This window comes from Gossypium hirsutum, chromosome A06, assembly GCF_007990345.1.
Source record: "Gossypium hirsutum isolate 1008001.06 chromosome A06, Gossypium_hirsutum_v2.1, whole genome shotgun sequence".
In the NCBI taxonomy this organism is placed as follows: domain Eukaryota; kingdom Viridiplantae; phylum Streptophyta; class Magnoliopsida; order Malvales; family Malvaceae; genus Gossypium; species Gossypium hirsutum.
Window position 1 is genome coordinate 126,718,064 of NC_053429.1, and position 143,701 is coordinate 126,861,764.

The 143,701-nt window shown below is 31.6% G+C and overlaps 15 protein-coding genes across 52 annotated transcripts in view; 7 read left to right on the forward strand and 8 right to left on the reverse strand.

The window, feature by feature from the left end:
• The first annotated feature begins 13,192 nt into the window (after positions 1-13,192).
• LOC107944663 (COP9 signalosome complex subunit 1) lies at positions 13,193-17,563 on the forward strand. Of its 29 annotated transcripts, none has more exons than XM_041116328.1 (8): positions 13,193-13,689; positions 13,792-13,944; positions 14,053-14,155; positions 14,346-14,524; positions 14,614-14,657; positions 14,788-14,937; positions 15,450-15,538; positions 17,294-17,563. In XM_041116328.1, the coding sequence occupies exons 1-4, from the start codon at positions 13,264-13,266 to the stop codon at positions 14,438-14,440; spliced, it is 777 nt and encodes a 258-aa protein (XP_040972262.1). In that variant the 5' UTR covers positions 13,193-13,263; the 3' UTR covers positions 14,441-14,524; positions 14,614-14,657; positions 14,788-14,937; positions 15,450-15,538; positions 17,294-17,563. The 29 variants fall into 29 exon arrangements, with proteins under 29 accessions (XP_040972262.1, XP_016733966.2, XP_016733965.2 ...); XM_016878477.2 differs by having other exon boundaries at positions 14,346-14,413; positions 14,572-14,657; XM_016878476.2 differs by having other exon boundaries at positions 14,346-14,413; positions 14,572-14,657; positions 14,883-14,937.
• A 2,886-nt stretch (positions 17,564-20,449) lies between these two features.
• On the forward strand, positions 20,450-23,002 carry LOC107960294 (shikimate O-hydroxycinnamoyltransferase). Its single transcript, XM_016896610.2, has 2 exons — positions 20,450-20,947; positions 21,941-23,002. Exons 1-2 carry the CDS (start codon positions 20,540-20,542, stop codon positions 22,022-22,024), a joined length of 492 nt encoding a protein of 163 aa, XP_016752099.2. The 5' UTR covers positions 20,450-20,539; the 3' UTR covers positions 22,025-23,002.
• LOC121230578 (shikimate O-hydroxycinnamoyltransferase-like) lies at positions 22,035-22,778 on the forward strand. The gene is made up of 2 exons (XM_041115493.1): positions 22,035-22,420; positions 22,529-22,778. The coding sequence occupies exons 1-2, from the start codon at positions 22,035-22,037 to the stop codon at positions 22,776-22,778; spliced, it is 636 nt and encodes a 211-aa protein (XP_040971427.1).
• A 3,525-nt stretch (positions 23,003-26,527) lies between the features above and the next one.
• LOC121230842 (transcription initiation factor TFIID subunit 12b) lies at positions 26,528-37,657 on the forward strand. Of its 6 annotated transcripts, none has more exons than XM_041116334.1 (9): positions 26,528-27,280; positions 28,472-28,678; positions 29,979-30,542; positions 30,645-30,719; positions 35,356-35,434; positions 35,866-35,927; positions 36,243-36,302; positions 36,369-36,611; positions 37,454-37,657. In XM_041116334.1, exons 1-8 carry the CDS (start codon positions 26,618-26,620, stop codon positions 36,549-36,551), a joined length of 1,893 nt encoding a protein of 630 aa, XP_040972268.1. In that variant the 5' UTR covers positions 26,528-26,617; the 3' UTR covers positions 36,552-36,611; positions 37,454-37,657. The 6 variants fall into 6 exon arrangements, with proteins under 6 accessions (XP_040972268.1, XP_040972270.1, XP_040972271.1 ...); XM_041116336.1 differs by having other exon boundaries at positions 36,243-36,278; XM_041116337.1 differs by having other exon boundaries at positions 30,009-30,542.
• A 3,286-nt stretch (positions 37,658-40,943) lies between these two features.
• On the reverse strand, positions 40,944-47,822 carry LOC121230843 (lipase 1). 2 transcript variants are annotated; one of them, XM_041116340.1, is made up of 4 exons: positions 46,984-47,822; positions 42,113-42,205; positions 41,329-41,396; positions 40,944-41,205 (listed from the first exon to the last, which is right to left on the reverse strand). In XM_041116340.1, the coding sequence occupies exons 1-4, from the start codon at positions 47,803-47,805 to the stop codon at positions 41,088-41,090; spliced, it is 1,101 nt and encodes a 366-aa protein (XP_040972274.1). In that variant the 5' UTR covers positions 47,806-47,822; the 3' UTR covers positions 40,944-41,087. The 2 variants fall into 2 exon arrangements, with proteins under 2 accessions (XP_040972274.1, XP_040972275.1); XM_041116341.1 differs by lacking the exon at positions 41,329-41,396.
• A 10,183-nt stretch (positions 47,823-58,005) lies between these two features.
• LOC121230844 (pollen receptor-like kinase 3) lies at positions 58,006-60,727 on the reverse strand. The gene is made up of 2 exons (XM_041116342.1): positions 59,052-60,727; positions 58,006-58,966 (listed from the first exon to the last, which is right to left on the reverse strand). Exons 1-2 carry the CDS (start codon positions 60,364-60,366, stop codon positions 58,272-58,274), a joined length of 2,010 nt encoding a protein of 669 aa, XP_040972276.1. The 5' UTR covers positions 60,367-60,727; the 3' UTR covers positions 58,006-58,271.
• A 4,038-nt stretch (positions 60,728-64,765) lies between these two features.
• LOC107960286 (oligouridylate-binding protein 1B) lies at positions 64,766-70,263 on the forward strand. Its single transcript, XM_016896601.2, has 12 exons — positions 64,766-65,008; positions 66,162-66,223; positions 66,589-66,691; positions 66,865-66,941; positions 67,018-67,079; positions 67,182-67,269; positions 67,428-67,503; positions 67,605-67,635; positions 67,976-68,095; positions 68,199-68,284; positions 68,515-68,691; positions 69,722-70,263. The coding sequence occupies exons 1-12, from the start codon at positions 64,907-64,909 to the stop codon at positions 70,004-70,006; spliced, it is 1,269 nt and encodes a 422-aa protein (XP_016752090.2). The 5' UTR covers positions 64,766-64,906; the 3' UTR covers positions 70,007-70,263.
• A 2,019-nt stretch (positions 70,264-72,282) lies between these two features.
• LOC107960285 (protein FLUORESCENT IN BLUE LIGHT, chloroplastic) lies at positions 72,283-75,325 on the reverse strand. Of its 3 annotated transcripts, none has more exons than XM_016896600.2 (5): positions 75,180-75,325; positions 74,481-74,686; positions 73,717-73,879; positions 73,034-73,354; positions 72,283-72,627 (listed from the first exon to the last, which is right to left on the reverse strand). In XM_016896600.2, exons 1-5 carry the CDS (start codon positions 75,250-75,252, stop codon positions 72,425-72,427), a joined length of 966 nt encoding a protein of 321 aa, XP_016752089.2. In that variant the 5' UTR covers positions 75,253-75,325; the 3' UTR covers positions 72,283-72,424. The 3 variants fall into 3 exon arrangements, with proteins under 3 accessions (XP_016752089.2, XP_040972277.1, XP_040972278.1); XM_041116343.1 differs by having other exon boundaries at positions 73,717-73,867; positions 75,180-75,280; XM_041116344.1 differs by lacking the exon at positions 75,180-75,325 and having other exon boundaries at positions 74,585-74,687.
• Positions 75,326-76,227: 902 nt separating this feature from the next.
• LOC121230845 (uncharacterized) lies at positions 76,228-78,938 on the forward strand. The gene is made up of 4 exons (XM_041116346.1): positions 76,228-76,443; positions 76,888-77,478; positions 77,973-78,317; positions 78,512-78,938. The coding sequence occupies exons 1-4, from the start codon at positions 76,363-76,365 to the stop codon at positions 78,785-78,787; spliced, it is 1,293 nt and encodes a 430-aa protein (XP_040972280.1). The 5' UTR covers positions 76,228-76,362; the 3' UTR covers positions 78,788-78,938.
• A 695-nt stretch (positions 78,939-79,633) lies between these two features.
• Positions 79,634-81,458, reverse strand: LOC107961079 (trihelix transcription factor ASIL2). Its single transcript, XM_041116345.1, has one exon. It carries the CDS (start codon positions 81,201-81,203, stop codon positions 79,851-79,853), a length of 1,353 nt encoding a protein of 450 aa, XP_040972279.1. The 5' UTR covers positions 81,204-81,458; the 3' UTR covers positions 79,634-79,850.
• Positions 81,459-87,962: 6,504 nt separating this feature from the next.
• Positions 87,963-96,152, reverse strand: LOC107960283 (phosphoinositide phosphatase SAC2). 2 transcript variants are annotated; one of them, XM_016896595.2, is made up of 16 exons: positions 95,820-96,152; positions 94,479-94,683; positions 94,235-94,400; positions 93,423-93,645; positions 92,793-92,869; positions 92,322-92,509; positions 92,123-92,220; positions 91,880-92,013; positions 91,661-91,786; positions 91,011-91,317; positions 90,435-90,556; positions 90,082-90,192; positions 89,601-89,771; positions 89,039-89,212; positions 88,679-88,769; positions 87,963-88,338 (listed from the first exon to the last, which is right to left on the reverse strand). In XM_016896595.2, the coding sequence occupies exons 1-16, from the start codon at positions 95,901-95,903 to the stop codon at positions 88,216-88,218; spliced, it is 2,400 nt and encodes a 799-aa protein (XP_016752084.2). In that variant the 5' UTR covers positions 95,904-96,152; the 3' UTR covers positions 87,963-88,215. The 2 variants fall into 2 exon arrangements, with proteins under 2 accessions (XP_016752084.2, XP_016752085.2); XM_016896596.2 differs by having other exon boundaries at positions 93,423-93,594; positions 95,820-96,142.
• A 26,921-nt stretch (positions 96,153-123,073) lies between these two features.
• Positions 123,074-126,298, reverse strand: LOC107960282 (ethylene-responsive transcription factor RAP2-12). Its single transcript, XM_016896594.2, has 2 exons — positions 125,832-126,298; positions 123,074-124,182 (listed from the first exon to the last, which is right to left on the reverse strand). Exons 1-2 carry the CDS (start codon positions 126,124-126,126, stop codon positions 123,287-123,289), a joined length of 1,191 nt encoding a protein of 396 aa, XP_016752083.2. The 5' UTR covers positions 126,127-126,298; the 3' UTR covers positions 123,074-123,286.
• A 3,920-nt stretch (positions 126,299-130,218) lies between these two features.
• Positions 130,219-133,866, reverse strand: LOC107960281 (translation initiation factor eIF-2B subunit alpha). Its single transcript, XM_016896593.2, has 5 exons — positions 133,310-133,866; positions 131,722-131,874; positions 131,132-131,273; positions 130,759-131,000; positions 130,219-130,640 (listed from the first exon to the last, which is right to left on the reverse strand). Exons 1-5 carry the CDS (start codon positions 133,772-133,774, stop codon positions 130,434-130,436), a joined length of 1,209 nt encoding a protein of 402 aa, XP_016752082.2. The 5' UTR covers positions 133,775-133,866; the 3' UTR covers positions 130,219-130,433.
• Positions 133,867-135,766: 1,900 nt separating this feature from the next.
• Positions 135,767-140,527, forward strand: LOC107960280 (uncharacterized protein C23H3.12c). Its single transcript, XM_016896592.2, has 8 exons — positions 135,767-136,399; positions 136,492-136,556; positions 136,669-136,767; positions 137,863-137,910; positions 138,811-138,880; positions 139,000-139,071; positions 140,135-140,197; positions 140,309-140,527. Exons 1-8 carry the CDS (start codon positions 136,205-136,207, stop codon positions 140,450-140,452), a joined length of 756 nt encoding a protein of 251 aa, XP_016752081.2. The 5' UTR covers positions 135,767-136,204; the 3' UTR covers positions 140,453-140,527.
• A 663-nt stretch (positions 140,528-141,190) lies between these two features.
• LOC121230846 (26S proteasome regulatory subunit 7A) overlaps positions 141,191-143,701 on the reverse strand; it is a 3,572-nt gene continuing 1,061 nt past the window's right edge. Inside the window, exons 3-10 of the mRNA XM_041116347.1 lie at positions 143,144-143,235; positions 142,974-143,051; positions 142,819-142,880; positions 142,510-142,654; positions 142,190-142,408; positions 141,918-142,099; positions 141,597-141,772; positions 141,191-141,504 (exon numbers count right to left, since the gene is read on the reverse strand). Coding sequence (XP_040972281.1) covers positions 141,347-141,504; positions 141,597-141,772; positions 141,918-142,099; positions 142,190-142,408; positions 142,510-142,654; positions 142,819-142,880; positions 142,974-143,051; positions 143,144-143,235 — 1,112 coding nt within the window. The 3' untranslated portion in view covers positions 141,191-141,346. The remainder of the gene's footprint in view (positions 141,505-141,596; positions 141,773-141,917; positions 142,100-142,189; positions 142,409-142,509; positions 142,655-142,818; positions 142,881-142,973; positions 143,052-143,143; positions 143,236-143,701) is intronic.

The window sequence follows — 143,701 nt, forward strand, 5'->3', positions numbered from 1 at the left end:
AATGGCCATGTTAACTGAATATTCATATATATTTTTCCTCCTCCTCCTCTCCATTCCACATCCTTAATGTATATAACACTTATAAGTAACATTATCTATAATTTTTATTATTCACTTTTATGGATATTCAAGCTGTCCATCTGTGTCATAGTCACTAAATTATTTATATCTGGAGCTATAAAACTCCAAATTAAGATTCGCTAATTTTTCCTGAAACTAGACTCATATATATTCTTACCATAAAATTTTCAGAATTTTTGGTTTAGCCAATAAGTACAGTTTATTCTTTAAATTTATCCCTGTTCTGCTGTCTGATAGTTTCGACCCTTCTTCACTAAAAATGAATTATTTTACAGTAAAAAAACTTGGATAATATTCCCGTTGATTTCTCCTGAAAATAGACTCATTAGGGATTCTAAACATATAACTTTAGGCCTCTAATTATTTTTCTCCAATTTTTAGTGATTTTCCAAAGTTAGAACAGGGGAACCCGAATTCATTCTGACATTATCTCACAAAATTCATTATATCTCATAATTTACAATTCAATTGCTTATACCGTTTCTTCTATAAGAAACTAGACTCAATAAGTTTTAATTAAATATTTTATTCATCCTCTAATTCAATTTCTACAATTTTTTGTGATTTTTCAAACTTAGACTACTGCTGCTGTCCAAAATAGTCTTAGTGCAAAATGTTGATTTTTTACTTTTAATTTCAATTTAATCCTAACTAAATTCACTTACTTTTCTATCTTAATTTATACTTTACTTCTACTCAATTTTTAACCAAACTTAGACATAATTATCTATTTTTCATCATAAAACCATAATTTCGAAATTCTTTCAATTTAGTCCATAAAGCATAAAACTTATGAATCACTTTACAATTCAATCCTTATTTCATTTCTAACTTAAATTTTTATCAATTTAGCCCTTAATTCATCTTTTTGTTCAATAAGAACAATGTCTTATAATCAACTATCTTACAATAAATCAACTTAACTTCATCAAAACCTTGTTCTAAAGTTTCTAAAACATCAAAATTAAGTAAAAAGGGCTAAATTGACATACCTATTTAAACCTCAAGCTTCAAACTTTAATTTTCCCTTTTTTCTTTCTTTTCTCCTTTCTTTCTTTCTTTCCTTGCTTTTCGTTTTGCCTATTATGTTTCTATTTCTCCTCTTTTTTTTTTCCTTTATTTCCTTTTATATATACACACATGTATTTATTATTTAAATAATAAGTATTATTTATTTATTCATGTGTATATTATTAGTACATTTTTATTCATTTATAACCATACATTTGTCATTATCTAATATATTTATCATATAAAATATTATAATATAATTATTTCATTAATAAATATCTTTTATAATTAATAAATATCTTTTAATACTTAAATACAAGCATTACAAGTGTATGTATTTTTTTTATTAATACACTTGTACCCAATCATGACCACACATTTGTCTTACTTTTATTTATTTATCATATAATATTAATTTAATAATAATAAATACACTAATATTTACTTAAATAATAAGCAAATACATACATGTATTACAAATGTGTGTATTATATTTATTACAATTGTATTTTATTTTTGCCATATACTTAGCACTCTTTTTGGCTTATTTACTTATTTAGTCCTTTCAATTTTCTTTATTCTATAATTAAACTTTCACACTTCATTCAATTTAATCATTTTATCAAATTATCTTTAATTTAAACTAGTTCACTTAATTAAACTCTAATTAACCACTCGATTAACTTCGTAAATATTTTTAATAAATATTTACTAATCTATTTTTCAGAAACGGAGACCCGAAAATACACTTTTTTAGTAACGGTAAAATTCGGGTCATTACACGACATCATCCTATACCTTTTACCAATTATTTAATGTCATTCCAACATCTTTTTTTCATGTGATTAACACATAATTTTAGTAATTTTTATAACTTAAACCTTAGACATTGGACCATGAACTCTAAACTCTAAAACCCTTCCCTCTGATCATTGAATTTTGAACCCTTTAGCCTGAATGAACATTAAACCCTAGATCATAGATTTTAAACCCTAACCTTTGATCGTATACTTGAGCCTTAGATCCTACATCTTGGACCCTAGATTCAGGGTCTAAGTTTTGGAGTCTAAGATTTAAGATTCAAGATCCAAAGTCCAGAGTTTAAGGTCTAAGTTAAAAAATTATTAAAATTATGTGTCAATGACATAAAAATGTTGAAATAACATTAAATAATTTATATGTGATACATGTTGACGCTGCGTCTCTGTTTCATACAATCATTTTTTATTATCAAAATATTAAATTTTAGTTTATTTTCGATACTTTATCTAACATGATTTTAGTCTACATACTTTAATTTTGAGACATCAAGTCCCTATATTATTTTATTTAAAAATCTTGATCATTTGTTTAATTTTGCAATTATAAAAAGATAGAATAATCGATAATGCACTTAATTGACATATGTTTATTATTTGATTTAATACCCTCCCCAAGCTATTGATACCTCGTAGCAATGTATCGATACTATAGGCTTTAATACAGTCCGGGTCAGTCTGGCCTGAGTTTAGCATCTATACTTGGGCTGGGCTTGGGAAAAATTTTAGGCCCATTTTTTTAGACCGGATCGAGCCTGGGCCTATCAACAATTAATTTATTTTTTGAAAAATAATAAATATATATAATATACTTTATTTAGAAAAAATAATTGATGATGTGACATATACATGGACTGCTATATGGATACCACATCAGCAAAATTAACAAACATTAATTTTTTCGTCGTCTATTTTGATATGATTTGACAAATAATGTAACTTCAAGAGTTAAAAACATATAAAATTTTAAACGAATAACTAAAATAATTTTTTTATAAAGTTAAAGGACCAAATAATCATTACACCTTCAAATTAATTACATAATGCAAAGGCTTTATGGCCCACTGGGTTTCGATAATTTTTTAGTCAGATGTCAATTTAGAATTTTTAATCTCTCATATGATTTGGTTTAGCTTGTTTTACTCTTTAAAAATAATGAAATATAAAAAATAAATTTACATTAATAATAATATTAATATATTTTTATAGTTAAATTTAAATAAAATTTTTTATTAAATTTTAAACAATAAAAAAGGTTATTATAACAAGTTGGGTTAAGCTTGGGCTTGAGTTAAGATGTAACGCCCCATACCCGAGACCATCGCCGGAGTCGAACACGAGGTGTTAACAGACTTAATTCATTACTTAAACAGCTCAAACAATTTATTTTTAAAATTTTCAGTCAAGCTAACAATCTGCGCCATAGTCGCTTAAAAATTCATATCTCGAGTTACGAAACTCAAAATCCAATTCTGTAAATTTTCCCTGAAAATAGACTCATATATCTACTTACTAATTTTTTTCTAGAATTTTTGGTTGAGCCAATTAGTACAGTTTATTAGTTAAAGTATCCCCTGTTTCAGGGTTTGACTGCTCTGACCTCTGTGTATTACGAATCAGATATCTCCCTGTAAAGAGTTTCAATGACTATGCCGTTTAGTTCTAATAAAACTAGACTCAATAAGGAATCTTTACATATAAATCATGACTTCTAATTATCTTCGAAAAATTTACGGTGAATTTCCAAAGTCAGAACAGGGGATCCAGAAATCGCTCTGGCCCTGTTTCACAAAAATTTAAACATCTCATAAAATATAACTCATATACTTGTTTTGTTCCATCCATATGAAAATAGACTCATAATTATTCAATTCCATATTTTATTCACCATCTAATTGTATCTCTACTATTTTTAATGATTTTTCAAACTCACGTCACTGCTGCTGTCTGAATCTATTTTATGGTAAATTTTACCTATTTCATGTTTTCCATGGATTAGCTAGTAATTTAGCATACATAACACCAAATATGATCATGATTAGCCATTCCAATGGCTAATCATTACCAAGCATTTCCATACCACTCAATAACCATATCATAAGACCATATATACAAAATGATTATAATGCTACTCAAAATATGCAAGCCATTATGCCAAGATGGTATACGGATATAGTGTGAGCATGCCTCCGACCGTTCCCGATTTCCGAGCTGGCTTGTCAACACTACAAGGAATGAAAAGGAGGAAGTAAGCATAAATGCTTAGTAAGCTCACATGCAAATAGCAAGTAACACAACTATATAAGCAAACATAAAACATCATTTGCATAATCATCACCGAGACATTCATATCACATTTTCATTTATCATCTTACCATATGTTGTTATATCGAGTTTTCAACCCGAGGGTTAAGTGCATACCTGTTCAAAGTATTCATTTCACAACACTTACCAATACGTCCCTTTCATCTCGAGTATTCCTCCATTTGAGTAGAATTTTACCCGTTGAACACATCGGAATATAATTCGGATACATGGAAAGTTTGCACATAAGTGAACTCGGACTCAACTCAACGAGCTCGGGCGTTCGCATCCATAAGTGAACTCGGACTCAACTCAACGAGCTCGGATGCCTAGTTACATCTCTCGAACTCGGACTCAACTCAACGAGTTCGGACATTCGCATCCATAAGTGAACTCGGACTCAACTCAACGAGTTCGGATGCTCAACCATCCTAGTGACATGTCACTTGTATCCTAATCTATTCCTAAGGTTCAAACGGGATTTTCCTCGAACACATCTCCTTGCCATCTTCCGTAAAATACCGAAACCAATACTCAGTAGTACTTTATATTTAACAATTAATACACATAATTTGCATTTTATTCGAAAATAACCACAAAGCATAATATTTCATGATAAAAATCAGCATCATATCATATAAACAACATTAAATTGCTTAAAATGACAATTATGTTACTACATTTACACATGAACTCATCTCGTATGCGAAAATGGCTACTTTTACCATTTCGTCCACAACTTGGTATTTTCCCCATTTTAGCCCGAATTTTAGTTTTCCTTGCTCTATCATTTAAAATATAGTCTAATTAGGACTCACATTATTCAAATTGAGCCAAAATCATATTTTGGCAAAATTACAGTTTTGCCCCTAAACTTTTGCATATTTACACTTTTGCCCCAAAGCTCGTAAATTAAACTTCAGCCTATTTTCTTATGTTTTATGACATGCTGATCATTTTTCCCTTCTATGGCAACATCAAATTCTCACTCTAACATGCACTTATGACTATTAGGTATTTTTACCGATTAAGCCATTTTTCTAGTTTTCACTTAAAACCGAGTAGCACAAGTTGTCTAACATAATTTAAAACCTCATATTCTATCATAAAACACCAACATACACAAATTTCACCTATGGGTATTTTTCCAAATATGAACCCTAGGTTGAATTATTGCTAGCATAAGCTTAATCGAGCTACCGGGACTCCAAAAACGTAAAAATCATTAAAAACGAGGCTAAAACGGACTTACAATCGAGATTGGAAGCTTGAAAAACCCTAGCCATGGTTTCTCCTTGCTATATTCGGCCATGGGGTTGAAGATGAGCAAAATTGGCTTTTAATTTTGTATTTTAATTCATTTTACCCCTAAATGACCAAAATGCCCTTACTACTAAACTTTCCAAAAATTCCATCCATATCCAATTTTTGTCCATAGACTTATAAATTGGTAAAATTGCTATTTAAGACCTCCTAATTAATATTTCAAAACAATTTCATACTAGAAACTTCTAGAATGCAAGTTTTACAAATTATTCGATTTAGTCCCTAATTTCAATTTAAGCACTTTATGCATAAAATTTCTTCACGAAATTTTCACACAATCATGCAATCATATCATAGACCTCAAAATAATCATAAAATAATTATTTCTATCTCGGATTTTGTGGTCACGAAACCACTATTACGACTAGGCCCAAAATCAGAATATTACAACTCCCCCCCTTTAGGGATTTTCGTCCCCGAAAATCTTACCAGAAAAGTGGTCTTCACTTTTAATCTCATATTCGGTGCCGAAGAACTTTCACTTAGGCTGTACCTCCAATACATCTCTTTAATTTCTCATATGATCTAAAAGCTTACAGTCTCAACTCTCAACTGTTCTTAAATTTTCAACCTTTCTCAGTTTCCCATGATATCATGACATAAAACCCAGATCTCAACTTGATTTAATGGAGACTGGAATTCCAAGAAATCCAACAATCAAAGAGACCTGAAATTCCATGAATCTGATGAGTAGGAATTCATTCAATACCGATATGATTTATAGATCCCGCCAAACATTTAACAATAGGATACATCACATTTTCCTCTTTCCGCCATGGAAATAATTCTGATATGGCCTTAAGAATAATCCTTCTCATTTCCATCCCAATATCAACACTGGCAAGGATAATTTTGATAGATCCCATTGTTCGGCTTTAACCCCTTTAACAACTCTGATTTTATGTAACATCGAATGCTCTAAACTATCACATTACCTCACTGTCTTGAAACACATCACAATTCATACAACGATACATTACTGAAAGTCAGGAAGTCTTTACTCAATGTAGACTAGTCTAGTTCAGACGCTTCGGTTACCAATATTCTCATCTATCCGAACTCTGTCAACATGTAATAAACTTTTCAGCTTTCACAAGACGAAAACCTTATCATTCGTAGTGACTTTAACTAATATCCAACTCTTTCTAATAAATATACACTTCTCGTTCAGACTATTTACTCTTTTATCTGTACAAAATGAAATTCTATTATCAGACTTGAGAAAACTAATCCTGACATAATTGTCACATGAAATCTTTCAAATAAATAATTCACCATACCGACTGAAACTCGCGCTTTTATCACCTATGCCTTTACTGATGTCAAATTCTTACACAGGAATTAGAAAAAATCCCAATACTAAAATCACCACATTACCAAGATCAAATTAGAAGTATAGTCATATTTGACATGATTATCACGAGCTGAAGAACGCACTTCGAACACGAGTCATAATTGACAAATTATGGAACAAAGATAACAAGGAAACCGAATAAAGAAATCCAAGATAGAGAAATCCAGAATAAAGAAACCCAAGATACGATACTATACCGGAGAATCGAAAACCAAACTCATAGAGAAAATATAGAATACCCCGATAATTCTTCAAAGAAAGAAAGTCCAGAAGAAAACATCATTTAATCCCACTGAAATCAAATATAACAAGATCAATATATCTTCCCATACATATATATCAGATGAAGCATCAAGTAGAAGAAACAGAATCATAATATCATATGTATTCTCTCATAAATTCTTATCAGACGAAATGAAATAGAATACCCGATGAAATAGAACAATATAAATTATAAACCAGTCAGACTACCAATGCTTTCATCCAACACCAGGATTAAAAGACATTCCCATATAACAAGAATTTCTTCAGAAGATCAATAGCCATAGAAATATTTTTGAGAACGGGTAAACACATAGAACATCTCAAAAGAGACTGCTAAATCTGTCCAGTCATAACTGTCACACTCAGATAGTTCACATTTAAATTATAATTTCCCCAACTAGTTCTGCCGTCACAAATTTCATATTAAACCATTCACTAAAGAAGGCCAGTTCTGAATAAATTTCGATTTACACTTTTCTCGACCTTGCAACTGAGTAATTCGGTTTACCAAGGAGAATTCCTTTTCTAACTGGGACAGTGCATAACTCCAATAATCTTTACGTCAATCCGATACTTTACTGGCTCTGACTTTACTTATCAGCTCATTTTCAATCTCTGATCATACTTATAATTATTCTATCACTGAACTCTTTGGGTTCTCAACCGAAAACTTATTCAATACAAATCTCATGAAATTCCATTATAAGTACCACTTTGGTAAGGGGGAGGGTTGTAGGACCTCTGACTCGACTTTCTTATACATACACATATGACACAACTCCCATCATCATAGCAACATCATCAAAATCATGTCATTCATTCATGTTGGCTTACACCAATTTTCCTATTGTCCCATTTAGGCAATATACTTATGCATACATTCTATGTTTTCTAGATAGCTTTACTTATCCATTCATTTAATTAAATTAATTCATGCTCATGACATCATATAAGGCCAAACAAACATAGATATTTGCATCACAATCACAACTTTCATTTTGTGCATCATCATGTACATATCATTACAATCATATAATTCAGTCCAACAATTTAACATAGATAAGTTCATTTCATTATAATCCTTTATCTCATAAAAAATTGTATATCATTAACATTCATCAACATTCAACGTCCAATCAAGACAATGACATTTTCATTCGTATCATGATATTATGACCTTTATTCATGCCTCTACTACTTTCTATTTATTCAGTTCATCTTATCAAGTAAGCCACATACACTACATCGTATGAGCATTAAGCAAATATGGATATTTATCACAACATGAACTTTCATCTCACATATTATCACATATGTATCATAAACTTTTATTCATACTTTTTTGAACCGAGACTTATCATAATCATAACTTTACTCAAATACCTTCACATAACATTGAACATGGTCAGCGCAGCTCGGTTGGAGAGTACTCTGTCTAAATAAGACGGTACTCATACGCGTCGGAAGACATCACACTATCACAGATCAGTGGCATGTATAGCTAAACTTTTACACATGCTAGGTTAGTCCGAGAACCGACTAAACCTGCTCTGATACCACCAAATGTAATGCCCCGTACCCGAGACCATCGCCGGAGTCGAACACGAGGTGTTAACAGACTTAATTCATTACTTAAACAGCTCAAACAATTTATTTTTAAAATTTTCAGTCAAGCTAACAATCTGCGTCATAGTCGCTTAAAAATTAATATCTCGAGTTACGAAACTCAAAATCCAATTCTGTAAATTTTCCCTGAAACTAGACTCATATATCTACTTACTAATTTTTTCTAGAATTTTTTGTCTAGCCAATTAGTACAGTTTATTAGTTAAAGTTTCCCCTGTTTTAGGGTTCAACTACTCTGACCTCTGTGTATTATGAATCAGATATCTCCCTGTACAGAGTTTCAATGACTATGCCGTTTATTTCTAATAAAACTAGACTCAATAAGGAATCTTTACATATAAATCATGACTTCTAATTTTCTTCGAAAAATTTATGGTGAATTTCCAAAGTCAGAACAGGGGATCCAGAAATCGCTCTGGCCCTGTTTCACAAAAATTTAAACATCTCATAAAATATAACTCATATACCTGTTTTGTTCCATCCATATGAAAATAGACTCATAGTTATTCAATTCCATATTTTATTCACCATCTAATTGTATCTCTACTATTTTTAATGATTTTTCAAACTCACGTCACTGCTGCTGTCTGAATCTATTTTATGGTAAATTTTACCTATTTCATGTTTTCCATGGATTAACTAGTAATTTAGCGTACATAACACCAAATATGATCATGATTAGCCATTCCAATGGCTAATCATTACCAAGAATTTCCATACCACTCAATAACCATATCATAAGACCATATATACAAAATGATTATAATGCTACTCAAAATATGCAAGCCATTATGCCAAGATGGTATACGGATATAGTGTGAGCATGCCTCCGACCGTTCCCGATTTTCGAGCTGGCTTGTCAACACTACAAGGAATGGAAAGGAGGAAGTAAGCATAAATGCTTAGTAAGCTCACATGCAAATAGCAAGTAACACAACTATATAAGCAAACATAAAACATCATTTGCATAATCATCACCGAGACATTCATATCACATTTTCATTTATCATCTTACCATATTGTTGTTATATTGAGTTTTCAACCCGAGGGTTAAGTGCATACCTGTTCAAAGTATTCATTTCACAACACTTACCAATACGTCCCTTTCATCTCGAGTATTCCTCCATTTGAGTAGAATTTTACCCGTTGAACACATCGGAATATAATTCGGATACATGGAAAGTTTGCACATAAGTGCCACATATGTAGCCAAGCTACCATGTAACCCGCCCATAAGTGAACTCGGACTCAACTCAACGAGCTCGGGCGTTCGCATCCATAAGTGAACTCGGACTCAACTCAACGAGCTCAGATGCCTAGTTACATCTCTCGAACTCAGACTCAACTCAACGAGTTCGGACATTCGCATCCATAAGTGAACTCGGACTCAACTCAACGAGTTCGGATGCTCAACCATCCTAGTGACATGTCACTTGTATCCTAATCTATTCCTAAGGTTCAAACGGGATTTTCCTCGAACACATCTCCTTGCCATCTTCCGTAAAATACCGAAACAATACTCAGTAGTACTTTATATTTAACAATTAATACACATAATTTGCATTTTATTCGAAAATAACCACAATGCATAATATTTCATGATAAAAATCAGCATCATATCATATAAACAACATTAAATTGCTTAAAATGACAATTATGTTACTACATTTACACATGAACTTACCTCGTATGCGAAAATGGCTACTTTTACCATTTCGTCCACAACTTGGTATTTTCCCCATTTTAGCCCGAATTTTAGTTTTCCTTGCTCTATCATTTAAAATATAGTCTAATTAGGACTCACATTATTCAAATTGAGCCAAAATCATATTTTAGCAAAATTACAGTTTTGCCCCTAAACTTTTGCATATTTACACTTTTTCCCCAAAGCTCGTAAATTAAACTTCAGCCTATTTTCTTATGTTTTATGACATGCTGATCATTTTTCCCTTCTATGGCAACATCAAATTCTCACTCTAACATGTACTTATGACTATTAGGTATTTTTACCGATTAAGCCCTTTTTCTAGTTTTCGCTTAAAACCGAGTAGCACAAGTTGTCTAACATAATTTAAAACCTCATATTCTATCATAAAACACCAAAATACACAAATTTCACCTATGGGTATTTTTCCAAATATGAACCCTAGGTTGAATTATTGCTAGCATAAGCTTAATCGAGCTACCGGGACTCCAAAAACGTAAAAATCATTAAAAACGAGGCTAGAACGGACTTACAATCGAGCTTGGAAGCTTGAAAAACCCTAGCCATGGTTTCTCCTTGCTATATTCGGCCATGGGGTTGAAGATGAGCAAAATTGGCTTTTAATTTTGTATTTTAATTCATTTTACCCCTAAATGACCAAAATGCCCTTACTACTAAACTTTCCAAAAATTCCATCCATATCCAATTTTTGTCCATAGACTTATAAATTGGTAAAATTGCTATTTAAGACCTCCTAATTAATATTTCAAAACAATTTCATACTAGAAACTCCTAGAATGCAAGTTTTACAAATTATTCGATTTAGTCCCTAATTTCAATTTAAGCACTTTATGCATAAAATTTCTTCGCGAAATTTTCACACAATCATGCAATCATATCATAGACCTCAAAATAATCATAAAATAATTATTTCTATCTCGAATTTTGTGGTCACGAAACCACTATTACGACTAGGCCCAAAATCAGGATATTACATAAGATTTTTTTAGAATCGAAACTAGACCAAGCCCAATCATGAATTCCTCGAATTATTTGTCCATAATCATTTAAAACAATACTGGATAATTGAAATATATTCAAAATTTTAAATTAAATTAAGTTTGGATCAAACTCACTTATGATATATGATTTAGCTAAAGTGAAATAAGAACTCGAAAATGCAAATTTTATGAATAAATTTTTGTTTTGGTCACTATATTGAAAAATTATAATTTGGTCATTGAACTATTTAAAAGTTTTCTTTTAAGTCATTGGATTGTTAAAATTGATGTTATATGACTTTTTCTATTTGCATTGCATGCACACACTATAGGAAAATAGGGTTTTAGCGACGTTTTTAGCGGCGTTTTATCAAAAAACGCCGCAAAAGTTGTAAAACACAGAGCAATAGCGGCGTTTTTGTTAACACGCCGCTAATAACAGAGCAATAGCGGCGTTTTTGTTAAAACGTCGCTAAAAACAGAGCAATAGCGGCGCTTTTGGTAAAACGCTGCTAAAAGTCAGAGCAATAGCGGCACTTTTGGTAAAACGCCACTAAAAGTCGGAGCAATAGCGGTGCTTTTTGTAAAACGCCGCTAAAAGTCATATAACCCTTAAAACCTTAAACCCCAACAAAATTTTGAACACTAATCTATAACCCCTAAAATACTAAACCCTAAAAACCCTAAACACTAAACTATAACTTCTAAAACCTTAAACCCAAAAAACATCACATGGATGTTGATGTGTATATACATATATATTAATGCAAACCTTATGTTCATAATAAATTATGGAAGCAATACTTAATATTGATTAAATTTATTTTTTGGTTTACGGTTTAATATTTAAGGTTTAAGGTCTATGGTTTAGGGTTTTATGGTTTAAGGTTTAATGGCCATGGGTGTATAGTATGTTAATCTCAAGTGAATCATATTCAATAATTAAATCCTAAACCCTATAATTAATTATTGTTATCGATAATAGATATCTTGATTTTGATAAAAAATATTTTTTATATATTAATAAGGTGTTATATTGTTTAATGGATTAAAGGGATATTTTGTGGAAAATGTTTTAAATGATAAGTTTACCTTTAAATTTTATTTACACTCATTTGTGTCTCCACGTTTTTTAATTGTAACTCATTTTCTTTTTAAAATATATATTTGTGTCTCCACGTTTTTTCATTTTCTTTTACACAATTATTGATATAACATCATTTTATATTTATATATTGCATGGATACATAAATATTTATATTTATTCAATATAAAAATATATTGATGTATTTATTTTTTTAAATGTGTATGATTAAATCAAAATTAAAGTTTCAGCTATACATTTAAACCACAATTAGAATTTCACGTCTACAATTACACATTAAACTGAAATAAAAAATAAACTCAAAAAAAATAAAAATTTAAAAATTTAAAATTTAAAAATAAAAAATTTAAAAATAAAAACTTAAAAATTTAAAAATTTAATATTTAATATTTTAGTCCATGTTTCAATTAAAAAGTTCAATATTCAAAATTAAAAAAAATTTCGAAAGAGAAAAATAAAAAATATGTTAAAAATAAAAAAATTAAAATTAATCAATAGTGGCATTTTACATTAAAACGCCACAAAAAATTGAGTTATAATGGCGTTTTTGCTGAAAACGCCGAAAAAAAAAAGCACTAATTTTTTATGACCCGCTCATTAGTCCCTAAAATCCCTAGCCTTAAAATCCCTAAATTGCCATATCGTTTCGTTTCTAGTTCTTTTTCGCAATGGATGGCGAAGACGACGCCCCGAAATCATTGATGGAGGAGATGTACGCGAACGGCATCGAGGGCGTTGACGATGCGCCGTCATCCTCAACTTCGACAACGATCCGGAAGAACCGGCCCATCATTAGCAGCGAGCAGCTAGACATCGAGGCCAACGCTGCGCTTTACTCGGGCCGTACCAAGATCATGCGGCTCATATTCTTAGCCGACCACTGCGACAATTCCGGGATGCAATTGGAGGCCCTAAGGATGGCTTACGATGAGCTCAAGAAGGGGGAGAACACTCAGCTATTCCGTGAAGTGGTCCAGAAGATCGACGGTCGATTGGGTCCCAACTATTCGATGGATGCCAAGTGGTGCGCTATCGTTGATCGAAAAGCCGACCAAAGGAAAGATAAACTCGAGAGCGAACTCAATGCCTACAGGGTAATTCAGTTTTTCTTACTTCAAATTATTTTCTAGAAACTAGTTAGGGCTTACTTCAAAATCCAAATGGGTAATCTTTTCTGTTGTGTACAAGTTGACCAGTCTACAGTAGCCATTAAGGAGAGATTTGGCAGGTTTGAGGATGTTCTTGAACCTGGATGCCATTGCCTACCTTGGTTTCTTGGAAGTCAACTCGCTGGCCACCTGTCGCTAAGATTGCAGCAGTTGGATGTTCGTTGTGAAACCAAGACTAAGGTCTGTATATGTTGTAAATTTCTCCTTCAGGTTTCAGTCCCTTTAATAGGATCTAAATATGATATGTTTCTTTCTTCAATAAGCTCAAAATGCTGCTTCTTGCTGCAGTTGTCCTCTGTGTGGAAATACAAAAGAAGGGTGAAAGTACAGAAACCTTGTCCAAATTTGACGGCTAGAAATCATTTCTCCATGTACAGAACGAGCATAATGGGTAATTCTTACCAAGATTGGTTCTCTCTTAAAGTTCCACGATACTTATATTGGAGTTTAGGAACAGCTATTGTATGATTATTCCTACATGTTGGGATAACAAATGAAGGGTAGGGTTGAACATAAAATTTATTTATTGAGAGGTAGGAAATGAGCTCCGGTTTATTTGATAATTTTTTTTTGACATACAGAGTCTCCTGGTTCTAGCGGTTACTTGATTGTTGATGCCAATGGTGGTCTAAACCAGCAACGATCTGCGGTATGCTATTATCGTATTTTACTATAGTAGTACATTTTGGTTTTCTGAGCCCTTTTACAGCAAAGGACTGAATACTTTTCCTAAAGTAAAACAGCATTGCATTCTCTTTTGGTATGGTCTCTGTATAAATGTCTGAACTATTATTCAATTTTTTGCAGCTATTTCGTGCTAATGATGTACGTATGCATTTCCTTTTGTAGCACTAGATACGCAGCTACCAAATTTTATTCACCAAAGTCTGCAAGTATGGTTTGCTTTCTCTTTCATTTTTTTTCTCTTTCTCTAATAATTCTCCTTAGCTTGTATTCTTCTCCGGTAATAAAACGATGAACCCTTTGGTACAACAAATACGGACGGCTATTGGCAATGGATAGGCAATCAGCTTTAATCTTACCTCCTGTACATCGTCCTTATCGAACTCTTTCTGCTTCAAAACAATCATTGACTCAATCTATTTCCTCAACATTAGATCAAGGTTCTAATGCCCTTGAAGCTTATCATATCGGTTGCTTCTCGGATAACACGTAAGTTCACTCTACTTTATGTTAACCAAGGTATATTAGCTAAAGCTAGGAAATAGAAAGATCAAATTGATACTAGTGAGTGATGAAAACAAGGTTTCTATATTTACTTACTTTAGGTGATCGAATGAGAATGTTTTAGGACATGTGTATTACATGATGTGATATGCAAATATGCTTATGAGTATGTACGCATGCTAAAAAAAGACATGGATTTAATTATGTTCTGGCGTTGATTTTATTTATGCATGCTTAATTTAGTAAAAATGTTGTGTATTCATGGAATTTTTGTAATGATTCTTTTTATATAAAAAGTAAAGGAGCATTGTGGAATTAAGATGAAATGTAAGATTTTTAGAAGCAAATTAATCAATTAATACTTTTAATCACATGTATTAATCTATTACAATTTATTCTTATTTTGTTTTATTTATATACATAGTTTCCACAGGAATGAAATTTGATAACATTAATTCATGAAATATGATAAACCCTGTTTTTATATATTCTGAAAGCTCAGAAGAAGGCACTACTGGATCATGTAAAGTCAACGGAAAGGTCTTCTAATTCTCTCATCAAATGGAATTAAAAAGATGAAGTGAAGGTCTCTATCAAATAACTCGTTCACTTAAATTCATTTTACTTGCCATTATAGATTTTGAACTACTTTAATCTCTGAACTGTTAAAAAAATTAGCTTGTTTTCTTGCTTGTGTCTGCCATTCCAATCTTATCAGGATGATGCAATATGTGCCTTCCTATGTGATAATAAATTTGAAACCAAATTCCACAGTTTCGCTTTCTTTCATGTTTGATGTGCTAGTATCTTTAGGTTATCTTTGAATGAGAGAAATGAAATGATTTGTTTGATTGGCTTGATATATATCTATATTTAATGGTAATTGGAGATATGTTTTGAGTGATTAGGAATATTAGTCCTTCTGGTGCATACAGGGTTTCTATTAGTAGTAGTAGTTTTAAGTTGGTTAAGTATTTGTGAGGCAATAGTGTAACTTTAAAAAGTCAATCAAATAGTAAAATGCATTAAGGTGAGTTTCATGCATGGCCTGCTTATTAACATCATATTCCATAAAAGTATAGACACCAAGAGAGCTGATATTGTTGGTTAGGTGAGTAGGGTCGGGCGTCTCAGGACCAAGCTAATAATTGGCCATAATAGTAGCTTTACTTTATTAAAATAATTTCTTTACACCAAATTAATGGTATTAATTTTAATATTCTCAAGTCATACCTGATCTGAATTTGATTATTTGTTTTGGATAATGGAAGCGTTTGCAATTCTGCATGCAAATAATTTTTATATTGTATTATTATCATTGATTTTATAGATTTAGAAATATATATAATATAATTTCTTATTTCTTAATTCATCAATTTTTTTTATTTTAATTTCTCAAACAGATATAAGTCATAATCGTTGTCAAGTCAAGATTTATATTGAATCAAACTAATTTAATTAGATACAATTAATTTATGAAAATTTAATATTTAATTTAAATCTAAAAAATAAAATAAGAAACAATCAAACCAACTGGTTTAACCTGTGGTCTAGTTTCTTTAACATTGGCATTTATGTCCTTTAATGTCGAACTTCTACATTTATGTCTTTCATTTTGAATTTTTAGATGATAGTAGTGTCAATCAATTCTTTGTCCCTTGTTATGCTATTAGTTCCTTTGTTTTGCATTTTCTTTTTTCTTTTTTTGCCAAAGCCACTTGTCCCAGGTGTCATGTTTTTTTATGCATTTCCTTGGCTATGGGGTTTTGCTTGGTAGTTATGCAGCTATTTATTGAAAGTTGAAACTCATGCCTGTTTTATGAATGCTTACATGCATGGCAAGCTGTTGTTAGCCTTTCTTTCTATTATGTTTGTTGCTTTGTATTAGCATTCTCTATGCTACTTGCCCTGCAAAATTCCAAGTTTCCATTTTTATTAAAGATGGCATTCGGGTATTTGGAAATATTAATTATCTGATCTTTGGCAATTTTGCCCAGCAGAATTAAGCTAATTTTATGGTTCTATCTTTAATTAATGCATGACTGAGCAATGCTTCCTTTACAGGTCAGTTTCCTGTTTCTTTGTCATGGATGGATGTATTTATTGGAAAATGGGACAAAGTAACTTAATACAAAGAAATTTTACATTTGATTTTCTATGCCTTTTAGATCACCTCTAATTTTAAGATTGATTGCAAATGCCTTTTTTCATTTTTTACAACTTTTTCTGACCAACAATTCATTTGTTACATATATGTTTTATTTTATTTTAATCGTTAATTGTATGTCACTAATGCTTAATTGTTATAATTTTTTACATAAATGTTTTTTTTTTACTCGAGGCTAAGAAGTTAGCATCACAATATCAAAAGGAAGCGGACAAATGCAATTCGGGTATGGAGACGTGCGAAGAAGTAAGGGAGAAAGCTGAAGAAGCGCTATCGGCTCAAATGAAATTAACAGCAATGTGGGAAATAAGAGCTCGTCAGAAAGGGTGGAGAGAAAAGGTCGCCAAATCTAATGCATTTCCTTATTTTATTTAAGTAACTTCATTATAATGTCTTATTTTATTGATATTTTTATATTTAATCTAGTTTTTATTATTTATTTTAGTTTTGATTCTAAATTTTTTATTTTTATTTTAATATTTAAGATAACTTGAGTTCTAACTTTTAGATTTTAATTGTGTTATTAATTTATTATTTTAAATTCTAAATTTAAATTCATTAATTTTGTATTCAGTTTTAAAGTTAAAATTTTAATAGAAAATTTTTATATTTATATCATTCAATATTTTGATAATGAATTTTAAATTTTTTATATTTTTCACGACTTTTATAATATTTTTTTTTTGAATTTCATGACCTTTAGCGGCGTTTGTGGGATAAGCGCCGCTAAAGGTCACGACCTTTAGCGGCTTTTTTTCAAATAAACGCTCTGCAAATTTTAGTGGCGCTGGAAATAGCGACGTTTTTAGCGGCGCTTAGAGAAACGCCGCAAATAGTTTTAGTGGCAAATAAAACGCTAAAGGCCTAAAAAAAGCCGCTAAAAGTCAGTTTTGCTGTAGTGACAGATTGAATGGTCTCTTTTTCCTTCACTTCTACGGTTCATTTTTTTATTTTTATGAAATAACTTTGGACGTCAATAATCTACAAACTAAAATTCAAACATTTTTTTTCAACATTAAGATCATCAAAACAACTTGAGTCTAAGGTATGTTTTTCTACACATCAATGGGTACCAATATACTATACCGATTATCTAATCCTTACTTGAAGCTCGTTGGCGAAATTTAAAAAAAAATAACTTAATAACCTAGTGACTTAAATAAAAATTTTAGAATTTAGTGACCAAATAAAAATTGTTCCCATAATTTAGTGACTAATGGTGTAGTTTACACACTTCCTCATGGCCCAATTGAAGTTTTTGGTACTCCTAAACACTAGTAAAAAAGTTTTAATAGTAGAAATATATGAAATTTTTAATAGAAAGTACCGGTTTACTCTTTGATATACATAGTGAGACTAATCTGTTAATTTTTAAAATCAATAGGACAAAATGCAATTTAACTTTTAGTATAAGAACTTCCACGGTACGTTTACCTTGAAATTATCAATAACAATTAATAAATATAAAATGATAGAGTTAAGAATATATCAAATATTCACGAGGTGATAAGTGTTTTCAAAATTTAACATGCACAACTTAATGGGTTAGTGACAAGCCCGAGCAAAGCCATTAGTAGATGGGTAACAAATTTGGTAATATTTTAACAATTTAGCTGTTAAATTTATTTATTTAATTGTACTTGACATGCATGTAAATTTTTAAACCGATCCAATATTTCTATCATATTGGTCTAAAATATTGTATATATTGAGCTATTAATAATTTTTTTATATGAAATAAATAGTTAAAGTTTGTTAACGTAGATCAAATTTGACATGTATAATTTATTTGAATAGAATATAAAATATGATAGTTGAATGATTAGAATATTAATAGTATAAAAAAATAAAATACATATTTTAAATTTAATATAAAAATATTTAAAAAAACACTAAAATAAATTAATAAAAATCTTCAATGACTTTTGAATTTAAATCACAATTATCGAAACTGGATTAAGTTAAATCAAAAATTAATTAAGGTATCAATTTAGAATAAAGAGTTGAATTAATTATCTCACAAATTGATCGAATCGACGGATAGGATAAATTTTTCCAATTTTTAAATACTTTATTACATTTTATGTCAAACTCACATGATTTTTTTACACTTGACTTCTTCTGCTAATTACTGTCCGCACGTGCCAACTCTTTTATCATCTTTCAACGACGTGTACGGTATAGATAGCTTGCCTTCAATTTTTTTTATTTACCAAATTCTGCTATTAGTCCCTATACTATAAGTAGTTTGCGAATTTAGTCTCTATATTTAAAAAAAAAGTCAATTTTAATCCTTATACATCTTAGCATTTAAAATTTTCATCATCCACAAAGAGTGGAAATTAAATATACTTGGTTAATTTATGTCACTAATCCTGTACAGAGCATAAAGTTATTCTATATTCTCTAATTTGATCATTCATAATTCTTATATTTTTCAAATTTCTAAAATTTAACAAGCTGACATAATATTACATATATGATAATATGTTTGACGTATAATATTTTGAAAATAGTAGAACTTAATGAATTTAATGGTTATTGTTTAGATCAAGATTGGAATTCAAAATTAAAAAAATATAGGGACTAAAATAATCAAATTAATTAAAGTACATAGACTAAATTCACAACTTGCACATTGCATAGCCAGATTTAACCTATTTTTACATTTAAATATATAAAAATATCACCCATCCACCGCCTCCCAATAGAGAAGATAGGCTTTTTTTAAGTAATTCAATTTTTTTTATTAATTATGATAATGGCCAACATAAAAATTATGTACGTAAATGATCTGATTTCTATAGTGTATGTCGGTGCCGTCAGACACACTGGCAGCACCAACCCCATCATCGGCCAATGGATGTATTTTTTTTAAACATTTTCAATTCATTCCCTAGCATATTTAAATTTAGATAAACTCAAAATTTTTTTTTGAAAGATAGATTTGAATAATTTAAATAACAATTTTATATAATATTTTAAGTTTAATGTTTAAAAAAAACAAAAAAAAAATATTTTTATTATTCCTATAATTTTAAGTGCTATTTAAATTTAATTATAAAACGAGATAGATCATGGAAATACACCAAAAATTAAAAAATATAAAATTTGGTGGCTACCTGCTGCACCCTTTTTCAGCAAATTAAAAAGGTTCGCTGCTTCATGTTTTACATAACACCACTAAAAAATTATTATTATATTTTTTAAATGCAATTATTGGCCTATGATGATGTGGCGTCAACGACAAACGCTGTAGAAGTTGAATTATTTTCGTAATTATCCGTAAAATTTGGGTTACTTTTATTAAAAAAAAAAACCGAGAAGAGAACCTCGCCTTTGCTTAAGATAGCCGGACACTTTCTGACTTTCCCTTCTGTCAGTTTTTCATCAACAGGTTTGCCTCTTACCAGAACATCAATGGATGTTAGTGTAAAGAGATGGAGCATGATACGCCCTGCTCAAGATACTCCTAAAGAAAGGCAATGGATTTCAAATCTGGACCTGGTGATGACAACGTACCATCTCCCTTTGCTGTTTTTCTACAAACCAAATGGCTCCTCTGATTTCTTTAAGCCTCAAGTGCTACAGGAGGCTTTAAGCAAGACTCTTGTGCAATTCTATCCTATGACTGGGAGGTTGGGACGTGATGAAAATGGTAGGCTCGAGATATTATGCAACGCAGAGGGTGTTCTGTGGATAGAAGCTGAAACTACGTCGGCCATGGATGATCTTGACGGTTTTACTCCCTGCTCAAAACTGAGGAAACTGGTTCCAACGGCTGATTATTCTGGAGATATCAGTTCTTATCCGCTTATTATGGCTCAGGTAAGTGAATGAAAAACTATTATCTTATTATAGATGATATAACTGTTACTTGCAGTAGGAAACCAAGGATAAGCTCTCATGAGAAAACTCAGACAGCCTGATACTGAAGTTAAAGCACAAGAAAAACTAAGCTATCAGCTAAGAAGTTAATATATGGCTTTTTTTCAAAATTCACATTAATTATGAAAATCACCCACTTATAAAATCTTATATGAGAATTTCCTGTTTTCTACCGTAAAAATTGATGCCGCTAGACTCATTGGTGATACCGGTATTTTTGTTAAAGGCATTACCATCAACAAAATATAACTACTTTCCGTTCATCTTTACAAGAAAGTGCTAATTACGGAGGTCCATGGTGGTAGCTTAGTAGTGAAGAAGATGAAACCGAAACCTTTTGCTCTTTAGTGAACCTCTCATCTGTAGTAATCATTTTAGCCCGTCGGATACAACATTTTAAACGAAAAAACTGTAATAACCCTCACCGAAGAAAAGCTAAGAACAAGATTAATCAAAGCTAAGAACAGGATTACAAGATTATTACAAACGAGTCGAACGTGAGGTTTATTGAAGAGAAAAAGGGTTTCAGTTTCATCTTCTTCACTGCTAAGCCACCACCATAGAACTCTTAGCACTTTCCTGTGAAACTGAACCGAAAGTAGCAATTAATACTTTGTTGATGTTATTACCATTAATAAAGTATTGATACTTTTTTACAAAGTGACACCGGTGCCAAGTCTAGTGGCATCTGTTTTTTTTAAAACATAGGATGGTGCCTCAATGAGTCTGGCCGCATCCAATTTTTTATTTAAAACATGGGATGGCGCCGCCAACGGGAACGATGACACTGATTTTTACTGTAAAAAAAATAGATTATTTTTGTAAAAAATTTTGCAGTTGGATCATTTTTATAATTAAATTTTTTTGTCAATTTAAAAAAAATCATAATATTTTTGCTTAAAAACGTTAATTGTTGTGTGTATATTTTGCTAGGTAACTACTCTAAAATGCGGTGGAGTCTGTCTTGGAATAGCAACTCATCATACATGGAACAACGGCCTTTCATTTCATCAATAGTTGGTCTGAAATGGCAAAAGGCTTGCCCCAAATTAGCATGCCACCACTTATTGATCATGACCGAACCCTTCTCCGAGCAAGAGTGCCGCCAACCCCTAGATTTCATCATCTCGAATATGACCCACCTCCTTTCTTAAACACCACTACGTCACTTGACCCTAAAAATCATAAACCCTCCACTGTATCTGTTTTCAAGATCACACAAAATCAACTTAATAACCTAAAAGCCAAGTCCCGGGAACGTGGAAACAAAACCAATTACAGCACCTACACCATTCTAGCTGCATACATATGGCGCTGTGCAACTAAAGCTCGAGGCCTCTCATATGATCAGCCAACCAAGTTACACATGCCAATTAATGGACGTCCCAGACTACATCCTCCCCTCCCATCAACGTAAGTGGGCAATGCAATGTTTTTGGCTTCATTAATAGCTCTATCTGGAAATCTCCAATCAGAACCGTTTGTAAATACCCTAGAACGAGTTCATGGAACATTGAAAAGGATGAATAATGAGTATCTAAGATCAGCTCTTGACTACCTAGAAACACTGCCAGATACAACAGTTTCCAGTAGAGAACCAGACATTTACCAGTGCTCAAACCTAAGTATCAACAAATGGACACTACTGTCTATATATGATGCAGATTTTGGATGGGGTCGACCAATATACATGGGTCCAGAAAACGTTGTCCATGAAGGAAAAATATACACACTACCAAGTCCAACAGATGATGGAGCTTGTCACTGGTAGCTAGCATGCCTACAGACTGCTCATATGAAACTCTTCGAGAAACATCTATACGAAGGCTTGAAGTCATTTGACAAAATCAAAGCTCGATATTAGTTGTTTGTTCCCTCTATCAATATATGTATAAACCTATAAATCTTCTACTTCTGTTTATTTAGCTAAAACTTTGTTTGAATCCTGTTTATTTGAAATTTACCTTCTAAGCTGGCCTGCCTGACGGTTTTTAATTCGTAATTGTTATAATATACGTCGGTAATAGCAGTAGGATTGATCACAAAGCAATAACAAAGAAAAATAAGAATATATAGATTTTACTTTAAAAAACTCTAATTAGGAAAAAAATCACAAAGAGAAGAAAAAAATCACTAATGTTTGAAAAACAATAATGCAAGAGGTTTTTTTTACTACACATTTTAACAATTAAACAACCTTTTCATAATCAATGTCTAATAGAAGATCGCCCCCACATATCCCTCAATTTTGTAATTTTATTTTATTTCTTTAACAAGTAAGTTGTACTTTAAACTTTTCTGACCGGATTAAACAGGATTCAAATCACACAACTCTAATAATAATTCAAGCAGAAGAGAAGCAAGAGCTATAATACGGAATGATTAGATGGCCTGGGTATTCATGATCTTAACTTTAACCTTATGTGGTTGATACATTGACAAGCTAAAGCCTTGAGAAGAAAAACAACTTGTAAAAAATGAACCCAAAAAACAATGTCAATTCCAAACAGCATCATTTGCTATGTTCTTTTTACTGTTTCAGAGGTAAACAATGGAGGACGGAGAAATTAGTGCTATATTAATACAAATTGAGCAAGAAGAAAACCAACACATCGTACACAAGTAGGCATAAATATATGATTGATAACATTTTTAACATGAAAAATGGATAAGGATTGTCTGAAACAGAGACGTTATATCATCCTATATCTTTTACCAATTATTTAATGTCATTTCAGTATCTTTTTTTCATGTCATTAACACATAATTTGGGTAATTTTTATAACTTAAACCTTAGATATTGGACCATGAACTCTAGAAAACCCTTCCCTCTGATCATTGAACTTTGAATCCTTTAGCCTGAATGAACATTAAACCCTAGACCGTAGACCTTAAACCCTAACCTTTGATCCTATACTTGAACCTTGGATCTTACATCCTGGACCATAGTTCAGGGTTTAAGGTTTGGAGTCTAAGATTTAAGATTCAAGATTTAAATTCTAGAGTTTAGGGTCTAAGTTAAAAAATTATTAAAATTATATGTCAATGACATAAAAATGCTGAAATAACATTAAATAATTTGTAAGTGATACATGATGACGCCGTGTCTCTATTTCATACAATCATTTTTTATTATCAAAATATTAAATTTTAGTTTATTTTCAATACTTTATCTAACATGATTTTAGTCTATATACTTTAATTTTGAGCCATCGAGTCCCTGTATTATTTTATTTAAAAATCTTGTTCATTCGTTTAATTTTACAATTATAAAAAGATAGAATAATCGATAATGCGCTTAATTGACATATTTTTATTATTTAATTTAATTAATTTTGGACATGTATTTTATCTAATTTAACACTTAATCAATCAATTTTTTTTGGTACAATTGTTATCCAATGTGTTGAGAAATGAGAGGATACTTGACTTGCATAAAAGATTTAACATGAGAACTTGAATTGAGGCGTGAAGGAAGGGGAGGCGCATTAGTGCACACTAGACCTCATTATGGGTAGGCTATCCATCATTTAGGCTTGAATTTGGAAAGTGTTTCATTTGGATAAAAATATAAACTCAAAAAATAGCTTTAGATAAAAAAAATTTGTTTTCTAAATGGGCTGAGCCTTGAGTGAGTTTTTTTTCACTCGGGCCTGGCCTAAATAAATTGTTTTGCTACTATTTCGCTATTATATTACTACGATTTTATTGTTGTTGTTTAAATATTGTATAACTTTTATTTTATTTGTTAATTCTGCTACTAATTTAAAGGTTTTTTAATGTATTTTTAATTTATTGGGAAATATTTATTTTACTAATTTTAGTGTAGTTGATGTATTATAGTTTTAAAATTTTATTTTATATAATAAATAATCTAGACTGGACTTAGAAAATAGATCTAAAATTTTGTATCAACCTAACCTAAACCCAGTCCATGATCAAGTCAAGTGCACACGCATCCCTCTAGCATTTATTTTTATTTTGGGTTAATTTAATTTCTTTTATATATAAATTAGACATTAAAAAGGTGGGGAGGCACTTTGCGCATAAACCAAAAACAATTGTTGGTTCGTTTTTATGAAGTAATTTTATTTTAGGGGAGGGACTTTGCCCATAAAATTTCCATTTCTTTCTTTTCTTTAATTTTATGAAGTTGGTGGAGCTTTAGGCAGATTTTTTATTTGATTTTTGAGGATAGTGAGATTCGAATATGCACTTGAAAAATTTGATTTCGGTATTTGTTTAGGAGATCGATATCGATGTTTCATAAAATTATATTGACACCAAATAAAACAATTGTTGATTCGATTTTGATAAGCGTACAGTTGGAAGAATCAATATTCAGTATATTGAAGAATACATTAGAGTGTCCAATTAAGTAGGGAAATATCAATCAAATTTAAACGACCCACGTGGTTGAGGTTGGTAGTTTAAGTTGGGCCCTTCTAGTTCGCAAGGCTACTAAAAAACTAAATCGTGGACGTGTATTTTGTGGTTATCCGTTTAATGAATGTCAGTTGTTGAGCATTCCCGTAATTAATTTACACATGGAAGGGTTGGTAGCCTAAGATGTCCTCAATCATTATAACCGACTTGTCGGTTGAAGGAGAAGACTTGTTATCAATGATCCTTTCGAAACTAAAGTAAAAATTGAGCTTGAAGCTAGAATTTGTTCATATCGGTTTATTCAAATTAATTTTGTTTCTATTTATTTTTATTAATTTTAATTTTATTAGATTTAAATTCTCCCATTTTATTTATGCACAGACGTCACATGTCGCGCGCTCGATAGTTGCCTGACATGTAACCTGGTTAAATCGAAATAATAATTTAAGATATCTCAGTCTCTTTGGGATCGATTCTACTCTATATATTGCTATTTATTTATTGCTAAGAATAATATTTTTTTTTGTGAATTCATCACCCATCACTAACTTTCTCAGTCCTCAATTTTTACAATTTTTATCAAATTGGTCCTTACCTTTTAAAGGTACACAAAAATTATAAAAAATTAGAATTTTTTTTTACATTTCCAATAAATCCTTAAAAATTAAATAATGTTATTAAATAAAATATTGGGAGCATATTTTATTGATCAATCGGTCTATAAAGTTTATCTTCATATTGGTGGATATCCACTTAATAAGATATTTTAATAATTTAATGAAAATTTTAATTTTAAAGCATTTTTATTTTTTAAAATTGCAAAATTTGAAGGAATTTTTTATTGAAAATATAAAAACATTTAATTGTTTTAATAAAAATTTTAATGTATTTTTAAATAGTAAGGACCAAATTGACAAAGATTATAAACTTTGAAGGCTAAAAAGGTTATTTTTATATTTTTTATAATTGCAAATTTCAACAAAAGATTCAATATTTTTGATTAAAATGGTACAAGGTTTCAATCTCTCAAAATTAAAGTACTATGACTAAATTTTAACCTGTAAAAGAACACAGGGACTTTTGAGAAATTTAAACCTTCTTTTTTATTTCTCTTAAAATCCTCTGCAGTGCAGATTTTCACCTTCAATAATTAAATAAAAAATTCTCAATTCCACCATGGATTAACAAAATTCGAGTTCCCCAAAAGGAAACATCAACAAAGCCATGGCTGAAACTACTTCTTCAACATCATCCCCCAAGCATCTCCAGTCGCCAAATCCCTTGTTGATGGACCCTTCATCATCGGTTCCGACACCGCCACCGTCATCGGCGGCGGCGTCAAATATTAACCCGACGCAGACGGCGACGCCGCTAACAGCCCCATCTCCGACAGCGACACCAACAACAAATCCCTCAATTGATCCCTCACTGCAAAATTTGCAGCAGCAGCAGCAGCAAATCTCGCAAATTTCGTCTCCGCCTCTTTCAAATCTCGCCCAACAACAACAACAACAGCAAATCTTGCAACAACAAACGCAACAAGGTGTTGGGGGTTTATCAAATTTTCAAGTGCAGCAAAACCTTCAAAGATCGCCGTCAATTTCACGTATTAATCAACTCCAACAACAGCAACAACAAAGCCAGCAGCAACAACAGCAACAGTCTCAATATGGCAACGTTTTAAGACAACAAGCTGGGTTATATGGGCAAATGAATTTTGGTGGGTCAGCTTCAATTCAAGCAAACCAACAACAAAATCAACAGATGGGCAATCCTAATTTATCAAGGTCAGCTTTGATTGGACAAAGTGGTCATTTGCCTATGCTCGGTGGTGCAGCTGCCGCCGCCGCTGCTCAGTATAATTATCAGTCTCAGCTTTTAGCTTCGGTATGGAACTCTCTCTATGCCTATTTTTTTGTTTGATTTTTTTTGTTTAGAAATTTGGAGTATAGATTTAATGTATTTGATTAGTTGTTGCTTTAGAAACCATCATATTCCTTTTGTTTGGAAATGAGGAGGCAATTTAAGATCATGTAATTGCAACTTTTATATTATGTTTGGGGACATGAATTTGAAGATTTGGATTTGGATGTTATTTGCTATGCATACATTATATATGAAGTAATTGAGATTCAATATGATTATATATTTGAAAGGTATTAAAAGCACGAATTTCAATTTTCCAGGTATCTACAGGAATTTGAATTTCTTTACTATATAGACATCAGACAAATCAATGAATTTGAAAAGCAATCATGAATGTTATATTTTTATGTGTTTATACAACTTCAGTACTTTTGAAATCTAAATCCATCTTTTGAAATTCAAGTTCCCAAACACTATCTTATACATTTTGTATGCAAGTTTTTCTTTGCACAACCTGTGTACAATCTGCAATTTTTAGGTGTTATTTTGTTTCCTTTAACCTTTTATCTTCCTGCAGTTTTGGGGGATTTGAAGATTGTTATGTGCATGTTTTAGTAAGTGATTTAAGCAAGTTAAATTTGTGCTGGAAGTCTTGCTGTTAGCTAAAGTTGGCATTATTGATGATTGCCGATGTTTCTTTTAATTCCAAAAGATAACCGTTACCTAGTAAATTTGTACTGGAGATCTTGCTGTTAGCTAAAGTTGGAATTATTGATGATTGCTGATGTTTTTTTTATCCAAAAGATTAAACGTGACGTAGTTGATGGTTTCTGTTGGCGAGTGCCTTAAAGTCAAATATAATTCGTGCTTTTGATTGCATTCCTTGCTTTTTGAAAGTAATAATTGCATTGTTTCTACCCAATAAGCACTTTAGAGTTACTAAGCAGTGTGCTTTTTTCTGATATCCTTTCTTGCTACAAAGCAATTTAAATCATGCTCTAGTTTTCGTCTAAAGTTATACGATATTAATGGTTTCTTGAGATAGTCCTTGTTTCATATTGAATTCATTGTAATTATTTTCTTAATGGTAGTAATAACCTGATCATTGCAGAACTGATTACTTTATAGGGCTTGATGTGTACCACTCCTGTCTAATTTCATATTTTAGATATAATTTTTCTTTTCTTAAAACATCTGAGGTTTTCTATGTAGCCGAGGCAGAAAGCTGGCTTGGTACAAGGGTCTCAGTTTCATGCAGGAAATCCAACCGGGCAATCTTTGCATGGGATGCAGGCAATGGGGATGATGAATTTGAGCTCACATTTAAGGGCTAATGGAGCTCTTTATGCTCAACAGCAGATGAATCAGGGACAGATGAGACAGCAGTTATCGCAACAAACACAACTCACATCTCCTCAGGTATTTTCTTCTTTATTTTTCTTCTTTCAATGATGTATTGACCACTTTCCTCATGATGAACCTGTGAACTAAATGTTTTTTTCCTACTTTCTCTGTAGTTCTTCAATTTGAGAAATCATTTTCATCTGTAGGTGTGATTTGTCGAGTTTATCTATGGGTAGAGAAGTTCAGTTTGCACTGATATAGAAGTTGCTATATGATCTCCTTAAGCTATGAGGCAATTTTGAGATTTCAATCTGCTAATGTTAAGTTCCTAGGAGTACAGCTTTTCTTCGTTTACTTCATGTTGCTCTTTATGTTTGGCGAACATTAGTTTACTATCCTTTGACTTATGCTTGCTCAGACTAGATGAAGAAAAGTTTTAATTATTTAATCTTATAACGGAAGCTTTAGGCTGCACTTTCTTTTGGTAATATGTAAAGGATTAATACCTACAAAGTGAAAAAGAAATCATGAATCTCTTTTGACACCGCTGTGATAACAATTTTCTGGGTAAACTGGCTTAGGAAAACTGTTAAGTTTCACAGTACTCTATATAATAATAATTGTGTTTAACATCTCATGCAAACAATACTTTTCTTTTTGATCAAGCTGTTATAACCTTGAAGGTTAATTGGATTTCCTGTGAGACATGCTCCCTCACCTTTAAAAAAATAATTACATGTGAGATATTCTTTGTATTTATGGAAGTCTACGGTTAGCACTATTTATCTGGATTTTGTCATATGCATTGTAAAATGTTATTGTAATGTATCAAATGACCATTGACTCCATGATCATTTAATATCTAGTCTGTTGATGAAGACTTGGAAATTAGTAGCGTGATTTTGCAACAAGTAGCTGTTCCTTTTGTTCAATAAACTATTTCATTTTGCACATTGGCTGAAGTAGAATCTCGTGTAAGATGTTTTCACAACTTTTCCATTATCAGATAAGAGTTGACATGTTTATGAATGATTGCACGTCTTCTGGTGCATTGTTATTGTATTGAATTCCTGCAAAATGGTTTTATTTGTAAATGTCCTAATTTCCTTTGACTATAGTGGGAAGAGATGCAAGACTCACCCATGGCATGCGATTTTTAGGTTCGTTAATAGAGTTAATGTAAACCAAATATGTTATGTTTTCCCTTTAATTGAATTTTATTTCTCAACCTGTCTTCTTATGCCATTGCACCTTTAATGTAAATTTTACGGGGGTAGGCAATAATAAGAGATTTTTGTCATGTGGTTTGGTTGCTTGTTTTCAAATTAATTTGTGTGCATGATCTCATTATATAATATCCCCTCTGTAACTACAGGTTCAAAGCTTACAAAGAACATCATCTCAGGCATTTATAAACCCCCAGTTATCAGGGCTGGCTCAGAATGGACAACAGGGTATGATGCAGAACTCTCTCTTGCAGCAACAGTTGTTGAAGCAAATACCATCAATATCTGGTCCAGGGTCAGCTCCCTTCCGCCTTCAGAGGCAGTCACAAGTTCTCTTGCAACAGCAACTGCCTTTTTCTTCTCCTCAGTTGCAAAATTCTATGGGCTTGAATTCTCAACAATTGTCCCAGCTTGTACAACAACAATCACAAATGGGGCATCCTCAAATGCAGCAGCCACAGCAACAACTACAGCAGCAGCTGCAACAACAACCTCAACAACAATTACAACCACAACAATCACCATTGCATCAGCAACAACAGCAATCTCCGAGGATGCCCGGACCTGCAGGCCAGAAAACTCTCAGTTTAACTGGATCACAGCCCAATGCAACTGCATCTGGTACAACCACACCTGGGGGAAGTTCAAGCCAAGGAACTGAAGCGACCAATCAACTTCTCGGAAAAAGAAAGATACAAGATCTAGTTTCACAGGTTTTTCCAGCTTTTGACTATTTGTATTTCATTCTTTTCTATTAGTTTCCAATAATTTGCTTCCTTCTTTTGTTGTGGTATTCATTCTTTGGCTATGTCCAGGTTGATTCGCAAGGAAAGCTGGAACCAGAAGTTGAAGATCTACTTCTGGAGATTGCTGATGATTTCATAGACTCTGTAAGGCTCTGCTAAGCTATGAGTAAAGGCTTTACCATGTTGATATTGCCTTTCTTTGTTTGGGATTACAGATATGTGCATGTGCCGCTTGTACTTTTTAGTTTCTAGTGGTAATTAACCACAAATCATAATATAAATAACCTTAACCTCTGAGATGTTACAAATATAGATATGTTTAGCATTAGGGTACTCTTCATGTCAAATATAACTTGAATATTGCAGAATATTTTTAAAAAACTGTTAAGAACAGGCTTTTTCTATTCCGTCTTATTCATAAGAAATTACATAAATATTTATACACATAGTAAGCCTAACTTAGGAAACTCTATACTAGGAAACAGACTAACTCTAGGGATGCTGTCTAAAAAAAAACAGCCTTAAAGTTAGGGATTGTAATCAGTAAAATATTTACAGAATCCTATCTGATACACTTAAATATTCCTTAATTTGTAAACTGTAATCTGACACTCCCCCTCAAGCTGGGAAGTGGATATCATCCATTCTCAGCTTGCTTACTAGTTTTTGAAACAACTTTCCAGACAACCCTTTGGTAAGTATGTCTGCTAGTTGACCATCAGTGGACACAAATGGAGTGCAAATTAAGCCACTGTCCAGTTTTTCCTTTATAAAATGTCTGTCAACCTCAACGTGCTTCATACGATCATGTTGAACTGGATTATGTGCAATATTGATAGCAGACTTATTATCACAATACAACTTCATTGGACCTTCCCACTTGATCTTCAAATCTTCCAAAATAATTTTTAGCCATAATAGCTCACAAATTCCAAGAGCCATCGCCCTAAATTCAGCTTCTGCACTAGATCTAACCACAACATTCTGTTTTTTACTCCTCCAAGTCACAAGATTGCCTCCTAGGAAAGTGCAATAGCCCGAGGTTGATCTTCTATCAACCATAGACCCTGCATAATCTGCATCAGTATAGGCTTCAAGGGTTAAATTCTCCCCCTTTTTAAATAGGATTCCTTTACCTGGCGTGCCCTTTAAGTACTGTAGAATTTGATACACAGCTCTAAGATGTGATTCTTTGGGGTTGTGCATAAACTGACTTACAACACCGACTGCATAGGCAATATCCGGTCTGGTATGAGACAAGTAAATGAGCTTCCCTACAAGTCTTTGATATGAACTTTTATCAACTGCTGCATCTTCTAGTGCATCTCCAAGTCTGTGATTCACCTCTATGGGTGTGTCTGCTGGTTTACATCCCAACTTGCCTGTCTCTGTCAACAAATCAACTATGTATTTTTGCTGAGATATGAAGATTCCTTCCCGAGAGTGTGCCACTTCAATACCAAGGAAATATTTTAACTTTCCGAGTTCTTTGACTTCAAATTCTTTTACTAGGCATTTCTTTAAATTCTCCATTCCTTCCAGGTCATCACCAGTCACTATAATGTCATCTACATAGACTAATAAAGCAGTCACTCCCCTGAAGATGAGTGTTTTACAAACAGAGTGTGATCTCCTTGACTCTGTTTATACCCCAACTTGAGCATTACTTTGGTAAATCTTCCAAACCAAGCCCTCGGGGACTGTTTTAGTCCGTACAAAGCCTTTTTTAGTCTGCAAACTACTTGTCCTGTATTTGGACCGAATCCTGGTGGAACATCCATATAGACTTCCTCCTCAAGATCACCATGTAAAAAGGCGTTTTTTATGTCAAATTGCTGTAATTTCCAGCCTCGGTTGGCAGCTAGTGACAACAACACTCTCACATTTTTCATCTTTGCAACAGGGGCAAATGTCTCAAGGTAGTCTACTCCATACATTTGAGTGTACCCTTTAGCAACCAACCTTGCTTTGTACCTCTCCAAAGAACCATCTGATTTATACTTCACTGTGTACACCCAGCGACATCCCACTGGTTTCTTTCCTCTCGGTAATTTCACCAAGTCCCATGTCTTATTTTTTTCAAGAGCTTCCATTTCAACCTTCATGGCATTTTTCCAATTCTCATCTTCTAATGCCTCGGATACTGTTTTGGGAATGGAGATAGAATTTAGGCTAGTAAGAAAGGCTTTGTGGTTATGGGACAAATTTTTGTAAGACAAAAATAAGTACAAGGGATGTTTTGTACAGGCTCTAATCCCTTTTCTAATAGCAATGGGAAATTCATCTAAATTTTCAGTAGTTTCAGTAGTAGGTTCAGCAATTACCTCAGGTTGTATAGGAGGAGAAGATGATTGAACTTGCACCGGTGCCTTCTTCCTTGAGTAAACCAGTAAAGGACGAGTAGTGTCCGGAATCCCTCTTTGTGATTTGGGTGTATTAGGCTCTGTTTCAGGTTGCTGGACAGGAGCTGGAATGTGAGTGTTTGGTTGCTGGACGGGAGCTGGAATGTGAGTGTTTGGTTGCTGGACAGTAGCTGGAATGTCAAGAAGAAAGAATTCTCTGTCCTTATCTTCTGTGAATAAGATCTCCCCCTGAAGATAAGGACGAGTAAAGAAATTCTTTTGTTCTGCAAAAGTAACATCCGCTGATACGTAAAATTTTTTTGTGGCTGGATGATAGCATTTGTACCCCTTTTGAGTGGAAGAATAACCGAGAAAGACACACTTGACAGCTCGTGGATCAAATTTTCCTCTATTTGAGAATGTACATGTACAAAGGCAACACAACCAAATATTTTGGGAGGAAGGCTACTTGAAGTACTAAAATCAGGAAAGAATTTTGCTAGAACTTGCATAGGACTTTGAGATTCAAGGACTTTTTTAGGCAATCTATTTATCATATGAGTAGCAGTTAAAACAGTCTCCCCCCAGTATTGTTTAAGGGACATATTTTTGGAACAAGAGGGCTCTTGTAATAGCTAAAATGTGACCATTTTTTCTTTCGGCAACACCATTTTGTTGGGGTGTGCTAACACAAGATGACTCATGTATAATGCCTCTTTCTTGGAAATATGGTGAGAGAAACTGATTGAAATAGTCCTTGGCATTGTCTGACCTAAACCTTTTTATTTCAGCTCCAAATTGTGTTTTGATCATGTTGTAAAAGGTTGGAAAGATAGACCTTACATCAGATTTCTGTTTTAAAAGAAATATACAAGACACACGGGTACAATCATCAATAAAGGATACAAACCACCGAGCCCCAGAAATATTTGAAATAGTGGATGGTCCCCAAACATCACTATGAATAAGAGTAAAAGGAGCGGATGTTCTTTTATTGCTTACCGGAAAAGAGGTACGTTTATGTTTTGCAAGTTCACAAACATCACAATGGAATTTTTCAACAGTTAATCCTTTGAACAATGAAGGAAACATAATTTTAAGGACTCTAAACGATGGATGACCAAGGCGGAGGTGATGGAGCCAAATTTGGTTTTTATTAGTTTTAATAGATTCGGATATGAAAGATAATGGTGAGGAATTCAGAGCACTAACTTCTCCACTGGATTCCTCAAGATAGTATAGGCCATTTACTTCCTTAGCATGTCCAATCATCCTCCTCGTATTCTGTTCCTGAAAAAGACATCGATTGTGATAGAAAACCACACTACAGTTAGAGTCTTTGGTAATTCTTTGGATGGATAGAAGATTGGTAAATAGTTTTGGAACATGAAGGACATTTTTAAGAGTAAGGGTTTTGTTTATAACAATATCACCCTGACCGGCCACTGTGATCACAGAACCATCGGCTACTGTTATCTTTCTACTACTAGGACAAGGTGTATATGAAACAAATTTTTGTGAGGAGTGGGTCATGTGGTCTGTAGCTCCTGAGTCAATGACCCAAAAACTTTTTGTGGGTATATCCGAGATTTTAGAATTTTGAGAAGAGGATATACCTGAAAAAACCAAACCACTAGTACCTATTGAAGGAGATTTTTCCAATGATCCCAGCAGATTCTTCAACTTCTCAATTTCTTCTTTACTGAACTCAACAGATGATTCTTGAGAATTCCCTTCTCCAGTGTTGCTGGTTTTGACAGTTTCAGCCATGTTTCTTTTGAACAAATTCTACAGGCTTGAGGGTTGATCGGGAATGAGAAGAAGTTGCCAGACAAAGAAAAAAATCCCAGAATTTGAGCTAAAAAAACGGCTCGGATACCATGTTAAGAACAGGCTTTTTCTATTCCGTCTTATTCATAAGAAATTACATAAATATTTATACACATAGTAAGCCTAACTTAGGAAACTCTATACTAGGAAACAGACTAACTCTAGGGATGCTGTCTAAAAAAAACAGCCTTAAAGTTAGGGATAGTAATCAGTAAAATATTTACAGAATCCTATCTGATACACTTAAATATTCCTTAATTAGTAAACTGTAATCTGACAAAAACTATGACATTCTTCCTGCAATATTTTGTGCTTAGCCTGAAGAGAAATTGAATATTTTGGCCTCAAAGTTATTTGATTTTTATAACTGTATTTTAGAGAGGGAAAAGAGTGTTTTAATTGCTTTAACCTAATAAAACTTCAAATTGGTGCTAACTAGCCATTACTCGTAGCTTGCACAATTAAACAGTCCCTATCTGCAGCTTCATTCTCTTTCTTTCAGTCTTCTTATTTTTTTAACTGTTTCCTTTCAGCTTCTGGAGACTTTCATTGGTATTTAAGTAATGGTCTTCTTGGTTTAAGGCTTACATCATTTTACTTGTTTTCAGGTGACTACATTTGCATGCAGTTTGGCGAAGCATCGGAAATCTTCAACATTAGAGTCCAAGGATATCTTGCTACATTTAGGTATGCAATTTACTAACTTGGATTTCTTTGGAAGAGTTAAATGTTAACTAAGGATACAACAGAACTAGATAAATTCTGTTGCTCGTGTCATGGGCTGAGACCAAAGCTCCAGGCTTGTGTGGCTCTTAAATCCTTGAATTTACTCTTCACAGATTCAAGATCCGCCTTCTGGGCATAGAACTATAATGATCCCATATAGAATTTCTGAAACTGTAATTTATGCATAATTTTTTTGCCTTCCAAGAGTTGCTTGTTATGCCCTTCCTATACTTTATATCTTATGTTAAATGATGTAGTACTTTACTGTAAATAGTGCGAGATTGCAAAAAGTTTTGTGTAGTGCCTACATAAGACTACCTTTCGGAGTTTCTTCTGTAATTTTAAGTGAAGCTATGAAGCTGTAATGATGTTTAATGTGGGATTATGTACAGAGAAAAACTGGCGTTTGACTATTCCAGGATTTTCAAGCGAAGAGCGGAACCAAACAAGACCGGTAAGGATTTATGTTTATCATTTTTGAGATCTCACTGCATAAAATTTCTTAGAATCTTGACTTTACTGTATCTGACTTCGAATATCCTTTTCAAGGTGATTCGTTTCCTTATTTAGGAACTCGTTTTGACATATATGTGTGGTAGTCAAAATGTTTTCTATTATCTTTCGATATTACATTTTTATAAAATTCTCTAGCATTTCTTCTGATGTTATTAGCGTAAGCACCTTTTATTTGATATGGAAATCTTTGATTATTTGCTAAATAAGAAAGATTACAACTGATGAATTTGAATAATGTTTCTAAAACATGCAGTTATCGAGTGACCTCCACAAGAAGCGTCTTGATATGGTGACCGAATTTTTCAGTACTAAAGTATAACTTATCTCTTACTCTCCTTAAGCGATAAAACTTTTACTCTTATGCAAATTTCTTGATTAGATACGGGCACTGATGGAATCGTCACAGCCCGAAATAAATGCAAATAATCCTAAAGAAATGATAAGACAAGGACTTGGCAACCCAGTTGGTGCAAACAATTTAATGAGACCTTCACCGAGTTCCGAGCAGTTGGTTTCACAAGCAGTTGGTTCACAAATGCTGCAGCAAATAACACGGTATTGATGGAAAGAAGTTGCCAGTCATAATTTGCACCCGGAATCCTTGTTTATGTCTACATTGTAGGTGAGCAACATGATTCACTTTTGTGTCTCTCTTTCATTTATCAACACGCAGATAGGTCTGAGGGTAGGATACAGTCATGCAGTCGTACGATATGGGTATATTTAGTTTCTCCAAAGTTATTTCTTTGTTTTTGGAGGGTCATATCTCCATGCCTATGTCCAGAAATATGTTGGACAGAGATATTTCAAGAAAAATAAAGAGTCAGAACAGCATAACTTTATGATCTACTTATCTATGCTGTATCTTGATCTTATAGGATCTGAAATTGCTTGACATTCTGTGCATTATTGGATTATAATCCAAGGGAAAAAAAGAAATCTGACATGCATTATCCATTTTCAAAGATGAAATATAAATTGTTTCTTCACCGAGAAACCATGTCAACCTGGATTAAGCATTAGTACTTGTCTTTTAGTCTAATGAGCTGGGTAGTGATTACATGCTAACTTTCTCTTACGATTTAGGTCGTATTTGATACCCAAACATTCTTCCTTAAATGTCATTGGTACATTCTTCCACTCATTTTTCCCAGAACTTTATTACTACTTATATCGACCCTTTATTTAGTTTCAGTCATTTTTTGGTTTAATAGTATGTTACTTTAATCTTAAAATACGAGGCATTTTCCTGAAATCTTGTTCGGCTGCTAGTTTCCATGTTTCTCTGACTCTTGAAGTACCCTTGTCCGACACATAAATACAGGGATATGACCTATAAGGATATTCTAAATACATGGAAAAACTTAGAGAATCTAACCCGAGACATTGTTCAATGCTGTTGTTTGTTCTTTTGGCATTTATCCAATATAAGCTTTCATTCTAATTCAATTGCCTCCTTTGCAGGTTTTATATAGTAACTGAAGCTTAAGTTCTAATGGATTGACAAAAAGCTGTAATTACCTGGTAAGTATCAAAGACATTGAACTATTGAAAAATGATTTTACACCATTTTAGACCTCTTAATTTATCATTTTCCTATTCATGATTTATATTGTAAGTGAATTTTATTAATGGAGTCTATAAAAGCGAGTCTGTTCCCCGGTTTAAGATTATTGTCCTCGGTCGCATATAGAGTTTGGCTTGGATCCACGTCGTGTTTTTCATTATTATTTATTTTATTTATTTTAGAAATATATAGATATATATATTCCTGATCCCTCATTTGTATTTTAGGCATAAACTGCTAGGCTGTCAAAGCACATTGTTTCAGTGATATTAAATTTCTTTTCACTGAATGGTGCATTTGCTTAATCTATGGGGTTGAGGATTGAAATATTGTTCATCATTGTTTGACGTTAACCTTACTGGTTAATAGACCAAACATTTTTCTTTTGGCTTAAATGCAAAAGTGGCCCTCAAATTATACTGTTAAGTGAGATTTAAATTACTAATTTCATCTTATTTTATTTCGAAACACGAAATCAGCTAATAAGAATGTGACATGTGGTACATTCTTGTTGGGATATTGTACACTTTTTGGGTAAGTTATTATTATTATTTTTTTACCAAATATGAAGTTATCTAAATGGGTTAATTTTGTGTTAAATAGTTTCTTTATTTTTGTGGTATCAGTTTTTCTTATGATTTGGGGAAAATATTAAAAATTTACTTTTATACTAATATTTATTTCTTTATAATTAAATTTAAATAAACACTTTTTAAATTATTCAATAAATGCAAAATATAGAGTTTACAAAATAAAAAATAAAAAAATTGCTGTTAGTAGTGTGTATTCATTAAATGATTGTTGAGGTGCTCAGTTTTGTAGGCTTGGTCGGTAAAAGTAATTTTGGATTGTATTTTAGTCTTATTATTGAAAAATGGGTATATTAGTCCTCGCACTAAAAGAGTTTTTTTCGTTAAAATTTGGTGTTTATATATGAGGAATAATAATAAATTTAATCTTTAATTTTTACACAATTTCTATTTGATCCTATTGGAAGTAAATTATAATTTTTTTAAGCTTTAGAAATTTTTTAAACTAATAAAGCTAAAAAAATAAAAAAAATGTCTTAATAACAAATTAAAATTTTTTTAGCTTTTTTAAATTTTAAAAATTATTTAACAAATCTTAAAAATTATAAATAAAATTTATAGAAATAGTTATAAGAATTTTATAATTTAAAATTTTTATTTAAAAAATAACAATACCAACACATTTTAAAAACTAATGGATATAAAATTTTTAAAAAGAATTTGATCCCTATTCTTTTGGGGGCTGCCATTGTTATTTAATTTTAAAAATTTTACATTTTTTTTATAAATTTTGTTTATAATTTTTATGATTTTAAATAATTTTTAAAATTTAAAAGGGTTTAATTGAATTTTTTAAAATTTGTTATTAAGGTCTAACTTTATTAGTTTGAAGATTTTTTAATTTACTTCTAATAAAAAAGTAAAGTTAAATTGAATAAATATGTAAAGGTTGAGGGTTAAATTTATTATTATGCCTCATATTTAAACATCAATTGTTAATGGAGGGGCTCTTTTTTTCATTTATGTAACGTTCAAAGGTTAATTTACACATTTTTTAGTAGATGAGCTAAAATGTAATCTAAGATAGGATATAGTATAGGAGTTTTGTAGTAGGTTTGGTCTTTTTGAATTCAATTTTAAATTATTATTTTAATAATAATTTTTTATTCAGATTAAATTACAAAAACCTATTAAAATGGAATAAATATTTTTATTTCTCAAAATAATAACATAGATCATAAAACGAAAATGAAAAATATTAAAAAATATATAAATTTTTGCACCGATTTGGACTTGAGTTTTGAAGGGTAAGTATATTATTTGGATTTTAGTTTAGTTTCAATGTTTAAATTAGTATTTATTTTTTGTTTAAATTTGTATTTGAATTTGGTTTTCATCATATATTTCTGTAAATCATGCAATGCCATTAGTTGATACATCTGTCATATACAATAATCTAATTGGTTCACATGATAACGGAGTTATAAAAATTAACTCAAATGTGAGACGAAAGTGAAATTTAGATACTAATCTAAATAAGACAAAAACGTAAGTACTAATTTAAACATTGAAGTCAAACTTAGACAATGGCGGGGTCAAAATTAAATTATAATTTTTATTATAATAAAAATATAATTTAACCATTTGAATAGTTTATATGTTTGTCGTTTTTAAAGGATTAAATCAAGTTTTTATCATTTTTAGCGAAGGCTAAAGTTTAATTTTATCTTAACTAAGTTAAAATTTTAAAAAAAAACTAAATGAAAATTTTTCTATTTAGGGAGACCGAGGACCCTACTAATCCTCCTAACTACTCTCTGAACTTGAGCATAAAAAAGTTTATTTACTTGATTTTAAACTTGTCATATTTCAAAAATGAAGGTGAATCACAGTTAATAATCTCAGATTTAGATAATAATTGGACTAAATATTCTAGGTTAGTATTTGTTATTAGTTTTTCTATTGTGCATAACTAGTGAATTTAAATTTAATATTTTAATTTAATATTTTTAGTGCTTAAAATTTTTAAAAAAATTTAGTCATAATTAAATCGTAGTTGTTAAATCTATAATGTTATGTTATTTTTAAAATTTATATGACAAACATATTATCACACGTGTAATACCATCGCAATTTATTATTTTTACATATTATTCACATAAAAAACAAAAAAAGAAGCTAGTTAATGGAGTGGCTAAAAATGATATAATTGAAGAAGTAGATTAAATCTACAACTTTACATATACAAAATTAATGTCATAACATAACCACACAAAATTAATTGTTACGATTTGTCAATTATATTGATTAAAATTAATCAATTTGAAAAACAAAACAAAAAAAAAATTATTAAAGCACAATGATTAAATCCACAATTTATTCACAATATAAAATCTGATAGCAAAATTTAATCTATATTATAATTACTATAACAATTTCTTTATAAGCTATACTTTAAAAAAAAAATCTTTTGATTTCTTAAATTCTATGTTTGAATAATAATATTTGATTTATTATTCATATTTGTATCCAAATATAAATATAAATATTAAAAATTGCACATATTGAATCCAGTATCATTCCTAATTTGCTCTAAATTAAAAAGAAAATTACCTATAATTAAATAAATTTCTTTTGATAAATTGTCTGAGATGGATAATAAACATATTTATACTCTTTTTAGACAAAGTCTAGAACCATCCATAACTCCTCCCAACCCAAAAATAGGAAGATAATACGTTTCAATGCACTCAAACTCACGTCCTCCTACATTAACAATAATACCCCATGCCAATCGAGTTAAAACTCAATTGACAGATTTAGATTGTAATACTCAGTTTAATGCAAATAATAAACATGTTTAAATTCAAATATTATTACAAAATTGAAAATATCATTCCTAATTTTACTAATAAAAAAAGAAAGATACTTATACTTAATTAGACATGTCTGAAATACAAAGCTTATATGAAATTATTATTTAATAATCATAGTTTTATGATTAGGAACAACCTATAACAAATGAAAATATCAACTTATTGAGTTCATCAGGTGACTCCAAATTTGCAGCATGTCCTACATTCTTGATTATCTCTAACCTTGAATTTTTACCCAAGTGCCTAAAATTTGACCCCCAAAAAATATTCAAAATTAGAAATTAAATAAAATAAAAACTTAAAAATATAGTTAGTAAAAATAAGAGGAAAAAAAAAAGGATTATGAAGAGAATTGTTTTTGTTTACCTTTGCAAGTTATATGCAAGTTCTAATGGGAAAACTTTATCTTGATCTCCCCAAATTATTAATGTTTCCTTCAATAAAAAATAAACCGTTTGTTTAATTCGTAACACCAACTTAATAAAAAGTTTAAATAATAGTATAAATACAAGAATAAATTATTTTAGCGACGAAAATATTTGTTGAAAATAATAAAATTTTCATTCCAAAATGATCATTTTTAATAAGAAAAATTCATCGGAAATATTCAAGTTATTAGTTGGTTTAACTCGAATTTCTCGCCTTTAAAGAAAATGATAAGGGCAATATCAACATCTTAAAGGAGGTTATTAATTGGGATAAAGTAACATTTAGTTCATAAATTTAGTAATTTTTCTTACCATAATTCTTGAATTTTTTTACTCCAAGTTAATCTTAAAACTTGACATTTTTTTTCAATTTGATCCCTAAATTTTAATTTTCTCATGGTATGATAACGTGGCACTCTAAGATTGTACCAAGTCATAAACTATTTTTTAATTTTTTTTAATATATATATAATTTTTTCATATAATTTTAATAGTTATTTTTTTAGATTTTATATTATTTTTTAAAATTTTCTAGTGATACTGTGACACAATCTTATAGTGACGTCATCACTCATGAGTGGAATCCAAATTCGAGGATTGAATTAAAAAAATTATCAAGTTTCAGAGTTAATGTGAACAAATATTTTCAAGGACCAAATTAAAAAATTATTAAATTCAGGAATTAAATGTCTACCAGAAAAGAAAGGATTCAAAGAGGCAACCTGAGTTAGGACATGAAGGTTTGGATCGGCTTTCTTCTGCACCAAGTAATCAGCGAGTTCAATCTTTTCCTTTCGACAATGATCATACATTAGCTGTAAAAATTCAAGATAAATAAGTGACTAAAAAAAGGGTAAAATTCAATAATTAAGCAATTATTTTCTAATTTTCATAGTTAGATGATAAAAAAAATAATAGTTGGATGACTATTTTGTAATTTTTTTATAGTTGGATGGCAAAAAAGATAAAAAAAAAACCATAATAACTACTAGTTTACACAAACAATTAAAGGTTTGAAAGCTTGAATTTTTAACTTAATTTGACAAATGTCACAATTGTTTTGGTATTTAATCTAGATTTCTATTTTTGCTACTTTTGGGTAAATTACACTAAAGTTCACTAGACTATTACTATGTTTCTGTTTTTGGTCACACAACTTCAAAAAGTTACAAAATGGTCACATAATTATTCGAAAGTTTTCATTTAGGTCATGGGCTGTTAAAATCACTATTGAATGATTTTCTTTGTTCGTAATGCCTGCACCAATTAAAAACTCTCCTTCCCATTTTCTTCTATAATTCAAAATTTATCATGAAATAGCTTTGAATGTCATGAACCCGCAAATCAAAATCCATCTTTCTTCTTTGATCTTCAACACTGATGTAACGACCTAATTTTCAATGGTGTCAGAAATGGTGATTTGAGATCACTAAATCCGACAAATAAGATTGAACAAGATAGTAATTTAATATTTATGAGTCAAGTAAGGATTTAGAAGAATTTTTGAAATGGTGAAATTAGTGAATTAAAAGAATTTATTAGGTCAAACGGGGTATCGAGACCTCAAAATTGAAAATCGAGCTATAAATATTTTTATAAATATTTATGGAGTGTCATTGAGTTAGTATTAAAGTTTTGTTAGAAAATTTTAACGTTTGGATAGCTAATTAATTAAAAAGAACTAAATTGAAAATAGCGCAAAATTTGTTAAATTGTGAGTAAATAGCTTAAGTATTTAAAAAGATGGATTTAAAGAGCAATTAAACTCAAAGGTTAATGGCTGGACGGTTTGGGTATGAAATAAGCAAGAAAACAATGTGAACAAGGGGCAAAATTGGAAATAGCATAAAAGTTAATAGTTAAATAATGATGTAATTGAAAAATCTAGACATTTCTTCATATTTTCTCAGCCAAAACGCCATAGAAGGTCTGGAGAAAGCTGGTTTTTCATATTTTTACATCATGTGAGTTCAATTCTTTCTTTTTTCTTAATAATTTTTATGTTTTTATGACTTTTACAATTAGGTTCACTTATAGAATTCATTAGTTTTTGATTTTATGGGTGAAATTGGAAGTTACCCTGGATGGATAAGGGAAGTTTATGATGAATTATTATGAAATTTAAGTTCTAATTTCATATTAAGGTGGTTTTATTAAGTGATTTTGATAGGAAATGATATTTAGGACCTAATTGTGAAAAAGTTGTGAATTGAAGGTTGCTGTTGAAATTCAGAATATAAAAGGTTTTGAAATAGTTTATAATGATAAAATAAAGTGTTAATTAAGAAAAATTAGTTCAATTGATGAGTGAATTGAGCAGGGACTAAATTGTGAAAACTGTAAATTTTGCTGTAAAAGTGTAATTTTGAAATTTAAACAGCATAAATTGTGAAGTGAAATAGAAATCAAATAAATGCTAATGAGTAGAAATATTTTATATTATAGATCAAGAATCCAAAGAAGAACGAGGAAAAGAAAAAGTTGCGGAATAGTCCCTAAATTTCAATATCTTTTACAAATTAGCCGGGTAAGTTCATATGGTTGAATTTAGATGTTCATTTGTGAATGATTGAAGTAATGTGTTATTATATATGAATTTGTTGTGGGATTGTGTAAATTTTGTTAATGAAAGAATAAATGTGGAAATGCAAATTAGGAAAAACGCAGGATTGAGTATGTTCGTATCGTAACATGTGATGAATTGACGGATAAGACCATGGTTGTTCCATGGCAAAGTGTGAAATGTAGGTATGATATCATCCATACTGAGTTGTGATATGTAGGTATGGTATTATCAAATCCATACTGAGTTAAGAAATGTAGGTATGGCATTGCCCATACCGAGTTGTAAAATGTAGGTATGGTATTCCAATGAGGAAAACCATACTGAGTTATGAATTGTGGCACTGAACAACGACGTACTCAATTTCGTAAGCCGTTTCCTAATTTGATTATAAGAAATAAAAGAGAAGTGATCCAAATGAAAGAGATTGAGTAGTTGTTACTGTTGAGCTCAACTATGTGAATTATTATAACAATGGTTGTGAATCGCAGGAAACTTTAGTAAATGTTTTGGTATTGTTTGGAAATATTATGTTTGGTAAGCATTACTTTTAAACCTATGAACTTACTAAGCTTCAATAAGCTTACTTGTGTGTGTTTGATATTTTTATGTAGATTGAATTGAATGAAGTTGGTAGATCGGATCAACACAACAAAGCACGCTATCCAGATCAATTCCGGTAGCTTTTGTTTTATGTTTGAAGATTTATATGGCATGTATAGAGTTTAAATGAAATGAAGTAAAGATGTCAACATTTTGTACTAAAACAGTTTTGGTTAGTAATAGTAGTTTGACTTTGAAAATTCACCATAAATTATGAAAATATCATTAGAGGTTGAATAAAATATGAAATTAAATCTTATTGAATCTAGTTTCACATAGAAGAAACGGTGTAAGCAAAAGGCTTTCATATCAGGAGATATTTGAATTTTTTGAGACAAGGTCAGAGTGATTTTGAACTCCCCTGTTCTGATTTGTAAAAATCATTAAAAATTGTACAAAAATATTTAGGAGTCATACTATATATGTATGGATTCCTTATTGAGTCTATTTCTAAGAGAAACAATCAGCTTGGTTATTTGAATTCTGTACATGGAGAAATTTGGTTCGTAGTGCACAGGGGTCAGAGTAGCCAAACCCTGAAACAGGGGAGACTTCAACTAATAAACTGTACTAATTGACCCAACAAAAAATTCTAGAAAAAAATTAGTAAGTAGATATATGAGCCTAGATTTGGGAAAAATTTACGGATTTGGATTTCGAGTTTTGTAACTCGAGATATGATTTTTTTTGCGTTTGTAACGCAGTTGGACAGCTTGTCTGGAAAGTGTGATATAAATTGTTTGAATTTGTTTAAGTGCTCAAATAAGTTTAGTAATGCCTCTACTCGACTCCGACGATGGTCTCGGGTAAAGGGGGCGTTACAACTGACCGTCAGATTGACTTGAATTTAAGATATATTCTTCTACTCGTTGATGAGTAATGTTTCATCGTACCGATCATTGGATCGTGCATGGAGCTCACCAGCCGGAATTTCAAAAAAAGAACACTTAACATCTCAATGACTTAAATAAAAACTTTCAAATAATTCAACGACCATTTTGTAACTTTTTAAAGTTGAATGATAAACTATAAACTTACTAATAGTTTAGTGACCTTAAATGTAGTTTATCCATTTTTCCCTTTAAAGAATGCTGAAATTAAATGTTGATAGCTTAATAGCTTAAAAACATTATTTGTAATTTGGGTATTCTGATTTCTTTAAAGGCATGTTTACTTTTAATTAAAATAGATACTTTTAGGAGTAAAAATTAAACAACAAAAGCTTATTAAGTATATATATATTTACTTTAAAGATGCTCATGGCCGAGCTGGATCAAATTTCAATTTTTAAAAGATTTCAAGGTCTTAGCTTGGCTTATTCAGAAATTCTATTTTACTACTTTAAAAAATAAAATTTATTTTTATTTAAATTTAAATATGAAAATATATCAATGTTGATTTTTTTTTTATATTTTTGTCATTTATAAATAGTAAAATTGACCGTACTAAGCCTATGGATGACAAAAAAAAAAAATCAAATTCGACGGGTTATGATTTTACCCGACTCATTAGAGTCGAATTTGTTTTTTTAGAAAAATCGAGTTCAAGGCAAGATGGGTCAGGTCGGTTCGAGTCATATGAAATTTAAAAAAAATCAAGTCAAAATTGGGTTTGAGATAAATTCACTTGCTTTGCTCTAAAATATTTACAAAAATGCATTTATATATATATATGTGGTTAATATTTGGTACACTGTCAGTAAAATTTTTAAACTACACAAGCAAGATAAGAGGGTTAAAAGTGTTCTATAAGGTATCGTAAAATATTAAAAAATTAATTTTTTTAAAAAAGAGACAATGTCAAATTTTCAAGACACTTATGAAATAGGAAAAATATACTACTAATGTACCAAATACAAACCGATATATATATATATATTAAATTTTAAGTTTATACTAAAAACTTATTTATTTCAAAATAATAAATAAAACAATTAAAGAAAAGTAATATTATTTGCTTCAAAATAAAAAAATAATTAAATTAAAATTGGATTGGGTTCTCCTATTAAATTTCAAATTTGGGTTTACACAATATTTTTCTTTAAGAGTTAGGATTGAATCAAGGTGAATTGGTCTAAGCTTATAGTCGGGTAAGGGTGAGGCAGTAAAAAATCTGCCGACCTCGACTCATTGTCATCCCTAACTAAGCCAGCCTAGAACTAAAAAGTATCACCTAGACTCGACTCATTGTGATCCCTAACTAAGCCATCCTAGGACAAAAAAGTATAAACTCAATTATGACCTAAATCTGGTTGCGTAGGTATGGACGCCTCTAGCTTGCTTGAAAAGATTTTTGGTTAACGCTAAAAAAGTAGAAATTAAATAATGTCAAATTAAAATGAAATGACTTAAATTTAAATTTTAGCATAGTAGAGGGACTAAAATCAAAATAGACCATAATTTTAACTCTAAGGAACATCAAACATACCGTTATGAACTGTCGAAGCAAAAAATCAGGGACCCAATTGAGAGTACTTTGCTTAAACGTTGATAAATTCACCAATAACCTCAAATCATCTGGTTTCTTCGGAACCAAAATCTCCGACGGATGCCATCCAATTGTTCTCAACTGTTGATCCCTCTGTTCATCTGTATAAGACAATCCACTACTCACTATCGCCACTTTCTCCACCGCATCCGGCCGTATCTCCGCCATCCTGTACGCCACGAACCCACCGTAACTAATCGCGTAAACAGAGTACCGATCCACTCCGATCCTCTTCAACCCATCGGACAAACACTTAGCCTGGAAAAATTCAGATCTGAAGGGACTTTTGGAGTGAGATTTCCCGAAGAACAACAAATCAGGAATATACAAATTAAACCTCCGTGACAAAGGACCCACTTGATAAACGAATTGCCAAAGTGGATTCCCGCCGTAGCCGTGGATCATTACGAGTGACGGCCTGTCGAAACGGCGGTGATTGGTGACCCAAAAATGGATGGTGGTTTGATCGTCTAAATCAACGGCGCAGGGTGAGAGATCACATAAACGGAAATAAACTGATAAGATTAAATCCATGAATTTGATTATGAATGGAGATTGATTCAATGTGAGGATGTGAAGAACAAGGTGACGGAGAAGAGCAAGGGTCGTTGAGAGATAGAAGGAGATGAGTTGCCATAGATTTTTGGATTCCATTAACCAAATTTTTTGAAAGCTTTTTGGAGGAATTTGAAATCCAGAAACTGAATTTTTTGAACATTTATTTGGAACGCTTATATATATTATATTTATATATACATACATGTATATATATATTTGTATCATCTTTGAGCACGTTGATTATTTTGGTTTTATCTGAATTAACGGATGGAAATTGAATTTTGTTTGAGGGTTAATATAACTTTTAGTCCCTGAACTTATCAATTAAGTTTATTTTGCTATATTTTCTTTTTCGTCTACTTGGTACCTAACTTGGGGTGTAAATAAGACATTGGTACTCATAATCTATTGGAGTTTAACTCGAAAAAAAATTCAAACTCAATTCAGTAATTGTTGAGCCAACTCGAGCTATCGGTTGAGCCGAATTCGAGCTTAGTAATACTTGACTTGGCTTGTGAGTCTTATCGAGTTTTTCATATTTTTGTATTATTAAATTACGTTATTACCAATAATATATTATTAACACTAAGTTTAATCATCAAGCCGGGCTCAAGCTTGAGTACAAAAATTGACAAACGAGTTTAATCGAGCTCGAGCGCAAGTAGCTTGATTATATCTCGAGCCGAGCTTAAGCGTAAAAGCAGATTTTTGATCGAGCTTAAGCTTGGTAATATTCAAGCTCGGGTCAGCTCAACTACATCTCTAACCTAACTTTGCAGCTAAGTTTATTTTGGCATCAGAACCTTGATTCCATTAATATTTGATGATGTGACATTATGAATACAAAAATGGACAAAAAAGTACAAGTATACGCCACCAAACTTTACGCTTGTTAAGTTTAGGGACCAAAATAAACTTAGTTACCAAGCATAATACACAAAAAAAAGTATAAATACCAAAGTGGATCTAATTACAAACTTCGGGGATTAAAAGTTATATTAACCTTTTTAAAAAAATTATTTGACAATTATAATAAAATTTGGAGTCGAGTCATGTCCAACTCTTAAATGAGGGGCAAGCTCATATTGTATTGTTTTCTTCATCCATAAAATTGGAACCCGAAACTTTGCTTAAGGAACATTGAGCTCTTTGAATTTGGTTTTATTAATATATTAAAAGAAAATTTTCTATTTGGTTTGAAAAAAAATTAAAACTTTTTATTATCAATTGATTTTGTTCGAGTCCTTATGTAAATTATGTGTGAGTGCTCTTCAAATTTATTTTGATTTAATGTATACCATGTCTGAATTGTACTAGAATTATACTTTTGTCGATAAAAATATCATGGATGTCCTTATATTAGGGGTTGAACTGTATTTTGCCCCCTTTATTCAAAATTAACAAATTAGTCCTTATACTTTAAATCATATAGCAAACGAATCTTTCTATTAAAAATTGGTCCCTATATGTCTCCATAAGGTACACGTAGCACGTCGACACATATAACTCTCTAATTATTCCGTCAACCACTCCAAAATTTTTAACAGTAAAAACGACTGAATTTTTTTAGCAGAAAAGATTAGCTTGCTTTTTAGTCTAACTTACAGAGATAATTTACTCAAATTTTTAATAAAAACAAAAAAATATAATTTAACTCTTAATACATAAATTTTTCTTATATTTTTACCTAATTTTATCTATATGTATGTATATTTGGTAATATCCTTCTAGATATAAATATTGTTACCTTTGGAAATATCATTATCTGCACATGAATTTAATCAGCTCCACGTGCAATTGCCGGCAAAAAGCGAGCATGAAAACGACCCAAGATGCTTTGAATTATTAAATGGAATATAAATTTAAAATTTATTTTTTTTATTTTAAAATTAGTTTTAATTATTAACATCGTTAAATTTTATTAAATTTGTTGGTAAGACGTTTTGAAATTAAAAAAAAACTCATTTAATAACCATGTAACTTAAAAAATAATGTTGTAATTAACTTTAATTTAACAAAACAGATAATTGTGTCAATCTGAAAAGTAAAGGACTAAGTTCTTAAAAATGAAAGTCTGAGGGCTAAATTCTAAATGAATAAAAAGTACAAAGACTTACAACAAACTGATAAATAAATAAAAATAATATTAGCTCTATGTTTATAGAAAAAGTATTAAAAAATAAATTTTTAGTTGAAATGGTAAAAAAAAAGATAAAAGATAATAATAATAATAATAATAATTGTTTTTTTAAAATAATTTTTTAATTGTTTATCAACTGAGTTGATGTCTGATTAATTTATGATATTAACACTGATTGAGTTTTAGCTGAATTGGTATGGTATTGTTGTCAATGTTGGAGGACGTAGGTTCGAATGCGTTGAAACTCATTATCCTCTTATTTATAAGTTGGGGAAGGACTATGGGTACTTTTAAGTATTATCTCAAAAAGAACAAATATGATTAGAACCTATAACCCAAAATCATAAATTAATATAATGGTAAAATTATATTTTAGTCCCTTATATTTTATTTTTTTTCTTTTCTTATAGCAGTTTTATGAGAATATGTTGGTTACATACCCTTAACATTTTTCTTGGGTATTATTTCATGAAAATGGAATGAATTTTGAAGTCCAATTGCTTAAAAACACCTTTAGGCTTTTCCATCCAATATTTACGTGGAAGGCATGCAAGCTTGCGGTGGAGCAGCACTGGTTTAGATGCAAATCAATTTTTTAAAGTCCGATCCGTATTCGAAACAGTTTGACTATTTTAAAAGAAAATTTAAAAGTTCAGTTAAATAGTCGGTTTAATTAGTTTTTTTAGTCAATTCAATAGATTTATATCGATTCTCGACCCAATTAATTCAATACCATTCTTCAAACCAATATTCCAACTAGTTTTCATTTCAATACCAGTTGGTCTGATCCGGTTCAAACATCATTTATGCAAATTATAAAAAATATTTGCATTTAAATTAAGCGTTAAATGAGTAGTTAATGAAAAATTTTATTGGCTTGTGTTATGTAACACGTTAAACCCGATCCTACAATTGGATCCGAGAATGATATGTTACTATTTGAAAACAGTCTGACTTAAAAACATTTCAGCGGAAGCTCTGAATAATTATTATAAAGTTATAGTTATTGTAATGGCCAATTTTTTGCCCAGACAAATAAAAAATAATAAAACCCAAAACAATAAAAAATAGTCCAAAATAAATAGCCCATTTACAATATTAAACAGTCCAATTTACATCAAACCCTAGCCCACAAAATATTTTCTGCTAAAAAAAAACCCTAGCCACCAAAGCATTGCAGCCGCCGCTCCTCCCATGCATGCCACCTCGGCCATCACGCCCTGACCGTCACCTCTTCCACGCGTCGCATGGCACCTGCAACAGAGACAAAAACAACAGCAAGAGAAAGCATGCGAATGATGGAAGAAAAAATAAACAAAGGAACAAAAACAAAAAATATGGAATGAATGTTTGGTAGATCGGCTTTAAAAAGCCAAAATCTATCATTTGTAAGGGGGTTTTTTTTTCGAATTCAAAAAGGAGAACCGATTTAAAAGGGAGGGGGGCTCTCTGGTTTTTCTTAGAGAAATTTGGAATAGAAAAGCAAAAGATTTAAAGTTTTAAGGTGATTTTTGTATTATTTATTTAATCTTAAGTTTATTTTTTTATTTTTGTTTCTTTACATAAATACGAAAAATAAGAAGGGAGGGGAAAGGTCACGTCGTCGGAACTCCTCCCTCCCTCATCGATTTCGAACTCCAAAGGGAGAAGGGGGAAAGAAAATATGTACCAAACGAAAAAGAAAAAAAGAAAATCAGTTTCAAAAGAGAATAAAAAGGAAGAATAATACTTACCTCCGGCCTCTCATCGTGTCCTTTCTGCGCGTGGTCGGCCACCAAGTCCGATGGCGGTGCGATGGCGCTCCAAGGTTGAGGTCAAAACCCAAACGAAAGGGATAAAAGGGAGGGGTGGTCTGTTTTGCTGCTGGTATAAAATGGCACATGACCATTCAATTTTTTTAGTTTTTAATAGTTAATGAAACTGTAACACCCCCTACCCGTATTCATTGCCGGAATAGGGTACGAGGCATTACCGGAGTTTACTGAACATTTTCAGATAATTTTGAGTCATTTATTATTCATATTTTGAAATAATCATAACGTCTCTCTATTGGGCCCTCGAAGCCCAAAACATACATTAGAAACCAACTGGAATAAAATCGAGATCATAAAAAATTTTCGCAAAATCTTAAATTATATTTTCATCTAAGTACTTACCATTTCAATGCTCCTTATAATTAAACATGTTACCATTTAATCAATAGCTTGGCACTTGTCTAAGCGTCGACAAACAACAACATTGTTAGTATACTTGCACATATTTCATATAAATTCAACATTGATATACCTATTTTCTCAACATATCACACTTGAGTTTAATAATAGTCTCAACTTACATAATTTTCTTGTATCAACATATCAAAGATAATTATATATGTACATGTCACAAAATATATTATTTTCTTACTATTTCTTCATAAGCATATATCATTCATTTCGTTATATCAATATTTCATGCACCATCATTTCTTTATATCTTGTATATATTTATTTCGGTAATAGTTCGTATTAAACTTAACATAAATTAAATTCCATGTTCCTATACTTATTTCATTTATCTATCTTCTTAATTATTTTATACAACTATTTTGTACATATATTTCCATATGACCAATTCCTGTAAACATTTCACACAACCATTTCATATAACCATTCCATCTGATACATATTACCTGAATATCGATTGTTCAATAGATATCTTGGCGTTTCTCTTCCTCGATCTTATTTATCTTCGACATGATGTCATAATATCTTTCAACTATGGTTTTACTCGTTTTCTGTCATGTTGCCATGGTATCTTTCAAATATGGTCTTATTCATTTTCCCGTCATGTTGCCATGGTATCTTTCAAATATGGTCTTATTCTTTTTCCCGTCATGTTGCCATGGTATCTTTTAACCATGGTCTTATTCATTTCATATCACATTGCCATGGTATCTTTCAACTATGGTCTTACACATTTCATATCACGTTGCCATGGTATCTTTCAACCATGGTCTTATTCATTTTCCCGTCATGTTGCCATGGTATCTTTCAACCATGGTCTTACTCATTTCATATCAAGTTGCCATGGTATGTTTCAACCATGGTCTTACACATTTCATATCAGGTTGCCATGGTATCTTTCAACCATGGTCTTACACATTCCATATCAGAGAGCACACTCCCGCGAACCTCATCCTTACAGTGGGATTGCCAGTCCAGGCTAAATCCCCTGTAATATAAACTCATAGAGTATTGTCGGGATTACCAGTCCAGGCTAAATCCCCTGCAACGACAATTACTCTAATGAGCTTGGATCTGAATTACCAGTCCAGGCTAAATTCAGACCCTAATTCGGATTACTCGTCCGGGCTAAATCCATTTTACACATATTCTTCGGGAGGACTATATCAGGATAGGATCACCCGTCCGGGCTAAATCCTTTTTACCGTCAATTCCTTTTCCAATGATCCATCGAATTCCATTCCATTCAACTGGGATTTATTTTCAATTTATATCGAGTATTATCAATATTTCATCAATTATCATGAATTGAACATTAAAATCATATTTTCATCACATAACCACATATTTCAAGTATTTAAAAATACAATTCAAGTTACACAAACTTACCTCATTGCTTGTTTGTGTTTATAATTTCATTAATCCGATATTTTTTCTTTTTTCACGATCAAGTCTCGTATTTTAGTCGTCCGGATCTTTATAAATAAATTTGATCATCATTTTCATTCATTTCATATTCTAATGCATTTAATTAATGCTCTAGGCAAAATTACCATTTTGCCCCTAAACTTTTAATTAATGACGATTTCATCCTTAGGGTCAGGAAAATAAAATTCTTGCAATTTAATCGTTATTTCCAGCTATTATTCTCATACATATTGATAACAGTCCATGAATTCTATAAAATATCAGAATTTTTCATAATTTCAACTCTTTTCAATTTAATCCCTAAAACATGTTTTCCCCCGATCTTGAACTAAATTAATAATTTCATTCAATTTTATAATTTAAATAATAAAATAATCCATTTCATGCAATTTGGTCATTTCTGACATTTTTACAAAATTACCCATAAAGTTTTACTTTTATTCAATTTAGTCCCTGAGCCTAAAATATGCAAATTAGCCATGCTAGATGAATATTCATACATATTTTTCATCCTCCTCTTCTCCATTCCACATCCTTAATGTATATACACACTTGTAAGTAACATTATCTATAATTTTTATTATTTACTTTTATGAATATTCAAGCTGTCTATCTACGTCATAATTACTAAATTATTTATATCTGGAGATATAGAACTCCAAATTAAGATCCGTTAATTTTTCCTGAAACTAGACTCGTATATCTTCTTTCCATAAAATTTTCAGAATTTTTGGTTACCCTTATTCTGCTGTCTAACAGTTCCGACTCTTCTTCACTAAAAATTAATTATATCCTCGTACAAGATTCAAATGATGTTGTCGTTTGTTTCTATGGAAAATAGGCTCATTAAGGATTCTAAACATATAAATTTAAGCCCATAATTATTTTTCTCCAATTTTTTATGATTTTCCAAAGTCAAAACAGGGGAACCCGAAATCATTCTGACCTTGTCTCATAAAATTTATTATATCTCATGATTCACAATTCTATTGCTTACATCGTTTCTTTTATAAGAAACTAGACTCAATAAGCTTTAATTTCATATTTTATTCATCTTCTAATTAAATTTATACAATTTTTGGTGATTTTTCAAAGTTACACTACTGCTGCTGTCCAAAACAGTTTTAGTGAAAAATGTTGATTTCCATTTTGCCCCAAATTTCACAGTTTATACAATTCAGTCCTTGCTCAATTAACCCCTCAATTGAGCTAATTTTTCTCAATTAATACTTTATTCTATCATTTTAAACTTCTTCATAACCCCTAAAAATCAGAACTTCAGCATTAGACATTAATTCCAAACTCTTTCTTAATTAGGTCCTAAAATGAATTTCCATCAATTTTACTTGATAAAATCATCAAATACCAAAATTAAAGCTTCAATTCTATGATTATTCATCATATTATTTCAGCACTCATCCATAAAAACTTTAAAAATTAGCCATGGAATCAAAAACTAATGAAATAGTAAGTTGGACCCAATTGTAAAATTCCAAAACATAGAAATTTCAAGGAGAAAGAAAGAATTAAACTTACATGAAGCTAGAGCATGAAAACCAGCTTGAACCCCCTTCCATGGCTATTTTTCAGCTGATGAATATGAAGAGAAATGAAGAGAATTCTAGATATTCCAATTTAGTCCCAATTTTATTTAGCTAATTTTAGCAATTTTCCAATTTTTCCCTTATTTCACCCATTTCCTGATTTTTCTCAGCTATTGCCGCCCAAAATATCTCCTTTGGGCTTATTTTCACTTTAGGTCCTTTTTCATTTGACAATTGAACTATTTAATCCTTTTAGCAACTTTTACACATTTTCCAATTTAATCCTTTTTATTTAATTGACCACCCAAACGTCAAAATTTTGAAATTTTAATACTACCTTATTGACATTCCGTAAATATTTATAAAAATATTTATGGCTCAGTTTATAACATCGAGATCTCGATACCTCTTTTTCTCAATTTCTTGACCAAATAAATCTTTATAAAACACAATTTACTATTCCAAAAATCTTTTAAAAACTACATTTGGCTCGTAAATATTAAATAATATAATCTACGAGTTCATTTTTCGGATTTGAGGGTCTCGAACCATTATTTTCGACATCGTTGAAATTTAGGCTATTACAGAAACGGTGCCACTAACCCCATGGCCTGCATGTTTTTGCTTTTGGGACAAATTTTACAAATGGTCCCTCATCCTTTCTGGTCCTTCCAAATCAGCTCATTGTTATTTTTTTAAAATTCACCCCAATTTTTGTATTTAAATTTCAATTTAGTCTTTTCTTTGTGGTTCTTGACTATTTTATTATCAAATTAATTAGTTTATTATTATTATTATTATTATCATTATCATTATTATTTCTCTTTTTATTTTTCTTATTTATTTGTCTTGTTATTATATAAATCAGTCTTGTAATATTATTGCTATTATTTTTATATATACATAGTTGTCCACCTAAAATCTTGTATATATATATCTTATACATCATGTGTCTACTTACATACTTTGACATAATTTTGAAACTACTTTGTTTTTAAAATTTAGTCATTCGTTTGGCTAATTTTATTATTTATGTGTTGTTTATTTATTATCTTCTTTTCTATAGCTAAATTAAACATTGTTTCTATTTGCTACATTTATTCATTTTTTTTAAAATTCCTACTTTGTGTGGTTATGGATTTTAAATTATTATTTTTACATTACTTATTTTAAATTCATTTATTACCATTCTAAAATTTGGTCACACTTTATTTATTTTAATTTGTTTTATACCTTTTTATCATTTAACTCATTGGCCCTTATTTATCAATGTTATCATTTAAATGTTGTATGATTATTGCTATTGCATGTACTATGATTCGTTATTTGTATTTTCATATTATCGTCATTCACTTGTGTAATATTTTTATTCATGTATTATTATTCCATGCACTATCATTCTATGCACATTACTATATTTTTATCTCATGTCATCGTATCGTATATTAAACTTCAATGTTTTATCCAATATGGATCGTTCCACTTTTACCCCAAACAAATAATACACGTTGTTTAACTATCAAATTCGCTATTATTCAAAAAAAGAAAATTTCAAAGTAAGACAATGTTTCGCATTTTGGAACATCGAAGAATTGTCCCCTAACTTACGGGGTTTCGGTTCTCTCGTTGGTTCTAAATAGCTAAATATCCTTTTGAGTTTTGAAATATACGGATTTCCAATTAAAATTAAAGACGACCTTGCGCTCGGGAATTCATGGTATTGTGTCTAACTTACGGGATGTGATACTCCGATATCTCGAGATCAGGAAATCTTCAACAATCGTTTTGAGCTAATTCAAGATTTTTAAAATCAATATTAATAAAAAAGGATCGTACTTCAAACTCATTCTTGATTTTCAAATTTTCGACATTAAGACACTAACTAATCAATTCGGTACCAATTTTTGGGGTGTCGAAGGTGCTAATCCTTCCTCGCACGTAACCAACTCCCGAACCCATTCTCTCGAGTTTCGTAGACTAAAATACCGTTTTAGTAAACTAAAAATTGTCTTATTAAAACAAAGATGATCCGATCACACCTAATAAAGATCGGTGGCGACTCCCATTTTAGTTTTCGTTTTCAAAATCAAGTCGATCCCGTTTTAAAAAAAATGGTTTCGACAGCTATAAAATATATTTCAGTTGTTATTTTACAAAAGTAAAAGAAATATCATCAATTTGAAATATTATACGAGACATATGGCTCATAAAGTAATAAAGTTTCAGCACATGGAAGGAAGAATGAGCTCACTAGAAACTCTCCCATAAGTCTATAACGTAAGTCCCTTACCCATATCATTTGGACCTTCGTTATCTTCTTGAGCTAAAATAAGGATAATTAAACATATCATATATCATTCTATTAAATCTGATCATGCATACAAGAATCAACAACACTTATATAGAATCAGGAAGTTTCCTTCCTTACACACCATTCTAACACTTATGCATGCAGAACAAAGAACACATAAATGACTTGAAGAATAATAGGGTTCATCAATAATTATCAGTAAGCTGGAACTAACATATAAATTTTCAAAGAGTTTTTTAGAGAAAATCTTGGAAGAAGAAGAAATTGTAAAAGTATTCAGAAAGGCCATCGCTTAACCTTATATACATAGGCTTGGAGACAAAGATTAGTGGAAAAATCAGATAAATTCACTAACTCTCTTGATTCCCGTGATTAAGTGTTCTTAATTTAATTTAAGTCTTATCATCTACAGTAGTTTGGTTCCATTCTAACTAAGTCTCAACTTAACCTTATTTCCACATATTATTCACTAAAAATCTAGTTAATTGGATTAATGACTGTCATTTATGTCAAGGCTGAAATTTTAAATTTTAAATAATATAAAGACTTGAACTGACTCAATTGGAGATTATGAACAAAATCTATAATTATATGCATAATACAAAACTAGTAATTGAATTTAATCAAACGGATTTAAGTGTTACTATTTGAGTTAAGACTAAAATTGATCAATTCGTAAAATATAATGACTAAATTTAATCAAATAAAAATATAAAAATTAAATCCACAACTTTCGTATACGTACTAATAGTAGAATTTAACCTTTTTTCAAACATGTTATGTCGATTTTTACTCATGTACATCAATGGCCTTACAAAAAAGCATTGTAGAAAGCCACTTGCAACTCATTTTTCACTGTGGGAACTATATGCATACAATCATCCTAAGGTAAAAAAAATAAAAATCTTTACATTGGTTTGTGCCTGTAATTGCTTTTAGCCCAATAAATTATCACTCGTCGCCATGGCAGCTTGATTGATCCTCGAAAATTTTTCTAATCCTATGTATCATCGTTTGCGTGCTCACACGTTGCTTTCTTGGTTGCTAGACAAGTCGCTGTTTGATTTTGCATCACCAACTTCATCTTGAACAGATGGTGAAACTTGGATTGTTATAGCTTGAGGATCAGACTCCGACTCGGGGGTGTCGTTGTCTACTCTTATTTCTTGTATCATTTTAATGGCTTTTTTCAAGTCTAATCTCTCGTCTGGGCTTGCTTGCGTGCAAAGCGAGCCTATTTGAAGGAGTTTCTCCATTTCTTGAAGCGATTTCGAGCCACTAGCGATCTCTGGATCAAATAGATTAGCTTGCTTACCTTCGTAAGTTGTCGTTGTCACCCAATGGACTACATCGATTCCACCTTCACCGTTGTCGAGATATTGAGAAGGGAATTTCCCTGTAAGGATCTCGAGAATGATGATTCCTAAGCAATATACATCACTTTTATGACATACTTTTCCATGTTGTATAGCTTCAGGGGTCTTGTAAGCAATTAGGGTTTTCGCCCCTTCGGTGCTTACCATCGAACAAAACCCGTACTCCGAATGCAACGGTTGGTTATCTGGACCAAGCAGAACATTGCTCGATTTAAGATTGCCATGAGGCACATCAAGAGAAGCAAGTTCAACGTGAATATGATCAAGTCCCTCGGCGATTCCTTGAACTATTTTTAGTCTCGTAGGCCAATCAAGTGCAGAAGATGATGTTTCGTGATTACCTAGAGAAATTGTATGCATTTTTCATCAGAATCCATGGATGACGGTTAAGTATTGCAAACAAATATATATGAAGTTTTCTCATACCGTGTAATAGGTAAAGCAAGCTGCCATTGGCGACGTAGTCGTAAACGAAAAGCTTTTCTTCGACCCGGTAATGGTAAGCCAAAGGTGTCAAAACATTAGGATGTTTAAGCTTCCCAAGCCTTTTAGCCATGACATCAAACTCATCTTTACCTATTGAATTCATCTCTTTGGTCCTTTTCACAACCACGTCAAAACCGTTCGACATTGTGGCCTTATACGACGACCCGAGCGCACTGTTTCCTAGTACTTGGGCTGTTGCTTTCATCAAACTCGGCAAACCAAACACACCCTTTTCGTCATTCACCATAACTAGCTCGGGCACCGCACCACCACGGACCATCCCATGGTAATTACCAGGCCATGCCTGATGGCTCGCGGTCTTTCGACCTACTTCTCTGATGGTGGCCGGCAACGAAACTTGGATTTCAACCGGCTCATTGGGACTTCCCCTTTCGACGTCAGCAGCCCCGGGGGCACTCTTTCGTTTCTTTCCTCTCCATTTCATTACAAAGAAGATAATCATTGCAAGAAGCATAACACCTAACGTTATTACAGCAGCAATGATCTTCTTAATGTCGTTTTTATCGTCTCGTCCGCAATCAATCCCTAATTGTGATCCACAAAGACCTGGATTCCCTGCAAATACATTTCCTTTGAATTTCGATAAACTTGAAGGAATCTCCCCTTCGAGTTTATTGTTCGATAGATTGATGGAAATCAAATTTTGCTTATGAAAATCCGGGATTTCCCCGGAAAATTGATTATTCTCGAGGCGTAAATGGATAAGACGGGAAAGTTTAGACAAAGAATCCGGGATTTTTCCGGAAAATTTATTATCCGACAACCAAACTTTTTTCAACGATCTCATTCCGGCGAAAAAATCTGACGGTATTTCACCGGAAAACTTGTTTTTCGACAAGAACAAAGATTTCAAATAACCCAAACGATTGATTTCCGGTATGTTTCCGGTGAAAGAATTGTTTATAACACTAAAAGATCTCAATTCTTTAATCAAAAGCAAAGCATCAATGTCGATCTTCCCTGATAATCCCATCCCTTCAAGGCGTAAACCCATTAATATCCCATTAAAACAAAGTAAACCTTTCCAATGACCCTCTTTATTACAAGGTACAGAATCAGAGTTCCAAGAATCAAGAGCGCCACCACCGGCATTGTCGAAAGATTCCTTAAGCTTCAACAGAGCTTGGGAATCCGACACTGCACACACCAATCTCAACAACAACGACAACAACAATAACAATAAAACAAAGAGAAATGGTCTGAAAAACCTTAAAGAAGTAACAATGGCGGCCATTACTTGAACCAAAAGCAAACACGGTGAAGCTTTGGGGTTGTTTTGAACAATGAAATCTCGGTGTTATAATTGTTGGAAACACTTGTTTTGATGATTTCTAGTGTTGGTTTTGATTGTCGTAGGGTGGTGGTGTTCATGGTGGTCGGATTGTTTTTGTCTGGTTCTTTTTTTTGGAAAGAAAAGGCTTAGAAACAGGGAAATGGCCTGAATTTTGAACAAGTCAAGCTGTGAAAAAACAAAGAACCCATTATTCACGCTAATATGTATGGATTGAAATGATGATCATTGCTCAAAAACTGGGGAATTGTTTTTGCCAATACTTTCTGCAGTAAAATAGTGTCTCCTTTGACTTCCATAAGACAATTCACTTTGTACAGGTTTTCATGATATAACATGCACGGGCGAATCTAGGCGGGTGGTGGCAGGGCCCTGCACCCTTAAAATTGAAAATTTTCTAATTTAACCCTTTAAAATTTTTAAAATTTTAAATTAGTAAAAGTAAGATTATAATTTGACCCCTAAAATGATAAAATTTTAATTTAATCCTTTGAGAATTACATTTTTACAATTATAAAAATTACAATTTAATTTCAGCCTCTTAAAAAAAAATTGGCTTCGCCCATGATAACATGCCAGATAAATTATTTAATCAATAGATAATTCTTTTCTTATAAAACAAGAAAGCTTAATATATTATGGTACTTGAGTTTGGCACTTTTTTTTCTTATGTAGTTCTAATGTTATTTTTTAATCCAATATGGTACATGTATTTAACAAAAATAGTACATTTTGGTACTTGAACGTAATAATACTATTTTTTTTAGTATTTAATTCAAGTTTTATAGTTGATTTGATGAAAGACCTTAATTAGCTAAATAGTAGCAATTAACTTTTCATCAAATCAACCTTAAAACCCGAATTAAATATGAAAAAGTTAACACATTTACATTTGAGTATTAAAATATGTAACTTTTGTTAAATACAGGTACCAAACTGGACAAAAAATAACACAGATATCATCTTAAAAAAATATATCAAACCCAGATACCAAATAATATATTAAACTTAAAAAAAAAAAAAATTGTGCCTGGACTTTATCTATGTTGGGTCTTAGTAAATTCAAAAACTGATTTTATTATTTAGAATAATATTAAAAGCAATGTCCTATTAAATTATTTTAAATTAAATTTAACTAAAATTTTTGTTCATTAAAAATTGACAAAAAAAAAGTCAACGGGAATTATTCACAATGATGTTTAAATTGGGCTAGATCAAACCAGTAAGTTGAATTGAAAATTAAGCGGGATACAAGTATAAAGAAAACCATTAGATCAGTTAATCTACAAATTGGTACAAACTGGTTAAACTAACAAAAAATCGATTGAATCAAATTTTTGAAATTTTAAAATATACTTTTTAAATTCTTAATAATTTATTTAATTGAATCGATTAGACCAATTCGACCAATAATTTGATTCTGAAAACTTTGATTGTTCATAATTTTCTTCCTCGCGTGAGGAGTAACTAAGACTTTAGGTTGCCCAAACTGTACGAGCAAATGGGCAAAAAAATAAAAGAAGTAGTTCATATATATTAGAAAAAGGAGTAAAATGGTAATTTTTATAATAATTAACATTAGTTTAAAACGCAACATGGTATGTTCACTTAATTGATCCATTATAGCTTAAAATATTTGAAAAATTGATTTCGTTAGATAATATCGAAATGAGTTAAAATCAAAACCATGAATTGGGTGAACATGCCATCTTGCTTATAGTCATGACGGCATGATTGAGGAGCGTCATAAACACGTCATGAAGAACATTCAAAACCACTAGGCTGAAGCAAAAGAATACAAGATCAAAGCAATGGCTAGCATTTATAGCCAGAAAATCAAGTGTGAGGGGAATCATGCCCATAAGGCAGAGGGGTCAATTGCTCAAGCCAAACGACCCCGTGGGCATGCAGTGATTTTGATCCAGAGCTTGCACTCTCTCGGTCGATCGATACTTCCCTGATCATCAACAAAAAAACATACCGTAGCGTTGTATGCTATAAATGGCGGTTGATCCCCCGGTTAGATTGAAGAAACGAGCTCTCGACAAAATCTTTCGAGCCTCAATCGATGGTGGGACAGTGGCAAGAAAATCCTATTAACTAAACTTGATCATGGGCGGTCCGACTGAAGGCTCACTCGACAAGTGAGAGGTTTGAATAAAAATATATGCTCGAAAAATGAGTTTAGATAAAAATATAAGACTCGTTTTTTAAACGGATCGGGTCTCAGGTAAGGTTCTTTTTGCCCTGACCCGACTTTGCCCGAATTTACCAAAAAAAAATTGTTGTTGTTTGGCCATTGTTTGGTTGTTGTCATTTCGATATTATGTTGTTACTATTTTGTTGTTATTTTTTAGATATTGTATAACTCTTATTTTATTGTTAAGTTTACTGCACTTTATTGGGAAACATTTATTTTAATGTTTTTAATACATTTTATATATTATAATTTTTAAATTTATTTTTATATAAAAAACTAATATAAAAAGTTTTAATACAAGCAGCTGAGTTGGGCTCGAGTTTTCGAATTTTTATTTTAATTGAGTTTGGGCAAAATTTTAGACCAATTTTTCAAGTCAAGTTGGACTCAAACCAAAAAATTGGGCTTAAAATTATTGCCTTTACTCGATTTGACCCGGCTCATAATCAGCTCTATTGCTAACCATAATATTTTTAGTGTATTTTATGTATTATACACATAAAACTTAAATTGTAGTTAATATGTATACATGCAACTTTGATTTTAGTTCAATTTTACACATTAAAGAAAAAAATACACCTATTTATTTCCATATCAGATTCAATATAACTTTTTGTGTATGCAATATACCAACGTAAAATAGTAATAATCCGATTAATTTGATAATATTATCAATTATTTTTAAAAATTAAATCAAATCACAAAATCAAAATTCATATATAATATTATACATTACATCAAAATTTATGTATGATTTATCGTTTTTCGATATTATAATTGTAATAAATCATACCTACCGACAGCAAAAAGAAAAAGTTTAAAGAAACATTCGTACGCACGTGGCATCTTCTGGTTCATTATTGACAAACACAAGTAGCATTAAGAGGTGACTTTATCTTTTTCCTTTCCGTCAACGATAATTTACTGTGTGAATTTTTTTATTAAATTTAATTATAAAAATATATAAATATTAATATAATTTTTAATACTAGATTAACGATAATTCGGTCCATAAAATGGACCCATAAAAATAAAATTTAACATGAAAATAGAAGTCCAAAAGACATGAAAATCTATTTATAAGTTTAAAACGTAATGGATCAAGAATTAATTGATATATCAACTCGAATAAATAATTGAATTGAGTTGTGAGCGAATTGTGCGGAATCGATTGAACCAAATTAAAGAACCGATTGAATCAATTGCATCAGTTTTTTTTCTCTATTTTAATATATTATTTTTTATTTTATAATTCTTAATAATTTATTTAATTAAAATCAGACTGAACGATTGAATCGGTCGAATTGAGAACTGATAGTTTGACTAGTTTAATCACTGATCCAATTTTAAAAACATTGGTATAAATTTAATTAAATTTTTTATACAATTCGTATGAATTTTTAATCCAGAATTTATCAAGGATGTTTGGACTTGGGGCCGATTAAGGTATCGGTCCAGAGAATGACATTGAATCGATTGAGTGAGAAATTACAGGTTGAATCAACTAAAAAACTAATTGAATTGACGATTGAGTTGAATTTCTTTTAAATTATATATTTAAATTTTTTAATAGTTTTTCATTAACCTGATCAATTTAATTAAAATTGGACTGAACATTAATTCTATTTTAAAAACATTGGTATAAAATTAATAATTTTTTTGTACAATTCGTATGACTTTTCTATACAGAATTTATCAAGAAAGTTTGGATTGGGATTTAACTAGGATATCGGTCCGAATAATGACATTAAATCAATTGAGCAAGGAATTAGTACTAACTGGTTGAATCAATTAAAAAAACTAATTGAATTCACGATTGAACTGAATTTAAAAAAATATATATATTTTAAAAATTTTAATTTTTTTATTAATTTGATTAGTTTGGTTATTGATAAAATTTTAAAAAATAGATACGCTATTATTTCAATTAAAAATCTAATTATTTAATTATTATTTGTTTCTGTAATTATTGATCTAGTACTGGAATTTAATTCAATTTAACGATGAAATTATCTGTAATTAAACAAATCTTGGTTCTGATTAGTGCAAAAATTTCCCAAATTAGTAATAAACCACTTTGATTAGATCACACACATAGCTAACGCCCAACTTAAAAGGCCTCATTTATTTTCTATCGGTTTTATTATTTTCTCTCACTTTCTCGAGGCCCTTCACAGTTGAACCCTATCGAAGGAGGAAAAAAAAAGGGTAATTTTCTCGGTACCAAACGACCCGATTAATTTTCCCTGGGAAATCGCCTTGTAAAAGAAAATTAGACAGAAAATGCAGCACCAGAGGCTGAAGCAACAGCAACAAGCCTTGATGCAACAAGCTCTTATGCAACAACAGTCTCTTTATCACCCAGGCATCTTAGCTCCTCCTCAGGTTTTCCACTCTTTTGAATCTCTTATCTCTTTAATGAGTTTTTGATCCGGTTTTTAGGAATGATTTGTCGGATTTGGCGAAATCGTGTTTTGATCTTTCGAGCTCGTGTTTTTTTTTTTTGTAATTTGACTGGTGGAGCTAGGGTTAGTTGGGGAAATTGAATGCGATGATGATTTAGCTTTTGAGAAATAAGCTTCTTCTTTTTTTCTATTGGTGTTGCTTGAATTCGGTGGATTTTGCTTCCATTTTTGTCTCTTTCAGCTCTTTGAATGCATTATTGATCGGAAAGTTGGATTTTTGCATTTTGTTTCTGGAACTTAAAAGAAGTCTTTGTCTTTGATTTCTTAATATTTTTAGATTTTCATCATTGATTGAAGTTCTGATGTTATTTCTCTTATATGATGTTGCAATTGGCAAGATAGTAAGTTTTGCTTGTGGTGTTTTCATTCTCATCTATCTGTGTTTCTCACTACTTTTGGTTTTGTGTGTAACTTACTGCTGATCCAAATCTTCAAGTTGTTTTGCAAATATTGAGAAATGATTGAATGTGGTTTAGTCCCCAGTTCCATCTCTCTTGTACTACCAATCCTTCTATGTTTCTATCTTGATCTTTTGCTTGCAAATATTGGGTAAAAATTGACAATTTCTTTCTTTCTTCCGCTCTGTCTTAGTTCAAGTGTTAGAGCAGAAAACATGGTTCCTGAATTTCATTTCGGGACTCTTTAGGTTTACATTGCTGGGATATAACAGCATGAAGCAAATTTATGAAGTACAGGGTACTTCCAATATATTTGATTCTCTCAAAGTTACATTTAGGGCAGACTACACAATTCTGCTAATGTACTTTCATTTAGATGAGGTGAAATATTTTGGTCTGGTTGTCACCAAAAAAACCAATATTTTTTTTTTTTGGCTTTATGTTGAAAGTGTTTTCAAAGAGGTTGGAGAAGTGATGCACTTGTTTCTGATGGTTGTAGTTAGCATCTCGTTTGTTTTTTATAGGTTGAGTGTTGGGATACCTTCAAAAATCCATCTTCTTTCCAGGATTTGAATGCTTTAGAGTTGAGTTGGGTGGGAAGGGACATTTTGCACATCATTTCTTTGTTTCCCCCTTTCTATTTTTCTATTTTTTTTTCACTTTTTGATTTTGCAGATAGAGCCAATCCCAAGTGGAAATCTGCCTCCTGGTTTTGATCCAAGTACTTGCCGCAGTGTGTGAGTGTTTGCCTAGATATTTTTACTTTTTTTTTTTTTAAAATTTCCTTTTTATTCTTTTGCTTTTTGTGTGTCTCTTATTTCCGTTTCTTGACTAAGCAACTTCCCTAGTCATTTTTATGCTTATAAGTATACACATTGGAGACACTTTCCTTCATGAATCTGGTGATTGAAAATGTCATTGCTACCTTAATGCTAAATTCTGAGCTATTATATGTTTTATTTGATGGTTGAATAGTTTTGGGAATGTAATAGATACTTTTTATGTTCTTTACTCTTTCTAACAACTCAGGAAGTTACTTATGGCCTTTTATTTTTTTTTTCTTTTTTTTTAAACTTCTAGCTTTTATTTTGAGAAACTGCAGGTATGTCGGAAACATCCATACACAAGTGACTGAACCACTACTCCAAGAGGTTTTTGCAAGTACCGGTCCCGTTGAAGGCTGCAAGCTTGTCAGAAAGGAAAAGGTATTGTTTTCAAAATAGTATCCTCTTTATATGCGTGTGTATATATCTGGAACTGTGAGGATGCTCTAATTGTGCAATGGTTTAACTTTCTTCACTTAGTTTTCTCCCTTTTCCTTTAGCCTATTGGTTTCCATATGATTGACATGCCTTTTGTTCTCACTCTACTTATGCAGTCATCATATGGATTCATCCACTACTTCGACCGCAGATCAGCTGCTCTTGCCATATTATCTCTAAATGGAAGGCATTTGTAAGTATTAACTTTTAGTTTTTTCCGTCTTACTTTATTTTGATTGTGCTTTTACCTCATATCATGTAATCTGCAGATTTGGACAGCCTATCAAGGTCAATTGGGCATATGCTAGTGGTCAGAGAGAGGATACATCAGGTTTGTGCATGTTTTTGTTTGCAAAGTTTTGCTCTGATATACTTATGATGTGCTGGCAATTATTTTATAATCTACTTTTTGATACTATCATGATTGGTGCAGGACACTTTAACATTTTTGTTGGGGATCTCAGTCCTGAGGTTACTGATGCAATGCTGTTTGCGTGCTTTTCTGTCTATCCTAGTTGTTCGTAAGCATCTTTTACTTTGGTATTGATTTTTGTAAATGCATAAACTTTCAGGAAAACCTATTTGTTAATAAACCTTGATTACTGTATTCATGTTGCTTAAAGTAGTGATCAATTGGTGTCTCAGTGAATAACAAAGCTGATACCTTTATTGATTGCAGGGATGCGAGGGTAATGTGGGATCAGAAAACTGGGCGTTCAAGAGGATTTGGGTTTGTATCATTTCGAAACCAGCAGGTACTGTTGCTTGGTTAAGTTTCTGGTGGCTTTTTGTGTTTCTCAGTCTTCCTTGATAATGTTCTTTTATCTATTGATATCAACTTTTTTTATCTGTCCAGGATGCACAAAGTGCAATTAACGACTTAAGTGGTACGATTCATGTTCTTTGCTCAATAAATGTACTTCTTTATCTTCATTGAGCACACTTTAGCTCATCAAATAAGCTGTGATTTTTAGTGTATTTCATAACTTGCATGCTTTGGAGTAATCTTTTTTTTTCTGAAAAAGATTTTCCTTCCTTTTTAGTCTGTTATTCTTTCATGAATTTTTCTGCAATCACCGTGTTTATAGCATCAGTTAATTAAATTATTGCAGCTGAGCTCGCTGAATTGTAGTTAGCACTAATTTTTCAACAAACTGCGACTTGTATAGATTGCTATTAGTTGTTATTGCAGTAAAAATTCATACGAGCTTTGATTTAATTATATAGGAAAATGGCTTGGCAGTCGACAAATTCGTTGTAACTGGGCGACAAAGGGTGTCAGTAGCAGTGATGACAAGCAGAGCTCTGATGCCAAAAGCGTGGTAGAACTAACCAATGGCTCATCAGGTGTGTTTATTGAAGCTTTAAAATCAAACATTCACATTTTTATTGTTTCGCTAAATTTGTGCCAAATGTGAAATAAACTTACATATATTAGCTTGGGATACAGAGGATGGTAAAGAGATGACCAATAATGAGGCTCCTGAGAGTAATCCTCAATATACTACGGTTTATGTCGGCAATCTTGCTCCAGAGGCAAGTAACTATAAAGATCTTCAGAACTCTTTCTAATAAAGTTTTCAACCAATGATGATATGAGCTTGAACCAGCTGTCCATATTTGGACCTCAAGAAGTCCCATGTTCTAATACCGTTTCCAGTGCTTGCAAGAGTTGGTCTTGTGTTCTGCAAACTCCAGTTAACTTCGTACTGTAAAGGAACATGTTAAGTTCTCAAATAAAACCAATTATTTTTTTATTCCTGCAGGTCACTCAAGTAGAACTCCACTATCACTTCCATGCTCTCGGTGCTGGGGTGATTGAGGAGGTCCGTGTCCAGCGTGATAAAGGCTTTGGCTTTGTGAGATACTGTACTCATGCTGAGGCAGCTTTGGCTATTCAACTGGGGAACACACACTCATTTCTATGTGGCAAGCAAATTAAGGTTTACTCTCTTCTTTTACTTAAAATTTGACTTCCTTTTCTATCTCAGAGATATGACCCTTTTTCCCTGGAAATTACAATCATGATCTATCATTACTTCCATATATCACCAAAAAACTAACTGAAATGTCAAACTAATAAATCAGGACGCATTTGGTAAAACTTCAACTAGACTAAATCTGGATAACTCTAATATAAAAACCTAACTCACACATGGGGAGGCTTGAACCTGTTATCTCAAAATTGCCTCTTTGCTGTTAAATCAAGGACCCATCGGCCATTTCAAAAAGGGTAAATTTCTTTTTGGAGCTTGAACTTGACAACAACTCTCACATTGGGGCTTGAATTTTAGGGTTTTCAAGGAAATATCATGAACTAACTTGGACAAAAAAAAAGTTTAGACCCCAGTGTTGGAACTGGGAACAATTGCCAAGGTGAGAAACTAACTTGGAAAAAAAAGTTCAGGCCTCAATGTGGGAACAATTACCAAGTTCAGGGACAAACTTAAACAAAAACAAAGTTTAGGCCTCAATGTGAAATTAGTTGCCAATTTTAGGCCCTAAAAAGTAATTTAACCCTTTGAGAAATATAACTGTCTAAAGTAATGTGCATGTTTGAAGTCTTTGGAGGAAGATGTTCAAAAAATTCTTTGATAGGTTTTATGTTTATTGAATCTTTTACCCTTAAGTATGCTAGAATGAGCCATGGAATGAGTTCTATTATTGCCTAGGAGTCAAATTTTCATCAGATTCATTTTCTCTAATCTAAATTCTTTTAGTTGCAACTATAGTCTATGTTGCTCAGATTCTTCATTTTCTTGAGGTACTCATGCCCAACACTCGTGTTTGAGCCGATATGACCTCCAAAGATCTTTCAAATACTTTTAAAAACTTAGAAGAATTTGATTATAACTGTGTTAGATACATACCAGAAACCTGAGTTTGAGTAGCATAAGTTGTAGTTACAACTTCATTCAAAATTTAATCCCTTGGATAATTGGAAATTTACATCATTAATTTGTTTTTATGTAGTGTTCTTGGGGCAGCAAGCCTACAGCACCTGGGACAAGTTCAAACCCCCTTCCCCCACCTGCCGCCACACCTTTAGCCGGGCTTTCTGCCACTGACCTTTTAGCTTATGAGCGACAACTAGCCATGAACAAAATGGGTGGTGTTCACGCACTAATGCATCCTCAAGGACAACACCCTCTCAAACAAGCGGCAATGGGAGTTGGTGCTGCTGGAGCAAGCCAGGCCATATATGACGGTGGATTCCAGAACGTGGCGGCTGCCCAGCAACTAATGTACTATCAGTGATCAAAACTAGAGTTTGTGTGGTAATATATATTCCTTAATTTCCTGGCATTTGCAGGTTTTATTTGAGTTCTAAAGAAAAAAGCATTTAGGAGGCTTTTTAATGTGTTCTTCCTTTTTTTTTTTTTAGCAGCGAGATTGCTTTGCACCCTGCTTTTATTTATATATATATAGCATACATATGTGTTTACCTGATTGTATCAATCTCACGTATTTCTTGATATTATTTTGAGTTCTAAACGGCTATGAAGCTTTTTTAATGTATTTTCTCCCAATGAGTGTGTGTATATAATTTTCTCATATATATTCCATATGGTTCCCAATGAGTATGTGTGTATATAAGCAGATCACTTGTGCTAGTACTGCAATGCTTGGCCCGTAATAGTAGTCTGTAATTTCGTTTGAGTTCTATATTTGTAAAGGTTAAATTCTGGTATTAGTGCCTGGGAAAGTTGTGGATTTAGTTTCTATATTTTAATTTTATCAAATTCAGTCCTTGTATTTTTCAAATTGGTCAATTTTATATCCTATGCTTTTCAAATTTTGTTCCCGACCCAAACAATAGCAATTACATTCAATTACTATTGTATTATGTATATAGTTGTAGATTTAGTTCATATTTTATAGTTGGACAGAAATGTCAGATGTTAAATCATTAATTGAATTTTTAGTAACATGTGAAAACAATACATTGACATGATGATAATATGTTTACCGTATTAAATTTTGGATTTTGGAATTAGTAGGTAAGGATTGATATTTTAAAATTTGAAAAGTATAAAGATTAAAAATTACTCAACTAAAGTATAGAGGGTAAAACCATATCAAAATTAACCATTTCTAAATTGGCAAACTTTATTTAGTTTAAGGATGGGATTGTGAATCTGCAAATTTGCTTTAAAATTCAAAATTGTCAGTTTTCAGAATTGAAAGTTTTTAGAATTGAGTAGATGGTTGAATCAAGTAGGCCATTAGTTTGTTTGGTTTAATTAAATAAATTATTAAAATTTAAATAAAAAAGATTTAATCACCCAAGTCAATTTGTTCGTATCAATTCTAGATTTAATTCTTGAATCAATCGTTTTAATGACTTTCTTCAAACTAGTTCCTATGTTAATTTTTAGTTCAACAGATCAATCTGATCCGATTCAAATCTTATTGAAATTAGTTTATTATTTGAATATCAATAAATAAATTATCCATTCAATATTTGAATCTGTTAAATATTTACAATTAACAAATATAAAACTATTTTTTAAATAAAAAATTAATTTTATTTAAAAAATTAAAGCAATACATTTAGATATCCGAATCTAAATATGTTATTCGCAAAGTAAAATAAATTCGGTTATTCATTATTTGAATTTGCATTCATAAATAATACATATATTTAAGGATTAAAACTTGCATTCATTTGATTTTTTTTAATAATAATTAAACTATTTAATTTTAAATATTATTTAAATTTAAAATATCTAAATCTACAAAAAAAAAATTGAATATCTACTAATATTTCGTACTAAACATTGCCATTCTAATTTATTCCATTCTTTTTTTTCTAATTTTGTATAAAAATGTTATTTCTATTTAATAATCATATATCTATATTTAAAAAAACTATATTTTTATTTATTAAAAATTTTAAACATAAATAGCATTTACATTTATCTAAATTACATCGTATATAAAAATAAAACAAAATCGAGTTGAATAATATCTGAACTTCAAATATTTAACTGTTGGATCGGATTTGATCATTAAAACTCAATCTCGACTTATTTTTTAAATTGATTTATTGTTTTTGTCTAACTTCATATTTAGACCTAATATTTTTGTCTAAATCCTCTAAAAAATAATCCTCTCAAATATCGTGTAGACAAACATAGGTAAAAGTACCATGGAGGCCCTTGTATTAGAAGTTAGATTGCATTGTCTTCTCTACTCGAAAAATGGGCATTCATCCATTTGTACTATTAGAAACTGGTGTGACTAATGAAATAATCTAACAATAACAGATAGCATACCATTTGTACCTCATACTAACGTACAATGACCAATTCTTAATAATTAAAATGGATGAAATTTTTTAAGAAAAAGATCAATTTGTTCTTTGATTGTACAAGAACTAATTTACCCATTTTTTAAGTAGAGAAGGCAAATGCAATCTAACTCATAGTACAAAGATCTCCGTGATACTTTTACCACAGAAGTGCAGATTATGAAAAGAATCATGCACCTGTTACCCGGATTTAAGCATGATTATCTGTTACGTGCATGTATACGACAAGGATTAGTTCATATCTTCATTCGATAAATGTTAGAACACGGATACTTGGGAAAAGAAAATGAAGAGTCGAAATAAGATAGCCGATAAATAAAAGGCAATGTGTACAGCAAATTTGGAATCTCTAAGTTCCTTCATCAGTCTTTTTCTAACCTAGCAATATATTTATCATAGAATTTACCTGCCTTTTCGAGGTCTCCGAGCTCGGTGTAACAATCGGCGATCGCTCCGTAAGCTTCCGTGTTTCCTGATTCCTCTCTTTCTCGATCGGAGATTGCTAAAACCATCGAATGGTATTTAATGGCGTCTCGATATTTGCCTTGCCTTTGCAATGAAGCACCTAAATAAACCAAAACTCATTTTTAGACTTCAATGTATATATCCCAAGTCCCTGGTATGTTATCGTAGTGCTATGCCAGAGGCAGACCGAAATGGTCGCTTAGGGAGCCTTGATCAACCAAAATTTTGAAAATTTTTAATTTTTCCCTTGAAATTGTTTTAAAAAATTCTCATTAAACTCCTAAAACTTTAAAAAATTTTATTAGACCCCCCAAAACTTAATCTCAGTATCCACCACTATGCTATGCTATTATCAATGATGGTATTTTTTGTTAACGAATACATGGTTCTCGTTGGCACGATCTTTTGAGATTGAGATGATGACCTAATGGAGCAAGTGGTTGAGGCTTCTTGTTGGTACATTAAGGGCAAAGGTTCAAACGATGAATTAACCGAGAGATATGTACCTAAACCCCGAGCAGCCTTTTTCTCCTCGATAGGATCTTTTAGACTCTTAGCAAGCTCCAAGGCTGTTTGAAACTTGAGAAAAGCCTTCTCGTGTTCTTGATTCCTTAAAAAGTTCTTCCCACTCTTCAAACAAGAAATCAACTCTTCTTTTCTCGGATCCACGATTATGTCCTCTTCCGATATTCTTCCGACAACAGGTGTGTAACTCAGTGTGGGAGCATATGACTCTATCTTTGCCTGCCTCTTTAGAGCAGCATTGATTTGGCGCAGCTGCTCGTTCAGTCGCCGTAGTTCCCCTTTCCTTTGCCGTGCAAGCAATCCTAAGGTACAAATTGTGTTTTGTATGTCATTTTCAAAGCATTCAAAGTTGAATTACCGACGAGAATAAAAGTCGATAAGAAAAGGGTAAACTATACCTTTAAGTCACTAAACTATTAGTAAGTTTACGTTTTGGTTACTAAACTTAAAAAAGTTACAAATGGTTGCTGAACTATTCTAAAATTTTTATTCAATGGCTTAAATGAAAACTTTTGAATAATTCAGTAATTTAAATGAAAACTTTCAAATAATTCAATGATTATTTTATAACTTTTTGAAGTTAAAGTGATTAAAACGTTATCTTACTAACAGTTTAGCGACTTTAAGTATAGCTTACCCTAAAAAAAATTACAGAGATATATACCTCCCACTGTCGCACCGATAAGGGCTACAAATAGAAGTAAAGGCATGTTGAAAATCGAGTTATCCACTTCACATGCTTCCGCCACGGCTTTGAAAGGAGCCGTATATATAAAGATGTTAGTTGCAAGAAATGCCGTCATCGGAACTCTTAACTGTAAACCTCCCTGCCCCAACACCAGCGGCAACCATTTAAAAAAGTTTAAAAGGCACAGGTATATATACACACACGTATACGGTAAAAGTATCATAGAGGCCCCTATACTAGAAGCCGGATTGCATTTTGCTCCCTCTACTTAAAAAATGAGCAAATTAGTCCTTATAGATCGGATCAAAGAACAAACTAATTCTTTTGTTAAAAATTTCATCAATTTCTACTATTAAAAACAGATTCATGTACATCAACATGAGATACACATGGCATGTCATGTGTCACTGCTCGATTGTTTTGTTAGCCACGTCAGTTTTTACTAGTACAAATGGACAAATGGATGAAATTTTTAATAAACTGATCAATTTACTCTTGATCTAACCTACATAGATTAATTTTTCCATTTTTTAAGTAAAGGGAACAAAATGCAATCTAAATGCAATCTAACTCTTAATAGAAGAGCTTCCACGATACATTTACGACAGACATACACACACACATATACATTCGTATTGAAATAAGCTTAAAAAACAAAGCTAACTAGCTCGATTTTTTATACAATGATTCAAAACTAATGATAATAGTAAAAAAGCTGCCTAGAGGACTCACCATCATACCTCAAGAGCAGCTAAATGTTGTGCAAATTCATTGTAATGCAATGAAATACGATCCGAGACCCGATCTCCGACTGACTCTTGGAGATGGGGTAAATGCCGCTCACCTGTTTCTCGGAATAGACGATGAATCTCAACCGGCTCATTAACATCTTTGAAGGATGATCCAAAATTTTCTACTTTACATATAAAAGATGACAGCTTCTTCCCTGTTTTAAAATCATCAATTTTTTTAAGGATAAAGCACATGAACATGGCATATAGCTAAATTAAAAACAACCCCAAAAGCTTACATTGTATCCTCATGATAGTTTATTCCACCACTAACTCAATTCTATTAGTTTCAATCCATTGTTTAGCTAATTCTTCAAAAAACCAATTTTCAAAACCTTAAATTTATTTCCAATTTTGCATAAAAAATTCATATTTTTTTCCAAGGACAAAACACATGAAACACGAAATATAGATAAATAAAACGATCCCAAAAGTTGCATCTCAATGCCTCCAAATTTATCCCAATTTTGCATCAAAAATTCAATTTTTTAAAGGATAAAACAATGAAATATGAAATATAGCTAAATTAAAAGAACCCCAAAGTTTACATTACAGCAAAACACTCACAAAAAAGTTTTTCCTTTTAAGAAAATAAAAGAAAAAAAAATACTTAAAAAATGGGAAAAGAAAAAGTGATGGAGCACTAACCATGAAATTGGGGCTTGGTGAATAAGCTTGGAGGAGTAAGAAAGCAAGAGCAATGGATTATCATGGATGCCATTGCTTTGGATAAAGAGTTTTAGATTCGATAAAATTAAACGCAGTGTTTTATTATTACGTAACGTGTTGAGAGCATTGAAAGACATATATGACCTTGGAGTTTTATCAACATCACACTTATGCCATTTTGGTTCGAGTTATCAAGATTTATTCGAATTCGAAATTTGAGAAAGTTTAAATAAAAATATTAAATTGAAAAAATGGTTTTTGACAAAAGAAATAGCCCGAGATGTTAGAACTATTAATTGAGCCGAATTCAAACACTGTGCTACTTAATTCGAGCTTGAGTATAAAAATTGATAAACAAGCTTAATTGATTTGAATTTGAGTAGTTCGATTATGTCTCGAACTAAACTCATACTTAAAAATTGATGCTTAAATGAATTCGGGTATCAATATCCAAATTCCCAATTGAGCTTGAACTTGCTAGTATTCAAACTTGACTCTATTGCACTTCTACTCGTAACACGACTTAATATACAGTATAGATTTTTAATTGGAATATTATTCTTTTAGAAAATAAAACAAAATGCATAAAAAATTATTATTAACTTAAATGCACACAATTTTCAAGGTAAATGTACTTGGAAGGTCCCTCAATTATAAATATCTGATCAAATTAATTTCACTATTATTAAATGAGTAAACTCGGTCCATATAGTATTAAATAGAAGAAAATGAAGTTAAATTAAAATATAATTAATATTTATTGTATAGTAGAGTTAATATTTTTAAAGTTTTTATAGTTCTGCAATTCAAAAATATAATTTTCAAGATATTTTTTATACGGTAAATGATAAATCTATTATAATTTGGACTTATTTGATTCTTTTTAATAGTATAAAGATTAAAATCTATTTAATAATAAAGGGACTAATTTGATCCAGTCTCTATAATACAGGGACCTCCCAGATATTTTGACCAAAATTTAACATCATCGTTATCATATATAATTATTTTAATATTTTCACTTATTTATTGCAAATAAGACTCTTCTTTTTTATTTAAATTTGAGTTCAGAAACATATATATAACCTTTCAGATTTCCGCCCAATATTATGTCCCCGCCAATATCCTAAACCCTCTTCCCCCGTTTGATTCGCCGGTGAATATGTATCGTGGCCGCGGTCGTACCACTAGCGGCGGCCGGCCCTTCTATCGCGGAGGTTATTCCGATCAGAGTAGCAACCCGGTAGGTTCCTTCTCTAACTTTACCAATTACTCCTTTTTTTACCTTTTCTTTTTGATAAATTACTGGAAAAAGGGTTTAGTTCTTAGTAATAATTGGAGGCGCTTGGGTTGCTAAGTTTGAAGAAATTTTTTTATTCACCGATATTAAATTTAATTTATATAATTAACATTTAATTATAAAAAAAGTAGATTTATCGAGCATGTTTATCATTGTTATAAAAGTATTAATAAATTTAAAAAATTTTGGTTAATTATGAGGTTTTTTTATTATTATTATAATGGAATCTTTTGTTTTAACTACGAAATCATGTTTTTTTTTTAATTTCTATGAATGGATGGTGCTAATGCTTTTGGCAGATTTTTCTGGTATTGATGTTTGGAATTAGGTCATAAGTGATGAAAAAGTGTTTTTTTTTTCTTGTTTTAAAATAATTTGATTACTTAGGATTATGGAATGTCCGAAGGCCGAGGAAGGCGATCTCCGAACATGTCACCGTGGAGTGGGTCAAGGCATTCTAACCATGAAAATGCTGCCGTTTATAGGCCGAGAATGCCGTTGCCTGTCGGTACTGGATTACAAGGGCAAAATGATACACTTGAAACCCAAGGCACCTCAGATGCTTTATCTCATTGCTCGAGTTCTATGGGCTTAAACCGTAGTGTAGAAGGAGAAAAGATTGAACTTTCCTTAGTTGAGGAGACCGAGAGTTGTGCTGTATCTTTACTGCATCACGATCTTTCCCACAACGTTAACATCTCCGGCTCGGTAGACAAGTCTGAACCATCCCAAGAAAGGAATCCCCCCCAAAGTAGTTCAGGTATTGATGATTCGAATCAAGTCGAGTGCCAAGCTGTGATCGAGCATTTCGACATTTGCTTGCCCAAAATCGGAACTCCCGTCATGCTTAAACCGTCTTTGCTTGTAAAGAACAGAGAAAAGAGGAACGAAATCAAACGATCGGCAGAAGGTCAAATAGGAAATGTATTGAGACCCGGGATGGTGCTTCTAAAGAAATATCTGTCTTTAGCTGATCAAGTGAGGCTTGCCCTATATATGTTTTTAAAGATTTCTCTTGATAATTGCCACCATGCCTCCAATTTAATCATGCATCTTATTTTTATGTTAATCAGAGTCAGGTGTGAGTGTCAGATATGACTTTGTGTCCATACCGAGTATGGTCAGATTTTTTAAAAGTTTCTTCTTTTTATGTATGTCGAGAGTCTTTAAGAGGTCATATCTTCATACCCCACATGTTGGACATAGGTGCTTTTAAGAAAAATGAAATGTCGAAGCAACATAGTCTTATTCAAGTAAAGCTTGTCTAAGCGACGGTTCTCATGGCTTTAATAACCATGATGGAACTTGCAGCAACCATAGGTACCTGTATCAAACACTCGAGTCTAAGTAACCGAGGTTGTTGGTGTTTTCTATATGTTTTAAAGTGAATTCTTACCATGTTATAAAAAGTTGATTGCAACCGAGACTTTAATCTCTGTTAATTTACTTTGCATCCTCATATATGTGTCTAGGTCAAAATTGTAAGAGCTTGTCGAGCTCTGGGTTTGGGCTCAGGAGGTTTCTATCAACCAGGCTACCGTGATGGAGCGAAGTTGCATTTGAAAATGATGTGCCTTGGTAAAAACTGGGATCCTGAGACAGGTAATTATGGAGATCTCCGACCAATTGACCGTGCTGTTCCCCCTGGTATTCCTCGCGAATTCTTTCAGTTAGTTGAGAAGGTGATAAAAGATTCACATTCCCTCGTACAACTAAAGACCAAGGCTAGCCATGTAGAACACATTCTCCCATCGATGAAACCAAATATCTGTATCGTGAATTTCTACTCGGCAAGCGGTCGACTGGGTCTCCATCAGGTCTGCTCTTTTAAACCATTTTTTTATCGTAGAAAGTCCTTGCCGGTATCCAACTCTTTCAGTTTTAATCGAATCACAATGAGTTTTATCGTGCTGGACAATCATTTCTCTAGGATGGCTTAAATTTAATTTTACTCCCATTTGGCGTATATCCTTTCCATCTCGACTTAAAACTCGGGTTGTGTTGTTTGCAGGATAAGGATGAAAGTCCGGAAAGTCTACATAAAGGATTACCTGTGATATCCTTTTCCATTGGCGATGCAGCAGAATTTTTATACGGTGACCAAAGGGAAGTCGACAAGGCTGAAAAGGTTGAACTTGAATCTGGTGATGTGCTTGTATTTGGTGGGAGCTCTAGACTCATCTTTCATGGCGTGACTGCAATTAAGCAAAAAACTGCACCCGGGAGTCTCTTGGAGGAAACGAATCTCCGTCCAGGTCGTTTAAATCTTACTTTTAGAGAGTATTAAAATCCTGTATAGACATTTGAGCTACAGTCAGTCTTTCTAGGTATTATCTTTTATACAACTGACTCTTCAAGAAGAAATATCTAAGGTTATTTACCATGTGTGATTTCTGTATGAACTTGTGCCTAACAGTAAAAGAAACATGCTTCGGATACGTTGAATTGGACAGTTCTACGAGTTCAAGTCTTATTCCATGTTGATGATCTGCCATAATCTGAGACCCCATTTTTCTGATGCCCTGTTTTGGCAGCCAAATTTCAACAGCCATAACCAAAAAGCCTGTGTTTAGCCATGGTTTCTTGATTTGCATTGCACTCACCAGCCAGTCAACTATGACTCGAGCCTGAAAACCCTATCTGATTTGAGAACTTTCCCAAGCCGATACTGAAAATGACCTGAGTCTAGAATGACTTGAACCAAGAGCCAAACCCCAAAAATGATCTGAAGATTTGACTTGAAAATCTTAAAAGATTCGAACCTGGAATGATCTAAACATGAAATAGTTCAAAAATTTTAAACCCAAATAGACCTAGCTTGACCTGCCCAATTGAGTTTTAGGCTCCTTTTTCTGCTTATCACACCTGTGTGAATGTGCATGGCTAGTCCCACATGCAACTGCATTTCACACAAGCAGTGTAGCCAACAACAGATTTGATCATGTAAAGTCAACAATCCAACTGCCCAGCACAAACCCAAACCCAAAAATAACCCGAATATGAAATGATCCAAACCCAGAATGACCCAAAACTAGAAATGTGAGATGGAGTGAGGGTATTAAACCGATCCTTTCAACCGGTTCATCTCAAACAAGCAATGTAGCCAATAACAAACAGATTTCATGTGACAATATGCAACAACATTCACATTGAATTTAAGAGAAAGTTCTTTGGATTACAATCTAATTCACAAGAATCTAATTACCAGCACAAAGTACACACACATGAAAACTACACTTGAAGAAAAAAACACTACCAATTCCAATACAAATCTAATGTCATTTTTACTCTTTACCCACAAATAAACACACAGAAATCTAAAACCTAATCAAATTCCAATTCTAAGAAACTTAATTACTACTATCACTATTCTTGTTATTATTATTAGCTTTACTATGATGATTACCAGAGTTTAAGATTCCAACACCTTTTTTCCCTTGCTTCAATTGTGAAATCTCTAGTTGAGTCTTCATGAAAAACTGCATCCTCTGCAACTCAAGCTCCTTAGCAAATTTCATCCTTTGTTTCTCCATTTCGACCACTTGTTGAAGCTTTGCGGTCTCCGCTTGCTCGTAAGCTTCACCGAACCGTAATATCGCCTGAGTCAGTTCCTTAACTGAGTTCCCCCATTTTCTTCTTTTTTCACCTGCATTAACACTCTTATTATGAACCACCCTTCTTGCCCTTTTTCCGGTTGGAGATGGCGGTAAACTATCGAAAGAATCTGCATCATCGTCACCGTCATCATCATCACCCTCAGAATCCATATCCACTGGACCTTGTTTCCTTTGATTCTTTAATACAACCATTCTTGGTTGCTTTTCTTCTTCTTCTTGTTGTTGCTGCTGTTGTTGTTGTTGTCGAACCTGAGAAACTCGAAATGGGTTCAAACTGGACCGGATCCCGACCGGAATCCCCATCGGTACTTTAGACAAAAAGTCAGCACTTCCACCACTACTACTACCACCACCACCGGAAACGGCCGCCGTAGTATTAGCAGAAACCTTCGCTGTTGGCCCTATAAGTTGATCCAATTTCTCAAAAAACACCCATTTACTCGGTCCACCACCGGCGGCAACCTTAGCTTTCTCTAACTTATACTTCTTCTTCACCGTATCGATTCGATTCTTACACTGTATATCTGTCTTAGGAGTTTTTGTATAATCCTCTCTGCTACTCACAATGTCCGCCACTTCTTTCCAATGTTTCTGCTTTAAATTCCCACGGCTGAGCTCCAAATACCTCTCTCCCCACGCGTCGATCAAAACCTCCGTGGCGCCTTCGCTCCAGCAGTCCTCCCTTACACCGCCGTTGCTCTTCGGCTTCTGAGGCGGCGGAAGTGCCAGCACTATAGCCTTCTCGTGCTCATGCGGCTCATCCGTAGGTGGCGAATTTGGAGGAGGAGCAGCGGCTACCGTTACGGTTATACGACTATTGGACGCCGGTGACGGCGACGACGGCGATGAAGATCCGGTAGCGACAACCGACGGGTACGATTGGATCTCTTCGTCTTCCTCCATTTGAGATCCAGAAAATTCGATGATTGAGAGGAAAAAAAGGAAAAAAATTAGGGTTTCGACGAGATTTTTTTTTTTTGGCTTTTTATTTTCGGTTTCATTTGTTTTTTTATTATCGGTTGACGGTACGGAAACTAGAGTGGGGCGGGAAAGGAAATGACGGCGTCGGTGCAGGAGGCATTGCATAGGGGACACGTGGAGTGAGAGGATGACGTGGAAGGATTTGATTGGAGAAATGTGGAGATTCCGTCACCGGCGTTAAATTTGGTAATATCGGTTTTGTTTTGAGCGTTCATTTTCCGATGGTGTACCGAAATTACCCTTTCTTTACCCAAATTGTAAATAGCTCTTTTGCTGGTCAACGTCAACACTCAAAGTCAAAATATATCATCTTTCCTTTTTTAAGTAGAAAAATAAAATATTAAAAATAAAGTTTTTTTTGGTATAATGATAAATTTAGCCCTAATCTTTACATATTTTGTTAATTTGACCCTTTATTCTTTTTTTAGTTAAATTTGACCATTGAAAGGGCAAATAAAACGTGATTTTTTTTAGCGATATTGGAATGAAATTTTACGAGCAATCCACATGTATACTATTTGTCTTATATGCAATATCACAAGTAATTTAAAAAATATAAACATATTCAAAAAAATTAAAAATATATAAAAAGTTCGTAAAAAATAACAAAAAAAATTAGCTTAAAGTACACATAGATTGCTACGTGCGTTGTCATATTTAAAAATTCATTGTTCTATTTTCGTTAAAAAACAACAACCAGGTATTTTTTTAGAGGTTGATGATCAAATTTGATTTAGGTCAGTGATCAAACTTAGCTCAAAAGAGATTAATAAAATGTATAAACATTAAGGGCTAAATTTATTTTTATACATTTTTTAAAGGAGTAGACAATAAAATTAAAATTGCACGTTACTATAATAGCAACGGTGATAATTAAATTAAGATTTAATAGGTGACTTCAAAAAATTTCATAGTGACAATTTTGTTCATTGGTTGGATCATAGCTAGAGAAGGGTTAGTTTTGTCTAATCAAATTTGAAATTTAATAAGATATTTAAGATAATTTTTACAAAAATATTAAACTCGAAAAATGAGTTTAAGAAAAAAATTATATTCTTTTAAAAAGACTAATTAGGCTTAGGTTAAAACATTGAAAACTCAAATTCAACTCATTTTTAATGTTGTAATATGTCTTTTTTTTTTGTGTATTATATTATTTATATCACATAAAAATTATATCTATAATAATATAAAATAGGGTAAATTATATTAGTAGTAACCCAGTTTTGGTTTTTTTTTCCTCTTTTAGTAATCCAATTATGAAAAGTTACAAAAATGGTCACTCAACTATTTAATTTTTTCTTTTTTGATCACTCAACTATCTTGGATTTTTGGGTGTTTCTATTTTTACATTAGCCAGTTAGTGACCAAAAAAGACAAAATTGAATAGTTGAGTGATCATTTTATAACTTTTTATAATTTGGTAATCAAAAAAGAAATTTACTAATAGTTAGGTGACCAACAAAGAAACATAATTGGGTGATTTCTACTGTAATTTACCTTATAAAATATTATAATATAAACATTAAAAAATACATTAATTTGTTTATATACTAAAATCTTAATAAAATTTATATATAATTATTAAAGATCAAAATAAAAATAGCACAAATTATTTTAATTTTCTTTTTAAATACGATGGACTTATAACAGAGTAAAATTTAAAATCGTATTTTCGATTGAACCGAGCTTAACTAAATATAAATTGAAAATATTTATCACACACGCATGCATGTGGAAACCATGTATTTAGAACGTATGGATGCATTTATAAATAGCATACAATAAATAATGAAATGTAATATTTTTACCTAATAATAATAACACATATGCAATACATACGGAATTATAATTAAAAAAGTTTAAATTGCTAGTAAAAGAAAAGTTAAATAGGTAAATATTTAATGCATCGAATTGTTTATTACATCATTATTATTATTATTTTTAATTGGAATCGAGTTGACTTGAGATATTGACTCAAATAAAATTATAGCATACTGACAATGTGGGTGAAAATATTTATTAAGAAGTCATATAAAAATCAAATCTTACTTTAGTTGAATAGCAAAGACGAGAAAGTCTATGTTCGGTGTTTTGGGTTTAAATCTCATTGTAAGAATGATTTTTTTTTAGATTTTATATAAAAAGATAAAAATACCTTTAAACTAATATTTATTGCTTTGTTCAATTAAGTGTATTGTAGTAATTTAATACCTGGAGAAGTTATTTTATGGATCATTCTCACCACATTATCGAAGGTTCCTTTTCAATTATTTAATGATATTTCAACTGATTTTTTCATGTCATTAATACAAGATTTTGGTAATTTTTTTATCTTGAACTCCGAACTTCGAACTTTAATCTCTAAACCTCAAATTTGAATCTCAAACTTCGAACCCTAAACCCAAACAGTTTGTATTCGAGATAAAAAAATTACCAAAATTATAATCAATGACATGAAAAAAATTGTTGAAACTTCATTAAATAATTGAAAAGGGACCAAAAATTATGTGATGAGAAGAGTCCATAAAATAATTTCTCACGATTATGGGTAACTATTAAAAAAAATAATATTTTTATATTAATTTAAATAAAAAATATTTATTTATTTATTTATATAATTGTTCCCAGCTGGTGTTTCTTCTGGTATTGTCACAATATATAAAAAATAAAACTTACACATGTATGACTTTTATCTTAATATATAAAAACAAAAATATAAATAAATGATATAATTAATTAATTTAATATTTTAATATATTTTAATATAATTCTTAATATATGAATGGGATTTACACACCATAATTTATGAAACTTTCTCCATTATTTATTAAATTTTGTCCTTGTTAAGGAAACAATTTAAAATTATTTTTGGACAAATTTCATCAAAAGTCATTAAACTATTAATAAATTTACGTTTTGGTTACTTAACTTTAAAAGTTACAAAATAGTTACTGAACTATTCCAACAACTAACTAACTTCTCAGCTTTTGCAAATACAAGGACCAAGTTCTGACACATTAAAGTGGATAAACTAATTTCTCAATTTTCGTAAAGTAAAAAGATGAACCTTTAATATTTTTTTGAATATTAATTTTATTATATGTTCTTATTATATCTACTCTTTTTGATACGATGTCTAGAATTACTCATAGCCCCTCCCCAACCCTTAAATAGGAGGATAATGTGCTTCGACGCACTCGAACTCACATTCTCTTGCACTGACAAGAATATCAATACCAATCGAGTTAAGACTCAATCGAAAACTTTAATATTTAAACATCGAGTAAATTACATTGATATGTGGTACGAGGATAAGTACAAAACTTGTACCTCTAGAATGTACATTAACATGTTAGGATTCAAGAACGTGGAAGCAACCCAATGTTATTTACCTAATAAACAAACATATTAGCTAAATACATTAGGACAATTTGGATTATTTCTAGATGAATTGTGGTCAAACATGTACAAAAAACCAAACACCAACGTTTATCCCTAAATTAAGGACAAATTTATTGTCCTTAATTCACAACAAGTTATTCTAAGTTGATGGGTTTTGAATCTTCATTAAATTTGAGGTTAAAATTTGTTGCAAGTCCTTATACTAAATCATAAAGTTCATTTTGATCCTTCTATTATTGAAAGAAACATTTCATTAATCTCTTTAAGAAGTTGAGATTTTAGTCTTTGTATGTTAATTTGTTGTTAATGAAATAGGGTGACTTAACGTGGCTGACAGCAAGTAGGGGCTTAGTCTCTCCTAAAATGGAAAAATTATAATTTTACCTCTAAAATGTATAAAATTATAAGTTAATAATGGTAAAATTGTACTTTGACCCCTAAAATGATAAGATTTTGATTAATCCTTTTAAAAATTATAAAAATATTAGCTAATAACTATTATTAAAATATATAACTTAATTCCGATCTCTCAAAATCTTTTTCTTACTTCGCCACTAGTTGACATGGCATTAAATCAAATATTAAATTAGATTAGCAAGTTCAATAACAGATTCGAAGACTAAGAATAGGTAAGAAACTTATTTTGCTTTTACCCCAAATTGTTTTCGATTTTATTTATTTTTTGCACATAATGGTTGTGCTTAAAATATTTGTAATTTAGTCCACGTTTAATCATTATTAAGCTACATTATTACATTTGTTTTCAAGACCAATAAATTTTTTAATTTGATTTAATGCCGCATTAACCACCGTTAAACCATGCCATTCCATTATCAACAAAGTTAACGTGTATGGACTAAAATGTCAACTTTTTAAGCATATAAAGACAAAATGTTTCTTTTAATAATAGAGGGACTAAAATGAATTTTTGATATGATACAAGGACTTGAAGTAAATTTTAACCATGTTATAATCAACATTGTTGTCACGGCATGTTGCCTTCACCTACCATAATTTTATTTCAATTGAATATAATAAATCGCTTTCACTATGATAATTACTTGTATATATAAAGGGTTAAGAAATTACATTGTGTTCAATATAGATCTTTTATTCAACTAACTTTTATTTTTTATTAGGGTTTTTTTTTACAATGGGAGTAAGAGGGAGTAAGTTGATTGGAGACCGAGCTTTTAAGCGAGTTGGGTTTCGTCCGTTAACACCTAAAGGTTACGTTCCGGTATGTGTAGGGGTTGATGACGATACGAGACGGTTTATTGTGCACAGAAAGGCTTTATGCGATAAAGATTTCTTGGAAATGTTGTGTAAATCATCTGAGGAATATGGATTTCATTACGAAGGCGTTTTAAGAATTCGTTACGAAGCAAATGATTTTGAAGAGTGGATTACGAGAAAAACGAAACGGAAGAATATCATTCGTGTCACTTGATAATTTATTAACAATCGACTTATCATCTTCGAACCGATGGCAACCAAATAGTAAGGTATGCTTGTGTTTAGAAGAGGAGTATTAAAAAAAATTGAAGTGATTTGAATATGTTTTAAAAGTAAATATGTGTAGATATATGATCCATTTGGTTTTATTTCAAAGTTGTAATTTCAAGCTTACATTTTACATTAAGAATCCTTGATATTATTATGATAGTTTTTAATTTCAATAATAGATTATATCTGAATTAATTATATAGATTAAATATGAAAATTTAAATATAAATTATTTTATTTTTAATTTATAAAAGAATTCGATGACAAAATTCATAAGAAAAAAATACCAAACACCCAAAATGTTTAAATTTCCCTATTTTTTTATTGATTTATTTGTTCCTCGGATTCAAGTGTGTTTCCATGTCCAAACATAAATATATATTTTTTATTTTTTATATATCAAAAGAGATTTAAAAGCTTATATTTTTATCCATGCCAAAATATATAATCATGAGTACCGAACATGAATATTTAAAAATGAAAACTAAAAAATCAAATAAAGTTTATTGTATGTTCTTGCTATTGCAGATGTAATCTACATTTCTTTCATTAGTTTAATTTCTCTAAGAATGGATACTAAAAAATGTAAGAAGATTGGTTACTTTACAACTGGTTTCTCCATTAATGACTTTGAATGAATTTAATAATTTTCGATTAAGTTTGACGTTAAACCGAATTAAATATTTAAATTTAATAGTTCATAACTATTATTTCAATTTTTTTTAGAAAAAAATCTGATTAATATATTACTCTAAGAAAATGGACCTCTTATAAATATTTAGTCATAATTTATATTCTATTGAATCTTTAATTCGATTAACATTAAAATTCTTGTCAATATAAGTAAATACAAATTCAAATATATTATAAATAATTTTAAATATTATATAAAAAATTTAATAATATAATTTACATATAAGAATACTTGATGTGTAAATTTCAATATGTTCAAATATGGATGATCACACTAATCAAATTAAATTTACTAGTTTTTCACATTTGAAAAAAAATAGAAGTTATAAAAAAATACATATTTAAAAATAATTATAATTTCATTCACACTTATTAATTAAAAAAAAAGATTTTACTAGTTCTAAAGTTGACTGTTACTTGAACAACTGAAGCATAAAATAAACGAAAAAAATTATGGCAATTGTAATAATAATTTAAATTATAATAATTAGTTAAAATTTGATGTAAAGAGAAATTAAATTAATTTTAATTGATGTAAAAGAAAATTATTACTCTTAATTATCACTTAAATAATTATATTAATTAGTTATTGTTCTAAATAATGTTACTTAAAATATGTTAAAATTTTTTAATTATAGTTAAAAATTATTATAATATTTAATAAGAGATATTATTTCACGTTAAACACTACAATTAAAAATATAATATTTAAACAATTAGTTAAATATCCAACAATGTATAAGACCTAAAAAGCTAATATTTAGTATTTCTGAAAGTTGAGTATTTTTTATTTATTTACATATTTAGATTTGATTATGAACATAATTTCTCAGAAGAAATTAGTTTATAGATCTAACTAAAACTGCCTCTTCATCATCTTTAGGTTTCCCTTCGCAACTTTAAACGTACAACCAATGACTTGCTTAATAAATATTGACCAATATTGATAGGTTTGATATTTTGAGTCAAAATTGTTGTAAAAAGCTCGAGCTTAATATAGAAAATTAATTCTGATAATATTTTCAGTTATTTAATTTTTTAAAACAGTACATATTATAAAAATATTTGAGAAGTAAAAAATAATAAATAGATTTAATTTTTTTTTAATAATAAAGAACATTTGGTTTCAAAAAATTGAACATTAATAGACTAACAAAATTTTTCAACGATTTTGGTGAATTAGACTAAAAAAAACATAAGATGACTAAATCATATCAAATTATAAAAATTAAATTCTAAGTTGAGTAATAAGATATGGCCTAAAACTATAATTTAGCTACTTAATTTTATATCTATTTCTCAATGTAGAAAAGATATGCTACTTCTAACATAGATTTATGATATATATATATATATCATCTACTTATGAAAATATTCACAGCATTGAATTAGCTATTATGTACCACTTCCATAAGCCTTCTTTGTCAGCCAAATTCATCATTTTTTACTATCTTGAAAATGAACTCACGTCCTTTGGACGGGTTCGGGTCGTCGTTTGAAATGAATTTTTTAACTACCTCGAAGTGATCATTATCGGAATAAGCATATCTCCGTGAGTTACCCAGTTCACAAAGATCTCGGAGAATTCGGCCGGGATACCATCAAAAGTGAGTTCGGATGTGGTTCGATACCCTCCCTAAACAAAAAGCAGGAGAAACATCAAATGGATCTAAAATCATGTACTTGATACCTCTTTGGGTCGATAAAAAAACACAAGAATGATGAATGGAACTCTTTCAGATGTGGTAATTTACAGGGATGAAGCTAAAAAAATTGCTGTAAGGGCGGCTAGAGATAAATCATAAATTATTAAGAAGGCCAAAGTGCAATTTTACCATTATACTAACATGTAATTTCATAAAAATCTAAGAGGACAAATGAAAATCTACCATTTTTGGGGGACCAAGGCCACTGCCTGCCCCCCTTTGCCATTAGCTCATATCAGTTAATCAGTCATTAAACAACTATTTACTGACCTTTATGCTTGAACCAGACTCACTTGAAGATGTTGCAATTTCGGTTTTTAGTTCCACACCAATGTTTTCAGAGAATGGACCTGTTGTTGACCTGCAAGCAATAATACAGACTCATTTACGAGATGACAATGCAGTCAAATGAAGGTCTTCGAAAGCAAGAATGGATGCGTAAATTTCCTACAAACGCTGCACATATAGATTTTTCACCACAATTAACCTTATTTTTACCAACATTATTACAGTAAAAGTTGAACATACACAAATGGTAGTTGGCATAATGATCATTCGTTTCCGAAAAAAACATCTGGAAAGTTTTCTGCTTTCTTAAAGTAAGCTCTACTGAAGATGAGATTTAACTACCTGTCACATGTATCATCGTCACATGAATTTCCTGAAGATGAAAGCCAGTCCATATCGAAATTCGTGCAGTTACATTCATCTCCATTTTCATCAAAACATATGCGATTACCTTCGAAAAAATGGTCCATCTCCATATCTCCAAAAAGCTGCTTGCAAGACATTCTGGGAATAAGACTAGAAAACCAGCCCGAGTCAGTTTAATGAAGGTGGTTTGTTACCGTAGTTCCTCGATACAACAACCAAAAAGTTTCAAAATATTAAGATGTTGCCACCTTTAGGATAGCTATAAACTGGAAAATTTGAAGTCCAAAAGCTACTGTTTTATTATATTAACCTTTATGCAGGGGCGTAGACAGGGGGCAGTGCCAAGCCCAAAATAGTAAATTTACCTTGTAACTCCTTTAAAATTTTTAAAAACTATAAGTTAGTATAATGGTAAATTTGCACTTTGGCCCCCCAAAAAATTTATGATTCATCTTTGGTCCCCCTAAGGCAATTTTCTGGCTTTGCTCTAGCCTTTAAGATAGTAAACTTGGAAAAATAGAAAAAAGTGTGTGCACACCTGGAGTAAGAAATTTCTGAAGTTGGCATCTCCGAAGAGGAGTCTGAAAGACCTTGAGTAGCTCCTAAATTTTCAGACAAAGGCTCAAGGTGTCCAACATTTGAAGCAGCCATAGAAGTGTTAGTTCCGTAAAGAATGTTGCCATCAGAGAGTGATCTTTTGAAAGATGGCCTGCAGATATTTGAAATTCATCTCATTAGCAATTTATGCCATATTAAACTGGGATCACAAAACAGCAGCAACATTACTTTCCCGATTGATTAAATCCAAAAGTTGTGTAGTTTCTGAAACATGGTGATAAAATCGTAAGATTTTTAGATTTACAAGCACAACATTGTATATAAAAACATTAGAATATAGTGAAGCATTTGCATATTCTATTCAGAACTACATTTATTAGGCAATACGTAGTATCAAAGAAATAATTTGAACTGGAAATTTTGTATGAAATGTATTTACGACACAGAGATTCGATATATACTTTGCATACTCGTCGGAATTAAGACCATGACTTCCAACAGTATAGTGCTGGTCTGAATCCAATTCCCAGAGTGCTGGTTTACCTTGTTGTGGCTGAAAGTGACCCAAGAACCTGCATAGCATAATGCAATTTTCTAGGAGTGTTATCCATCATGATCCGTATGAACTACGAGTGCGTTTGGTAGCACATGGCAGTGTGGTGGAGGGACTCCCCACACACTGAGCGCTCCGTGTTATCGCACATCCCTAAGTATCATACATCAAAACTGCGATTTGCAAGACACTAAAAGATTTCCTGTCATAAGCCACTAAAGGCATACCATATACGAAGAACGAGGCTAGTTTTTATCTTACAAATTAATGGCTCTTTGCTTCTCTGCATCCAAGTATGCGTTCCTATAGTAACGTTGCAAAGTTCTAAAGAACTCCTGGGACTGAGTTGCTGCTTTCCATTGACCTCTCATTTGGCAAAATATCTGTTTAACACAACCAGTGCAGAATAATATAATATACTCTGAACCTAAGACTTTAAGGTTCCAGTAAAAGAAAAAACTCATGATACTCCTGGCCAGGGGCCCGGGGGGGGGGGTGGGGGACAGGCAGTGGTCTTGGCCCCCACAAAAGTGAAAAATTCTTTATATAGTCCCTTTAGATTTTAGGAAATTACTAGTATAATGATAAAATTGCACTTTGTCCACAAAAAAAATGTATTCATTTTTGGCCCCCCAAAGCAATTTCTCAGCTTCGCCCCTGCTCCGGGCTAGCCACTCCATGTTACTACTACCCCAAGGTTTAAAGTCTTATGCTAACATCTTAAAACCCTAAAAGGTACATTAATAGCATGGATGGAACATATATTAATTGGTTTTATTATCATCAATTTCTTTTGGGGTGACTAAAAAAGGTCCCAAAATGTTTAAGAAGAATTACCTTGTTGTGTGCTGCAGACCCACCATACTGTAGAGCAAGTGTGTCACCCATTTCTTCATAAACTGTCATTAATTCATCGACCAAAGGACTATTTTGATCAATGGTATGGGATTCTATGAAGCTCATAGCATGGAGCTGGCGTCCAAGAGCCATCAATCCATGGGCATACTGCGCAACATTTGTTCGATCTAGACAATCAATGCAGTTCGTTCTAAGGACTCCATTTTGAAACATGGGTGGTTTTACATTCTCACTAGAGTTCTGTTTATCGTTACCAGCATCCTTTCCCAATTTCTCATCATTTTGCCTGAAATAAATAGTTAACATGGATAATCTAATAAGCATCAGCAAACCAATATAGCAAATACCTAAAAGGCTATATTTTTCAATAAGGAAGCAAATGAAAGAGGGACAAACAGCATGTAAGTTTAAGACATTTGTAAATGATGTGCATGCTATTGTAATTACAAGTTGAGATAATTCATGACATAAAGGGCACAATAAACAGATATTTTTTTATCAAATAAGTAGTAACATAAAGATAAGGAACTCTACAGTTTATATTTGAAAATTGAACTTTTAACAAAGAAGGAAGAAAAATATTACTTACAGGATCGTGAAAACATGATTTAATAATGTACAAAACTTACACTAAGCAAGATAAATTCAGCAACCCCTCTGGTCTACAATTTGGTGTAACTTGACAGTAAAAGATTCCGGTTAAGTTTAATGCATAATCAGCCACTCTGCTCAGAACTGCAACTGACTTTGTAGCTCTGCAGAAAAAGATCAAGTAAGTGAACCATTGTATAAAAGATCAGTAAGCAAGAATTTTGCAAAAGCAAGGGGATTAGGGGACATAAAAGTACTTTCTGGAGTGTCGACTCAGGTCCCAGTGAAGGAACCTCAGACGGTCCTCCTCGGTTAAACTATTATTGAGAAATCTGATGGAATTTGCAAACTCAGCACGTAGAATAGTTTCACGAGGTTTCTTCTCACACCTCTGTTAATCACCGGAACAGAAAACAGAACAAATCAGGAAACCACTGCAGATAGAAAAAGAAACATCACAAAGTTTATGGAAGCTAATACACACTTGGCACAAGGCCTACCTTTATCAAATTCAATATGATTATTGGATTTCCATATCTCCTTACAAGATTTTCAAAATGTAGTCTTGTGGCATCATAATTTGGATCCTTCTTTGATACTGGAAACAAATGAAGAAATTAAGAAAATTTATAGTAGTTAGCACGTAAAACTACAGATTTGTGGCTCTTGGTGCATTGTTAAACAAGAACGAATTCATACATATAATATCAGGTCTCAAATTCAAACGTGAAGTTTCCTGCGACCAGAAAAGTGGGATAGAGCCTCTATTCTGGACAACAGAACTTATTTGTGTGGGGCAGCCTTCAGGAACATCTTCAAACACAATTTGTTCAGTCTCAACATCATTTGCTACTCTACCTTTCTCATTCACACCACGTTTCAGATATCTATGCAATAGAAGAGAAAAAAGAAAAGTGAGTTCATTTTTTGAATCAAGAGCAACAACAGAAGTAGGTGAAAAAAAAGGTTTATCTATAATATGAAAGGAGCAATTACAGTTCTAAGTAACTGAAGCATACACATAACAAGGTAAAATCTCAAACCATTTGACAATGGAAAATAGCAAAAGAGTTAATTTTCCCAATGAATTGTGGACCAAAGGAAATGGCTAAGGGCAGTTCTAACTAATCCAGCAGAAATTTAAATCAGTAGCTAGTAAAGCATCTAAACCTTGTTCCAGCATAATGTCGGGAACGTCTTGCAATGAGAGTAAACATAAAGTCCCTGCCAGACACTGAAAGTTTGACCTGGATCTCAAAGTAGGGAATAATGAATGTTAGATCAAAACTTTAAAACCATGAATCAAAAGGAAATAATAATTCTAGCAAACATGTATGGCAAAAGTTTGAAAGTGAGAACCTGCATTGTTTAACTGCTATAGTAAATTTTAAGGTGGCTAAAGTTATAAGAAAGCGCTTTGTAAATGGGTTATTTATACTCTTAAAGTTATTGACCATGGAACTCTGTTTAATAAGACAGAACTGAAGAAATTATAAATTTGATAATTAGTTCAAAAATGAGGATTTAACAAATAAAAATACCAGTTTGTAAATGCAAAGCAACACATCGAATTCGAAAGCTATTCCATACCAGAAAACATCCACAGCCGCTGAAAATGGTATGAAAGTTTAGGGTTATCAAGATTCCTCTAGAGCAACATGTTTTATACGTTAAACAATCCATAGAGATGGAAACGGAAAGAAAATAATATAACTACTTCAACTTAACCATCTTCCTCCAAATCCTTACTGCCCTTTTTCACTTATCACTAACAAATAAGAAGCCTAAAGTGTATCATACCTGCTTGAAAAAGCCATATGCCAAAGCAACAGTCCACAGAGTATTATTGAGATTATTCCGGATTCCGCGAGTTAAGAACTCATTCCAGACAAACATTGTTTCATAGTGACCTAGTCCTGTCTCATTCTTACATAAATTTCTTTGAAGACTATCCATGACATTGTATGAGTAGCTGAAAAAGAAGTCTTTCGTAAGATCCACTGCGCAAAGGAGCTTCTTATATCTAGTTCCACAAGTAAAAAGAAGAAGAAAAAGGGCAACCCACGTTAATGCATGTTTAGTCATTATTTTAAGGAACAAATGAAATGAAACAATTACTTAAACTATAAATTTTAACTGGGAAATAAAAGAGAGTAATTTCCCCCAGAAACCCTGATGAACGTTGTTTCATTCAGCATGTTATACTAACATGACACAACAATGAAGTTTGTCCCTGTACATATGCAGGAAATGGTCTTACAAAAGGAGGAAGAAGACTCAAACCAGAAGAAGTGCTTTAGATAATTTCAAGTTGCATGGGCCCATGTCAATGATATAACATGAAGGAATTATCAGAAAAATAGCACAGAAATACCTCCACACCTTCTACTTTTAAAAGAGAACTCCAGAAATCAATTATAGCCCCAGAGATCATAATTAATTGAGAATAAAATAAAATAACGAGAAAATAACATGATTACATCTAAATACAATGGGCAACGGATACTTTCAGTGCTAATCTCATAGTGTATCCTAACTTCTGTGCTAGTCTCATATGTCTCCTGATAAGTACCAAGTACATTATACATTTACATGCAGAATTGGCAAAAGACCTCTTTTCATTCTTAGAATAAGCCACATTGGACTGGTCAGGAGAATTAGAAATTGGAATCATCTCGCTCTTTGTAACGGCATAGATGTTATGGCCACAAATTGAACCAATCTTCCTTCTCTTCTTGATCAGCAGCATGTAATAAGGCCCCAAAAATTTTACAAATCCTATATTAATTGGGAGAACATTAGCTTATACTGAAAAGGACAGAGAGAAAGTTGGAGAACCTGACATATATAACATACCAACGATTCCATAACAAGCTGTAACAAAATTAAGTCCACCTGTGGACCTGTTTCCATCATGTATCCGTCTTAACAGATCAAAGCATTCAAATTCTGAGTATGTTGTAGGATCTTCAAGAATGGTTAGTTCAGATGAATCTAGTCGATGAATCTTTAGTACCCTCCAAACAGTTTGGTTCTTATCTCTTCCGATCATATAGAAATTCTGTTGCACACCAGGAAAATACAAATGTTGCATTAATATTGTGTAATGGAAATGGAAACACCATTTATTAGCTCAAAGAAATTTTGAGGGGAAAGGAAAGAGATATTAAATCAAAAGCAGCTCTTATCTATTCCTATCAGCACCATAGCGAAAATGGGAAAACAACAACATTGTCTGATCATCTAGGATCTGTTCAAGGCATAAGGACTTTTTCTATACCAAGCAAGAACATGCTTGTCATCTCCAAAGTACATTAACAAATAACAATCCCAGCCATAACCTCCGACACAATCAACCTACTTTATCAAATTAAAAACAGTCTAACATTTCATAGGAGATGATTGCATTTAAAGAGAAATTGTACACAGAAGTAAACCCGACCACAAAAATACCTACACTCATAAGCCTATTTATTAAATGAAGACTTCACCTTGTTAAGTTTAAATTAGAACACTGAAAAGTTCGAGCGGAGAAAAAACTAAAGAATTCTAATGCAAAATTTAATCCCTATGATAATAACAAGCACTGATTTTTATTTTTTTTAAACAATGCCTACTAAAGAATTCTAAAACATACTTGTGTGCTCGCACCCACTTGCTACGGATTGCTACAATATCAATTGTGCCAATAGAGCCATTGAGCAACAAGCAGGAATGTTGAAACAGGTAAATTGCTTACTTAAACTTCGTATTGCGAATTAAAAAAAAAAAAAAACGGGTTCAACCTCACAAAATACGATACCACAACTAATCAATCATCCATTTAGTAAAAAAATCAAATTTCATTTAAGAAACAGAAAATTCAAATAATTCCAATATCAAGCTAACAAGCAAATCATTGACCAGCTTTCAAACCTAAAGCTAAAATTCATAATATATTCTCAAAAAAATTTCACTTCCTTTTATAAATGAAAGAATTTGGATAAAAAAATCGCCAAAAAAACAGCATAAAGGAGAGAAGAGCTTTAGCGTGAAAAACATATAATCAACTTCAATGATTAAAACTAACAATTCAAAATTCTCAAATCAATATCCGTATACGCATTAAAACAAATACACAAGCATACGAACACTGTACAAAAAATAATATACATACATATGTATATTTGTGTGTGAATACATATAGAGGAAATATACCGAGCATGTCGAATATAATCCGAATTTCTGCAAATAACAAGGATTCGAGTCGGGTCCACCATTACTGTAATTCTCGGCTGCCATTTAAGGATCCTGATTCCCGAGCTTCGAAGCTCCGGTTCACTCAATGCACAGATCACCAAAAAACCGCCAAAAATAGTTACAAGAAAAACAAAAACTCTATTGCTTTATAATGTTCGAACTGTATATATATAATATATATATGCAGATAAAAATCAGAAAATCAGAATTTTTTTTTTTTAAATTGGAGAAGAAGGAGGAGGCAGAGCTCTGATGGAGACTGTAAACTCAGAAAGTAACAAAAAAATGATTATGAGAAAATATTATTTTCTAAAATTAATAAAAATAGGAGAAAATGTAGGGGTATTCCCGTCAATAGAAATCTCCGTTTTTCGGCTTTTTTTTTTCCTTTTGCCTTTTTTGTTTGGTTTAATGATTGGTTTGACGAGTAATGGCTCGTCAATAGAAATTATTATAACTAGTCCACATTTTTACATATATTTAGTAAAATTAACGTCGAGACCTGTATTAAAAGTTTGATTAAATTTTATTTTTTATTTAAAAAAATAGTAAATTAATCATTGTATATTAAATCAAAGAGTCAAGTAGCCCTTATAATCGCAATTTTTATTCAGTTCTATTGTTAAAAATCAACATAATTGATGTAAAAATTAGATAATTACATATGGTGTGTCACGTATACCTCATGTTGATATATAGGGACCAGTTTTTAATTATAGATATAAATGGAACTTTTAACGGTATAAGAATTAATTTTCTCATTTTTTGAATAGAAAGAGAAAATGCAATCTAACTCCTATATATTTTTAATTGGTTAAAATATACTCCAAATCCTCGTATTCTTCATACATTTGAGATTTAGTCACTCTCTTTTACAGATTTTAAAATGCAAATTCAATCATTCTCTTAAATTCGTTAGTCTGATATTTTGGAACAGAAAATTTTTAACGATGTTAACAATTAAATTCTTGATTTTAAATGCAAAAGGTAAATGAACTAAATTTCTTAAAATAAAAGTATAGGTATCAAAATTTAAATATAAGAAGAGTAAAGGGGCTTTTAACCTTTTTAATATTATATATATTTAAATATGTTCATATTAAATTAATTTCAATAAATATATTATTGATATGATATTTAAAATATTTTTTTTCGAACTATTAAAATAACTATTTTAAGAGTAAATATGATATTTGAATTTGTATTAAATACTATCTAATTTGAATAAATTTTTAGAAGTTATTTAGTATTATTTTAGATATTTTAGATAATACTTAAATATAATAATTATTTTTAATATTATAAAAATAAAAATATTTTTAAAATTTTTAAATATATGATGTTGAAATAAATTTTAAAATAATAAATTATAAAAGTGATTACGTCACTAAATAATTGACTCTTAAAAATATTGAAAACTTAAAATATTAAATTTTTAAAAAAATAATTAATAATAAATAAGTTGGTAAAATAGTGTTTGAAAGTGAAATCTTGTTAAAATAAAACAAAATTATGACTAACTGGAAAAAGGAAAAAAATATATAATAAATCAATATTTTTCAAAACTTTACCTAAAAAGTAAAATTTAATTGATTGCAACATTAATTAAATTTATTGTCCATTAAATCATATATGGAATAAAAAAATATGTTTAAATCTTCGGTTGATATGTATTTCAGATTCAATCTCTAATTAATCTTTATTCCTTATTTTCTATAAAGAAATATTAAAATTATCATTTAATTTTATGGAAAATATTAAATTATGCTTATTGATGTCAATTTGGAATTTATGATTTTTTTAAATTTAAATTTAAATTTAATTTATTTTGATTGATATCAATCAAATCATTTAAATTTAAATTTTGTATAGAATAATACAAAATATTTAAAAAATAAGTTTAAAATAATTTTAAATCTTGCTTTATCACATGTACCCTTTATCTTCTCCCCTAAATGTATTACAATTTTATTCTCATTATAGGTTCTAGTTATATCTTTTTCTTCTTTTTTACATAATGTCATATTAATCGAGCTCATATTCTTTTATATTGATAATAATGTCCATACTAATTGAGCTAAGACTAAATCGATAAAAAGGGATTTAAATATTGAATATTTGAAGACACAAAACCACTTACTTAACATTTATTTTAAATTTACACCCAAGTCATTTATGTTTAAAATGTTTTGTTTTAGTCACTTACGTTATTATTTTATTACGCAGTAGTCACTCTGCCGTTAAGTTTCATTACCTACTTGACGACAATCCTACATGGTAGCCCAAATAGATTTTAAATGCCAACTTGGATGTCCAACTGAGATGAGAATAGTTTTTTCAGTCAAAATAGAAAAGAAAATTGAAAGAAAAATGAGACGAATGATTTTCTTTTTTATATAATTAATTAAATTTATTTAATTAAAAACTTATTTTCGCTTAAATTGGACATTCAAGTTGACATTTAAAACCCATTTAGACTGCTACGTAGGATTGCCATTAGAGAGGTAACAGAGCTTAACAACAGAGTAACCACCTCGTAACAAAACGATAACGTAAATAACTAAAATGTAATCTGAGATAAACAGAAGTGACTATTTTTAAAATTTATCCTTTATTTTAAATTGAAAATAATATTTAAATAAAAAATTATTAAACCAATTAATAAATTATTTTTAAAATTTGAGGATAGACATGAACGAAAAGCAAAAATGGCTTGTGATGATCTTTGCATGAAAATTAAACAAACCCCTAACATGGGGCTTAGCTATTTCCAACGTCACAACCTTTTTTTTTAAATTAAATTATTTTTCTCAGATAAAGACAAATTTTTAATTTTAACACTTTTTAAAAAAGTTAAATAAAAAATTTACATTTATTAATCTTTATGTTTAATCACAAGAAAGAAATAAAAGAAATTTAAAAAAAAAGTCGACAGTGAAATAAAATAGACTATGGGGGAAAGCGAAGTGGCCAAAATTCAACGTGGCAATGATCTGTGGCGTAGCTGGGGACAGCTGGCATTATGACGTGTGCAAATGTGGATGTTTTACTTGCGAGGCACGTGATATTGTGCTGTTTCTTCTTTGGATTAACTATGCCGATCGTCCTTAAACTATTCATTATGTTTCAAATTGATCCTTGAATTTTATAAAATTCTCAAATTAAAGCTATTATTTGAATTAGATCTTTTCATTAGTTTAGTTTTTTGGTTTTAGTTGTAAGTGTCCGTTTGAGTCTAATGTGGTTTTGTTTTTAAATATGTTTAGGGTCAAGGGCAAAATTAGACATTTTACAATAGTGGGCCAAAATTGAATTGAAAAAAATTGAGAAGGGCCAAAAATAGAAATATTATCATATTTTATTTATAACATTATAAATTTCAATGGTCTAAAACATAATTCCACCAAATCAAGGAATGCTAAGGCCTCAACTTGCTCCCTTGGTGTCAACTATAACCCCTGTTAAAGATTGCTTAGTCAAGTGATAGCATGTTCCCATTAATGATCTATATGTCATTAAGTTGAGTCATACAAGTTGCACATTATTGAGGGGAATCGACTATTTTGAGAGAAATTTTTGAAGTATCATCCGTCAGGTAGTTGATGCTACCCTCAATAACTAAAGGTATTATCTCGTGTTGGGATTTTGCTTCTCGACTCCATAGAGAGCCCTATGGGTTCATAAAGTGGGAGCACATTCGGTTGGTGGAGGTATGTACCTGTAGGAGAGGTAGAACATTAATCATAGAGAACACACGTGTGGGATTCAAACCACCAACGAATGCATAAGTCGCATTTTTCTTGGGAGCATAGTACCACTTGGGCAAGCACTATGGAGCACTCTCGCTGGGTGAACTCGTTAAACCTCTCAAAAGAGTAAGAAATTAAAATCCCAACAAAGACAATACCAAACTTGTTAATAGAGGCAAAGTTAGAAAATTTTTCTTGGGGACAAAATTAAGTTGTATAATTTTATGAGATTTAAAATACAATTTCATCACTTTTGGAGGGTCAGAGTGTAATTTTATCATGTATTAACTTATAATTTTATAAAAAATTACATGGCCAAACTTAAATTTTCTATTTCAGGAAGGACTAGGCCCTGCTAGCTCCCCTGCAGTCACCCCTACTTGTTGGTGCACCCTCAACCTATGAACCAGTAAGATTCTCGAAAAAGTCAGGAAATATCAACAAAATACATACAACTAAATAAATATTTTACAATATATTAAATCTAAATTGATATTTAACACCAAAAATTACTAATAGACTAATAAAATGAAGGGATTAAATTAAAATATTTTAAAATTTAGGGACTAATTTAAAATATTGACTTAATATAGTTTATAAAGGAAGTTAACCTTTTTGTTGTATTTTTCTTGAGCCGACAGTGACGCCCCTTGTCCACCACGTGATTGGTTTAAATGCCTGAAACAAGTTTACAACACAGAGCACGTGCATTGTCGGGTTGTACACTCGCAGGTGTTCTTGGATGCCTACACTATCGCTTTCCTTTTTTACGTTAAAATGCATTTTTAGGATAAATTTCAAAATTGGTCCTCAAATTTCAAAAATTTTTATTTTAAGCACCAAAAATAAAAGAATTGCAAAAAGGGTACCATCGACAAAATGTTTTCATTTTGATCACTTGTCTGTTAATTTGGGGTTAGGCAATGTTATATTATTCATTAATTTTAGTTATCTAATTTAATAAATTTTTATTTTAGTCGCTCATTTTATCTTTTTAATTTTTATTATTTTTTAACTTTTTTGGTAAAAGGGGAAATTTTAGGTTTTATAGAGATAAACTTGAATTTTTACATGAAAAAAGCATTTTATTTTATTTTTTATTTTTAGAATTAATTATAGTTTTTAATAAAAGGGAAAAACTGGGTTCTATAAGAAATTACTTTATATTTATAGGAAAAAATTATTTTATTTTAATTTCCTTTTTTTTGTTCTTCTTTAGAATTAATTTAAGCTTTTTTTCAATAAAAATAGAAAATTTTGAGATTTTTACAAGAAATCGAGTTATAAGAAAAAAAAATTAAAATTTATTTTTGCAGCTAAATAACTTAATTTTCCGTAAATCACAAGTCTCCCCATTTTCCTAAAAAATAAAAAAATAAAATAAATTACTGAAATGAAAATTTATTAAAAATTAAGTGACTAAAATGAATATAGGATAACATTGCGTAACCTCATAATAACAACGAGTAATCAAAATGAAAATGATTTTATGACCACAGTGCCCCTTTTGCAAATTTATTATTATCAACTTCCAAAATGATAACTTATGAAGGTTAAGTGAGGCTACCTTTTTTCTAAGCTTTGGAGGGTTTAATTAAAATATTTAAAATTATAAGAAATTCATTAGAATTGTTAAAGTTTAATTAAATCTTTTAAAAATTTCAGAAAATTAATAAAAAAATTTAAAAATTTTAGAGGATCAAATTAAAATTTTAAAAAAATCTAATATATTGAGGACCAAAGCCCTCTCTAGCTCCTACTACATTCGGCTACTGAGTAATTAACATTAGAAGTATTTTAACGGTTTTGGACAAAAATTAAATAAATTGATAAGTGGAGTAATTATTTTGTAACTCTTTAAACTTGAGTGATTTAACAAGAAATTTTTTAATAGTTGGGTGACCATTTATGTAGTTTTCCCTTTGATTTATTTATACATTTTAATTTTATTACTAGAAAACCCTTGTCACTCCACTAATAATCATTTAATTTTAATATTTTCATTCACCCGACGTGATAAAATCTAGTACTAATAATGTTGTTAATTGAGATTGTGTCACAAATTAACTCAGACACTTAGGATTGATGACAACATTATGATAAATATTTGCATTCATTTAGTATTTTTACTATGATATATTCATGTGTTTCAATTTCGTTTTACTTACAATTTAATATTTTTTTTTGTTTTAATACCGTACATATTTTATGTGTCATTATTAGTAGTAGTTAGTTTATAACCATAAGTTTCATTATTTATCATATGTTATTTTTAAAAACATATTTGTGTTCTAAATACTTGGTTTTCTCACGCATACGCATGTGATAGAGTTTCTAGTACATATCTAATAATAGAAAGTTTTTTATATAAAAAAATAATTAAACATTTTTAATTCTGTTAATAGTTTGTGAGAATTGGATCAAATCAAAATTTCTTATATAAAATTGCATGTTAGACCAAAGTTAATGTATAGCTTTGAGATTTATCCCTTTAATAAAATTTTATATACTACAAATAAAATATATACTGGTAACAGGATGAACTGGCCAATATATATTTGAATTAAATTTTGAATGAACCGTTTGGAACTAATTAAGTTGGACTAAAAACCAATTGAATTAATTTTATCTATTTTTAAATTTTTTATGACTTTTAAATAATTAATTTAATTAGAACCGGCACCAATGATTTAAATGATTCAACAACTACCATTACAGAAAACTTGATTGCTTTTACCAAATGGGAAATAATGGTCATTTTTAATTACTAAATATAAACTTTTTTTCTCCAAATTATTAAATATATAATTGTTATTTAATCAAATATTAACAAATATAAACATATTAAACTATAAAGACATTTACATTATTATTTAATTATATAAAAATTATAATTACAAAAAATTATAATTACAAAAATAACCTCATAAAAAACAATATAAATAAATATTAAATGAAAAATAAGAACCCAAATTTTAATATAAAATCATAAACTATTAAATTCAATTCAATTGACCTCATATTTTCTCCTTTACTCGTAAATAATGTAATCTTCAAAACACTAAACTTAACTTGAAAATTTCTACTTGAGTAATGAGATTTTGAGTTATTTGCTTCACTTTCATATTTAATTTCCTGTTTTCGTTATACTTTACCATCATTTGAAACCCTAAATAGTGTAAATTTTTTTATTCTTTAAATTAATTAGGGTTTCAATTGTTTTTGCATTCATCTAATTACCATTTTGTGATAACATGAATGAATATCTAATATTTTTCATAATGTTCATTTGTTTAGAATTCTGATTAGAAATAATGAGTCGTCCAAATAGGGTTGCAAGTTGGGGTTGAGATGATTCCTAATACATGGCTTCGCGTGGGATCGAGAATGTGGAATTCCACATATTATGACCCGTCTGTGGTTGATGCTAGATTTCCTTTGGCCGGACAGAATCAATCATTTTGTCCCGTAAATGAACAAGCTGCGAGTCATGGTTATCTTCCTCCGCTTTCTTTACAAGAATCGCAGGCAGACAGTAATAATCGGTTGAATCGAGCTATCCAACGGAAGGTTTTACTTGCTTATATACAGTACAAGAATTCAGCGGCAGTTTCGGGGAATGACGCTCCGGCTTGGTTTGCGAACTATTTGCATTCGACTATCTGCTGTCGATATGCCTGTAGATGCACCAAATTCTTCTCACTTGCATCCCATTATGACGGCTGTCATGATGCTAGATGTGACATTTGCAACACTGTTGGGTATACTGATGTGGTCGATACATTCCATCCTCACTTTGAACATGTAGAAGGAGGTAGTGGAGACTCTGGCCAGCCCACATATTGTAGTTCAGAAGCCATGCAACCTTTGCCGAAGCGTTTGAAGCTGGAAAATCCTACTGCTCCTGTATCTTATAATTCTGAGGCAGGCGTTGAATTGCTACCAAAGGTTTGAGATGATTCTACCATTGCCAACAGGATGGGTATGAATATGGAGGTGAACACTGAATTGCTACCATATCCTACAGAAGATCCTACAATTGCTAAAGAGATGAACATTGAAATGTTACCAAAGCCTATAGAAGATTCTACAGGTCCTAAAGAGATGGAGGATTGGAGCATGGAATGGATATCAAAGCTTATAGAAGATTCTTCAAATGCTAAAGAGATGGCAGAAAGTTTTCCTGGTCCTCCAGAGGTGGCTATCGCTGGTTATAAAGTGGTGGAAACTGATGGTGTTGGCAGTCATAGAGAAGAGGATATCGGCTTCATAAATGTTATTGATAATGCAAGAGGCCACATGCTTTGCCCAGCTTCTCTGAAGAACTTGCAGCTGGTTGTGAAGAGGGAGAAACATAAGCTTAGTGATCCACTTAAAATTAAAGTAATTTTACATACATTTACATCTTTTTCATGAATAATATTTTAATAGTTTTGTAGTTAAATTTATTAATATAATTATATTTGTAAAATTTTATATCCATCTTATATGTATATGATATCCTTCAAAAATATCACTTATATATATGTATATATACACTATTAATAAAATCTCTGGATGAGTTGGTTATGATTTAAATGTATAAATGAAACTTTAATTTGACTCAATCATACATATTTAAAGAAATAAATACATCAATTTATTTTTATATTGAATAAATTAATTACTTACGTATGCAATATGTAAAAAAAATGATGTTACGTAAGTAAATGCGTTACTAGTTTGTGAGACTTGGATCAGATCAAAAGTTATTGTATAAAATTACACATTAGGCCAAAGTTCATATCTAATTTTGAGATTTATCCCTTTAATAAAACTTTATATACTACAAATATAATATATACTTGTAACGGGATGAACTGGCCAATATATATTCAAATTAGATTTTGAATGAACCGTTTAGAACCAGTTAAGTTGAGCTAAAAATCGATTGAATTAATTTTATCTATTTTTTAAATTTTTTATGACTTTTAAATAATTAATTTAACTAGAATCCAGACCGATCAATTTAATTAGAACCAATAATTTAAATGATTCAGTGACTACGATCATAAAAAAACTTGATTTCTTTTATAGATTAAGATCCTCTCCATTACTTTTTTACCAAATGAAAAATGATTGACCATTTTTAATTATTAAATATAAATAATTTTTTCGAAGTTACTAAATATAAAATTGTTATTTCATCACGTATTAACAAATATAAACATATTTTTTTCGAAAGCAACAAAACATATTAAACTATAAAAATATTTACATTATTATTTAATTACATAAAAGTTATTTATTTAAAAAATTATAAGTACAAAAGTAACCTCATAAAAAGCAATATAAATAAATATTAAATGAAAAAATATTATCCCAAATTTTAATATAAAATCATAAACTACGTACATTCTTCATATTTTTATTTCTCGTATTAAAAAATGTAATCTTCAAAATACTAAACTTAATTTGAAGATTTCTACTTGATTTTCAGTTATCTGTTTCACTTTCATATTTTATTTTATTTTTTCGTTTTTGCTGCTTGTAACTCTCTCTCCTTGTGGTTACTTAGTTGAAGAGTAAGCTTTTTCTTATCACTGCTTACTTCATCGCCATTTGAAACCCTAAATGGTATTTTTAGAGTTTTGTGTAATTTTTTTTGTACTTTAAGTTGACTAGAATTTCTGTTGTTTTCACTTTCATCATCTAATTACCAATTTGTGATAATTTGAATGAATGATTATCTAGTACTTTTTATAATATTCACTCGTGTAGAATTCTAATTGGGTCAAATCAAAATTTCTTATATAAAATTATACATTAGACCAAAGTTAACATACAGTTTTGAAATTTATCCCTTTAATAAAATTTTATATGCTACAAATATAATATATACTTGTAATGAGATGAATTAGCCAATATATATTTAAATTGAATTTTAAATAAATCGTTCAGAACCAATTAAGTTCGACTAAAAACGATTCAATGTAATATTCAATATACTATGATCTTAACAGCAATATTAGTACTATGGACAGTACTATCACATGAAATTTTATTACACATGAAAAAGATATAAGCTTATGTAAAATTACTGAATCACTCCTCAATAATATTTATACACTAATGCAATTTTAAAATTGTGGCTTCTGTTTCTCCCTCTTCATAATCAGCTGCAATTTCTTCAGAGAAGCTGGGCAAAGCATTGTTGAAGTGGCCTCTTGCTGTATCAGTAACATTTATGAAGTCAATATCCTCTTCTCTATGACTGCCAACAGCATCAGTTTCCACCACTTTATAACCAGCGATAGCCACCTCTGGAGGACTAGGAAAACTTTCTGCCATCTCTTTAGCATTTTGAGAATCTTCTATAAGCTTTGATATCCATTCCATGCTCCACTCCTCCATCTCTTTAGGACCTGTAGAATCTTCCATAGGCTTTGGTAACAATTCAATGTTTATCTCTTTAGCACTTGAAGAATCTTCTGTAGGATATGGTAGCAATTCAGTGTTCACCTCCATATTCATACCCATCCTGTTGGCAATGGTAGAATCATCTCAAACCTTTGGTAGCAATTCAACGCCCGCCTCAGAATTATAAGATACAGGAGCAGTAGGATTTTCCAGCTTCAAACGCTTCGGCAAAGGTTGCATGGCTTCTGAACTACAATATGTGGGCTGGCCAGTGTCTCCACTACCTCCTTCTACATTTTCAAAGTGAGGATGGAATGTATCGACCACATCAGTATACCCAACAGTGTTGCAAATGTCACATCTAGCATCATGACAGCCGTCATAATGGGATGCAAGTGAGAAGAATTTGGTGCATCTACAGGCATATCGACAGCAGACAGTCGAATGCAAATAGTTGGCAAAACAAGCCGGAGCGTCATTCCCCGAAACTGCCGCTGAATCCTTGTACTGGATGTAAGCAAGTAAAACCTTCCGTTGGATAGCTCGATTCAACCGATTATTACCATCTGCCTGCGATTCTTGTAAAGAAAGCGGAGGAAGATAACCATGACTTGCAGCTTGTTCATTTACGGGACAAAATGATTGATTCTGGCCGGCCAAAGGAAATCTGGCATCAGCCACAGGTGAGTCATAATATGTCGAATTCGACATTCTCGATCCCATGCAAAGCCATCTATTAGGAACCATTTCGCCCCCAACTTGCAGCCCTAGTTGGAGGATTCCTTATTTCCAATCCGAATTCTAAGCAAAAGAATATTATAAAAAGTATTAGATATTCATTTATGTTATCACAAAAATGGTAATTAGATGAAGCAAAAATAATGGAAACCCTAATTAAGTACAAATATCATTTAGGGATTGAAATGAAGGTGGAGTAAGAATAATGACATAAATCAAATATGAAAGTGGTAACTCAAAATTCATTACTGAACTACAAATCTTCAAGTTAAGTTTAGTGTTTTCAAAGTTACCTTATTTAGGAGGAAATGAGAAAATATGAGAGAGAGAAATATGAGACCAATTGAATTAAATTAACTTGAAGGTTTCTATTTGAGTAATGATATTTTGAGTTTTTTGTTTCACTTTCATATTTGATTTTTTGTTTTGAGTAATAATATTTTTTTATTTTGAGTAATATTTTTTATATTAGTTCACCCATTTGAAACCCTAAATAGCATTATTAAAGTTTTGTGTAAATTTTTTTATACTTTAAATTGATTGGAGTTTGGATTGTTTTCCTTTCATAGTTACCAATTTGTGATAACACTTAAATTTTTCATAATATTCATTTGCTTATATATAATTCTGATTCGACATTAGGAATCCTCCTACTAGGGCTGCAAGTTGGGGGTAAGATGGTTCCTAATAGATTGGTTCGCGTGGGATCGAGAATGTGGAATTCCACATATTATGACCCGTCTGTGGTTGATGCTAGATTTCCTTTGGCCGGACAGAATCAATCATTTTGTCCCGTAAATGAACAAGCTGCGAGTCATGGTTATCTTCCTCCGCTTTCTTTACAAGAATCGCAGGCAGATGGTAATAATCGGTTGAATCGAGCTATCCAACGGAAGGTTTTACTTGCTTACATCCAGTACAAGGATACATTCCATCCCGACTTTGAACATGTAGAAGGAGGTAGTGGAGACTCCGGCCAGCCCACATATGGTAGTTCAGAAGCCATGCAACCTTTGCCGAAGCGTTTGAAGCTGGAAAATCCTACTGCTCCTGTATCTTATAATTCTGAGGCGGGCGTTGAATTGCTACCAAAGGTTTTAGATAATTCTACCATTGCCAACAGGATGGGTATGAATATGGAGGTGAACACTGAATTGCTACCATATCCAACAGAAGATCTTACAAGTGCTAAAGAGATGAACATTGAATTGTTACCAAATCCTATAGAAGATTCTACAGGTCCTAAAGAGATGGAGGAGTGGAGCATGGAATGGATATCAAAGCTTATAGAAGATTCTTCAAATGCTAAAGAGATGGCAGAAAGATCCCCTGGTCCTCCAGAGGTGGCTATCGCTGGTTATAAAATGGTGGAAACTCATGGTGTTGGCAGTCATAGAGAAGAGGATATTGGCTTCATAAATGCTATTAATAATGCAAGAGGCCACTTCAACAATGCTTTGCCCAGCTTCTCTGAAGAACTTGCAGCTGGTTGTGAAGAGGGAGAAACATAAGCTTAGTGATCCACTTAAATTAAAGTAATTTTACATACATTTATATCTTTTTCATGAATAATATTTTAATAGTTTTGTAAATTTATTAATATAATTATATTTGTGAAATTTTATATCCACCTTTTATATATATATATATATGATATCCTTCAAAAATATCACACATATTGAATGAGTTAGTTATAGTTTAAATGTATAAATGAAACTTTAATTTGATTTAATCATATATATTTAAAGAAATAATTAAATACATCAATTTATTTTTATATTAAATAAATTAATTACTTACGAAATGCAATATGTAAAAACAAAATGATGTTAAGTAAGTAATTGTGTTAATAGTTTGTGAGACTTGGATCAGATCAAAATTTATTGTATAAAATTACATATTAGGCCAAAGTTCATGTATTATTTTGAGATTTATCCCTTTAATAAAATTTTATATACTATACAAATATAATATGTACTTGTAGCGGGATGAACTGGCTAATATATATTTGAATTAGATTTTGAATGAACCGTTCAGAATCAGTTGAGTTAAAAATCAATTGAATTAATTTTATCTATTTTTTTAATTTTTTATGACTTTTAAATAATTAATTTAACTAGAACCCGGACCGATCAATTTAATTGGAATCAATAATTTAAATGATTTAACGACTAGAGTTATAAAAAACTTGATTTCTTTTATGGATAAGTTCCTCTTCATTACTTTTTTACTAAATAAAAAATGATTGACCATTTTTAACTATTAAATATAAATATAAAATTGTTATTTCATCACGTATTAACAAATACAAACATATTTTTTTCGAAAGCAACAAAAATATTAAACTATAAAAATATTTACATTATTATTTAATTACATAAAATTTATTTATTTAAAAAATTATAAGTACAAAAGTAACCTCATAAAAAGTAATATAAATAAATATTAAATGAAAAATTATTATCCCAAATTTTAATATAAAATCATAAACTACGTAAATTTTTCATATTTTTATCTCTCGTATTAAAAAATGTAATCTTCAAAATACTAAACTTAATTTGAAGATTTCTACTTGATTTTAAGTTAACTGTTTCACTTTCATATTTTATTTCTCCTTGTGGTTACTTAGTTGAAGAGTAAGTTTTTTCTTATCACTGCTTACTTCACCGCCATTTGAAACCCTAAATGATATTTTTAGAGTTTTGTGTAATTTTTTTGTACTTTAAGTTGACTAGAGTTTTTTTTTTCTCGATAACGGTAGAACACTACCATAAAGAAATAACGCATACAAGAAACATACCAACCCCCAGTCACAAACAAACAAACAGCCCCGAAAACCAAGACCAACTCACAAAACAGAGTCCACCCCCACATCAATACAAACCAAAAACCCCTCAAAAAGACATTCTCTGAACGAACGAAAACAGCAACTAGACATTGAAACACCAAAACACTCAAACAACAGCAAAAACCAAAACCTCACAAACTTCCCTACACTCACCTTTAACATGTTTAAACCATCCGGACCAGGAGCTTTCGATTTCTCACATCTCCAAAACTGCCTCCCTAATCTCTTCTCTTGAACAAGAATCTTCTAACTTCACAACTTCGGATCCCTTTAAACCCTTAAAATAAAGCTCCATCTCCATACTCCAATTCCTCAAACGCCCCTGGAAATGATTTTTAAAAAATTCAAACACTCTCTTTTTTAACTCTCTTGGTTCATTACACCAATATTTCCCAATTTTCATTTTGTATATAGTCCATCTCTTTGCTTTTATCTTAACAGCTCTATGGAAGTACGCTGTGTTCGCATCACCTTCTTACAACCACATCATTCAAAATTTCTGACGCCATAACGATTCCTTAAACTTCAATGCTTCCCAAACAACCGAATTCAATTTCTTTAGTTCCTCCATTTCACACTCATACAATCTTCAATGTTCACTAATATCATCAAACACATTAATCCTTGCTTCGCACTCAGCAATATTATCTTCAAGCATATTACAATTGTTCCCATTCCACTTTCTCAAGACCCCTTTAAGCTTTCTCAACTTTCAAAACACTTGACAATTCAAACAATCCATATTATTCCATTCTTTCTCAATCAAGCCCGCACAACCCTCCTTCTTTAACCACCCATTGATAAACTTAAAAGGCCTGGGACCCCAGTCGATTTCAGCAACTGCTAACAAAATTGAAATATGATTAATGACTGATCTCTTTAAACCCACCTGCTGTAGAACATTAATTTTAATCAACCAACATTCTTCCCACAGGAACCTGTCGAGTCTGCTATACTTGTTATCCTGGACGTACCACGTAAGTTTCTAACCACATCATGGCAGACCTATAAGATTACAGTTATAATTAAAATTAACGAACTCTCTTGACCCCTTCTCATAACCCAACCAGTTGCTCCTTTCGCTTCTGCAACGTACCACATTAAAGTCGCCTCCCAAAATCCAAGGGCTAGTAAACTGAATTCTTAACTCTATTATTACCCCCAAAAAGAACTCTGTTCCAACACACTATTTGGAGCATAGACATTGATTAAAACCACATCCACATCTTCCTTAACCCACTTCCCTTCAATGGCTAACAAACTGTCAACACTCCACACTTTAGATAGAATGAATTCATTTTTATCCCACATTATCAACAAACCACCCGACCTACCTACAGCTGCAACAAATTTGAACTCACAATTAACATCCCTCCAAAATTTCCTCACATCATCCTTAGTTATCACCTCAAGTTTTGTTTCCTGAATAAAACAAATGGACACTCTAGACATGCGGCAAGTTCTTTTGACCGATTCCCTCTTCACCACCGACCCCAGCCCTCTAAAGATCCAGGATAATATTCTCATACCCCCAACTAGATGCAACTACTCAACCAAAGCAAAGATAGAAAAACCAAAATCAAGAACAATTCACCAATAATCCTAACTCTGACCCATACGATTCCACCTACTTCCACCCTCTACTGCCCTTCTAATCTCGAAATTTCATCAATTATTTCTTTCTCATCTCCCCTCACACTTAACCGCAACATCTTCCCTACTTCCCATGTTCTCTTTGCCTCTCTTAAAATTACCCTTTTACGATTGCTAATATCTGAATCAGATAAAGATAAATTTACCGTTAAATCTTCGCACCTTGTATTCTCCTTGCCCTTTGCGATTTTCTCCTTTCTATCCCTCTTTTGCTTTTCTTTTGTCGATAAAACTCTGTCTTGAATTTCACGCATCGAACGAATTCGTTTATTCAAAGCTTTTTTCTTTCTTCTGTTTTGACTAGTTTGAAAAAATTCCTCTTCCATACTAAACCTAACTTCTGAATCACCCACACTCCTACCCCCAGATCAATGCCTTCTACATCCGATTCACTTGGATTACTGCCGCTCCTAAGATGCTGCCCACTTTTGCTTGTACAGCCCGCTACAAGGCCCTCACTCAAAGGTTGTCCACTAACCACGTTCGAGCCCGCTTGTGAAAAAAGGCCCATGTTTACCCCATCCTCTTCGGCCCTATCCACTTCTACTCCAATATCCCCACCCTCGATTGATATGTTTTCATTATTCCCCAAAAAATGTTCCTCTGGTATTATACCTTCTGCAGAAGACCCCGTGCCAACCTTTTCAATTACACCTTCTTCAAGGCTGATTGCATTTAAAGCTCCTCCCATGTCGTTTCGTCTTTCCTCTGAGAAATTTTCGGATTCCGATCTGATTCCTGACTCAACTTCCGGTGATTCTCCTCTCTTCTCCTCCAGCTGACCTCGACCATCTAAAAACTTTTCACATTTCCATTCAGACATCCCTCTTTCTATAATTCTAATCGGAAACTTGCAGTTGCCAACCTCCATAAATACTAGCTCATCAATCAAGGATGGTTTATTAACAGAGATCATCATCTCCATCTTTTCAAAGTTAACAGTCCTGTTCCAGCTTTCCCCCATAGATATTAGCTTTCCCCATAACTCTGCCACTCTTTTAAAGGTTTCATAATTCCAGCAATGTAACGGTATCCCTGCCACCTCGATCCAAGTCACCCTCTCCGAAATGAATCTCTTTTCCGACCATGGTTCTATAGAAATAAAACATTCTTTCAAATAAGCCCAATCATTTTGTTTCAGAACCTCCAAATATTCTACATCAGGAACTTCTAACAGGAAAAATCTGCCTTGAATTCTCTTCAAAGAAATCTCCCCAAGACCAAACTTAGTCAATCTTTCAGCCATGCTACTAATATCGCACACTGTCGCTGATTCCCCTACCAAACACCTTTGGAGTTTCCATAGCAGTTCTTCTTCCACAAAACCTTGTACTACTCTTGCTTGGTTTATTTCCGAATCCAAAAACTTCCTGTTTTTTGGACTATCTTCAGTTGAACTATTAGAATTAACTCCTTTCTCACTAACGTTTGTCCTTTTCCATACTATACTGAACAACCTTGCTCTTAGCCTCGGCTTCATTATTCCTTTTCCTCCATATCACCCTTCTTCCTCTGAAGCTCGCCATTTTCACACTAATTCTATATCCAAGAATGACGAAACCATTGAGTCTGTTGATCGCCCTCTGAGCATCTATTACACTTGAATACCTTACAAAACCGAATCTTGTTCCAGACTTACTTTTCTTTATCGGAATAAAAGCATCTTTCACCTCGCCATGAAAACTGAATAACGCCCATAGCCCTTTCCAGTGCATGGTTGTCGGAATATTGTTTACGAACACTGTTATCGGATCCATCACTATATCTATGAAATTAGATGAAATTAATAATATTAAGTTGACTAGAGTTTCTGTTGTTTTCACTTTCATCATCTAATTACCAATTTGTGATAATCTGAATGAATGATTATCTGGTACATTTTATAATATTCAGTACTCGTGTAGAATTCTAATTGGGTCAAATCAAAATTTCTTATATAAAATTATACATTAGACCAAAGTTCACATATAGATTTATCCCTTTAATAAAATTTTATATACTACAAATATAATATATACTTGTAATGAGATCAACTAGTCAATAGATATTTGAATTGAATTTTAAATAAACCGTTCAGAACCAATTAAGTTAGACTAAAACCGATTCAATGTAATATTTAATATACTATGATCTTAACAGCAATATTAGTACTATGGACAGTACTATCACATGAAATTTTATTACACATGAAAAAGATATAAGCTTATGTAAAATTACTGAATCACTCCTCAATAATATTTATACACTAATGCAATTTTAAAATTGTGGCTTCTGTTTCTCCCTCTTCATAACCAGCTGCAAGTTCTTCAGAGAAGCTGGGCAATGCATTGTTGAAGTGGCCTCTTGCTGTATCAATAACATTTATGAAGCCAATATCCTCTTCTCTATGACTGCCAACACCATCAGTTTCCACCACTTTATAACCAGCGATAGCCACCTCTGGAGGACCAGGAAAACTTTCTTCCATCTCTTTAGCATTTTGAGAATCTTCTATAAGCTTTGATATCCATTCCATGCTCCACTCCTCCATCTCTTTAGGGCCTGTAGAATCTTCTATAGGATTTGGTAACAATTCAATGTTCATCTCTTTAGCACTTGTAAGATCTTCTGTTGGATATGGTAGCAATTCAGTGTTCACCTCCATATTCATACCCATCCTGTTGGCAATGGTAGAATCATCTAAAACCTTTGGTAGCAATTCAACGCCCGCCTCAGAATTATAAAATACAGGAGCAATAGGATTTTCCAGCTTCAAACGCTTCGGCAAAGGTTGCATGGCTTCTGAACTACCATATGTGGGCTGGCCAGAGTCTCCACTACCTCCTTCTACATGTTCAAAGTCGGGATGGAACGTATCGACCACAGCATTATACCCAACAGTGTTGCAAATGTCACATCTAGCATCATAACAGCCGTCATAATGGGATGCAAGTGAGAAGAATTTGGTGCATCTACAGGCATATCGACAGCAGACAGTCGAATGCAAATAGTTGGCAAAACAAGCCGGAGCGTCATTCCCCGAAACTGCCGCTGAATACTTGTACTGGATGTAAGCAAGTAAAACCTTCCGTTGGATAGCTCGATTCAACCGATTATTACCATCTGCCTGCGATTCTTGTAAAGAAAGCGAAGGAAGATAACCATGACTTGCAGCTTGTTCATTTAAGGGACAAAATGATTGATTCTGGCCGGCCAAAGGAAATCTAGCATCAGCCACAGGTGGGTTATAATATGTCGAATTCGACATTCTCGATTCCATGCAAAGCCATCTATTAGGAACCATTTCACCCCCAACTTGCAGCCCTAGTTGGAGGATTCCTTATTTCCAATCCGAATTCTAAGCAAAAGAATATTATAAAAAGTATTAGATATTCATTTATGTTATCACAAAAATGGTAATTAGATGAAGCAAAAATAATGGAAACCCTAATTAACTTAAAGTATAAAGAAATTTACACAAAACCCTAAAAATACTATTTAGGGATTTAAATGAGGGTGGAGTAAGAATAATGAGAGAAATCAAATATGAAAGTGATAACTCAAAATCCATTACTCAAGTACAAAAATCTTCAAGTTAAGCTTAGTGTTTTTAAGGTTACCTTGTTTAGGAGGAAATGAGAAAATATGAGGGAGGGAAATCTGAGATCAATTGGATTAAATTTAGTAGTGTACGGTTTTATATTAAAATTTGGGGTCATATTTCTTCATTTAATATTTATTTATTTTTTTGTGAGGTTATTTTTGTAATTATAATTTTTTGAATAAATAATTTTTATATAATTAAATAATAATGTAAATGTTTTTATAGTTTAATATGTTTATATCATATAATATTTGATTAAATAACAATTTTATATTTAATAATTTTGAGAAAAGAAGTTTATATTTAATAATTAAAATTAGCTTCATTTTCTGTTTGGTAAAGATTAATGAAGAGGATCTCAATCCGTAAAAGAAATCAAGTTTTTTGTAACGTAGCCTTTGAATCATTTAAATTATTGGTTTTGATTCAAATTAAATTAATTATTTAAAATTCATAAAAAATTAAAAAATAGAGAACATTAATTTAATCGGTTTTTAGTCAAATTTAACTGGTTCCGAACAGTTCTTTCAGAATCCAATTCAAATATATATTGGTCAGTTCATCTCGTTTCAAGTATATATTATGTTTGTAGCATATAAAATTTTATTAAAGGAATAAATCTTAAAATTATATATTAATTTTAGTCTAATGTACAATTTTATACAGGAAATTTTGATTTGATCTAATCAAAATTCTACACAAATGAATATTATCAAAAGTATAAGATATTCATTCATTCAAATTATCACAAATTGGTAATTAGATGAAAGCAGAAACAACAAAAATCCCAATCAACTTAAAGTACAAAAAAATTTATACAAAACCCCAAAAATGCCATTTTGGATTTCAAATGGGGGTGGAGTAAGCGGCGATAAAAAAAAGTTTACTCCTCAACTAAGTAACAACAAGGAGAGAAAGTTACAAGCACCAAGAACGAAAATAGAAAATCAAATATGAAAGTAGTGAAGCCGACAACTCAAAATTTCATTACTCAAGTAGAAATCTTTTGTTGTTTCAGTGAATCTCTCTTGGTGGTGGAAAAATGAGGATTTTGTCTTGGAATATAATGGGTATGACTTTGGAGGCCAAGCTAGACTATGTTAGAAGAGTGATATGCAAAGCTAAAGTAGATATGTGTTTTATTTAGGAATAAAAATTAGATTCGGTTACTGTCGACATTATTAGGAAGTACTTCAGGGTGATTATAATTTTGAATTTAGATTTTCGGTAGCAGAAGGGTCTTCTGGGTGTGTTATAACAATATGGGATAATAGTAGTTTTCAAATAAGTAATTATTTCATTAATTTAGAAGAGATTTCTATTAGTGGAAGGTAAATGGAAGCATCTTTGATTGATGTTTATGCACCCAATGGGGTTTCGGATAAAAAACCCGTTATGGAGAGATATTCTAGATTTAAAGATTTCACGATAGTCTGTGGATCATTGGAGGCAATTTTTTATATTTGTAACTTTTTAAAATCAGATTGCCTAACAAGATAATTTCTAATAGTCGGGTGACTATATATATATAGTTTACTCTCAATCAAAATAAGGTAAACTTGCACGGGTTCATATCCCATCATTTGTATATTTTTATTATTTTTTAAATAAAAAGATTAAAATACCCATAAATAATATAACTTATTTTAAATATGGAAGGTTATTATTGTAATTTCTTTAACCGAGCTGGTACTCCCGACACTAACTCACTTAAGAATTTTATTAATAGTATATATATATATAGGTGATATTTTAGAAAGATATCATAGACATAAGACAAGTAAGATGGATTTGAAATTTTACTTGTTTTACAAGTATAATTATATTAATAAATTTAACGGTGAAACTATTAAAATATTACTCGTGAAAAAGATATAAGCATATGTAAAATTACAAATCACTCCTCAATAATATTTATACACTAAAGCAATTTTAAAATTGTTTTACATATGTTTGTAACTTTTTGTGTAATTAGCCCTGGCATCTGTTTCTCCCTCTTCACAACCAGCTGCAAGTTCTTCAGAGAAGCCGGGCAAAGCATTGTTGAAGTGGCCTCTTGCTGTATCAATAACATTTATGAAGCCAATATCCTCTTCTCTATGGCTGCCAACACCATCAGTTTCCACCACTTTATAACCAGCGATAGCCACCTCTGGAGGACCAGGAAAACTTTCTTCCATCTCTTAAGCATTTTGAGAATCTTCTATAAGCTTTGATATCCATTCCATGCTCCACTCCTCCATCTCTCTAGGACCTGTAGAATCTTCTCTAGGCTTTGGTAACAATTCAATGTTCATCTCTTTAGCACTTGTATAATCTTCTGTAGGATATGGTAGCAATTCAGTGTTCACCTCCATATTCGTACCCATCCCGTTGGCAATGGTAGAATCATCTAAAACCTTTGGTAGCAAGTCAATGCCCGCCTCAGAATTATAAGTTACAGGAGCAGTAGGATTTTCCATCTTCAAACGCTTCGGCAAAGGTTGCATGGCTTCTGAACTACCATATGTGGGCTGGCCAGCGTCTCCACTACCTACTCCTACATGTTCAAAGTCAGGATGGAATGTATCGATGACAGCATTATACCCAACAGTGTTGCAAATGCCACATCTAGCATCATGACAGCCGTCATAATGGGATGCAAGTGAGAAGAATTTGGTGCATCTACAGGCATATCGACAGCAGACAGTCGAATGCAAATAACTCGCAAAATAAACCGGAGCTCGATATAAGCATATCTACAGGCATATCTACAGGCATATCTGCCGCTGAATTCTTGTACTGGATATAAGCAAGTAAAACCTTCCGTTGGATAGCTCGATTCAACTGATTATTACCATCTGCCTGCGATTCTTGTAAAGAAAGCGGAGGAAGATAACCATGACTCGCAGCTTGTTCATTTACGGGACAAAATGATTGATTCTGGCCGGCCAAAGGAAATCTAGCATCAGCCACAGATGGGTCATAATACGTCGAATTCCACATTCTCGATCCCTCGCCAAGCAATCTATTAGGAACCATCTCACCCCAACTTGCAGCCCTAGTCGGAGGATTCCAAATTATGAACCAGAATTATAAGCAAATGAATATTATGAAAAGTATAAGGTATTATGAAAGTAAAAACACTCGAAACTCTAATCAATGTAAAGTATAAAATATTTACACAAAACCTTAAAAATGTTATTTAGGGTTTAAAATAGCGGTAGAGTAATATAAAATATATTACTCAAAATATGAAAATATCATTACTCAAAATAGAAAATCAAATATAAAAGTGAAGCAAATAACTCAAAATCTCATTATTCAAGTATAAACTTTCAAGTTAAGTTTAGTGTTTCAATATTACCTTATTTAGGAGAAAAGGAGAAAATATGAGGGAGAGAAAATATGGGATTAATTGAATTAAATTTAGTAGTTTATAATTTTACATTAAAATTTGGTATCATATTTTTTCATTTAATATGTATTTATATTATCTTTTATGAGATTATTTTTGTAATTATAATTTTTTGAATAAATAACTTTTATATAATTAAATAAATAATAATGTAAAAAATCTAATAGTTTTTTTTAAATAATGTTTTTATAGTTTAATATATTTATATATGTTAATAGGTGATTAAATGAAAATTTTATATTTTATAATTTCGAGAATAGAAGTTTATATTTAATAATTAAAAACGATAATAATTTCTCATTTGGTAAAAGAGTAGTGGAGAAGATTTCAATCCGTTAAAACAATCAAGTTTTTTTGTAACGGTAGTCATCGAATCATTTAAATTATTTGTTCCGATTCTAATTAAATTAATTATTTAAAATTCATAAAAAATTAAAAAAGTCTAACTTGATTGATTCTAAATGGTTCATTCAAAATTTTCAAATATATATTGGTCAGTTCATCGCGTTACAAGTATATATTATATTTATAGTATATAAAATTTTATTAAAGGGATAAATCTCAAAACTTTACATTAACTTTAGTCTAATGTGTAATTTTATACAGAAAATTTTGATTTGACCCAATCAGAATTCTACACGAGTGAATATTACCAAAACTATTAGATATTCATTCATTCATATTATCACATATTGGTAATTAGATGAAAGTGAAAACAATAGAAATCCCGATCAATTTAAAGTAAAAAAATATTTACACAAAACCCCAAAAACTCCAATTAGGGTTTCAAATGGTGGTGGAGTAAGCAGTGATAAGAAAAAGTTTACTCCTCAACTAAGTAACCATAAGGAAAGAAAGTTACAAGTAACAAGAACAAAAATAAAAAATCAAATATAAAAGTGAAGCAGATAACTCAAAATCTCATTACTCAAATAGAAATCCACAAGTTAAGTTTAGCGTTTCGAATATTATCTTGTTTAATACGAGGGAGAGAAATATTAGGATTTTACGTAGCTCATAATTTTATATTAAAATTTGGGGTGATGTTTTTTCATTTAATATTTATTTATGTTTTTTATGAGGTTGTTTTTGTAATTATAATTTTTTGAATAAATAAATTTTATATGTTTATATTTGTTAATATGTGATTAAATAAAAATTTTATATTTAATAATTTTGAAAAAAGGAAGTTTATATTTAATAATTAAAAATGGTCAATCGTTTCCCATTTGGTAAAAGAACAATGGAAAGGATCTCAATCCATAAAAGAAATCAAGTTTTTTTATAACGCCAGTCGTCGAATCATTTAAATTATTGGTTCTGATTCAATTGATCGGTCCGGTTCTAATTAAATTAATTATTTAAAAGTCAAAAAAAATTTTAAAAATAGAGAAAATTAATTTAATAGGTTTTTCGTCCAACTTAACTGGTTCTGAACAATTCATTTAAAATCTAATTCAAATATATATTGGCTAGTTCATCTCGTTACAAGTATATATGTTATATGCGTAGTATATAACATTTTATTAAAGAGATAAATCTCAATACTATACATTAACTTTAATTTAATGTACAATTTTATACAAACTAATTTTGATTCGATCCAATTCTCACAAACTATTAACACAATTCCTTACATAAAATCATTTTATTTTTACATACTGCATACATAAATAATTAATTTATTCAATATAAACATAAATTGATGTATTTATTTCTGTAAATTTGTATCATCGAATCAAATTAAAATCACAACCAACTCACTCTGAGATTTTATTAATAGTGTATATACAAGTGATATTTTTAAAAGATATCATATACATGTAAGACGATAATATAAAATTTTACAAATAAAATTATATTAATAAATTTAACCGAAAAACTATTAAAATATTATTCATCAAAAAGATATAAATGTATGTAAAAGTACTTTAATTTTAAGTGGATCACTAAGCATCTGTTTCTCCCTCTTCACAACCAGCTGCAAGTTCTTCAGAGAACCTGGGCAAAGCATTGTTGAAGTGGCCTCTTGCTGTATCAATAACATTTATGAAGCCAATATCCTCTTCTCTATGACTGCCAACACCATCAGTTTCCACCGCTTTATAACCAGCGATAGCCACCTCTGGAGGACCAGGAAAACTTTCTGCCATCTCTTTAGCATTTGAAGAATCTTCTATAAGCTTTGATATCCATTCCATGCTCCACTCCTCCATCTCTCTAGGACCTGTAGAATCTTCTCTAGGCTTTGGTAACAATTCAATGTTCATCTCTTTAGCACTTGTAGAATCTTCTGTGGGATATGGTAGCAAGTCAGTGTTCACCTCCAAATTCGTACCCATCCCGTTGGCAACGGTAGAATCATCTAAAACCTTTGGTACCAATGCAACGCCCGCCTCAGAATTATAAGATACAGGAGCAGTAGGATTTTCCAGCTTCAAACGCTTCGGCAAAGGTTGCATGGCTTCTGAACTACCATAAGTGGGCTGGCCAAAATCTCCACTACCTCCTTTTACATGTTCAAAGTCGGGATGAAATGTATCGACCACAGCATTATACCCAACAGTGTTGCAAATGTCACATCTAGCATCATAACAGCCGTCATAATGGGATGCAAGTGAGAAGAATTTGGTGCATCTACAGGCATATCGACAGCAGACAGTCGAATGGAAATAGTTCGCAAAACAAGCCGGAGCGTCATTCCCTGAAACTGCCGCTGAATCCTTGTACTGGATGTAAGCAAGTAAAACCTTCCGTTGGATAGCTCGATTCAACCGATTATTACCATCTGCCTGCGATTCTTGTAAAGAAAGCGAAGGAAGATAACCATGACTTGCAGCTTGTTCATTTACGGGACAAAATGATTGATTCTGGCCGGCCGAAGGAAATCTAGCATCAGCCACAGGTGGGTCATAATATGTCGAATTCGACATTCTCGATCCCATGCAAAGCCATCTATTAGGAACCATTTCACCCCCAACTTGCAACCCTAGTTGGAGGATTCCTTATTTCCAATCGAAATTCTAAGCAAAATAATACTATAAAAAGTATTAGATTTTCATTTATGTTATCATAAAAATGGTAATTAGATGAAGCAAAAATAATGGAAACCCTAATTAAAAGTATAAAGAAATTTACACAAAACCCTAAAAATACCATTTAGGGATTTAAATGAGGGTCGAGTAAGAATAATGACAGAAATCAAATATGAAAGTGATAACTCAAAATCCATTACTCAAGTACAAATCTTCAAGTTAAGTTTAGTGTTTTCAAGGTTACCTTGTATAGGAGGAAATGAGAAAATATGAGAGAGATATGAGACCAATTGAATTAAATTTAATAGTTTATGATTTTATATTAAAATTTGGGGTCATATTCCTTCATTTAATTTTTTTTGTGAGTTTACTTTTGTAATTATAATTTTTAAATAAATATTTTTATATAATTAAATATTAGTAAATGTTCTTATAATTTAATATGTTTTATTTAATAATTTTGAAAAGAAAGAAATTTATATTTAATAATTAAAATGATCAATCATTTCCCATATGATAAAAGAGTAAGGAGAGGATTTCAATCCATAAAAGAATTCAAGTCTTTTTGTAATACTCGTCATTGAATCATTTAAATTAATGGTTTCAATTCAATTGATTAATTCTATTCTAATTAAATTAATTATTTAAAAGTTATAAAAATTTAAAAAAATAGAGAAAACCAAAGATAGCATAAATTTAAATTAATAGTTTTGTTGTGTTGAATAAGGTAACAATGACTATGTCATTCATGTATACTAAAGATAGCATAAAATTTTCGAGTGGGTGATATTTTTTTAAAGGCGAAATTATATATGTGATCCGTGTTCAAATTTCAACAAAATAAAACTCAAAATTTTGTAAACATTATTGAATCGAACTCGAACTCAAACTCAAGTAGTTGGAGTTGAATTTGATTCCCTTAAGGCTAAAATTATCAAATGGGTAATTTACATTCTAAGTCACTAAACAACAATTTTCATGTAGGTCGCAATACTTTAATTCATAAATTATATCATTGGAATTTCATTTTGAATTCAACTTCTTTTTTAATGGGAAAAATCCGAATTAGGATTAGTGACTTAATTTGTTCTGATTATATTATTTAATAATATAAAAGGTTTAATACCCATATGAAAATTGATTACCCTTAAACCACATTATTGAATTAATGTCCAAATCACCAATTTAATTATAGAACTAGAAAAAAATGATTGAAAATTATAAATTCAAAATTAGAAAAGTCACGTTATGTGATTCTCTTTTTTGTGGCCAAAATATGTATTTATGTCTTTGACACTTACTATATTAGACTTTGAAAATGATACAATATTTACCAAATATAAATATATTAAAATTTATATAAATACAAATTAATAAACGGTAATTCGAGCTTTGATATCAATAACCTGCCTGAGCATAAAAACATACAACCCTATGTAAGAGAAAACTCGATCCAACTTAACCTGCCCAACCCAACCTAAATTGACCATTTATGGTTTAAGGCCTGAGCACGAAAATGACCCGAACCAAAATGACTCGAAACAATGTGAAGACAACATAACCCGACCTCAAAAACTTGATTGTCAAACTAAAATGACCCACACTCAACCCAACCCAAATAGATCATTTATGGTTAAGGCCTAAACCCGAAAATGACCTAAACCAAAAACCGAATTGACCTGACCCAGATTAACTCGATCCAAAACCAACCCAACCAGCTCAATCAACACTCGAATGTGTAGTCACAAGATCATTACACTTTAAGGATAAAACCTTAACTTTATAAAAAATATGCAAGAAACAAATAGCATCAGGTTAAACATTCATAGGAGTTTCAAATTTTCATCATAAATCACACATAATCAATGTTGTAAGTTCTAACAGTCACTCGAAATTTAAATTTGAATTTTTCGGTGTTAGAGATATCAAAATAGAAACAATAGTCAAGCAGTTGCCAGAGGGTCGAAACTCGCTAACACGATGCCTTATGTACGGAAACGGATAATAAGTAAGGAGAGTTTGTTCAGAAAATACCCCCATCTATGGAAGGAAAGTCATCAAAGCTCCAAAAACCCATTTCGTTTCCGCCATCCTGAGTTGCATCTCCATTAAGGAAGTCATCCATCGAAACATTCCAGTTCTCGTCAATAAATGGTGTCTGAAAGTAGTTCACTTGATTGTCCATAGCTAATAGCTCATCGGATAAACTCTTTACCGAATTGTCTCCTCCAGTAGGCATGACATTATTCAAGCTCAGTTTCAACTTCTTCGTAGGGTTTGCGTTGTCCAGAAACTCGTTGACCTCTAGAGTAGGTTCAAGAGAGGATGATATTTCAGGAGTCTTGGCACCCTGTTCGCCCCAGACAAGGTCGGAACTGTCAAAGTTGTTACTTCCCTGATCTGAGTTAAAATACGAAGCGGTATTCTCAGGTTCAGCAAAGGGTTTTAACCCATCATCTACAGCAGCTCTAACAGGGTCTGCATATGCAAACTGATCCATTAGTGACTTCTCTTCAATGAAACCCACGGTATCATAGTAGCCCTGCTCAAGTTTGTTCGAGTAACTGAAATCTGGGTTGAGACTTGATTGAACAGAACTCAAATTTGACCCGGAAAGAGGTTTCTGAGAATTCATTTTAACAGCATGCTTTGGAGTGGTACGTGGAGTCTCATCAGGGAAGTTCACCTTTGCTTTCTTACCCCGAATTCTCAGTGCCTCAGCATCATAAGCTCGTGCAGCTTCCTCAGCAGTATTAAAAGTTCCAAGCCACACCCTAACCCCTTTCCTAGGATCACGGATCTCAGCAGCCCATTTACCCCACGGACGCTGGCGAATTCCGCGATACTGGTTCTTCCTCTTTCTTTTTGCAGATTTCTCAGCTTGACCACTGAATTCCACAGATTTTATGGAGTTTGAACCTTCAACATATATATTTAAAAAATCATTATATAACATTAAATCAATGAAAATGTATGAACCACTAAATCACTTTCACCAAGCAATAAAAGAAAAAATTTCAATTTAACCATTTGGACATTAAAGAACATGACCCTTCTAAGCTATGTTACTCAGACGCAAGTGAGAGTGTATGATTTAGGTATGTGTTCAACACAGTTATGGTTAGGTTTTTCTAAATTTATCTACGTATTTAAAGCATCCTTAACAGATCAGATCCCTACATCCACGTGTCGAGCATGAGTTCTTCAAAGACAAAAAGGAAAGTAGAAATATAAGTAACCATACTGATTAAAAGTTAATCTTAACAAATTGTACGTGACAGGAAAGATCCTTTTAAGCTATGTTACTCGAACGCAAGCGCAAGTGTCCAATTTAGGTATGTGTTCAACACGGATATGGTTAGGTTTTTCTAAATTTATCTACATATTTGAAGCATCCTTAAAAGATCAGATCCTTACATCCATGTGTCGAACATGAGTACTTCAAAAAAGTGAATAACTGGAGCAACATAGACTCTACGTATTATGGTTTCAAACATCAATAGACAGAGGAAAGCAGAGATATAAGAACCATACTGACTAAAAGTTAATTTGAACAAATTTGTACGTGACCTGAGAAATTCCAAACAAATAATTTACACAAAATGATGTCAAAAAGGATTGAACAACATAAATTACAATTCCCTGCATTAATTTCTCAAGGAAAGATGAAAAGAGAAACAAATGATCTTAACATAAAATTATGCATTCATGCACCTAAAAGTGATCATGAATGCTTACCTATAAATCAGATCATATGTGCTTAACTATGTTACACAAGACTCCCCGTTTTCCACGAGTAATACATATTCAGACTCCGGCTACACAACTCTCCAATTATATAAAAAAGCTTCAAAAGAAAATTATGCATAGCCATGTTGTACACACAGAACGATGACTCGACACTCACCCGAGTTTTTGTTCGAGTAACATAGATGCTTACATAAAAGCTCAACATTATTAATTACTACAGAATCATTACTTGTCTTTTTTATTAGACAATTTCCAACTTATAATCAAATCTTTAAGGGCATGAGAGACATTATCAAATAAATAAAAGCATATAAATAGAGCAGGAAAAAAGGAAATGAAAAAAAAAGAAGCAAAAGCTTATATATTTACAACTGAAAAAGCATCCTTTGTTTTTTAAAGAAAATTATTAGTCAATGCGTTCAAAAGGCCTAGTTCAATCATCAAACAATAAAATAATCCAGGTAAATTTAAGAATTATTCAACAATATTTAAAAAAAAAGAAGTAAAATTCATGTAATCCAATATTACCCAATGATCTAACCCAAATAAACCTTCAAAATTTTCCTGGAAAATTCACAATAAATTAACTAGTTTTGACCCCAAAAAATTACATATTTTGAAAAAAAAAACAAAAGGGATAAATTATTAGTGTCATTATTAATATTTTACCATGATAAACAGCAGTAGCTGATGATCTAACACATATGAACCTTCAAAAATTTTCTCCAATATCAAAGAGAGGAAAAATCGCAATAAATTTAATTTTGCAAAAAAAAACAAAAGGGATAAATTATTAGTATTATTAATAATTTTTTTACCATGAGAAACAGCAGGAGAGGGTTTCTTTGTAGCAGAAAAAGCAAAGGACTTAACATCAGCCAAAACATCATCAACATCATCATTGAAGTCATCGACATCAGAATCCTCATCCTTAAACACCTGAAAATCAGCCTCGAAGTCATCTTCAAAGCCGACCGCCGGCTTCTTCGAGTGCTTTCTACCCGACCGCTTTTTAGAGCCTGATTTTTTCAGATCGGGCCACAAATAATCCGCTGTCAACCGTTGCGACCGCGCAGGCGGGATGAAATCGGAGATAATCGCACCTCCACACATGGCGATTTGGATTTAAAGTATGGGATTTACGAGATTTTTTAGAGAAATTTAGAGGGCAAAATTAATTTTTTTAATTGTAAATTTTCCTTTTGGTGAATGGTTTTTGTAGGCGGTGAAACTGAAATGATGGAATTATTATTATTTTTATTATAGGGGTTTTAGAGTGGGTTGGTGGCCGCGATGGCCGTAAAAATCGCCGATTTTGTTTATTATTACGTGGTTTTATTGCGCTTTCAATCCCTCTATTTTTTTCATGCTTTTAAAACTGTTTTTTTTCTTAGGGAAACTACGTTAGTAGTCACCCAACTATGACTTTTTTCTTTTTTCTTCACCCAACAATGCTAAGTTACAAAATTGTCACCTGACTATTAGAAATTTTCTTTTTGGATCACCTAACTATGAAAAGTTACAATATAATCACTTAATTATTCAATTTTGTCTCTTTTGGTCACTCAATTATATTGGGTTTTTTGGTGTTTTTATTTTTACGTTAGCCAGTTGGATGACCAAAAAAGATAAATTTGAATGGTTGAATGACCATTTTGTAACTTTTTATAGTTGGGTGATAAAAAAAAATCATTGTTGGATAACAATGTTATAACTTTTCATAATTAAGTGACATCTACTGAAGTTTATAGAATTATTAGAACTACTACTACTATCTATCGTGTCATAATTTAACATATAATGATAATTAAATAATACAAATAGGTCTTTATGTTTTTCATAAAGTTATTCTATTAGTTTTAGATATTCTATTCTTTCATTTTTATCAGATGTCTTTGTGAATTTATTCTTCCAATGTTCTATAAGTTGTTTATAGGATTGGGAATCATATTTTTGTTGATAAGTATATTTTCTTTTCTATTTTTTAGATTTTTTATGTCTTTTATTTTTGAAAGATGATTCTTTAGAGGAAGTGTCTTTTTGACAAGGCTAATATTATGTTACTATTTCCATAATATAAAGGTTTTAAGTCTATTTCTTGTTCTATATTTTATTAATAAGAATTTGTTCTAATTTATTATTAACTTCAGATAAGGTGTCTTTAGATTCGTTGTTCAAATCTATTTCTATAACTTTTTCTAAATTGTTTGTTAGTTGTTTTATTTTGCTTACTTTATTATATAACTTGTGAAATATGTAAAAGTAATATCTATTCAACTATTAGAACCCTTACTAAGTGATGAAATATTGTTTTCATTTTTAGAGTCAATATGCATAGTATGAATGCAAATTTTATAGATAATCAGTTTCTTCCATGAAATTTATCTTAGGTACTTAAAACCGTCTGTTATCTTTGTGAAAAATAAAATAAAGAACACATAAATTTTACGTGGAAACCCTTTCGGGAAAAAACTATGGGCAGAGAGGAGAAGAAAATTCACTATGTCGAAAATTTGAATCTATACAAGAGAAATAGACTATGTTTATTTATAGACTTGTAAAGCCATATTCTAGTAGGATTGAAACACCTTATTCTAATCAATATAAAATAAATAGAGTTTAATAAGGTTTAAAAAATCTTATTCTAAAATAAAATAAAAAAAGTCTAGTTCTATATGGATTTTACTTTTATTTTATTTTCCATCGTATTTTATTTAAATAAGAATTCGAGTCACTTAATTCTAACAATCTTTTATATTTTCTTACTTTAAAATGCCAATAGTTTCACTCAGATATAAACAGGCTATAATAAGACAAAATAATAGATATATGGGTTTTAAGATAAATCAACATGAAATAAACAAAACTGAAAATAAAGGATAAGAACTTACAATGAATACTATGATATTATTTTTCCAGAAAACGTTACACTGACGCTCTGATACCAATTATAGTGAATACAGGAGACAGTTGATAGTTATACAATTAAAGAAAGAAACTAGTAAATAATAAGGGAAAGATTTTTACAAAGTAGGGGAGGATGGTGGATAATAAGTAACTTGGAAATTTTTTTCTAAAACTAACTTCGATGTCTTTCTTAGGCTTCCTCCCTTTCTATTTATAGGAAAAATTTTGAACTCAATTTATTTTCTTTGTATTCCGCACAATTTTTTTTATAAAGATCATGTCTCATCATTGATTTGATGATTTTTTTTATCTTGATGTGTTTGCTTCCACATTGCTTCCTTTTAATTTTGGACAAGGATGTGGTTACTTTTCCACGTTGCTCCTCTTTTTTTTAACTCTGATAAAGACGGTCTAGGTTTTATATCGGCTCCCTTCACAATTGGATGACAATTAATCTTTAAAATTACTTCACTATTTCTTTAAACGAGGTGGATTGGCCATGCCTTTTTGGGATTATCGCTTGGCGTATTTGGAAGAATCATAACTTTTTTTATTTTTCAATACTTTTCTTGGAGTTATGAAGAGGTCCTTAAAGTTTCATACAGCTGAGCAAAGCAATATTAATTAGCCTCAAAAGTAGCTTTTCACAAGGCACATTGTTATTTTCATAATTCATATACAAATAGCAATTGGGTAAGCTTGAGAACAGATGGTTCGGTTAGACTTGATAAAAGCTTTGCAGCAGTTGGAGGTTTTGTGTGTAATCATAATGATAGGTGGATCATGGAGTTCTGTAGGTATTTGGGCAATTGTATAGTGGTAGAGGCTGAGTTTTGGGGATTTTAAATGGCTTAAATCTTATTTTGGACAGACGGTTCGGAAAAGTCTTAATCCAAACTAACAGTATTGAAGCTATTAACGCTATTTAAGAATGTTCTTCATGGAATTCTAACTCTGCACTCGTCAAAAGAATTCATCTTATCCTTAAAATGGTAAAACAGTGGAGGATTCAACATATATCTCGTGAAAAGAATCTAGTTGCTGATAGTCTGGCCAAGTCAGTTCATTTTAGAAGGCTAGGCTTAAGATTGGTTGAAGATCCTCTTATGAGAATTTAATTTACTGATTTTGTAACCTTTTCTTTTGACAAAAAAAAAATCTTGAAATTTGATATAGATCAAATCGATCTCTCTCAATAAATAGGGTAATTTAATCCTTACCATTTTTAAAAGCGAGCAATACAAACAATAATTCACAACGTTTAGTTTTTTCGTCAATTTATTCTACTTTTGGTTGGTATAATAACAAATTTAATAGTCAATATTTTCAATTTTTATCACTTTTTTAATGACTCAAGAAACTTTAACAAATATACTTCTCATTTAGAATCAAGATCAAATTGACAAAATATGCAAATGTTTAGAGTTAAATTTTTAAAAATTAAGACAAACTTAACAAAATGTTTAAACATTGAGAGCTATCGTAACCGATCGAAAACAAGATAAATTGATGAATCACTTTTGAAATTGAAAATAGATTAATAGATGAATAATTATTTTAAAGAATATTTGAGCCTAACCCAACATGATTAATACATTATCAAATTAACCAATGAAGTTAAAGGGATTATATAGGTTATGACATCTAAACTTGACAATTAAGTCTATTTTGATACAATAACAGTCTCACATACAATATTCAAATAATCAAACCAATAATTGAATTGATCAGACTTGATCAGATCAACTACTATATCAACAATAATAAAATAAATAATTAAACTTTTAAAAAGAAAAAAAAATTATTAAACCGATTACTAGTTTTTATCATAATTTTCGATTTTTATCGATGTCAAATAAATTCCAATTCAATTGGTTCAATCCCTTTGTTTGAATCAATATACTAGTCGATTCAGTTGATCCGATCAACCAATCTAATCATGTTCTAAAAACACTTTACACATCATCAAATCTCGATAGAATCCTAATTCCATGAACAAAAATTAATCTAATTGACAAATTTAAGTAGCAAAGTGAACAAAAAGAACACAAATACGAAAGTAAACCTAATTGTCAAATTCAAAACAAAAATTTTATATTATCCCTAAATTAACAATTAAAAATTTTATAAACGAATTCAACATTGGCTTTTTGTTTCAATTTTCGTTTTCGGGTTCAATCCCATTGTTCTTAACCTAACCAATCCAATTCCAACAACAGCGCATAATAGATGATTATGCTACAAACAATTCTTGTGCTTTACCTTTTCATTGAGCTTTAATTTTTCATTCATTCCATGTCATCAAAAATGGCAATCTTTGCATTCTTCAAAATGTTGTGTATATACACACACATATATATATAAATATAGTTTATTTTGTCCTAAACCAGATACATGTCATGCAAACTAAGTGATCAGATCGGATTGAAACGAATTTCATAGCATTAAAACAAAACACTCTCACTTACTGCATATGAACCTAAACCGTAAGGAGCTTCGTCTGCAATTCGAAACTATAAATATAGCTGGATAAGCTCATCACTAACGACGGAAGGAGTAAGCACACCTAAATCTGTAAAGAGTAGAGTCAGATATTGAGGAGGTGTGTAATCTCGAGCAGATTTTTCGACCTCGACCTTTGATGGAATAGGTACCCCGAAATCAATAGTGCGCAAGGCAGGACCCATATCCTTTTGGTCCAACGGATAAAGACGGGCAAACTGCAAAAGAAAATTATCAATTCGATTTTTGATTCCTTCTTAGGTTTGTTGTCTATATGTAATTTCCTAGTTCAGGTACTGCCGAGAAAACAAGAAAAAGAAATGAAGCTTTCATTACCTTGTAGCTTTCGGCGGCCACATAAACGGGTTTATTCATGCTATGTGAGACCAACGCAATCTGGTATGTTCCCATCATATTTATGATACCCCCACTTTCAACAACTCCATCAGCTCCAACAAGTACCATGTCTACCTCATCCATTGTATATGCCACAGCCGAGTCTATTAGAAGCTTTACAGGGACATCAAGCTTGGCCAGCTCATTAGATAAGCGTAATCCTGTTCTGTCGGGCCTTCCTTCTGCATTGAAAGCATGGATAAAAGGAAGATGGACTATTACATAATCGCATCATAAACATATGCAAAAGACCTGACTCCTTTTACAATGACAGCACATTTGACTTAGTCCTGAGGTATGTAGAAAGTCAAACCTGTGCAGAAAACTCGAAAGTGTTTCTTGTTTTGTGCGGCTGTCTTCAATACTTCTAGGACAACTCTAGAGAAACCGTGTACCAAAATGGTACAACCATCAAATATAAAATCTTGACTTAGCATTGCAATAATCCGACGTGCCTGCAAATTTTTGGCAATAATGTCTTCAGGACAGGAATGATCGAAGTATAATTTATGTGAACAACATGGCAATGAAGGGTAAAAGTATCATAGAGGCCTTTATACTAGGAGTAGGATTGCATTTTGCCTCTACTAAAAAAATCAACAAATTAATTCTCGTACATTAGACCAAATGGCAAGCTGGTCTTTCCATTCTACTGTTAAAAACTGATCCCGAGATATATGTAGCATGCCACGTGTAACTGTTTGGTTATTCCGTTAATTACACCAGTTTTTAACAGCAGAAATGGATAAAATTTTAATAGCAAGGACCGGTTTGCTCTTTAATCTAACATAATTTGCTCATTTTTTGAATAAAGGGGGAAAATTGCAATCTGGTTCCTAATAGAGGAACCTTCATGGTACTTTTACCAATAATGAAGTGGTTAGCCATGATTATTTGAAATACCTTGTAAGATATTTCCCCAAACTTCTCTGCACGCTCAATCAACCGATACCTAGCTGAATTAAAGTCCTCATACTCTAAAGCTGATGTTCGAGTCACATATCGCATGAAGAGATCGCAACCTGCTGTCAAAGAGATTGAGGTCGCGTCCCATGCCTGGAAAGCAAACATTGGGTGAGCAGTGATGCAAACGAAGATACATTTAAACATCAAACTAAATGAAAATGGTTAGCAGATAGCAATTTAAATTTCTCAAGATTAAGTCAGGCGAAAATGCACAATTTGACATTAACTGGGGTAACTTCTTCATGTTACCCTCTAACATGCAATGGCAACGGATAAGGACAAAGTATCCTTGTATATTTATCATGCCACCCAATCTTTCGCTCAAAACCATTATATCATCTTGCTAAGCACCTAATAACTTATCCTTTAACCATTTCACACATGTTTTCTCATAAATAAACAAATGCTAAACACATAGAAGTAACATAAAAGGATTGCATTCAGGCTCCATCTTTTATGAGTTACATGAACGTTCTTTTGACAAAAAGCATAATATACATATCAAACCAGACTGAAAAACTGAAGCATATTGCCAATGACTTATGATCCCAGACACCTAAGGACAAGTATGGCTTTATATCAGGATAAGTAAGCAATTTATAAACATACTTTCAATAAACAATGTCCACAGGAACTCAAGAACAAACTCAGAATATGTACTGCAAAAACCAGCACTATTAGGTTTCTACAATCATAAAGGCATTAGCATTTAATCACATCAGTGTCCTCCATAGCAATACCATAGACATTAGACATGGAAAACTAGCTTCTGCCTTTACAGAGCAGCGATGAGTGAAAATTGTTCGTAGGTTATTACGTACAATTACATAGAAATCATCATTGGAACTCTCATATAGTTTAGCTTGAACACGACTCGTGTGAGTAACTTAAAATCACAATGCTCCAAATCTTTATTTTTTCCTGAAATACATGTTTCTGAGACATATTCAGACATGGGGAATACCATCCTCCAAAGACACAGGAAATCTTGGAAATTTTTTAAAGTATCTTTGTCGGACACATATTCATATCTTACAAGTACAGTAAATCAAAGTACAAATACATGTTCGAACAACCACAGAGTAGAATATGCTATTATATAAAAAACAGATTAAAAACTGAAACAATCAAGGCTAGAGCCAACTAAACGGACTAAAACTCACTAATGGCAACAGCACATGGCTGCTTGGAGAACCGCCCATATAATTACGCATTATGGGTCTCGAATCTGATACTTAGGACATAGGGCCTCCGCCTTTGCCAATTGTGCCAAGGCCTCATTAGCTTTAGTAAGCCGGTACTTATATACACATGATTCTATAAAGATACAAATGTATCCCCATTGAAAATGAACTAATATGTGCTACTAAAAGATCAATAGAAGTATGATAAATGAGATAAATTTTAGTATTTCACTAAGTTTCACAGTATAATCTATCAGTCACTATCAAAGCAATAAAAATTTACTAACATAAAAGGCAATATTTCGAAAAAAAAAAGCAAAATAAAAAGCTAAATGGCTCACTTTAAGCGAATCAGAAGCCTTTTTAAGCTCAATTTCAAGTTCCATCATGGTAGTAGCTTGGCTAGCCCTAATAACAGCAGCGAGAGCGCGAATAGCCGCCACAGCCTCCGCCAAATCCGGTTGTTTCCTCCAGCTATTGAACTCATCAATGACGCTAAAAGTCTTATTATCCCCACCAGTTCCTCCACAAGTCGGTGCGACTCTTCCGTCACTTCCCGACGAGACATCATCGTTGGTCTGGACGCTAACAGCAGCCTGGGCCTGGGCGAGCCAATCGCTCGTTACGACGGCGTGGTGGGCGGCGCGGGTCTGGTAATAGGCGGAAATGTCAGGTTTAGGGTTTTGGAGAGAATCGGCCATGGAAGGAGGTGGAGATGACAGCAAGAGCGATTCAGGGTTTGGGGGCAAGTTGGTGTTTTGCTCTTGCTGTCTGTCGAGAATAAAAGAAGCAGATCTCCACCACATTTAATGAATTTTTTTTATGTGATTCGAGTGTCACTTTCTCGGGAAAAATATTAAGGAAACTGAAGGAAAATAACAAAGGCAAGGTTCCTTGTTTGGCGCTAACAGAGAGAGATTAAGATTATAAATAATGAAATTAATAATTAATTAATCGAAATCAGACTCTCATATTTATGGCAATAAATAATTAATTATATGTACCAAAGAAAATATTTATATATTTCTAAAAAATAAAATAATTATATAATATGATTATTATTATTAAATAACTTAGATTTTAATTTTTTTAATTATAAAAATATAAAATAATCAAGATTGTGAAATCATATTGGAATATATATATTAATTTAATGTAATTTAATTATATTTATATGCTAAAAAATTACTACAAAATTTGAATATTTTAAAATTTTTGAAAATAAATAATAATTTTATATATTAAAAATAATTTAAAAATTACTTATAATATTTATTACCATAAATAATATTTTTCATTTAAATTTTGGGTCTATATTAATTTAATACGTAAAATGTTAATTCGTCAATTATATACTTTATTTGCTTATCACCTAGAATTATTTGTAAAATTCTTGTAATATATATAATATTAGCATAATTTAATTACTGATTGAGTTTTAACTCAATTAGCAGTAAAATTATCATCGAGACCTTATATATTTTTATTCAAAATTTTGATAATTTAGTTTTTGTACGTTAGATTAAATAACAAACTAATATTTTCTGTTAAAATTTTAATCAATTTCTACTATTTAAAATTGGTGTAGTTGATAGAATAACTAGACAAATACATGTGGCACACCACGTATACTTCATTCTGAGTTCTGATGTACAATGACTGTTTTTTAACAGAATGACTAATTTGTTCTTTGATTTAATGTACGTGAATTAATTTACCAATTTTTTGAGAAAAAATAAATAAAATACAATTAGACTCCCAATATAATGACATCCATAGTACTTTTAACTCAATTAGTATTATTGTTATTGTTATTCCATAGTGCTAAGAGTTGTTAGTGTTTAAAGTGTCATCTATTCAAAGTCAATAATCCACTTAATGGGTTAGTGTTATCTACAAGTTGACCCGATGCTTTCTCCTGACTCTAATGAGAGATTAAGTATCTAAAAAGATCATATGTTTGTTACTTAGGTTCACAAAATGGGAGCACTTCATCAAATCAGACAATACATGATGCATGACCACCTACCAAAAAAATATAAGCATCTGCACTTTTGAACCCAAGCCCTTAAATGGCATTAATGACATCTATGCTACCACTTTAACAAAACCTATCAAGCACAAATTCTCATGTTCCTTTTATAGTGACCATATACCACAGACAAGATTCAATTTGGCGACGTATACCATTCTATGAACCTATCTCAAGTGACCTTTTTAAAATCTTAGACTCTCATCAAGGTCGGAAGAGAAAACCTTAATTCAACTCAAGAACAATACCAACCTATTGATAGGTTGGTGAACACCAAAGAAATAACACTACAAAAAACTTGTTCGAGAAGAGTTGACTTTTCCAAACAATTATAGTCTTAGAAAATAAATAAATAAATAAAAATGAGTAAACTAAAAAAATAGTCACTTTTGTTTGTCTTATATTACATTTTAGTCACTTATATTTGAAATGTTATGTTTTAGTCACTTATATTATCGTTTTATTACGAAGTAGTCACTCTGTCATTAAACTCTGTTACGTCCTTAATGACGGTTCTACGTGGCAGTCCAAATTAAATTTATTTAATTAAAAATCTATTTTCATATCAACAGGATATCCAAGTTAGCAACCCATTTGGAATGCCACGTACTACTATCATTAGGGAGGTAACAAAGTTTAACGATAGAGTGACCACTTCATAACAAAACGATAATATAAGTGACTAAAATGTAACATTTTAAAAATAAATGATTGAAATATAATATAAGTAATGTTGTTTTAATTTACCTAAATAAAAATACACATTGGAGTGATCTCAATTCTAATTTATTTTGACAATATATCCCATATTCGCTCAACAAAAATTTCAAACTTTGAACTTTTCAATCGAGCATAAATTTTTTTTTTCAATTTTTAGTTAAAATTAGTTTCAGTTTCCCTATCACTAGCATCTTACATTCTCGCCGCTTCTCTCACCAAAATTCTTTTATGAACATTTTATCGATTTACTCTTGTTCGTCGAGTGTTTTTAATTCATTACAAACAAAACCCATTTTTTGTTTCTTTGTAAAATTGTTGAATCCTTATCTTTTGATTCTTGTTCTTTAGCTTTTGAATATACAGATCCTTTTGATTCCATCGATTTTTAATACCGCAATACCCAAATAAACAACACTCTTTCAGTCTTTACTCATCGCCCTTAAATTCTTCTTCTTCTTTTCTCTTTGAAATTTTATCGTACATTATGAAGGCAAGATTGGTGGTGTTTCCAATTAAGGGTAAAATCTGGTGTTTTAGCAGATCCATTGATCAATCTGCATCAGCATTTAACTCTGCTAACACTCCTTCCACTGTTAAAGAACTTTGGAAGAAGATTTCAACAAATTCAAAACCCCTCAATGCCAATGCTGAGCTTCTTGTTGATTTCATTTCAAACAAGGTCCTTTTTTTTTTCATTTCATGGTCTCATTAACTTTCAATCTACATTTTAATATGCTTTGATTCCATTTTTTGTTTTTTCTTTAATCATAGATGAATAATGCTTGGGTTGGTTTGGAAAAGGCCCCTGAGGGTAGTTTCAAGAACAAGCTTCATGGGTATTACTTAAAAATCAAATATGATTAGTTTAAATTATTGGGTTTTCTGGCCTTAGTTTATTGTTGATATTTTTTGTGTGTGTGTGTTTTTTTTTGGTTTTAACATATGTAGGTTTGGATTGCAGCTTTTAGCTCGTGTTAAGCCATCTGAGATTTTGTTGAAATCTATAAGTAAAGAGGTCACTAATGTTAGGATTACATACCCCCCCAGGTTATTTATTTTCTCCTTTTTTCTAAAAAATTCTATTGCTAAATGTTCTATTTTATATGTTAAATATAGTTATATTTCATAATCTTGCTAATGTTTGTATTCAAATGTTCTCTGGGATCTATATTCAAGTATAAATTCATCTTTCATTACTTCTAGCTTTGATAATCCGTTCCCTGGTGTAATTTTTTTAGAATAGCTATACTGTTATTGGCATAACCTATGTGCTCCGACTTGGGTATGGGTGTTAGATACGGGTCTGTTCTATATAATATGAAGTGTTCTCGTGCATTTGGAGGGTATTGGGAATTAGAATAGCTATATTGTTTTTGGCATAGCCTATGTGCTCCAACTCAGCTACAGGCGTCAGATACAGGTTTTTTCTATATATTATAATTTTGTTTTGTGAATTTGGGGGGTTATATCCCTTTACCCAGGTCTGAAAATGTATTGAACAAGGGTACTTCAAGAAAAATGAAGGAGCATAACACGTAGGGCATAACATGTTGTACATATTTTCGGCCAATATAACAGCTCATATATAGCAACGCAAATGGAAATTTTGGTAGAAATTAGAATAGCTATACTGTTATTGGCATAACCTGTGTACTCAGGTACGGTCGTACCAGTTTGTTCTATATATTATAAGTGTTCTCATGTATTTGGAAGGTTATATCCCTATACCTGTGTCTGAAAACGTGTCGAATAGGGGCACTTCAAGAAAAAGGAAGGATCAAAGCACGTAGGGCATAACATGTTGTACATAAATATCTGGCCAATATAACAGCTCATAAATAGTAAATGCAAGTGGCTTTTTAATAAACAATCGTTTGCAATAATGTAGGTGGTAGTGTATTTTCTTTTGCTTGTTTTCAATTTTGTAAAATTTCTACTTAAATTGAACTTTCGCAATATCTGAGAATGAACAATGGTAGGCATCCTTCTATTGTTTCTCCCTATGTTGAAATCTAGATGGAATTTAAGCTTCTTTTATGGAAATTAACATTAAAGATCCTTGAGAATACCAGATTTTGGTTTTCAAGTGTCTGGCACTTTGGGTGATTGCTAGTTTGTTCTTAATACTTATAAGTTTTGCAGTTTAAATTCTAGGCTTGTGCGGCGAAGATTACGACATATAGCCATGAGGTAATTGTTTTACTTTCTATTTGCTTCACCAATATGCAAGAGATTAGAATAGTTTCCCGTGTACAAACAGGTGTTTTTACACAGAAGGTTTCTATGTTTTTAAAAAATGAACATGAGAATAGTGGTCAAGGTTGTGTAACTTGGTTTATGGCATTTCTGAGGTACCACTTTGGAGTTATCAGGAATGACCTTCTGCTAGAATCATCATATATATATATATGGACATTGTGTGTCTCTATACAGTTTTTGCCTCAGTGGACTGTTTATTGATGTCTCGACATTTAACAATCCAATGAAAATAAAAAGATGGTTTTCAACGTTTGATGTTGTTTAATTTATGTTCATATGTTTTTTGTATATTGCTTGAGTTCCTGCAAGCTATATAGTTCCGACTATTTGTTTTCCAAATACATGGAAAAACTTTAGAAATAATTGAACATGCTATTTGATACACATGCCCAAGTTCGAGTAACATAGCATGCGGTAAAAGTACCATAGAAAGCTCATTGTGATAGGAGTTAGATTGCATTTGGCTCCTCTGCTAAAAAAATGAGCAAATTAGTCTCTATATATTAGATCAAAAAACAAACTGGTCCTATTAAAATTTACATTCATTTTTATTGTTAAAAACTGATATCTTTATGTTAACATGAAGTACACGTGGCACATTACCTATAACTGTCTGGTTATTCCGTTTGCTAGACTAGCTTTTAACAATAAAAATGAATGCAACTTTTAACAAAAAGGACTAATTTGATGTATAGGTACTAATTTGCTCATTTTTTAGTAAAGGGGATAAAATGCAATTTGACTCCTAGTAAAAGGGTCTCCATGGTATTTTTACCCATAGCATGCAAAAAACCAATATTATTTCTAAACGTATTGTTCTTTGATTTTCAGGGGTACTGTTTTACACAGGAAATACTTTTATGGTTCAGTTACGTTGCTTCCACTGACTACTGCACTTGCTGTACGTATGTGGTTACTTTTGTTATTCCATCATTTACTGTTCAATGACCTTCCTTCTTGACCCTTTTTTTCTCATTCCGGTTTTGTCTCACATCCTCGTTTAATCTTCTTTCTCACCAGGTTCTACCTCTGCCTAACATCCCATTCTTTTGGGTCCTGTTTCGCACTTATTCACATTGGCGAGCTCTCCAGGTGAGGATTACTGTTCCTAGAGAGATACCTTGGGGTGGTTTAAAAGATACTGTAGTCGAGAGGTTTGTTAATGTGGATAATATTTGAAACGAACAGTTTAGTGTAACCTATGTTGGCCGCCCAGTCATGTTATTCCAACTCTTGTTTTTCTTCAAGTAATGGTGTCCAAGTATAGAGATATGACCCTACAAATGAATGAAAAACATAGAAAAAAGTTGAATACACCCATATTCAACCCTGACAGATGAGTCCGAGTATATGTAGTGCCTAACTCTGATGAGATATTCACAAATACTACTTCTCTATTGAGGTTCCTTGCCTTTTGCTTTCCACTTCTCTTAAGAGCTCGGCATGCTTCTTGTTCTTTGCTTAAAGTTTGGAAGAAGATCCAGTTTTGTTTCTAGGTGAACGAGGAAAAAAGGAATTAAAATAGCTCGTTCTTAGTAGTTAGTTGTTAAGCAATAAAGAATTCAGACATAATATGTATACCTTAGTTTTCGGTGTCAATCTTCGAATTTATCACCGGTTTTTGAACCTTCCACTTAGGGATGGCAAAGCCCGAATTGTCCCATGGATTCAAACCAATGGAGTGGATTTTCTTTTTGAAAGGTAGATATAGGGTGAGGCGGGGTCGATTATTTCTTTTAGGCAGTGAGTATGAAATGGTTATGATCTACCTCGCCCCGCTCCACTATATAAAACTATCATTTTATCGTTGCATATATATAACTATTGAAATGGTCATATCATATTATAGAGAAGTTCATATATTTTTTGTTCAAATATTTACTTTGACTTTAAAAATATTGAAAATATTAAAGATACGTAGCAAAAATTAAATTGAAGCTGAACGGGGAAGAGCGGAGATGGATGCATTCAACATCCATGAAAATAATAATGGATTTCAAGATTATACATCCACGCTGAGGCAGGACAGGTGGCAAAACAAAGTGAATCTACTATGGAGCCCTGCCCTGCTCTATTATCATCCCCACTTCCACTTCATATAATTTGTAGGCATACAAAATAACCACCCACTCACCGTTGTTACCCCATGCTGCAGGGAAGTGAGAAGCTCCTTCAACTAGTCTCAGATTACTCCCGAGCTCAAAGCTTCTCTTCCGAGGTTTCCTTTTCCTATTTCGTGCTCTTGATGTGTGAATGTGTTTTTTTGGTTTACCATTTTATATGGTTTTGTATGATCGAGAATAACATTGTTTATGATTGTGTTGATTAGATGATGGAAGCATCGAAGGAATTGGAGGAGCTTCTTCGCAAAGGATATGAAAATGGCAGCGTAAATGAAAAGGCTATTTCAGATATATGCATCAACTTTAAGTTGAATAAGATCGATGTTTTGAAGTGGAGAGATTTAGTGTAATTTCACTCATCTCTTCTTTTTGTTATCCATTTGGAATATTTCATTAATTGCAATTTAATTTTCTTTTTTGCCTAATATTCTAATCTATTAATATTGTATTAATGTAAAAATTAAAATAAATTTACATAATATTTTGTACAATTAATAATGCAAATTGTTACATCTATGAAAAAAAAAACATTCGGCAAAATATATATTGATAATGAAGGTATTTTCTATTAATATGATAATAGTATATTGAATTGAAAATAATACAATTCACACTTCTGGAAATGAATCTTTCTTAATAGTCTGTGATGATAAATCATTGAAAATAAAAAATTTCAACTTTAATTGTGTTTCATAGTTATTTTAATTTTCCACTTAATATAAAATTTTCAAAAAAAGAAAGTTAAATAATATAAGTAGATAAGCAATTACTTGCTCAAAATAAAATAAAATTATTTTAGAAAAATATTATATTCAAATTATTATATTTTTCATTCATCCAAACCATCCAAATTAATATCAAACATTATATTAATAAATATAAAAAAATTAAAATTAAATCATTTTTTTAAAAAATTAATATTTACTTGTATCAAATAATATAATTATATTCTGCTAGTTTACCAATAATTTATTTTATAAATATCTCCTTAGTCATTTTAACTAAACAATTCATTTTTATATCAATTTCTAAGGCAATTCTTAGACTAGGAACTTCATGGCCAAAAATAAATAATGTACGAAATGGTATATGCAAATATGAAATTCCCATTAAAACAAATTTTAAACCAGCACTTTAAATATTTATCATTCCAATACAGTGAATATATATTATGATAGAATCAAATGCATGTCTTATAGGAGTTCAGGAACTGCAAATCAATATGGTCTCACCAGTTTCTGGGTTTAATTGTAAACCATGTATTTAGGTGTTGCACTGAACTTTTGATATCCCTTTATGACTTTGTTCACTGCATCAAGGAAGTCTTTTTCCGTCACTGTTTTTCTTCGAGCCCGAATAGCGTACATTCCAGCCTCAGTACACACACTTCTTATATCAGCTCCTATGAATAAAATACCATAAAAATCTCGAAATCACTCTTTGGAAGTAAACCAAAATTCGAAACAAGATAAAACTTTGGGAAAAAGTTCCTACCCGTGGAATTTGGGCAAAGTCGGGCTAAAAGCTCGAATCTAATATCGCGTTCACAATTCATTGTTCTTGTATGGATTTTGAATATCTGTGTCCGAGACTCTAAATCAGGAAGACCAAACTCAACCTTACGATCTAATCGTCCGGGACGTAATAATGCAGGGTCTAGTGTGTCTGGCCTGAAAAATGAATGACATAGAGTATGACAAAAGCAGTAAGCATATCCTGTTCCAACTATTCGAGTCAGGATGGCTTTAAGGAACAAAAGATGATGCAATGCTCCGTTGAATATAAAGAATTGAAATCGTAGGTAGCAGTGTTGACCTGTTTGTTGCCATCAGAACTTTGATGTTTCCACGGGCATCGAAGCCATCGAGCTGGTTCACGATTTCAAGCATGGTACGTTGAACCTCGTTGTCTCCACCTACACCATCATCAAAACGTGCACCCCCAATCGCATCAACTTCATCAAAGAACACAATGCATGCTTTCTTTGATCGTGCCATCTGCGGTTATTCAGTAACGCCAAAATAAAATAAGTAGCGTAGAATAACATTCAAGAGAAAAGTTAAACAACTACTTTAGCAGGTTATAACCTGAAACAGTTCTCGGACCATTCTAGCTCCTTCACCAACATATTTTTGAACGAGCTCACTTCCAATAACACGAATGAAGCAAGCATCAGTTCTGTTTGCGACGGCTCTTGCAAGAAGTGTCTTACCGGTTCCAGGAGGACCATAGCAAAGAACACCCTTAGGAGGATCAATCCCGAGCTTGACAAATTTCTCAGGATGAAGCATGGGTAGCTCAACAACCTAAAAAAAGAAAAAGAAATCATCAATCCATAGTATGAGAAAAGCTTAAAGTTTTCTACTGTGCACGTGTACATATTAAAAGAAGATGGTGCCATACATACTTCTCGCATCTTTTCGATTTGTTCCTTGCATCCGCCAACATCATTATATGTCACATCTGGCTTCTCCTCAACAGTCATCATGGTTACACTCGGGTCAATTTTAGGAGGCAAGGGAATCTGTATCTGATATTTGTTGCGGTCGACCCTGCAAAGGCAACAAATAAATTCAGGTCATGCAAACATACAACTACCTAAAAAATTTCTTAGGTTACAAATGAAGGCAACAATACAACTGCAACGGGAGAAATAAACTATTTTCCAGATATAAAACTCTATGAAAAGCATAAGAGAGTAACGTTGAAAACTTACCCCACGCGCATGCCTTCTTCAATATCAGTGGGGGAAACTTTGTCACCGAGCCCAACAACAAACTGCAGTTAGAAGCCACATGCATATCAAATAAAAAATTTCTGATGCCTATCCAGATGGGAAAATATTAAACTCAGAGATCCATAGATACATACCTTGGCAATTTGCTTAACATTTATAACATATTTGGCATCTTCGGTATTTGGATTAATTATCTTTGTGCATCTTGCCACCTGGATGAAAAAATAAAGCCAATACTCAATTGACTTGAGAAAGCAACATAAATCCACAACTTTCTTGAAACCATTTTAGTAAATCTTAATACCTGAAGTGGTTGCTCCTCCTGCATCATTTGCTTATCGGAGACAAGATCCCATTGGCTAGGCGCAGCTAACCCAGTATCAGATTCCTTGATGCCTATTTAGCAAAGTATACCAGCAAAGAAAAGGGAATTCGTTAGTATGACAGCCACAGCTGCTAAACATGATGCTGTGTTCACAGCAGCCAATCAAGAAGTCACAACAGTAAGAAGAGGGATTACGAAAACATATTAATCATTAAAAATTGTAAGCAAAAGGAAAGCTTTTCCTTGTCAAGATTGGTCAGATACTGCAAATTAAGGTTTTTAGAGACAAGCAGGCATGTTCCCTAAAGAGCTAACTTATGCTCCACCGACCACAACCCAATGCACAGATTTTTCACATGAAAATATAAACTAATATGCCATTCAATATATTATGTTGCATCATTAATGCTGTAACAAGCACCAAAAGCAAGATTAGTTCAAACTTATCACTTGGTACCAAACAACAAAATTTATGAAAATATACAGTTTGACCCCAATTTCACACAAGAAAACAGAAAACATAAAGGCAAGCAAATG

Bases quoted from the DNA above. Each gene is read 5' to 3' on its own strand.
- LOC107944663 (XM_016878469.2), top strand. From the start codon at position 13,264: ATGGATGGCGAAGACGACGCCCCGAAATCATTGATGGAGGAGATGTAC. The intron at 13,690-13,791 runs GTAATTCAGTTT...CAAGTTGACCAG, and splicing joins GCGAACTCAATGCCTACAGG to TCTACAGTAGCCATTAAGGA. The intron at 14,156-14,345 runs GTAATTCTTACC...TTTGACATACAG, and splicing joins GTACAGAACGAGCATAATGG to AGTCTCCTGGTTCTAGCGGT.
- LOC107960294 (XM_016896610.2), top strand. From the start codon at position 20,540: ATGGATGTTAGTGTAAAGAGATGGAGCATGATACGCCCTGCTCAAGAT. The intron at 20,948-21,940 runs GTAAGTGAATGA...ATATTTTGCTAG, and splicing joins ATCCGCTTATTATGGCTCAG to GTAACTACTCTAAAATGCGG.
- LOC121230578 (XM_041115493.1), top strand. From the start codon at position 22,035: ATGGCAAAAGGCTTGCCCCAAATTAGCATGCCACCACTTATTGATCAT. The intron at 22,421-22,528 runs GTAAGTGGGCAA...AACATTGAAAAG, and splicing joins CATCCTCCCCTCCCATCAAC to GATGAATAATGAGTATCTAA.
- LOC121230842 (XM_041116334.1), top strand. From the start codon at position 26,618: ATGGCTGAAACTACTTCTTCAACATCATCCCCCAAGCATCTCCAGTCG. The intron at 30,720-35,355 runs GTAAGGCTCTGC...ACTTGTTTTCAG, and splicing joins CTGATGATTTCATAGACTCT to GTGACTACATTTGCATGCAG. The intron at 36,303-36,368 runs GTATAACTTATC...TTTCTTGATTAG, and splicing joins CCGAATTTTTCAGTACTAAA to ATACGGGCACTGATGGAATC.
- LOC121230843 (XM_041116340.1), bottom strand. From the start codon at position 47,805: ATGTATGTATATATAAATATAATATATATAAGCGTTCCAAATAAATGT. The intron at 42,206-46,983 runs GTATGTTTGATG...GAATTTTTACAG, and splicing joins TGCTTCGACAGTTCATAACG to CTAATGTATGATCATTGTCG. The intron at 41,206-41,328 runs GTAAACAAAAAC...GTCAAATTTTAG, and splicing joins CTTGCATATAACTTGCAAAG to GCACTTGGGTAAAAATTCAA.
- LOC121230844 (XM_041116342.1), bottom strand. From the start codon at position 60,366: ATGGCCGCCATTGTTACTTCTTTAAGGTTTTTCAGACCATTTCTCTTT. The intron at 58,967-59,051 runs GTATGAGAAAAC...CAATTTCTCTAG, and splicing joins CTTGCTTTACCTATTACACG to GTAATCACGAAACATCATCT.
- LOC107960286 (XM_016896601.2), top strand. From the start codon at position 64,907: ATGCAGCACCAGAGGCTGAAGCAACAGCAACAAGCCTTGATGCAACAA. The intron at 67,504-67,604 runs GTACTGTTGCTT...TTATCTGTCCAG, and splicing joins TATCATTTCGAAACCAGCAG to GATGCACAAAGTGCAATTAA. The intron at 68,096-68,198 runs GTGTGTTTATTG...CTTGGGATACAG, and splicing joins ACTAACCAATGGCTCATCAG to AGGATGGTAAAGAGATGACC.
- LOC107960285 (XM_016896600.2), bottom strand. From the start codon at position 75,252: ATGGCATCCATGATAATCCATTGCTCTTGCTTTCTTACTCCTCCAAGC. The intron at 73,880-74,480 runs GTATGATGGTGA...GTGTTGGGGCAG, and splicing joins AACATTTAGCTGCTCTTGAG to GGAGGTTTACAGTTAAGAGT. The intron at 73,355-73,716 runs GTATATATCTCT...TTTGTACCTTAG, and splicing joins TATCGGTGCGACAGTGGGAG to GATTGCTTGCACGGCAAAGG.
- LOC121230845 (XM_041116346.1), top strand. From the start codon at position 76,363: ATGTATCGTGGCCGCGGTCGTACCACTAGCGGCGGCCGGCCCTTCTAT. The intron at 76,444-76,887 runs GTAGGTTCCTTC...TTGATTACTTAG, and splicing joins CCGATCAGAGTAGCAACCCG to GATTATGGAATGTCCGAAGG. The intron at 78,318-78,511 runs GTCTGCTCTTTT...TGTTGTTTGCAG, and splicing joins GTCGACTGGGTCTCCATCAG to GATAAGGATGAAAGTCCGGA.
- LOC107961079 (XM_041116345.1), bottom strand. From the start codon at position 81,203: ATGCAATGCCTCCTGCACCGACGCCGTCATTTCCTTTCCCGCCCCACT.
- LOC107960283 (XM_016896595.2), bottom strand. From the start codon at position 95,903: ATGGCAGCCGAGAATTACAGTAATGGTGGACCCGACTCGAATCCTTGT. The intron at 90,193-90,434 runs GTAAGATAAAAA...TATGCTATGCAG, and splicing joins AAGCAAAGAGCCATTAATTT to GTTCTTGGGTCACTTTCAGC. The intron at 88,770-89,038 runs GTAGTTAAATCT...TATTGCTTGCAG, and splicing joins GACGATGATACATGTGACAG to GTCAACAACAGGTCCATTCT.
- LOC107960282 (XM_016896594.2), bottom strand. From the start codon at position 126,126: ATGTGTGGAGGTGCGATTATCTCCGATTTCATCCCGCCTGCGCGGTCG. The intron at 124,183-125,831 runs GTAAAAAAATTA...TATATGTTGAAG, and splicing joins CTCTCCTGCTGTTTCTCATG to GTTCAAACTCCATAAAATCT.
- LOC107960281 (XM_016896593.2), bottom strand. From the start codon at position 133,774: ATGTGGTGGAGATCTGCTTCTTTTATTCTCGACAGACAGCAAGAGCAA. The intron at 131,274-131,721 runs GTATTTCAAATA...AAAAATTTGCAG, and splicing joins TTGGGGAAATATCTTACAAG to GCACGTCGGATTATTGCAAT. The intron at 131,001-131,131 runs GTTTGACTTTCT...CTTTCAATGCAG, and splicing joins CTTTCGAGTTTTCTGCACAG to AAGGAAGGCCCGACAGAACA.
- LOC107960280 (XM_016896592.2), top strand. From the start codon at position 136,205: ATGAAGGCAAGATTGGTGGTGTTTCCAATTAAGGGTAAAATCTGGTGT. The intron at 136,557-136,668 runs GTATTACTTAAA...TAACATATGTAG, and splicing joins TTCAAGAACAAGCTTCATGG to GTTTGGATTGCAGCTTTTAG. The intron at 137,911-138,810 runs GTAATTGTTTTA...TTTGATTTTCAG, and splicing joins TTACGACATATAGCCATGAG to GGGTACTGTTTTACACAGGA.